Below are 144179 nucleotides of genomic sequence, written 5' to 3'. Positions count from 1 at the left end.
GGCCTATATTCTATTATAATCACAGCGCCACCTGTTGGCAATAGGAAATGACTTGTACCAAACTCCTCCTAGAGATTTAATGATATCAACATTATATTTGGTCAGTCTGATCTCGAGGCCTTAGAGATGTTAAATTGTGAAGATCTTGAGTTTTCGTTAAAGGGCGTGTCCATGGCGGCCTGACAAAGTTTGATGTTTCGCCATGGACATAAAAGTTGTTATAACTCAGCCATAAAATGTCCGATCTGCCTCAAACTTCACATGTTTGGTAAAAGTCCTGGCCTGAAGACATCTAAAGGCCAATATACAGATATTATTATAGCGCCACCTATTGGCAGCAGGATATATCATATCTTGCACTAACTCACACATACCAAGGTCAATCTGCACCAAACTTCATATGTTTGATCAAAGTGCTGGCCTGAACACATCTACATGCCAATAATCAGTTATAGGCATAGCGCCACCAGCTGGCAGCAGGAAGTTTGGCACATTTAAGTGACTTTGATCTATTTTTCCTACATTTACTGTATTAAAAGCATACTGCCCACCGTTTGCTGTGTTCCTAAAGCCACCGGTCGGCGGTGAGCCCGTGTGCGAGGGCCCGTTCATCGCTGCTTGCAGCTTTAATTAGTGTTGTGTTTACTGTGCTTATACTAAAAATACTATAGTAAAACTACAGTTACAGTGGTAAAACCATAGTTAGAGTTGTGTTTACTGTGCATATACTACAAATACTATAGTAAAACTACAGTCACAGTGGTAAAACCATAGTTAGAGTTGTGTTTTCTGTGCTTATACTAAAAATACTATAGTAAAACTACAGTTACAGTGGTAAAACCATAGTTAGTGTTGTGTTTACTGTGCTTATACTAAAAATACTATAGTAAAACTACAGTTACAGTGGTAAAACCATAGTTAGTGTTGTGTTTACTGTGCTTATACTAAAAATACTATAGTAAAACTACAGTTACAGTGGTAAAACCATAGTTAGAGTTGTGTTTACTGTGCATATACTACAAATACTATAGTAAAACTACAGTTACAGTGGTAAAACCATAGTTAGTGTTGTGTTTACTGTGCTTATACTAAAAATACTATAGTAAAACTACAGTCACAGTGGTAAAACCATAGTTAGAGTTGTGTTTACTGTGCTTATACTAAAAATACTATAGTAAAACTACAGTCACAGTGGTAAAACCATAGTTAGAGTTGTGTTTACTGTGCATATACTACAAATACTATAGTAAAACTACAGTTACAGTGGTAAAACCATAGTAAGTGTTGTGTTTACTGTGCTTATACTAAAAATACTATAGTAAAACTACAGTTACAGTGGTAAAACCATAGTTAGAGTTGTGTTTACTGTGCTTATACTAAAAATACTATAGTAAAACTACAGTCACAGTGGTAAAACCATAGTAAGAGTTGTGTTTACTGTGCTTATACTACAAATACTATAGTAAAACTACAGTTACAGTGGTAAAACCATAGTAAGTTAGTGGTTAGTGTGCATATCCTACAAATACTATAGTAAAACTACGGTTACAGTGGTAAAACCATAGTAAGTTAGTGGTTAGTGTGCATATCCTACAAATACTATAGTAAAACTACAGTTACAGTGGTAATGCTTAGGCTAATGTCAATCGTAGGCTAACGTTAGCAGCCGTGCTAACTGTTCCACTAAGCTTCCGTTTTAACACATGACCCCATGAAAGTGATGTAGAAACACTGAAATAATTAAAATAATGAAAATATTGTTGCGGTCACTTACCTGCTTGAAGGTGTACACGTATCAGGTGAACTGGTCGAACTGAGCCTCGCTGGTGACGTAATTGCCGTAGAAGATGCTGCGTGGTATTTGTACGCAACTGCTCTCCATCGAAGTTAAAGGATAAATCCAGACGAGACGTGTGTCTTTGGCACCTTAAAAATGTGGAATTAACAAGTTTAATACAAACGTTTTGTATGCTGAGAAGACCGAGCACTGTTTAATTTGCTTTCTAACCTTTAATAAACGTGTATTTAAAACGGAGGAAAACAATACACATTAGCGCCTCTAGTGGACGGTTCACCCGAAAAGTGCAGCCAAATGTACCTGGAGATACGTATTTCAGGTTCTGCAGAAATGTAGGCAGAGTCACGTATTGCCAATGAGCCTGGGTTGACATTTAAACTCTGTTTTCTGCATTTTCAAATAATCTTATTTCATTATTAATAATCATTGTTTTTACTTAATAAACTATTTTATTAATTCATATATGAAACCTATTTAGGTGGTTAATACAATACAAAACAACAACAAAAACATATTGCTTTGAAAATAAACCTTTTATTACTTCAGACAGATGTAATTCTATAGCTGCTGCAGTGAGACACAAAGGATTTCCTGGTGCCGAAAAGCATCAAGAAATGCTTAATTTCAACACATCTTTATTTAAGAGGACAAGGGATTTTTCAGGAAATTCTTCTTTAAATATTTTCATACAAGACGATATGAGTTTTGAAATATTTTCATCTTAAAAAGCCAAGGGACTTGCTTATCACCGTATTTTAAGAAAGATCAACATGCATAGAAGTGGTGGATACATGCAGGAGCTGCAGTGAAGAATAGGTTTAAAAAAGGATAGTCCTGCTCTAATTCACACGTTTGATCTTCATGGTGATGGACTTCAGAGAAATCCAGTTTTTCTTCCACTTGTACCAGAGGACTCCATACATCAGTGAACCTTCTTTCTCCCACAAATAGGGACCAGTGGGGTTTGTGTGAGAACAACTGTTGTACCAAAACTCACCTAAAGAGAGTGTCTTCATAGAACAGTCATGGGTTCGATTCCATAAAAGGACAAGTTTTTGGAAAACTGCTTTATCATCCTCAGAAGAATTAAAAAATAAGTTTATTTCAACATTGATTTTATCTGATTGCAACAAGCCCTTCAAGAAAAAAGTTAAAGGGTTAGTTCAACCAAAATTAAAAATTGCTTCATCATTTAATCCCCCTTGTGTTGTTCCAAACCTATATGAGTTTCTTTCTTCTGTTGAACATAAAAACTGATATTTTGAAGAATGTTGGTAACCAAACAGAGCTGTCCCTTTTAGAAAGCCCTTATTGTTCATGCATTTATAATTAAAAGTAAAGATTTTCTTAGCTTAAGCTATTTGCTGACTTTCCTTAAGGTTTTATGATATGCAGACATTCAAAAAAAAATCATTAACATGATATTGGTGACTATAATTGAACACCATTGCAGTGTCATGCTGTTGGCTTGCTGTTAGTGCTGTTGTGTTTTCTTAGCTTCTTATAGGCATAACTAGCATGTGCCAAAAAGATGTTGTTTCAAGCTTATATACCAAGTTTTATTACGGCTGTCAGTGCAGGGACAGGTGTACCACATTGCTCCCCTTGCATGTTTTTTTTTTTTTTTTTTTTTTTAATATACTTTTGTCAGTTTTGTAATTTTTTTTCTCCATTTTTCTAAAGAAGATGTCAGTGATTTGAACAGGTTGCAAAATGAACTCACTGAAAGATATTCAAGATTAGCTTAGCATCACTAGATCGCTAGCACGGTAAAGAAGAAGCACAAAAATGACTTTGATGAACTGATATCTTTATATCAGATGTTTTGAAACTTGTTTCATCACCCACTGCAGCTTTTTATTTGACGCTGACCAGGACGCCTTCCAGGACACGAACAACAGGACATCAAAATCATTATCTCTGGTGAGGAAGAGGAGAATGCCGATAAATGACAGGCCACAAAGACTTGTGTCCTGCGGAGCTTCCTCCTGTTGTCTCTCACATCAAAATCCAGCTACATATTTGTTTAGAGCTGTTTTGAACTGTTTTGGCTTGTAAACGGTGCTTGATCTCTCCTTATTTAGATCAGACTTTTTTCACCTTTTTTCTTTTTCTTTACAGGTGTTTTACCTGTATTTTTAATAACTTGTGCTGTGTTCTTTTATGGTTAAAGGAAATGGTTAAACTAATAATGCCTTTTCAGTTTTTCTGTGCATATTGTTTTCTTATATGGTCTAATACATCATTGCCACAAGACAGCCATTGTATGCACATTTTTGCAGGAATGTAATATAAAACAATGCAGGAACAATCATATAGTTTTCTCTGGGAAAAAAAAACATTTACATTAAAGGGGTCATCGGATACCCATTTTCCACAAGTTCATATCATTTTTTATGGTCTTAATGAAAAGTCTCTTTGGTTAAAAATTCTCAATAGTAGTGTAAAAAAACACCCTTTTACCTTGTCAAAATCAGCTCTGGAAAATATCAGCTCATTTTATCGCATGCGCCCTTTAAATGTAAATGAGCTCTGCTGGCCCGCCCCTCACTGCTGAGGGATTACGAGCTATAATGTTCACTTTTAGCTGCATTTAACCACGTTTTTCAGCTAAACTTGCCAATAAGCTCATTATTAAGAAAGACCTTTTGCAAAGATGCATAAAAAAGCCTTATACTCACTTCTGCTGTGGGTGAAGCTGCATCAGGAATGATCCACACGAACATAGACAGTATGAAAGGCTTTTGGACATTGTAATATCTCAATGTTGGCGGGCTTGTGATGCAATCTTTCAGCTTGTTGAATGCTTCTTGATGATGTTTCAGCCAGCACCGTTCAACATCTTTGTGAGTCAGCTCTCGTAAGGGTGCTAATATGTCGTTGAAACTTGGAATGAATTTTCCATGATAGTTAACCATTCCTAGAAAGCCGTCACATTCTCTGGCACTTCCATCTCTGTAATTGCCTTAATCTTTGAAGGGTCTGGTTTTAGTCATTAACACGTGAACACATGTCCCACATAGCATACCTCTGACAGTTGAAACTTGCATTTGAGAGGGTTAAGTCTGAGGTTTACTTTTCGTGCACGATCTAGTACTTTCTTGAGATTTTAATCGTGTTCACATCCTTTCCTCCCACGAGTATGTCGTCCACTATAACAGCACATGGATATCCTGCAAATAGCATTTGCCAAAATTTTAGGCAGCCACATCACCCTGTAGCCCAAGACTGGTCACTCACTGAAGCTAAGCAGGATTGAGCCTGGTCAGTACCTGGATGGGAGACCTCCTGGGAAAAACTAGGTTCCTACTGGAAGAGGTGCTAGTCAGGCCAGCAGGGGGTGCTCACCCTGTGGTCTGTGTGGGTCCTAGCACCCCAGAATAGTGATGGGGACGTTATACTGACAAAAAAAGCACCGTCCTTCAGATGAGACGTTAAACCGAGGTCCTGACTCTCTGTGGTCATTAAAAATCCCAGGATGTCTTTCAGAAAGAGTAGAGGTGTGACCTCGGCATCCTGGCCAAATTTGCCCATTGGCCTCTGACCATCATGGCCTCCGAATCATCCCCATATTCCAATTGGCTTCATTACTCTGTCTCCCCTCCACCAGTAAGCTGGTGTGTGGTGGCCGTTCTGGCGCACTATGGCTGCCGTCGCATTATCCAGGTGGATGCTGCACACTGGTGGTGGATGAGGAGATACCCCTGACACTGTAAGCGCTTTGAGCATCTAGAAAAGTGCTATATAAATGTAACGAATTATTATTAAATATTTGCTCCATGGCCCTTTGGAACACCTCACTTGCGGTGCTGATTCCGAATGGCATTCGTAAAAATCGGAATCTCCCAAATGGGGATTTGAATGTCGTCAGCATTGATGATTTTTCATGAAGAGAGATTTGCCAGAAAGAAGTTTTCGCATCCAAAACAGAATAGACGGAGGAGTTTGGCATTTGAGATGCGACTTCTTCTTCTACAGTTCGGTCTACTGCTTTTCTCCATTAATTTGGTATGCGCTTTGGCATAGTTTTACAGCACTTTTTGAAATGATTCCACTTTTTGCATTTATGGCACTGCTGACCATAAGCTAAGCATTTTTCCCTTTTTGCTTCATGCTTGCCTCCACAGCTACTACAGTTTACTATTATCTGTGAGGCTGTACCATCAGAGATGGATCTTTTTGACATTTTTGCTTTTGTCAACATTGGTGTTGCTTTTAGGCACTGCCAGAGTTCTTGTGTGCTGATCAGTCAGCTCGTGGATTTGACACAATTCAATTGCTTTGCCTAGTGTTAGTTCACTGTCTCTCAGTAGAATTTTTCTAATGCCATCATTAGTTAGCCACATACGAGTCTGTCTCTTATGAGCTCATCTGTTAAATCACCAAATCTGCAAGTCTCACGTATGCTTCTATAGTTTCAACGGGTTTCTGGTTTCTCAAATTGAATTTGTGACGTTCCATGGTAATGTTTGTTTCTATCATACCATATATTAATAAAAAAAAAAGACCTTTATGACTGGTTTTGTGATCCAAGGTCACATTTTTTAAAATGTTAAAATAACCTGTATGAGCTGTATGATGAATAAACCTGACAAAGCAGTATTTGCATGGAGACTTTCTTGGATCTGAGCAGCATTTTGTTACTAGTGTTATTTTTATTACAATCTAACTCTTATTGTAATTATTTGTTTTAATATAATATTTCCTATATTATATTTGCATTTCAGAAATGAAACCAGTAGCGTAAGGGAATTTGTTCAGTTTACATTCGTGTTGCTGACACGGCTTTAGTTAAAATATGAGTATTTCAGTTAACCCTAATTCATAAGTTAGACCTATTTATTTTGTTAATGAAAAAAAACATATTGCTTTGATAATTAAACTTTTATTTCTTCAGACAGTTGTAATTCCAGCTGCTGTGGGACACAGAGGTTTTGCTGGTGGAGAAAAGCATAAAGAAAGCTCATGAACCCAATTTCAACACATTTTTATTTAATTTTATTTCAGAAACCTGTCAAATTGTTCTTTATATATTTTCATTTCAAGACAATAGGAATGAAACTATTTCATATTTGAGGTTTCTTGACATTTTCTAAATATGTGTTATCATAAAAAGTCAAAGCACTTTTTTGTCACCATATTTAGGAAAGCTCCACATGTCTGTGTAAGAGTTGTGGATACATGCACAAGCTGCAGAGAAGAATATGTAAAGGATAGAAACCCCTGCTTTACATCACACGTCTGATCTTCATGGTGAAGGACTTCATGGATTTATAGCTGTTCTTCCAGTTCAACCAGATGACTCCATAAGTGTTTGCTTCACTGTCTTTCTCCCAAAAATAGTGACCAGTGGGGTTTGTGTAATAACATCTTTCGTACCAAAACCCTCCTTGAAAGTATTGCAAAGCACAGTTTTCTACTGAATTATCTTGGTCTTTGTCAAAGGTGGTAAACTTCATTCCATTGTGAAACCTCAAAGAGTCACCTGCAGAAAGAAGAAACTTTCATTATAGAGGCACTTTGATTTGGGCGTCTAAAATAAAACGACTGTTTTTTTAATAGACACCTTTTATTAAAAGAATGAGTTTAAACATTATGGTTTAAAACATCCCTTTAAAACTCTATTAATTTTGTTTGCTTAAATTTATTACAAGCACACATTCTGAAACTGGAAAATGAAATGATAGTAGTTTGTTTCACCTGCTCCTCCATCTACAAAGCCGCTCACATGCAGTTTGTACCCATCAGCCTCAGAACCCACAGAGAAAGACGTGTACACAGCGTAAGCCTTATTGCCTTGAAAGTCCTCCAAATCTACTCTGAGTTTATACTGATGTCTGTGCGTCAGCTGATGAAGAAACTCTAAACCTGTTTAAAAAAAAGTGTTTTAGTCTTTGTTTACATTTTTAGCCAAATGACACAAAAACACTCACCCAGCCAGTATTCGCCTTCTTTATTACCAAAACCCCATTTATAACTCTCCCACGGCCTAAAGAAGTTCACTTCACCATCCTTTCGCCTGAGAATGACCTGAAACATTCAGAAATCAATCATCGCTTTCACACACCACATCATTTCTTATTATTCATCTTTTAAAACGATGTTTAAGTTGTGCAACCTTTGACAAGTTTTGTTTAGCGACAAATGTAAATGTTGTTGTGTGATTTTCAACATAAAGAGCACAAATAAACAAAAAAAGTGACTATTTGAATAATACTAGAAATAATAGTTACTAAAAAAAATGTCATTCACACTGGGGTGCATCTGATAATGAAATATCCTCTTGCAAGATAAAACACATTGAATTGCTTACAGTCCAGGGTCCTTGGTCATTTACTCCACCAGATGCCATCTCACAGTAGACCTGCACCGGTCCATCTATTGAGGTGATGGTGTACACACCACTGGTGCTATATCCACTTGCATAAATATCAGAGCAGTCTTTGGCAAGAAAACAATCAGATTTGACCACATCAGTGCCCATCAGCATTGGAAACAGTGCAGACAAACACAGCAACACCTGAGAGACACAAACTCAAGATCTGAGCCTGATGATTAACGTCTGACTAAATCACATTCTCACATACAGAAACTCACAATCATGTTTGTGATCATCGCTTCAGACGTCCAGCTCAGAGGATCAGGTGCACCTGAAATACAGTTCAGACAAATGCAATTAGTTTATTAGTCCATGAACATAATTTTCCAAATGACCAGACTCAAACTCAAACTCACCGAACGCGCTGAGAATCTTGTGAATGTTCAGGTGACGGATGCGTCTTTAAGTATCTTTCTGATTGTCAGGATCCTCCTCCTTATCTGACATTTACAAAAAAAATCTTCACAGAACAGTCATAGGTTCGATTCTATAAAAGGACAAGTTTTTGTTCATTTGGCAACCTGCTTTATCATCCTCTGACGACAGCCATTAAAGGAAATTTATTTCAACATTGATTTTCTCTGAAAAGGATTTTTTCCCCTTAAAGGGTTCATCTGATGCCCTTTTTCCCCAAGTTCATATGATTCTTTAGGGTCTTAATGAAAAGTCTATAATACACTTTGGTTAAAAATTCTCAGTAGTAGTGTAAATTACCTTGTCAGAGTCAGCTCTGCAAAACATCAACTCATATTATTGCATGGTCCTTTAAATGCTAATGAGCTCTGCTCGCCCCACCCCTCTCTGATGTGGGATTATAAACCATAATGTTTACTTTAGCCACATTTGGCTGTGTTTAGCAGCGAAACTTTCCATCAAGCACATTATTAAGAAAGGCCATTTGCAAAGACGCATAAAAAACCTATTTACTCACTTCTGCTGTGGGTGAAGCTGCATCAGGAACGATTCGCACAAACATAGACGCATATGTAGATCAGGATCGGCGCTTTCCTTTTAAAAACGAAAGTAACTTTATCCTCTGTGTCTTCAGTGGCTCAGATGTTGGGAGTAAATGACGACTGCTATGTTTATTATTACTCCTCAATCGCTCAATCCGAGACATTCTTGTCTTCCTCTGCACCTGAGTCACACAATGGTGATCAGAGTCAGACTGTTTCGGCTCGGTGAGGGCGGGGCTAAGGTAAGGCGCTCATGTCAATCAACTATCGTGGGAGGGGCCTCTGTCTGTGTGTCGTCACACCCACAAGAAGCTGAGAATGAGCTGATTTTAAAAAGGGGATATTGGTTTTAAAGATTAAAAAAATATCACTGGGTGGATTTTTATCATTGTAGGGTGGTTGTGTACACAGACTGACACACATTAATGTTCAAACAACATGGAAAAGTGCGTTTTGCGTCCGATGACCCCTTTAAGAAAAACAAAGGTTGTAGGGATAGTTCACCATTTAAACACACTAAATGTACAAGTTTCTTTCTTTTGCTGAACATAAAATATTTACAGTATACAAATATTTACGTATACGATTTATACAATAAACAACACTGAAGTGCACTCTTTATTTTTAAATAAGGCGACTGTTAAAGTTTTGTTCCTTACTATAGCAACAGTATAGGAGCTACCCTCACATTTTATTTAAAGGGGAAATAAGGTTGCAAAGCGAATACGAAAGTGCCGTTTCACCCTGTTATGAGTTGATGAACCACTGACATGAGTTCGTAAATATTATTTTAAGGTAAAAAAAAACTCTTTAGTGTTGCTTTAAGAACAATCACCAGTGAAGAATCCATGAGCAGGGAAAGAGAAACTATACCGAACATGTTGATTCCAATTAAAATGACTGGATTTCGCCTGCAAAATGTCTCACTGAGAGTCAATTTAATAAACTTTTGTCACCACAACTGGTCTATTCACAATGAAAGTGTCTAAATATAATGATAATGTAAAAGAGTAAGCTAGTGTGTAGTATGTATGTGTGTGTGTGTGTGTGTGTGTGTGTGTGTACCTGGTATTTATCACGTTGTGGGGACCAAATGTCCCCACAAGGATAGGAATACAGAATTTGACCTTGTGGGGACATTTCTCAGGTCCCCATGAGGAAACAGGCTTATAAATCATGCACAATGAGTTTTTTTGATGAAGTAAAAGTGTGCACAATCTCCTGTGAGGGCTAGGTTTAGGTGTAGGGTAGGTGTAGGGCCATAGAAAGTACGGTTTGTACAGTATAAAAACCATTACGCCTATGGAATGTCCCCATAAAACATGTAAACCCATGTGTGTGTGTGTGTGTGTGTGTGTGTGTGTGTGTGTGTGTGTGTGTGTGTGTGTATGTGTAAAAAAGGTCAGTATGGACTTGCATACAGTAGATTTACAACATTGCATGTATGCTCCTTGCTTATTTTTTGTCATGCGTTCCCAATTTAAATAATCTTTTGTATTTCATACAACTACTTATGTCAAAATTTCACTGCAGATGTGGGACTTCTGAAGTGGCATTTATGTGTCTTTGGCATAAATGCATTTGCACAGCAATTAAAACTGTAAACTCTGATACTGGGGGCAAAGGTGTGTCCGAGGAGTGAATGTGCAAAAAGAATTGCGCCAACAGGACGTTTGAAGCGTCTTCAGAAGTTCAGATCAACAATGTTGCAATCTAAGGCGCACAAGGTGAAACTTCAAGCATCATTTACCGAGCTAAAAAATGTTATAAGAAGGTTTTGCTTTGTTTTAAATGTTTTTCTATTTGATCATTTTGGAAACACTACTTTTAAATGTTCTGTAATTATTCTAAAACAAGTAGTAAAAAAAAAAAAAAAAAAAAAAAGATGAGCAGATGAGCATCCAATTAAAATGTTTCATGCATTCCATGTTGTATAAATATTTTTTTGTACAAATTTTTTAGGTACATTATTAAGAGTGGAGAACTTCTCAAACAAACATTCTATTAATGTTACAAAGAGAACATGTTTAGTAAAAATAATAAATTATAGTGCATTTACTTTTGTCAGTTTTGGATTTTCTCATTTGCCATAATTAAATTGTATTACACAAGCTGTATCACTGCTGTTTACATGTTAGTTACTAAAGTTTTCTAAAGATGCGAGTAATTTGTGTGGGTGCAAATCTAAGTGAAATGAACCAACTTCTCATTCCGTGACCGCTGACCCATGACTCGCTGAAAAATGATCAAGATAGGCTCACCATTGCTAGAATGCTGGCTCAATGAACTTAAAGTACTACAATGACTCCACTTTTTCATAACCGATCTTTTGAAATTCTCCAGTGTGTTGAAATGTTGCAATTCTTGACCCTAATGTCCAAGCAGCAGGTGAACTTCAGTCATCAATTGCTGAAAATACGGCCTTTTTAACAGGTCTATTAAACATTGCATGTGAGAGTAAAGTAATGTCAGGTCTAATACAGTCAGTTTGATGGTCTTATCTGTTTATTTGTCTACATTTACTGCCATCATTTATTACAAAATATGTCTATGTGGTTACGCCTTTCTGTTAATGTGTCTGTCTGACTATGTTCCAGTCATTTCTGTGAGGATAAATCTTACACATGCAATAGAGATCAGACGATATACCTATGTACGAAGAACTATAGAAATCTTTTTCTAATTCTGGTGTGGAAGTATCTAGTCCTGCAAGCAAAATATCTGTCTGCTGACATTCCAGGTAACAAATTTAGGTTATTAAAATATTGTGGGAACATTGCTTTGAAATGTTTCTGAAACATTTTCTTTTTAAACCAAAATAGTATATTATTTGAACACCTGTTTTTAATATTGTAAGAATGTTAAAATGTTTCTTGTTGTGAGTAGAATGTTATTTAAAAGTTACCTGAGTGTTTATCAGGTAAAAATGAACACTGGTCTTAGAATGTTTTCTTTCAATGTTATGGGAACATATATTAAATATTTTTTTTAAAAATTATAATATTGTTACATAAACATTACTTTAACTTTAAAAACATTAATGAAAGTTGTAAGAACATTCCCGTTTAGCTGAATAATGACAGACCAGAGGCTCTTACCAATAAAATGTTATCAGCATCAACAAAAGCCATCTTTACACTGCAAAAATGGCTTTAATGTTTATTTACTCAGACTGTTTAACGCTACTGAAATTTGGCATAAATATATTTATACAAAAACTGCATAATGCTACATAGTTTAAAATGTATACATTAATAAAATATAAATATTACATCAGAACTGAACTGCCTTTAATACTGGTGGCTAGAACAGGTATATCAGATGTTATAAATATAAAAACAGGAACTTTCTTAATAAATTTTAAAAAGAAAACAGGAACATGTGAGTGCTGCAAGATAAAAAACTAAATTCATTATTGTTGATTATTCATATTGCAATCATGATTTTTAATGTCAGTTATTAGAAATCTTATAGACTACACCAACAAGAGAACTGCCTGTAAATGAGTTTACTGCTGTTTATGCATTAGAAATTCAAGACTTCACAGTGGCTCTCTTAAAGTGTTTTTACACAGCTGAACAATTTTCATGTTAATTGAATGATTAATTGAAATCAAAATTAAAAAGATGCAATGCTGCATGAAAGAAAGACCGCATTATTCCATCTTGATCATTATTCAGCGAGTCACGGGTCAGCTGTCACAAAAGGAGAAGTTGGTTCATTTTGCTTTGTTTTGCACCCACTCAGATCACTCGCATCTTTAGAAAACTTTAGTAATTACCATGTAAACAGCAGCTACACTTTAATCATGGCAAATGAGAAATACAAAACTGACAAAAGTAAATGCACTTTAATTTAGTATTTATTCATTTTTCCTAAACACGTTCTCCCAGTAACATTAATAATGTTGGTTTGAGAAGTTATCCACTCTTAATAAAGTTTCTAAAACTTTAGCACAAAAAAAATTATTTATACAACATGGCATGTTTGTTCCAGAATCTTTTTTTTTTTTTTTTTATGTTACTAGTTGTTTCAGAATAATTACAGAACATTTAAAAGTAGTGTTTTCAAAATGATCTAATAGAAAAACATTTAAAACAAAATAAAAAACCTTCTTAAATTATGCTTGAAGTTTCATCTTGCCTTAGATTGCAACATTGTTGATCTGAACTTCTAAAGATGTTTCAAACATCCTGTTGGCAAATTTTTTTTTGCACATTCACACTCCTCCTCGGACACACCTTTGCCAGAGTTTACAGAGTTTACAGTTTTGATTGCTGTGCAAATGCATTTATGCCAAAGACACGTAAATAGCAGAAATTCAGAAGTGCTTCAGTCCCACATTTGCAGTGTAATTTTGACATTAATAGTTGCATGAAAGCAAAAGGATTATTTATTTGCAAATGCATGACACAGAAAATGTAATACTGTGATCTAAAGGTTGTACAAATAGGGGAGAGTGGGGACACTTGCAACACTTTTTGCATTTCCTTTAGTTTCTCAGAGACTGTTTGTATTAGAAAGACAAAACTTTCATACAATAAAGCCACATCTGTCAGCTACTCACCCATATTGCTGCAACATATGTACATATGATAAAATACACACTTAAATAAACAAAGTGAAATGTTGCAATTGTCCCCACAGTAGGGGACAGTTGCAACATTAAATAAAATGTAATTCAATCATTCCTAAATATCATTTTGCAATTTCTTAATTTTACTTGTGCACAGTCAGGGTCTTTAATAAGGTCAACTGGCTGTATAAAAACAAAAATTAGTAAATGAAAAACATAAAGTAACATTAAGTAATTCACTTAAAAAATTAAAGGGGTTCATTATTGTTATCATTATAAAATTACAATTATGTCATGTTATGGCAAGCTTCTAAATCAATGTTGTGGCAAGGGACAGCACGTTGGGACGTTTGCAACAATGAACACTGTAAAAAGTTTTCACCAGTTTCAACTTAAAAACTTAATTTTAGCAGCTGCATTAAACTTTTTTAAGTCAAATCAATTTTAAAGTACAAGTAATTTCAACTCATAAGTTAAATCAACTTAAAAGTACAAGTTTTAACTAATTTTATTGTTGTGAGTTGAAATAGTAGTTTTAAGTATGTATGTAACTTAATGTAACTTAAAATTTTTAGGCAGCTGCTGAACTCACGTTTTTAAGTTGAAACTGGTAAAAACCTTTTACAGTGTAGCTATGCCTATTAGAAGCTCAGAACGCACTGATCAAAAATGTTATGTTTTTACAATGCGTCACACAAACAACTTAGACACTATGACCAAAAATCTCATCTTTAAAAAAAAGTATTTTTTAGAAAAGAATTTTTTGTAGAAGGAATGGACACATGTGGCTGATTTCTTCCAGAAAGTATGAGGGGCCAATAAAGCATGTGCAGTATGAATATCATCTCTGTAACTTACTCCTGCTTGAAGAAATAAGCCATGTTGCAACTGTCCCCACTCTCCCCTACTGATAACCAGGAGGCAATAGTGAAACCAAGGTACATGTTCATAAACTGTACCATATTGCACACACACACACACACACACACACACACACAAACACACAGAGGTGTGTGTGCGTGTGTGTGTGCGTGTGCGTGTGTGTGTGCGTGTGCGTGTGCGTGTGTGTGTGTGTGTGTGTGTATGTATGAACAGCATGGCCAACATCGCGGTTCAGCGGATCAAACGGGAGTTTAAAGAGGTCCTGAAAAGCGAAGAGGTGCGTTTAACACCGACACACATGTGTGCGTTTCACATGACAGCTGTCAATCATGCCTCATGTCTCACACATGTGCATTTAGTCATGTGAGATGATGCGCGGATCAGCTGTGCACAACACACATGCAGCTGATCCGGACCGAACCCAATGCAGCTGTGATTTGGCTCGAGCATCGAGATAATGCAGTTTAATGTGTGTTTGATTTGTCAGGTGGCCGGTTCGGGGAAATATTATGAAGTGTTTGTCCTGTCCAGGCCGAACCGCATTGCTAAACGAGTCCAAACGCGCTGAGCCAAATCACATCACAGCTATGGGCTCTAAATGTGCTTATTTATTCGTTTAGAGAGCGCTATTTGTGTTGATACAGTGATTTGATATTAATTCCTGTGTGTTTATTATATTTTTAATAAAGGCCTGTGTGTGAATATGATTAGCCGCGTGCTAACCGAAGGCCAGCTAGCTGCATAAACACACACGTTTAGTCGAAAAACATCACATTTGGTATTAAAACAATATTTTTAACCTCACGGGAGTTAATTTTTATGTTAATGGATGTGGACTGTCTGGTTTTTAAACTTTTGTGGTAGTTTTACCGAGGTTGTGGTCTGTTAGCATCGTATAGCATTGACAGAATCACGACGGAGATAGAAATTAAGGATTATTTTTATGATTTTACGAACACGCGTTTTAATTCAAATCCCCTGGTTAATGTTTATACTGTTAATAACGCGTGTGATAATGTACTAACTAATGTATGTAACGAGTGTTGTGTGAAACTTTTAACAGCTAAACTTCAGCACCAATTGATTGAATGCACGTCTAAATCTCAGATTCTTCTTTAAATACTCATTAAACTTAATTTATATGTCTGCTATTGTTTATAACATAATGTAGTAAGCTGTGAGTGTGACTTTGCTTAGTTGTCACAGCTGTCACCCACAAATAAAGTGTCAAAAATACCATAGTATTACCATGGTACCAAAAAATCATATAAAATCATGTTTTGTTTCGTTTTTTTTTTCAAGTACAATGGAGTATAATATAAATTCCATGGTATGTGATCTTTCATTCAATGATTTATGATTGTTTGTTTGTTTGTTTGTTTGTTTGTTTGTTTGTTTGTTTGCAAGAGTTGGTAGTTTTAGCTTTTGCGTTTTGGATTTGTTGGGTTTGAAATTTAGGTTCTGTTGCAAAGTTTGTGCTTTAGATTTTGGATTTGGTTTGGTTTTTCCATTTAAACAATAAACTTTAACTTTGAATTTTAAGTTTTCAACCTTAGAAACCCAAGCCAGACTTTTTTTTAAGACATTTTCTGCTCTCGTTTTGGCTCAGAAATCTGTGGAATGGTAGCCTAGAATCTAGACGCGCCCCTAGCGGCAGCAAATTACATTTGCTTCTAAGGTCAGTCTAGTTACTCTCAATTCACTTAAATTTCCGAAAAATCCAAGATGTACCGGGCCAATCACGAGTCGGTGGGCGGGCTTAACATGATGACGTCTGACCTGCGACCATAAATTCAGTCAGACATGAATTCCTGGTTCCGTGAATTAAGCGTGGAAAACTGAACAGTATTTATATATTTTTTTACTTTTGATACACACCCACGTCCATGTGTCCTGAGCAGGAGCTCGTTACATCTGAACGCGCTGTGGTGTAGAATACGCAAACACCGGAAGCGATCTGTGGCGTGTATACGACACTCATTGTTTACACAGCACAAGAGATTGTGGATATAGCGGCTATTCAAAATGGTAATTACTTGCGCTTGTCCTGGTTGTTCAAACCCATTTAAAGCTGAAAAAGATTACGTTTGCTTGCGCAAACTCATCCTGGACTTTTTTTTACATATTTCCCCTTTCGGTGTTTGCGTATACTACATCAAAGCGCGTTCACATGTGACGAGTCGAATCATAGATATGCTAAACTCGTGCTCATGACAGATGGACGTGGGTGTGTATCTTAGGACATCAGTGTATCGTCACGAGCCGCAGGGTGTAATTTGGATTTGTCTGTGCATGTTTTTGTTTACTTTTAAAGGTTTAGTGCCCATCTATGTCTATTATTTAGCTGACAGACTGCACAGTGCACTGATTTTTGTTAAAAATCTTCGTCGCTCTGACTACGTCACCCGACCGACTACGTCTCTGATTGGTTGTAGCGCTATCCTATTGCGTGGCGAGGAGTTTGAAAGACAACCGTTTATCCCACCCCTCCGGTTGAGCCCTGTCTATGGAGAGTGCCCAGACCCTACATTTATGTGGGTCTGGCTTGCCAGGCTAGTGGAATGGGTTTAAAAATATAAAATATGTCATTGACTAATTGTTCTGATGTTTTGTTTTTATAGACGAGTAAAAACCAAATCAAGGTGGATTTAGTGGATGAGAATTTCACAGAATTGAAAGGGGAGATCGCAGGACCGCCAGACACACCTTATGAAGGTAGAAAATGAATACTTATTTAACTCAGACCTGGAATACCATTTCTTTTTGCAAAGATGTCTGCAATACACTCTTAAAAATAAATGTTCCAAAAGGGTGTTTTTGCATTAATGCCATAGAATTTCTATTTTTGGTTTCCCAGAGAACCTTTCAGTGAACAGTTCTGAAAAGAACCATTTTGAAGAACAAGATTTAAAGAACCTTTTTTGACTATAAATAACTTTTTTCTGCATTTGAAAGGATCCATGGCTGTTCAAGGTTCTTCATGGAACCATCGATCCCAATAAAGAACCTTTATTTTTGAGAGTGTATGTAATGCATCCTTTTTGAAGATTTAATTTTCAGACCGTCTGCAATATGCCAATGGGCAGAACTGAGAAGATGCACTGATAAAGTGCTTTTCTTTAACCGGTTGCTAAATTGTATTTTGCATTATATTTATGAAAAATACATATTTGTCCCAATGAGAGTGTGGTTATTCTGGCATGAAAGTTATAAACAAACTTTCTTCAGCAATGTTAATGGAATGTTACCTCAAAGTTATCTGGTCTTTAATAATGTTCGCAAAACTTTAGCAGAATAACATTATTTATATGTCGTTAGTAGAACATTTTTAACAAAATATTTTAGTTAGACATATATTTAATGTTGTTTGAAATGTTGCTACTCATTCAAAGAACATTCAAAAGTAACATTCTCATAGTGTTTGTAAAATGATCAAATGTAACGTTCCAAGGGAATTTTTTGTTTAAAACAGTTAAAAACATAAAGAAATACAATGTTATAATTTAATGGCAGTGTTAGCAAAATGTTTTTTGTTATGTTGTGGATTTGATATATTGCTTTGATTTTGGCTCCACTTTTGCACGTTTTTTTTTTACGTCTTTTCTTGTTTTGTAGGTGGCAGATATCAGCTAGAAATTAAAATTCCAGAGACATATCCATTTAATCCGCCAAAGGTGAGTAGACGATGATGTTCCTCAGATAGAGGGTGATCTTCTGGGTTAAAATACTGGCTAGTCTAGTTGAACTGGGTTTGTTGTTACAGCCTTTTGCTCAGAACATGTGGTGACATTTGTGATATTATGGTACTGTAGACTGTTTGTTCAAACAAATATACACAGGAGCTTTAGTAGATGTTCAGCAGCCTAAGACAAAACAAGATTTATTTCACAACATCTCGTAGAAAAGCTTTCTATATGATGTACAATACAGACTTTATATATTATAAAATCTATTTACGTAGTATATGAAAACTTTATATATTATGTACATTACCCTTGAGGACAGTATTATTTTACTATCATTGATATAATGGTATAGTTTTTGTTAATATTTTGAGTGAGGTTTTATTTGTATATTTTCTGTTTTAGTTGCATTTTAGTTTTGGTCATTTTTATAAATGAAACACGTCTCTATATATTACTTTTTATTTATTAATTTGACCTTAGTTTTAGTTATCTTAGCTGGTCAAAATAAACTTAATAACTTGAAAAATGTGGCTTTGTTTTTTGTTGTGTGTTTTTGTTTTTACTTTTTTATTGTTTTTTCTGTGTCTGTATAATTTTTAATATGTGTTATGTTTTATTTATTAATTCTACCCCCGGTTTCATAGACAAAGCCTAAACCTAGTCCCAGACTAAAATGTAAGTCTGAGCTGTTTCAACTGAAACAATCTTAAAATATGTCATATTCATTGTTTTATCTCAAGATGCACACCAGCAATCTTTAATCTAAGGCATATTCGTAAAAGACTATTGAAATGTCCTAATTTATCTACGGCCTAATCCTGGTTTAACCTAAACCCTGTCTGTGAAACCAGGCCCTAGTCTATTTAGTGTTAGTTATTTTAGTGCATGAAGTTAAACTGAATGAAAATGAGAAATGTTCACTTGGCAACTAGCGGAAATAAAACAAGTTTCTTTGTATTTAACTTTATTACAGTTAATGTTAACTATAATAACCCTGCTTCAGGTGACACCAATGTGTTTGCACAGAAATCACAATTTTTTTAAAACAAGATATATCAACCATTCATCTTAACTTGTTCCTGGAATCATTTTGTACTCACATTGTGACTCCCTAAATTAAAACTGAATCAGATTGTAAGATTCACCTCTATTTTTAACTGATGTGTCTTTTAAATGTTTTTCAGGTTCGGTTTATAACGAAGATCTGGCATCCCAACATCAGCTCAGTAACAGGTGCCATTTGTTTGGACATCCTGAAGGACCAGTGGTAAGATCTCACTGAATGCAAAGTAGAGATGTGAACAACAGCGAGCGCTGGAACTGAAGCTGTGTGTGTTTCAGGGCGGCGGCGATGACCCTCCGAACAGTTTTACTGTCGCTACAGGCCCTTCTGGCCGCCGCTGAACCAGATGATCCACAGGACGCAGTAGTTGCCAATCAGGTAGATGTTCTGGAAATGGGCAGCAAAAAGTGGTTCTAAAAAGTCTTAAATGTGACCCTGGACCACAAAACCAGTCATAAGGTTAAATTGTACAAAACTGAGATGTATACATCATATGAAAGCTCAATAAATAAGCTTTCTATTGATGTATAGTTTGTAAGGATAGGACAATATAGGACAATAATCTGGAATCTGAGGGTGCAAAAAAATCTTTAAAGTTGTCCAAATTAAGTTCTTAAGTTCTTAACAATGCATTTTACTAATCAAAAATTACATTTTGATATATTTACAGTAGGAATTTCACAAAAAATCTTCATGGAACATGAATGATTTTTGGCATAAAAGAAAAATCAAAAATTTTAACCCATGCAATGTATTTTTGGCTATTGCTACAAATATACCCCAGCGACTTAAGACTGGTTTTGTAGTCCAGGGTCACAAATGGTGTAACAAATGTCTTAGTTATCAGTTTAGGAGGACAGAAAAAACTGAAATTGTGATACACCTTAATGTGATCATTAAACTTCAAAAACTTCATTTTTTAATTACTATCAAGCAAGGATGCATTACATTGATCAAAAGTGACAGTAAAGACATACACGATGTTGCAAAAGATTTCTGTTTCAAATAAATGCTGTTCATTTAAACATTTACTCATCTGTGAATCCTGAAAAATAAAATATATCAGTTTCCACAGAAATATTCGTCAGCACGACTGTTTTTACATTGATAATAATCAGAAATGTTTCTTAAATCAGCATATTAGTATGTTTTCTGAAGGATCATGTGACACTTAAGACTGGAGTAATGATCCTGAAATATCAGCTTTGATCACAGAAATCAATTACATTTCAACATACATTAACATAGAAAATGGCTGTTTTGAATTGTAATAATTTTTCACAATTTTCACTGTATTTTTGATCAAACAAATGCAGCCTTGGAGAGCAGAAGAGACTTCTTTCAAAAACATGTACATGTATATACTATCATAGTTTCACATGTATGACTGACATGGCAAACATACAATTCAGAAAGTGATCTACTAGAAAAAGAGGTACCTACTATAATAAAAATTACTTGTTAATATATAACATGTTTTGAATCTGAAGTGGTCATGTTTTCAACATTCTTTATTTCCTGTCCGGCAGTATAAACAGAACCCAGAGATGTTCAAACAGACGGCTCGACTCTGGTCACATGTTTACGCAGGAGCTCCTGTCTCCAGCCCAGACTACACACGCAAAATAGACAAGCTCTGCGCCATGGGCTTTGATAAAGTGAGTAAATACACACACATTTACATCATCACACACAACACCGTTCAAAAGTTTGGGGTCAGTGCATTTTTATTGTTTCTATTTTTTAAGAAATTAATACTTTTATTAACCAAGGATGTATTAAGGTAATAATTAAAAGTTTATTAAAAGTTAATAATAAATTTACATTGTTATAAAATATTTATATTTTGAATAAACACTGTATGTTTTAAACTTACAAGAATCCTGGGAAAAAAATCACAGGTTCCAAAAAATATTTGGTAGCACAACAGTTGATCATTCTAATAATAAATCAGCATATTAGAATGATTTCTGAAGGATCATGTGACACTTAAGACTGGAGTAACAGCTGATAAAAATTCAGCTTTTCATCACAGGAATAAATTCTATTTTAAAGTATGGTAAAATAAAAAAACATTATTTTATATTGTAAAAACATTTTGCAATATTACAGTTTTTTTCTGTATTTTTAATCAAATAAATGCAGCCTTGATGAGCAGAAGATACTTTTTTAAAGACTATTACAAGTCTTACTGACCCCAAACTTTTGAACGGTAGTGTATATGGAAGCTTGTTTTATTTATCAGACAGTTTGAGCTTTTTTTCGTACAGTTTTTAATTTAAAGCTTACAACCTGTACTTTGTTTCTCGGAATTGTAAAAAATAAATGCAGAAATGCCAATAAACAGTCTGAATTGTAAGCTATAAATTGTGAATTCTAAACTCGCAATCGCAAAAATACGATGGCGTTTTAGTGCCACATTAAAAATGTAAAAATCTAAGATTACAAGATTAACGTTGAAAATAAAGTCGAAATGTTTGGAGAAATTAAGCCGTAGAAATTAAAGTTGAAATATTTGAGAGTATAGCCTATATTGTGCGAACAAAGGTTCAGATTGAGAGCACCAGGAGAAGTTTCCAGGCCAAACAAAAAGTCAGAACTGCAAGATGTAAACTCAGAATTCTGAGAAAAAAGTCTGAATTGTGAGAGAAAAGTTCACAATTACAGGGCTCTACCCTTGCGGGTTTTTTAAGGAGCACTTGCACTTGTTGCGCCGGTTTCACACTGCACGCGTAAGCAGGACGTAGGCAGCGCATATCTTTTTCGGTGCCCATGTTAACAGATTAGAGCATTCACACCACACACAGAGGCAGGAGCAGAGCAGAAGTGCCAGCGCATTGTTTTTGATCAAAATTGACCAAATTTCACCATAAAATCATGCATCACAATCATGGGTTAAAAGGCTCACCAGCACAAAATAATGTTAACACAATCACGTTAGCAAAGTTTGTACTATTTTCTGCTTCTTTTGATCAATACAAGAATCAATAAATAATTAAATATAGTCTACTGTCATTAAAATGTTACTATAAAACATATTTTAAAATACAGAAACAAAATCATTTTTTAAAGTGAAGATTCTGAAAGCATTGAAACTCGGGGGCACCATAGAAGTCCATTATATGGAGGGAAATCCTGACATGTTTTCCTCAAAAAACATCATTTCTTTACGACTGAAGAAAGAAAGACATGAACATCTCGGATGACATGTACATGAAAGTGAACTACTCCTTTAAATCTACAACATAAAAAAAGAATCAACTACACGAAAACACATCACTGCCAGAAGTTACTGCCCAAACTTTTTTAAGATTATTTTTTATCTTGTAAACTACCTATATACATGCTGTATATAGGTAGTTTACAAGATAAAAAGTCATCTTAAAAAAGTTAATAAATGCCTCTAGTTTTAAGTTTTCAGTGTGAAACCTTAAGGTGAAAAGGTGAGGCAAACAATGGCAGATAATTGCCAAATGCAGATGAGCAAAGCTTGTCACATCAGACCCAAAAAGACTTGAGGCTGTAAAGGTGCTTCAACTATGTACTGAATACTTATGCAATCTACTTATTTCAGTTTTATTTTTAATAAATTTGTAAAATTTGCAAATCTGGTTTTTGCTTTGTCATTATTATGGTGTATGGAGTGTAAACTGATGTGGGGAAAAACTAATTTAAAGCAGTTTAACATAATGCTGCAACAAAACAAAAAGTGGAAAAAATTGAAGGGGTATGAATACTTTTGCAAGGCACCGTATTTGTCCAAAAAGCAAATGCATATTTCTTTATGTGTGCTGCGATTTTCTAATAGTAATTGTGATGCAGCTTATGATTTTGCTATGTCAAATGATGTTTGTGTAGCGGGTTTTTGCTCTACTCAGAATCTCTAACATGTGGAACGTTTCTTCTCCTCAGAACGCTGTAATAGTGGCGTTGTCGTCGAAATCCTGGGACGTGGAGACGGCGACGGAACTGTTGCTTAGCAACTGAGTCCAACCTGAGGGGCCAAAGCACCTTATCTGACACAATCCCACCCCGAAATCTCCTTCACCTCCTCCTCAGTCCAAACTACCATCATCTTTCTGTTTCTCTCTTTCTTTATCTATCTTCTACCATTCCTCCGTTCAGAATAGTTCATCCCAAACTGAATATGCCATCATCTTTATGTTGTTCTTGACTATATTTCTCCAGCAGGAGACTCCACCCACTTTCCTTGTATAATACAGATTGGTATGGAAGCTTGATTCCACCATGAATAAAAAACTAATAAATTCAGACTTTGTTTCTTGCAGTTCTGTAAACAAAAGTCAGAATTGCGAGATATAAACTCAGAATTATTTTTTCCTTTGCAATTCTGAGTTTAGATCTAACCATTTTTAGTTTATGTCTTACAGTTTCTTGTGATTTAGAGAAAAAAGTCAGAATAAATGCTTTTCTTACTTTGATTTTTTTTTTCTTGTTTCCAGTCAAAATATCAAAAAATTCTTAAATGAAGAAGTATTTTCTAGACAAGTAAAAAAAAATTTTTTCTTGTTTTCAGAAAAAACAAGTCAAAATTAAGTGAGTTTTTGCTTAGAACAAGCAAATCTTCTTTCAAATCTTCTCTCAAAAATCTTATTTCAAACAGAAAACAAGATTATTTATTTTTTACCCCATTGGCAGATTGTTTCAAGCTAAAACATGCTTAATTTTTTTTTTTTTTTCTTCTAAAAACATGCAAATTTTTACTCATCTAGAAAATCCTTTTTGATTTAAAAATGTTTAGATATTTTGGATGGAAACAAGATAAAAAAAATCTAAGTAAGAAAAGCATTTTTGCAGTGAATAAACTAAGAATTGTGAGAAAAAAGTGAAAAAATGTCATATAAAAATGACCTTTTTTTAAATTCTGTAGAGGATGCAGGCTTCCATATGTTTGGAACAACATAAGAGTGAGTAAAATTGACATTTTCATTCATTTTGGGCTGAACTGACCATTTTTCTTCTCTATCTCTTTCTCTTTTCTTCTGTTTACTTATTTTGATTTGGATGTGCCTTTTTTTCTCTCTCTTGAATTCATCATTATTTTCATCATTACACTGCAAAAAAAAAAATGCTTTTCTTACTAAAAGTATCTAAACATTCTTAAATCAAGAAGAATTTCTCTAAACAAGTATTAAAAAAAATTATTTTCTTACCCCATTGGCAGAATATTTTCCTTGTTCTAAGCAAAAACTCACTTAATCTGGACTTTTTTCTTTTTTAGTAGTCTAGAAAATAATTCTCGATTTAAGAGTTTTTTAGATATTTTAGCTGGAAACAAGACAAAAAATCTAAGTAAGAAAATCATTTTTTGCAGTGTATCATCTCCCTCAGTCTGACTCTAGCCCCGCCCCCTCATGCACACGCCCAATCAGCACTGCGGTCTTTCTCCCTCCTGCACAATCATTGGCCCTTTTATCTGGAAAACACTTGGGTTCCATTTTTAAAAGATTGTCAAACTGACCGTCAAATGGTTCCTTCACTCATAGATGTTAATCTCTAACAGTCGAGACTGGAAAAAATCTCACACACACGCAAATATACGAAAGACGAGAGTTCATCTGTAAATAAAGCTATTAAAGTCTGTATAAATTAAAGCAATGTGGCAATGCCTTTATTTATTATTGCTTTGTGGAATAGTGAAATAAACACCAGTTTCATGGCTGAGCATGTGATGTTTGAATGATCTGTATTTTGCATTGACTGCGGGTTCTGGGAGCGCAGAAACATTCATAAACAATCTTTCTCTCCGAGCATATAATAATGTAGATAGATATCGGTGTGAGATATATTTACAGAGAGAGAGAAAGTCTTATTAGAACTAAAGAAACTATAGTGCAAAAGTCAAATATGCAAATATTTAACTATAAGAGCAGTAACACTTGATCAACAGTTAAATATGTATCGAGACTACTAGTAAAAAAAAAATGCTTGTTTTGCATTTAATTTTACATTATAGTAGTATCAGCATGTAACTTTATTATTAGACTTAAAGTTAAGTTTTTGATACTTTGTGACTTTGATACTGTCTTAGCAAGGGTATATTTGTAGCAAAAGCCAAAAAAAACATTGTATGGGTCAAAATTATTGATTTTTCTTTAATGCCAAAAATCATTAGAATTTTAAGTAAAGATCATGTTCCATGAAAATATTTAATAAATTTCCTACTGTAAATATATCAAAGCTTAATTTGTATTAATATGCATTATTAAGATCTTCATTTGGACAACTTTAAAGGCAATTTTCTCAATATTTAGATTTTTTTTTTTTTTTTTTTTGGCACCCTCGGGTTCAAGATCTTCAAATAGTTGTGTCTTGGCAAATATTAGGTCCATATATTTATATATCAATGGAAAGCTTATTTATTCAGCTTGATGATAAAAATAGACCCTTATGACAGTTTTTTTTTTTTTTTTTGGTGGTCCAGGGTCACATTTATAAAAATATATAAATCCGAGTTCCCTTAGTCAAAAGTAACTATTGATCAGTTTATAAAATTTTACAGTAAAAAGTATTTAATGTATATTAAGTAATATTATATTAATACAATTATATATTAATACTTTTTTGTATAACAGGTTTTCACCATACAGTGGAAAATAATTTAAAACAATTTTCACTCAGAAATGGCTAGTCATTTTCACGAATAATTATGAAGAAACAAAGTAGCACATTGAATTAAACGTGAAATTCTCAAGTAGAAACACTGAAATAGCATTTTCTTTTTTCTTTTTGCATTAACATTTTTTTTACCATTAAAAAACATACATTTTACAGTAAAGTAAGCCAAAAACTAAATTAAAGCATTAAAAACGAGGATTTTATGTGTCTAATATTTATAATGTAAGATGAACAATTGTTTACATTCACTAAAATCATAAGTAAAATTTTATTGGACACCATTTGCCAGTTTATATACATAATATTATATTACAGTAGTAATTATCATATTTATTTGTTTATGTCGTGGAACCATTTGAAGTGATATTCAGTGCTGAGTAGATTATAAATTATAATCCATTACTGATTCCATTGCATTACAAAATTTGTAGTTAGTACGTAATCCATTACATTAGACATTTTAATGATAGTCAGTAAATTAGATTACTTTTGATTTAAAAGGATAATCTTGTACCATATCGATATAAAAACAAAAATCTATTTAAAAACAAAGAGAAAGGAAAATATATTCCAGTCATTTTTATTAACAACATGAAGTGCGTTAAAAATCACATTACATCAAAGTTTCCCAAACTGGTGTTTGTGATTTTAACGAAAGCTAATATTTAAAATAAATTAAATTATACCTATTTACCTGCATGTCATGTGGCAATGGAAATAATGTCATCATGTAATCAATAAAAAAAATTGTAGTCTGATTATGAGTATTTTAAAATGTAATATAATCTAATTTTTGGAATATGATTATATAATCTATGAAAATGAAAAAAAAAACTCCAATAATTCAATGTTCAATAATACAAATATCCTAGTTCTAGAATAAATGTAAACATGCGAAAAATATTCTCACCCACTAAAAAATACAGATACAGTATTCCTCAAAATGAATTAAAAAACTGAAATTCAATGCAAACCTGCGATAATTAAATATGTTAAATAATACAAATATCCTTTATGTATTTAATCCCATTTTATTAACCGATGTCTTTGCTGCCGACCTTCTATGATCCAATTCATCCATAATAATAAGCAAAAACTACTCAATATAATCTTTTTTTATTGCTGAAGAGTTGACATTTGTTCTTCTGTGGTCTACTGTACAGACGTCAATTTACTTTTCTCTAAGTCTGAGGCTTTTGCTGTGAAAAGGCTTTTACATTTGACAAAAATAGAACTTTTTACATTAAAAACAAACAAGCAAGCCCTGCTCAGATTTGCAAAGTAACGCAAAAGTAACGTAACGCATTACCTTCCATTAGTTACTTTTTTAGCGAGTAACTCAATGTTGTAATGCATTACTTTTAAAAGCAACTTTCCCCAACACTGTCTACATGTAGTAGGTTACTACCCAGCACTGGTTACATTACAAGTACCACAGTATTACCCTCTTTTTTTCGGACACACTAATGTGTTTTTGGCAGTTTTAGTGAGTGTGTTTGTGTTGTTCTGGTCAGCTCCTGTCCTCTGGTTCCAGTCCAGACTGATCAGGCCTCTCAGGTTTCCGTCCGTTTTGTCGTGTTTCTGTAGGCTAGATGCGTATCTTCGTGCTGAAAGGACGGATAAACTCAGTCACCTGATCATATGATCCTTTATTCAGATCTCTCGGCGGGATTAACACGCGCTTTTAACATCTAAAACTCGACCCGGTGCCAAAAGCGCAAAAGACAAATGACCCAGATTGCATTTCGCTCCCCGTGTCACTTCAGGACACGATATAATGATAAAGGTGTCATTTCCGTCTCCATCCCCGCATCATCTCCGTTACCTGCCCGCGAGCCCACCTGTTGCGCGCATGATGGACAGCTGAATAGCGGCGCATCTGGTTACCCGACGCGCAACGCGACACCCGGAGCTCCAGTGTCCAAAACGCTTGCGCGTAACGGGGCAGAACAGAGCGGAATTGTCGGTGAGCTGGATGAAGATCCTCGCTGTCCTGTATGAGGCGGATGATCTGCGTTTGGAGCGATGGAGAGGACGCGGCGCTGGATGGAGATGCTCTTCTTCTCTGCGTTATTGCTGGTTGAAGGTGAGACGCGCATATTCATATTAATATTTTAACCAGATTGTACATTAATATTCATTCCAGCCAGGTTTGGTGCTGGTGAACCGATGTGGTTGAGAATTACGCAATAGGATTTTGCCTTTTTTTCCTAAGAACGTTCTCTAAACGTTTTCTGAACGTTCGAAAAAATTTTTTTTTTTTTTTATTATGCGAACGTTAAATGAACATTCCATTTTGTTGTGTATGGGATTGTTACTTTTGAATGTTTTCCGAACGTTCTAAAACAAGTCCAACTAAAATGTTCTTAATAATTAAATGAACGTTCTATTAATGTTACTGGAAGAGCCTTTGTTCATAACTTTGAGAGAATGTTTGCACATTTATGTTAAATGTATGTTGTAAACAGTGGAGCTCAGTGAAATGTATATTTTTAGAATGGATCATATTTTTAGTTATAACTACACTTTTTAAAAATGCAAACACATAAAACTTACATTATAACAAAAATGCATTGAACCAAGATTTACATAGAAATGAGTAACTGAACAGAAACATTAAAAACAAGTAAAAATAAATGAATATGAATATATAATTAAAGTAGAATTTAACTTTTCACTTTTTGTAATTTTATCACATATGACCAAATATAGAAAACAAATCTGACTAATTTAACATTTAAACACATAAAAATGAGCATCAATTAATTTTAGAAAATAACACGTCATTCTATTTCTTTACATCCATACCTTTCATATATATATACATATGTGTTTGTTTCACTATATTGTGACTATTTCTCACACACACACACACACAGTTACAACCTTCATATACGAAAAATATATTTAAAAATGTATTCCAGGAAAAAAAGACAAATTACAGTTACCTGAATGATCCACAGCTGTGTTTTTTTTTTTTTTTTTTTTTTTTTTAGTGATAGTTGTTCACGAGTCACTTTTTTGTCCTGAACAGTTAAACTGTTCTTCAGCAAAATCCTACAGCTCCCACAAATTCTTTTTTTTTTTTCTTTTTTTTTTTTTACATTTTTGTTTAGATTTGAACCCTTTCCAGCAATGACTGTATGATTTTGAGATCCATCTTTTCACCCTGAGGACAACTGAGGGACTCATATGCAACTATTACAGAAGGTTCAAACACTCACTGATGCTCCAGAAGGAAAAGTTGGAAAGTCATTGTTGGAAAAGGGTTCAAATACACAAAAGAATTTGTGGGATCTGAAGGATTTTTCTGAAGAACAGCAGACAGTTTAACTGTTCAGGACAAACAAGGGACTCATGAACAACTATCACCAAACAAAAAAAACACAGCTGTGGATCATTCAGGTAACAACACACTATTAAGAAACTTTTGAACAGGGTCATTTTTATAAATTCAACTATATGTAAACATCTTTTATGTGAATATATATTATTCAGGTCAGCACTATATAAAAAATAACATGCATTTTGTATGGTCCCTTTGCAGATTCTGCAAGGTGTATGTAACATTTTGTCTTCGATTGTATAAATTAATATTATATGTAATATTGTTTTTTTGCAATGTTGTAAAGTCATTCCTTGCTATATTTTAATCAAATGTGCTATATGATCACTTGCCTTAAAGACAAACAAGTAAAGGTTTTCTTTAACTGTGACAAGTGTGAATATATTTTCTTTGATTGAAATATGGAGGCATGCTTTAAATATTTAGTTTGTTTGTTTGTTTGTTTGTTTGTTTGTTTTAAATACCTGTGCTGATCATGGAGGGATTTCTAATGTGTGTGTATATTTGTGTTGTGTGTGTTCAGCGGCTCATTGCGCTCAGGGTCGATTCGCACACAAGCTCTTGAACGATCTGATGGAGAATTACTCCAGTGCTCTTCGACCGGTGGACGACACGGACAAATCCCTCAACGTCACGCTGCAGGTCACGCTGTCTCAGATCAAAGACATGGTCAGTTCACACACACACACACACACACACACACACTGTCTGTAGTGTTATATGATGTTACTGAAGGTCAGCTGAGCAGAGACACTCAGACTGCTGTTAATATTAGATGCCGACAAGAGACACTGAGACAGAAAGAGAGAGTGAGAGAGAGAGAGAGAGAGAGAGAGAGAGAGAGAGAGAGAGGATATATCGCATGTATGAAGTCATGGTTCTTAGTGTAACTCACACAATCCTGTTACTAGGGGTGACAACAAACCAATAAATTCATAAATGAGAAAGTGAAAGTAAATTCTTACCTGTTTGTGAGGACCAAATAAGTGTGTGTGTGTGTGTGTGTGTGTGTGTGTGTGTGTGTGTGTGTGTGTGTGTGTGTGTGTGTGTGTGTGTGTGTGTGTGTGTGTGTGTGTGTGTGCACCTGGTACTCATCACGTTGTGGGGACCAAATGTCCCCATAAGGATAGGAATACCAGTAGATTTTGACCTTGTGGGGACATTTCTCAGATCCCCATGAGGAAACAGGCTTATAAATCATGCACAATGAGTTTTTTTGATGAAGTAAAAGTATGTACAATCTCCTGTGAGGGCTAGGTTTAGGTGTAGTGTAGGTGTAGGGCGATAGAAAGTACGGTTTGTACAGTATAAAAACCATTACGCCTATGGAATGTCCCCATAAAACATGTAAACCCAACATGTGTGTGTGTGTGTGTGTGTGTGTGTGTGTGTGTGTGTGTGTGTGTGTGTGTGTGTGTGTGTGTGTGTGTGTGTGTGTGTGTGTGTGTTTGTTAAAAAGTCACAATAATGTGAAACAAACATATATGTATATATGTGAAAGGTATGGATGTAGAGAAGCAAAGAATAATGTGTGCACGTTTTATTCTCTTAGATGACTTAATGCACATTTTTTTGTTCAAATGTTGAATTAGCCAAATTTTCTTTGGTCAAATGTAAAATAATTATAAAAAGTGATTTACTTTATTTACTTCAATGTTTCTGTGCAATTATTACCACTTGTATGTGAATCTTGTTTTCATGCATTTTTGCTGTAATGTAAGTTTTATGTGTTTGCCTTCTTAAAAAAGTGTAGTTACGAAAATGATCCTGTGCTGAAAGGCCATTTTTAACACAAAATTCTACTTCACATTTCTACTTAAGAACTTTAAAAAATAATTTAATAAAGCAAGCAGCATTTAAGAGTTTTAACCAATTAAGTGCCACCCGCTGTTTTTAAGCATAGATGTGACAGTGCACTCCAAATTTTAAAACAAGCTGCAGATTATTGCAGAAGTGCAATCATTTCAAAATATGAAAGTATCAAAAAGTTCTAGAATTTTAAATTTACTGTTAAGATAATTGACCTTTTTTATATAAAATAAATATGTTACAAAATATTTACATAACTATTTTAAATTGAGGTGAGATTTTATTTAGGGCATTATACCGTAAACAGCCACCGGGTGCATCCAAACTCCATAAAATGTTTTTTAAGCATTTTTCTGTCACAAATGTCTACATTTCTCTGTCAATATTACTTCTATCACAAAATAACCACCAAATATTGAATATAGAATATAGACTCAGACCTTTTCCGACAATACATATTTTGTCAAGATTATAAGAAGTTTTGATTCTAAAAGACCTTAATACATTTTGTAATATGACACCTGACTGTGCTTAAAGATTTTAAAGTACCATTTTCATTTTCATCCACTTTATTATAACTTTATTTTCTTTCTTTTTTTTCAATTCAAAGTTAATTGACAGCAAGTTGGCAAACACCTGAAGGCTTGTCAGCTCTTTATTGTAAGATCGTATGACAAATAATATAACAGAAATTAAATGTATTAGTTTTATTTTTCATTTGAATTTCAAAGTGTGAAGTCTTACATCACATCTCACCCAGATGTGAATATAGAAATTCAACATCACCATCTGTGTGTTTGCAGGATGAGAGGAACCAGGTGTTAATCGCATATCTTTGGATCAGACAGACGTGGCACGACGCTCATTTGAAGTGGAATACAGAGGAGTACGACGGTCTGGAGGTGATTCGCATTCCCAGCAGTCTGGTGTGGAGACCGGATCTGGTGCTGTATAACAAGTACGCCCGTACGTTCACACACACACCGCTTTATCTGTCCTGGTTGTTCATCCATTGACCGCTCTCTACAGCTTCTATGAGGAATGATGAGTAAATTCAATTCCCTCTCGTTGTGTTCTGGATCAGGGCGGATGATGATTTCTCCGGGCCGGTGGACACTAATGTGGTTCTGCAGTATAACGGCGAGATCACGTGGGACGCTCCGGCCATCACTAAGAGCTCCTGTGTGGTGGACGTTTCCTACTTTCCCTTCGACAGCCAGCAGTGCAACCTCACCTTCGGCTCATGGACTTACAATGGAAATCAGGTGATTACACCTTTTATACTTTTTTTAAATTCAAATCTCTTGAGCAATAATCATGCGATTAAAGTACTAAGACCAACAAAAAGGGCTGTTAATGTTGACATAGATGAATGATGTAAATGATGTAGACCAGGGCTGCCCAATCCTGTTCCTGGAGATCTACCCTGCTCCAACACAGCTGAATTATTGTGATGTTTTTATCAACCGTTTGGACTCTAATTCTGACGGCACCCATTTACTGCAAAGGCATCTTGGGAGAGCAAGTGATGGAATGACTCATTTTTTTAAATCTAATGAAGAAACAAACTCATCTACGTCTTGGTTGGCCCAAGAATGAGACATTTTCAATTTTGGGGCGAACTCTTATTTAAAGCTTTTACACATTTTGAGATATTGGCACAAAATTTGGTGGAAGTCATCGTCAGTGTGTCCTGTGGGTGCCTACAAAGTTTGAAGACAGCACCACCTAGTGTTCAGAAGATATAGTCTAGTCTAGTTTGTTGCTAATTTTACCCAAGAATCTTCCAATTAGACAGGCAGACTGACAGCCAACTGCTTTTTAGCAGTGAGTTAATCAGAAGTAGTCAAGACTATCTGTTATCTAACCCATCCATTGACCTCCTCCAGGTGGACATCACCATGGGGATGGACAGCGGAGACCTGTCGGACTTCGTGGAGAACGTTGAGTGGGAATGTCACGGGATGCCGGCCACTAAGAACGTGATCATGTACGGCTGCTGTTCGGATCCGTATCCCGACATCACCTACACGCTCCTGCTGCAGAGACGCAGCTCCTTCTACATCTTTAACCTGCTGCTGCCATGTTTCCTCATCTCCTTCCTCGCACCTCTGGGCTTCTATCTGCCGGCCGACTCGGGCGAGAAGGTCTCTCTGGGTGTGACGGTTCTGCTGGCTCTCACTGTCTTCCAGATGATGGTGGCGGAGAGCATGCCTCCTTCTGAGAGCGTTCCTCTGATCGGTGAGTCTCTCAACTAGTGTGTGTGTGTGTGTGTGTGTGTGTGTGTGTGTGTGAATAGAGAATCAGCTGATCTGGGCTGGACATTTTGGGATCTGAAATTAATGGTTATATTCATCAATGGTGCGTTAAATTGATAAAAAGTGACAGTTGAAATGTTACAAAAGATTTCTATTATAAATGCTGTTCTTTTGAACTTCATTTTCATTTGTGAATCCTGAAAAATAAAATGTATGACGGTTTCCACAAAAATATTGGCCAGCACAAGTGTTTTAAACAATGATCAGAAATGTTTCTTAAGCAGAAAATCAGCATATTAGAATGATTTCTGAAGGATCATGTGACATTTAAGACTGGTGACATTAAATTCAGTTTGATCACAAAAATAAATTACTTTTTAACAGATATACACATAGAAAACAGCTATTTTAAATTACAATAATATTTTAAAATGGTACTATATTTTTTGTTTAATTAAATGCAGCCATGGTGAGGAGAAGAGACTACTTTCAGAAACATTTAAAAATCATAGTAACCCTAAATGTTTGAATAGTAGTGCATGAAAATCTGTATTAAGTTTATATATTTTATTATATTTAATAAATTAACTCTTGTGGATAAGGTTTGAATAACACTTCATTTATTCTGAATTCACAAGTTATATTATGTTTTTTCATTCCTGTTGTTGTAATTCCGATTTAGCTTCCTATGTTTTGATTCCAATTAAATTCAAAATTTAAATTTTGTGATGCAACTATATTTAACATTACTTTAATAATTGATATATAATAAGAATTATGAAACAAATATATTCTATATACTATATAAATATATTTAATATTAACAGGTTGTCTGCGGGTCCTTAAAGTCTTAAAATGCCTTAAATTCAGATTCACTTAAATATTTTTGGTCAGAACAAAGATTCCCCTCCCCCAAACATTTCTTGTTTGTAAATTCATTCATTAATCTAATAACATTATTTATCCCACTTGTAATTTTGCAGTGTAAATTATTTAATCTGCCTATAACAGCCCTATAGAATTTATTGTTGAATTGTAATCATTCGAAATCAAATTTCCATTACAGGTTTGGGTCTTAAATGTCATATAAGGTGTTTTTTAAAAGGTCTTAAAAATTCTTAAATGTCACTTGTTCGTATCTGTTGAATTATTCATATCTTGAATTCTCTACTATTCTATTCTGACAACATATAGCAATAAAAGAGATTGATGTAAAGCTCTATCTCTGTCAGGTAAATACTACGTAGCGACGATGACTATGATCACAGCATCCACTGCTTTGACCATCTTCATCATGAACATTCATTTCTGTGGAGCCGATGCCAAACCGGTGCCGTACTGGGCCAAAGTCCTCATCATCGACTACATGTCTAAGATCTTCTTCGTCTATGAGGTTGGCGAGAGCTGCACATCACCGTTCGGACAAATGGAGGAATCGGAATCCTTCCATGGTCTGAACCAGCATCAGAACCACAACCAGAAACTCCGTCCCAAAGAGAAACCAAAAGCTACTACGCCCCCCTGTTGCCCTGATGATGACAAATCGGCCGCCTTCACGCTGACCTTTGACCCATGCGTTTACTGCGGTTGCCGTAACACCGGTGGAATCCTCGGTTGTGATCCGAAGCTGGTCCGGAATGTCGAATATATCACCAACTGCTTCCGCGAGCAAAAGGCCACGTGCCTGAAAGTGGCCGAATGGAAGAAGGTGGCCAAGGTCATGGACCGAATCTTCATGTGGATATTTTTCATCATGGTTTTCCTCATGAGTATCCTCATCATCGGAAAAGCACCTTGAACTGATTGCTGTGACAGTCAGGTGAGAGACTAGAGCATAGGCGCCATATTTATTTGGACTATTTGACATTTTCAAGTTTGACAGCCCAATTTTGTCTACTTTTTCCAACATTGTAAAAAACAATTATTTTCTTCCTCAGTTTTTCTGTCTTGTTTTCCAGTGTTTATATATCTAAACATTCTTAAATTTAAAGTTTAAAAATAACGTTTTTTTGCTTAAAACAAGAACAAATATCAGCCAGATGGTGTCAGAAAACGTAATTCTGACGCAATTGGCTGCTACTTTTGGTTCTGTTTAAATCATAAATATGTCTAATTTTGATCATTTTTTTAGAAAATTAGGTTTAATATCTTAAGTTGTTTTAATAGAGGAATTTGTTCAAAGAAATTGTTCAACGGAAAATGAATATTTGCTGAAAGTGTGTTTATTCTGTCACTGTCTCACAAAATGGATCCTCTTCAGTGAATGGGTGCCGTCAGAATGAGAGTCCAAACAGCTGATAAAAACATCACAATAATCCACACCACTCCAGTCCATCAGTAAACATTTTAAGAAGACCAAAGCTGAAACAAATACATCAAGACAATTTCAACTAAAATCCAATAATAATTTATAATGCCCAATAAATCACTTCCTCCAGTGAAAAAGTGGTCTAGTCTGAATAAGGAGAGAAATCTGCACAGATCAAGCACTGTTTTTAAGCCAAAACAGTCCAAAAAAGAGACAACAGGAGATGGACTTTTTTTTTTTTTTTATGATGGATTTGATTCTTACAAACACAGTTCTGTGGCTTCATGAGATGTTAATTGATGGGCTGCAGTCGGATGGATTACTTAAATATTTGGGTGAACTATTTTGGGTAAACAATTTTTAGATATTTGTAATGAAAACAAGACAAAAACAAGACAGATTCTGCTGTATTATGCATCTTGCTGGAGCCTCTGTGTGTGTAAGATAATCTGAGTATTAATAATGCAGACTATTGCCTCTCAATGAGCACATCAATTATGTCAGTCTTTCTGATAAGAGATGCGCTTTTCTTCATTAGAAGGTTGTGACCCGTCTTCATTACAGGAGTCTTACTCGCACACGTATAAATGAGGACAAACTAGATTTAGACTGGTTTTACCTGTATGAGAAACTAATGATCATTCTCAGCATTATACTGTCTTATTCACTTCCCAGAAGACCATGTGTGACCAATGTGAGTGTGGGAATGTTTCATGTTGTTGGCTTATCATGTTTATCATCACATTAATACTTTTAGGACATTATACTCTCTCTATTCATTCAGGGATATTAATTCATGCATTTTATATGTTTTATTCTTCTCTTGCTGTATTTCAGTATCAAAAGATTGGACATTGAAGTTGTTCATTGCAAAAAATATCAGATCCATCTCCGGATGCCAGATCATGTCAGAATATATCTGTTTTGTCTGGTAACAGAACAACTAGTGAGTAGTCTTATACCCAAAACCCATTAACAGCATGTCTTGTCTGGAACCCAAAACTGTATTAACAGTCTTATCTTAGCCAAGACGTTGACTAAGCAAAGCCAGTGAAGAGGAGACAAATTCATGTGATAAAAGGAGTTTATTGAATAGTCTTAGTTGCATATGTTTCAATACTCAAACTTCATCTGATGAACTTGAATCCGACATGTGTTATTATACCACAAACAGCAATAAAACAATACTGCTGCACAACTACATCCTGTGGTGTTAAACAACCTTAAAAAGAAACACAATCTCTTATGTCTTAGTGTGAAGATAAATAACCATTAAAACAATGGAAAAATAATATTAAAACTTAATGATATATTATAAATGACTAGTCAATTAATGGTTTAAATGATTATTAACTGATTAATTAAAGTGATAAATTATTATGAATGAATGAATGAATGAATGAATGAATGAATATAAAAAAGAAAGTAAAACACAACAAATGTGGTTCCATTTGAGGATCCTCAGATTCTTCATTCCCCCTCTTAATCATATGAAACCGTTTGATTACAGACTGATTAAATGCAAGCAAACTTCCATAATCATCATCAAAAACATACTTTGAAAAGTTATGGTGATACCGTACTCTTCCCTTCTACACGTTCAAAAGAACAGGTCACCTCTGTCAAACCGCGTACCAGCGTCAGTTAAGAATAATAATTTGGCACAATTGGAATTTCCAAAAATAATTGTGAAAACTTTCTAAGATTACTTGAAGATTAGTGGAGTATATTTTACCAGAAAATACTATTTTAGTTTTTCTACTTAAAAAAATCATGTTTCATTCAATATTGTTGCTGTTTTGTAATTATTTTGTGAAATTTTACTAGCAATTTTTGAGCAAATGTCCTTCAGCTTTAAGATTGAATCCCACGTTTAAATGTATATATCACTCTTGAAACTTTGCAGAGTGTACATCCAGTAGCGATATAAATTGTAAATGCCATTGCATCTTTTGCACTGAAACCACTGACACATGCTTTTGTGTTTAATGACACATCTGATTTTTAGATTAAAGAATTTCAATTATAAAAAAAACCCTGATAACTAGAAAACCTAAACCTCTTTTAATTCTCAGAATCCACTTTTGAAAAAATAAATAAAGGCAAACTGGTCTGTAATAAGTAAAGATTGTAATGCTGTTTTTAGAGTTGTTAAATCATCTTGAAAATTTTAATTTATTAAACTTTATTTGCAGTTGATATGTTTCAGTTGCTGATGTAAGCTGTAGAAATTGTGGGGAAATGTGGGGAATTTAAATGTGGGGAAAAAAGTTGTTACTGAAAGATAACTGTAATGTGTGAAATAAAACGATTTATAATTGAAATAAAATAATTATTTATTTGGCTGAGCAATCAAAATAAACCAGATTAGGTTAGATGAACATGCACTTTGGTAACTGAACAGTAAGCTTACCGTACTTTCATTAAGTTATTCCAACTAGGCCTAAACTTGATCAGTTCAAATAACTGAATTAGAAGGTAATTACAACTACTATAACTCAGAAAGTTAAGTAAACTAAAACATTTTTACAGTGTACTCTTGTGCATTTTGTTTCAACAAACCAGATATATCAGATTGATCAGAAATCAGATTTTTCATTACATCTAGAGGATATAGCACGTTTGTTTAGGAGGTTTAGGATGTATTTCCAGGGTTTTCCTCATAATACAACATATGAAATCATTATTGCATATACTCTGCATGGGAACTATCTCAAACAACTTGAGCCAAACGTACAGATAAACATAAAATAATATAGAATTTGACACTGAATCAGAATAACTGTGTTTTACGGCCCTAATCTTCCTCTGAATGCTGCTAGCACTGTTGTTGCTATTGTCAGTGCTGTTCCTGCTTCTGCTTCTGTTGCTCCTGTTACTCCTGCTACCACTGCGCCTCCTCCTGCGGCTACTATTCCTCCTGCTACTACTCCTGCTCCTATTGCTGTTAGCACATTTTTCCCTATAACTTTAATGTTTTGTCTAAAAGCTTCCTGATTGATCTTTTTCTGGGCTTCTTTATACTGCTCATTAGTGTAGTGTCCTTCATTCTCCTTTACCATATTTTTAATCTTCTCCAGTAGTTTTGGGACTTGAGAGCTGTTCTGCTTTGTCTCATTATGGAATAAGTGAACTCTGTCACCACACAAATGAACAAGAGCCATGAGATCTTTACTTTTTTTGATATAGTCATCTAATGATTTATCTGTCAGATGATCAGCATGAGTGAACAGAACGATGGTGTATCGAGCAGCATCTTCTCCAAAGTTCTTCTCAATCCAATTCACTGTGTTTTTCTCCTCCTCTGTGAATCTCACATCCAGTCTGATGAGCAGTAGAAACGCATGAGGACCAGGAACAGACAAATCGATGCACCTTCCGATCTCAGCCTTCAGTTTTTCTTCTGGCATTTCAGTATCAGACAGGCCTGGAGTGTCGATGATTTTGACCATCTGGTCACCAATCTTCACTTCTCCTCTCTCACAGGTTTTAGTAACCGACTCTGGTGAACGAGCTTTCTTAAAATGCTCTTTACCCAGTATAGTGTTTCCAGATGAACTCTTTCCTGCTCCAGTTTTTCCCACTAGAATAATCCTCAGATCTAGAAAAAGGGAGAAGAATATATTATATTTACCCATCATTTACAAACAAACAAATAAAATTAAAATAATTTATCAGATAATATGATTTGGTTAACATGACATCCTATTAATTAATGTGTCCTTCTCTTTAAATCACAAAGAATCTAAGGTTGGCCAAACACTAGAACAAGTCTTCTCTCAAAAAATATTTGTCCTAAGAATCCTCTGTTGTGTGTTGTCATTACAATTATTTAACTACTCCCAATCGAGAAGGCGTGTCCCCAAACTCAAAACCTAAATATAAAACGTGTGATGTTTATGACTTGTGACCGGGCTGCCTCTGACGTAAAGAGAGCAAGCAAGCATCACCTACCAGCTCTTCCTTTTCTCCAAATGTCTTTATTTAAAGAGGAGAGTCATGCAAGTGACACAATGAGAAAATGGTGACATGATCTTTATTTATTGGTGGATAATTTACATTGTAAAGAGTTTTATGATTCAGAAAGGTAATAATATTATTATATAACAAAAGAAAGCTCATAATCAGTGGCAACCTAAAATACAGAAGTGAAATCCATCATATGTATTCAGTGTAATGATGAATTTAATCACAGCAGCAGAATTGATGGAGAAGTTCTTTGTTATTGTATTTGACTGAGCTCATCAACAGCTCAATCACAATTTATTTTAAACGCACAAAAATAGAACAGAGAGCAAAGGACATCAAAAGTCATAATGTATTGTGAAAAGATACTTTTTAAACTTTGATTCGAAAATATATTTGTAAAATATGTTGGTGCAGTTCTTACATAGATTGTAAACTGTTCCAAAATTTAGGTCTGGCTATGTGGCAAAAGCACAATCACTCCTGGATTTTAATTTTGACTTTGAAACAGTTAAAAACTCTGGTTGGCAGACCTAAGAATTCTTCTGAATGTGTGTATATATATATATAGACTATGTATTTAAAGAAAAACTAATTTGTACAAATGTAGTGGATATGATTCTTTTTTTATTTAAAAGACATAATAAAGTATATTTTAAAAAATCTCCTGGATGGTGTTCACAAAACATGTCAGGAAGGTAAGAGGGGGTGAGGTCTTTTAAATCCTTTAAAACAAGCAGAAGCACTTTAAAATTTATTCTAAAAATCACAATACTTACAACTGTCAATTCTAGAAGAAATGAAAGCATGAATTGCAGTGTCAAAGTGCTTAAAAGTAAGAAAGGAAGGTGTTCAATTTAGCCAGCGCTCATTTGACAACTCTCGTATGGACAGTATCCACCTTATTTTTCAATGCGGACATAAGACGTTTTCTGTCAATGTGCCAGACTTCAATGTCCACTGTAGGGAAATATTGAGAAAACATCAAAGTTTAAGTATGCATAACATACAAGGAATTTTCTGCCAGTATAAAGACTTTTAGTCTAATCAAAGCCTAAAATCCTTCTAATATAATTGAATTAAGTAAATAAAGTTTGACTGACCTTCATGTCTTGTTGATGCCATTATTGCTTACACTAGTGCATTTTCGCTTGTAAAACAGCGTTTTAAAATAAAAACGATCCTCGTCTACACTAGCTTTTTCTCTGCATTTCCGAAACAATCTGTCTACACTAAGCAACTGAAAACTCGTGACCAACTCATATGACCATTCAGACAGGTACAAGCATAGGCTACCATAGATTCCCTGTTGTTTCGATGGAGGATGTGCTTGGAGCGGTCGAAAGGGGAATCTACTTACATATCCATGGGTACAGCAACTAGCATCAGGGGCGTCGCTGTGTCGTTCTGGGCCCTGTGCACTGACTCAGCTAAGGGGCCCCCGCTGTACTACGTTCCGGGGGGGGGGTTGATCCTCGGGGGCCCTCCCCACACTTGGGGCCCTGGTAATTTAGTCCCCCTTTTCCCCCAACTACGACGCCCCTGACTAGCATGATTTGATTGTTTGCATGGTCGACAAGAATATGCAGAGAGAATGTGGCCATAGATATTATGTAGCCTAGCCTATATATACAGTGCCTTGCAAAAGTTTTTTTTTTTTTTTTTTTCACATTTTGTTGCAGCATTATGTTAAACTGCTTTAAATTAGTTTTTCCCCACATCAATTTACACTCCATACACCATAATAATGACAAAGCAAAAACCAGACTTGCACATTTTACAAATGTATTAAAAATGAAACACTGAAATAAGTAGATTGCATAAGTATTCATACCCTTAACTCAGTACATTGTTGAAGCACCTTACAGCCTCAAGTCTTTTTGGGTCTGATGTGACAAGCTTTGCACATCTGCATTTGGCAATTGACCTTATGCACGGAGCGTTCTTTAGAACTTCTGCATAAAGATAAGCCAGCTCGTAAACTTCCGTTGAAGCTCATTTTATATATGTTATATATTAGGTGGACACTCGTGAGACTCATCTACTGCCTCGTTCTTATCAGAAACTGAGAAAAAAATATAATTGCAACATTATAAACAATATTAGCGGCATGAACATTCAGTTTCATATTATTTAACAACATAATTTAAATAGCTAAATAATTTAAATGCGGAGCCTGGCAATCCCCTACTCTCCGTATCTGCATGGTTGTACATTTAAATGCTGACAGCTAAACACCATCATAATGTGTTTATGCTAACGTTAGCTAGCTAGCCATATTTCTCTTCAAGGACATCATAGGGCAAATTCCAAATGGAAGTGCGCATCCCTATGCCCTACTCCCTCCGAAGGGCAGAGCCCTTTGAAGTGAGTCCTTTTAAGGGAATAGGGCATTTCTGTCTCTTTTAAGCATTTGGAACTCCCTTGGCAAAGGGAATGACTGACGAAATGTTACCTTGACAACGCTGCGTGTGCGTGCAGCATTCAGCACTCTTATCAGTTGTTGTAAATAAATATTTCTTCTCATTATTATTTTATTTAAATATTTATTTTATTTACTATTAAACTTTTCTCAAACTAAACATGCTTAAACTTGCTTACACTACTGTCTTAAATAATATTTCTATCACTGACGAAAAATATTTTGTATTACATTAAAATAAAGACAAATTTAATCAGCCTATTCTACTTACGTATGTATGTGAAGTTGAAAACAAACCCAACTTTGCTTTAAAATGCATCGCAAGAGCTCCTAACTGAAGATCATGTGATCACTAACGGAAAGCACTTCCGTGAAGTGACCATGGAATGTTCCCTTCGCTAACGGCCTTCTGGAAGGGCCCTTCGTGAAGGGATTAAGTTGCTCACTTTCGTTTGGAACGTCCCTACAAATGGCGTCCCCTTCCCGAAGTGCCCTTGAAGGGCGCAAAAAAGCCGTTTGGAATTCGCCCTTAATCATATTTTTGATAATCACTAACTTGCCTTCATTGTCATGAACACATTTTTAAAATCTTGCAATATTTTAAAGCCTTTATTATTTTCTAACTCTACAGCTGTGAAATAAAATGTACTTCAAGGACTCACTTTTCATTTACAAAAAAGGGATCGAAAGAAAATGACTTTTTTTGGCTAAAATAATATGGAATTACCGCATATAACCAATAGATGGCAGCAGAGGATTATTTATTATGCAGCTGCCTTTCAAACTCCCTCTATTTTCAAGACGTCTTGCTTTTCGATTTATTATAAAATTACTAGTATAATAAATTGTATTACTTTTACCGCCCTTAAGTATATAGTATAGGAAGTGCAGAAAGTCATTAAGCTCACACACAAACAGCCTATAAGGGTGAATTATTTAAATATTAACATAGTTCACTACAAATACAGTATGTTAAATATTTATGGGATAATAATTAAATAATGCACTCAATATATCGATAGGAATTTGAAATACTTTATAAAATTGAATCTTTTAAAAATTTAATCTTTTTTAGTAATCTTTTTATCTTTTAAGTTTTATCTTGAACTGTAAAATCTATTAAAAAGCCTACATTTAACCAACACATACTTGTTTCTGCTGTAGTTTTGTTACTCTGTATTTGATCTGAATCATTTAAGCTCTTTTTTTTACATCAGCTTGTCAGATGTTTGTCCGGTTATTACCCTGCTGAAAAAAACAGCATATGCTGGTTAGGTATGTTTTGGTGCTGGGATGCTGGTTTTAGCTGGTTAATGCTGGTCCTTTGCTGGTTTATGCTGGTCCTTGACCAGCAACATGACCAGCATAAACCAGCAAAGGACCAGCATTAACCAGCTAAAACCAGCATCCCAGCTCCAAAACATACCTAACCAGCATATGCTGTTTTTTTCAGCAGGGTACTGTCAATCATAGCAATGACTCGCGCATATTTAGCCGATTTACTCGTGAATTTTTTTAAACTGGCATTTGTCATTCTTGAAACGGTATACATGGATGTTTAGTCCTCTTAGATAAACAACACTTTTCTTCGATTGTGAATGTATTATGTAGAGAAAACGAGCAAAGTACGCTCATATTACGGTACAGTACAGTTGACCAGAAATGACTGAGCTGGCTTGACTAAACAAGGAAGTATTCCGTGCATAAGGTCAATTACCTGCCATTCTTTGCCTCACCTTTTCACCTCTCCATCTCTGTCAGCTTGGATGAGGGCTGGCAGACATTTTCTAGAGTCCTAGTTGTTCCAATCGTCTTGCATTATGGATAACGCTTCTGTGAACCTTCAATGCAGCAGATTTGTTTCTGAACTCTTCCCTAGATCATCGCCTTAACGCAAGTCTGTCACTGAGCTCTACAGGCAGTTATCTTGGTTTTTGCTCTGATATGCATTTTCAGCTGTTAGACCTTTTCTGAGAGGTGTGTGCCTTTCTAAATCAGACTCATTCAAATGAATTTGCCACAGTTTAACTCCACTCCAAGTGTAGGAACATCTAGAAGCAATATGAATGCTCCTGAGCTAAATTGAGTGTCCCAGAATACTATGAATACTTGTGCAACAGGAACTTTTCAGTTTTTTATTTTTAATACATTTGCACAAATGTTAAAAACCTATTTTTTGCTAAAATGTAAATTATTTAAATATACTCTAGTCAACATTTGAAGTGGATCAAAAGCTTTCATAAAAGTTGTCATAAAACATAAAATCAGAATGCATTGTCTTAGGACAACTTTAACTTTTTTGATCCACTTCAAATGTTGTCTTTTTTATTTTCATTTCCTTTAATCTATTTCAGTACACAAAATAGTTACAGTCTTTAAAGGGATAGTTTACTCAAAAATGAAAATTCTGTCATTGAGATAACTTTGGTCAGGGTGTCATTTACTCTCTTCAGAGATCTGTTCTTCAGATTAGTTTTATTGTTCTGTTACATGGCATCTGTTTTTGTGAGAGTTTCTGGACTTTGATTTTATTGGGACATCATTTCACTGTTACCTTTTGTTTCTTTTGTTACTTTTTTTAGTTGTTGAATGTAATGGTGCCCTTCTGCTTGTGTTTGTTATTTTAAAGAACTTCTTTGAGTTCCTATTTATTGTTTACTTTGAAACTTTATTAAATAACCATAATCCAGTTATTAAATAGCCATTAGATCCGGGTCACTGTCTGTTGTCTCCTGCATGTAACAGAATCAAGGATATTTAAAATACAGGAGTGTGTAAGCATCCCTCATGTTTATTTTTTTAATAATAAAGTAGAAGTATAATGCTAAATTTATCATATTTATTTGGTGGACTTAGGGATTCAGTCAAACACAGCAGAATGGATGGAAAGTTATTATTTTATTGTATTGAGCTCTTTAACAACAATTATTTTATTGACATTTGTTACATGCACAGATAAATTATATCTGCCTTTTTGTGTCCAAACAGACTAATGGATTAGGCTGATTTACATATGCACAGGAAAGAAAGGCATATTTTTAAAGAAAGACTGCAACAGGCTTTTATAGTGTGCTTTCATCTAATTATAATTTTAAGTTATACTGCCACAATCAACACTGCTTTCATATGAGTGTTATTACTGAGAGAACATGTTCATTTTAATGAGATGGGTTTAATATTGCTTCAACGGGTTGTAACCAAATTAGTATCAAAATGGCCACCATATTATTTTCTATTGATCTTTTTCTGCCTTTTACCGCAAAATAAGAGTACTTTAAGCACATTTGCTTTGAACAAATGAGATCTGGTTCTGGCAAGTTAAAGAAGTTGAGTTGAGTATAAGTTCCTTCCTTGTTACTGCTTCTGACCATTAAGGCTAAAATTATATAACTTAGTTTGCCTTTATAACAAATGTACTTATTTAATATTATTTCCTAAACAGCAGTTATGTAATACATTAACTGTGTTTTGTTTAAAATGTTAAACCAAAGACTTATGTCATACGATATAATGTTCCCAGTGTTCTCTTTATGAGTTACGATGATTGAGGATTATCACTAAATCATAGCCTAATGGTCTAATCAAAGCCTAAAATCCTACTAATATAATTGAATTAAGTTAATAAAGTTTTACTGACCTTCAGGTGTTGTTGATGATGCCATTATTGCTTTAGCTTCTGCTGTTGTTGTACTGAGAGTGTCAACCAGACAGTATGAAACTATGTATTTGAGCATAACCTCTTGTTCTATAACAAAAACTCCACCCATCTCTCTCTCTCTCTCTCTCTTATTCTTCCATTTAAGACATTGTTTAAATTATTTTAATATCATAATATTTTAAGTATAAATAATACATAAATAATAAACATGAGTTTCTGTAAAGCTGCTTTGAAACTATGTGTATTGTGAAAGCACTATATAAATAGACCTAGTCTAAGTGGTTAGACTAGAAAATATGTTGGTGCAGTTCTTATATGGATTGTAAACCGTAAGGTTAGGTCTGGCTATGTGGCAAAAGCACAATCACTCCTGGATTTTAATTTTGACTTTGAAACAGTTAACAAAATCTGGTTGGCAGACTTCTCCTGGATGTGTGTATGTTTAAAGAAAAACTAATTTGTACAATTGTATTGAATAAGTTTTTTTTTATGTTTTTCTTTTATTAAAGACATAATAAGGTATAAAAAAAATTATCCTGGATGGTGTACACAGAACATGTCAGAATGGTAGGAGGGGGTGAGGTCATTTAAATCCTTTAAAAACAAGCAGAAGCACTTTATTTTATTATTAAATCTATTTTAAAGATAACAATATTTACAACTGTCAATTCTCGTAGAAATGAAAGCATGAATTTATCCAGCGCTCCTAGATTTGACAACTAAGTTTGTTTGCCTTTCAAATTTAAGGGCACTATCAAATAAGACTATGTTTTTTTTTTTTTAAAGGTACAGGTGATTTAACTTAAGAAGGATTAACACTGGTCAACCACGTCAAATACCTCTTTAAACTGGCAGGAGGAATGACATGATTAAGACACCCAGATGCTTTAGTTGGTTAACTATCTTGTATAAAAAAGAAACAAAAACACAACTGAACTGTTTTAAAGGATATGTATAAGGCCTGACAGTCTGTCTAATTTTGTTGATCTTGTTGCCATTAACAAATAAACATAAAAGCTTTTACGCATATCTACTGTTTCCGAATAATATTTTTGACCATTATCAGTGTAAATAGTTTCAGTACTACAGTGTTGTTTACAATAGGTGAACTGAAAGGCACAATTTAATTGTGAAATATTTATTAGCTGACTTCCATTCTATATCTGTATACTGTATAAACAGTGTGTATCACAATGACTAGAACCAAAGACTTTGTTATTATATAATATCATGTTACTAATATTCTCTTTATGTAATTAACAGAGTTACGATGATTCAGTATTTTATCACTAAATTACAGAGTAATAGACTATTTTTTAAACTCTTGTTTATTTTAATTCATTGTTAAAAGTTAATAAAGTTTGACTGACCTGCCATTATTGCTTTAAATATAGCTCTGCTGTTCTAGGAGTGTTAACCTGACAGACTGAAACAATGTATTTGAGCATTTACTTATTGTTCTCTCTCTCTCTCTCTCTCTCTCTCTCTCTCTCAAGTTTTCAAGTTCAAGTAGCTTTATTGGCATGACATTTGTTACAGTATTGCCAAAGCATTTTATATACAGAGTATAATAACATCAAGTTAATAAAACAGACAATAAATTTGAGAAAATATATTAAATTAAATACAATAAATAAACATAAAAACAGCAGACAATATTTCTAAGATTGATTATAATAATGACAAATACATAGTGAACAATATTTGAAATTAAATATAAATAATTAACCATTTCGTATGGTGTGTATAGTATATACATATTTTGCAGCTAGTTTGACTGTCACATCATGCTCTCCGAGTATATAATGTAATTTCTCTGAGTCATTTAGAGACAAAAATGAACAATTCAATGCTTCAAATTGTGGAAAGAAGATTTGCCTTGTAGTGGTGTATTTGGGGCAGACAAGAAGAAAGTGTTTCTCATCCTCTATTTGACTCAAGTTACAGTGTTTACACATTCGCTGTTCTCTAGGAATCCATGTTTTTTTGTGTCTTCCTTTTTCTATTTCTAAATCATGGTCACTGAGTCGATATTTTGTAAGAATTTGCCTTTCTTTGATGTGTTTAATTGATAAGTAATCTGCCAATTTGGTGGTTCTGTTTAGGGCCGAATAACACTGGAGTTTGGTTTGGAGATTAAATTCATTTTTTAATTTTTCATCATAATTATACTTTAGATCTTTGTCAATTTCTTTACGGATGTTAGGGTTGTGGTTGGAGTCAGACTCAGCTTGAGTTTTATTTATTAGTTGGAGGATGAGTGTATTTAGAGGATGAGACACTGTGGGGGATTCGTTGGCAAGAAGGGCTTTATATTGAAGAGATTTGGTGTCAGATTGAGTCAGGTGATGCCAGAATTGAATAGCTCTTTTTCTAATTTCAATCTGTAAGGGGTATAAGCCCAGTTCAGCTCTGCAGGCATTGTTAGAAGTGCTTCTGTTTACCATTAGTATGTTTTTTGCAAATTCCAATTGTGTTTTTTCTATTAAACTTTTATCCCAATTTTCAAACTTTAATACTGGTCCCCAAATTTCACTCCCGTACAGTAGAATTGGTTTAATGATTGCTTGATATAATTTAATCCATGTTCTAACTGGTAGTTTTAATTGTCCAAATCGTGATTTTATGGCATAAAATGCCCTCCTGGCCTTCTCATGCAAGGCCTTCACAGCCAGACTGAAGCTGCCTGATGCTGAGATCTCAATACCCAGGTAAGTGTAGCTGGTGCTGTGCTCTAGGACTTCCCCTCCGTAATAGAACTGGTATCTGTTTCCCTGAGACCTGGCCTTCTTTTTGCCTTCTCTCTCTCTCTCTCTCTCTCTCTCTCTCTCTCTCTCTCTCTCTCTCTCTCTCTCTCTCTCTCTCTCTCTCTCACTCACTCTTTTTCTCTGTTTGTCTCTCTTGTATTAACAGTATCCACCTTATTTTTCTGTCAATGTGCGAGACTTCATTGTCCACTGTAGGGAAATATCGAGAAAACATCAACGTTTTATTGGCCAAGTATGCATAACATACAAGGAATTTTCTGCCAGTCATATCCCACACATATAAAGAAGAGATAACAACTCTTACAATATTACACAAGAAAGAACAAAGCAAAAATAAATTACATTGTTGAATCTAGAATCTTTATGGCTACTGGACAAAAGCTATTCTGAAATCAGGTAGTTGTCATTTTAACCAGACTATAACGCCTTCCAGAAGGTCAAAGATTAAATTCAGGATGTAAAGAATCACAAACAGTCATCTGAGCCTGTTTTAACCCGTGCATTGAGTAAGAAAACAAGATGGCAATTTTTCTGACATACCCTAACTGTCTTGAACTGGAATACACAGAGTTAACGCAGAGCTCGACAAGATAAGCATTTGAGGTTAAAAATTATATAAATTGTCAATTTGTTTAGAAAATGACCAGTCGTTTTGCTAAGACCCTTATTCCTCGGCTGGGATCGTTTAGAGTCCTTTGAAGCTGCATTTAAACTGCATTTTTGAAAGTTCAAACTCAGGGCACCATAGAAGCCCACTCTATGGAGAACATTCCTGAAATGTTTTCCTCAAGAAATATATTTTTTTTTACGACTGAAGAAAGAATAACATGAACTTGGATCATGGGGGTGAATGATCTTGGATGACAAGGGGGTGAATACATTATCTGTGAATTTTTATTCTGGAAGTAAACCTAATCCTTTAAATTTACAAATGGCAGCGCCCACTCTTGAATAGGAAAAATAAGGTGGATAAACTTGGAAACTGAAAATGAACATTTAAGACATTGCTTGAATTATTAAATGATCATAATATGCTTTAAAACAATGTGTAGCCCTATTGTAAGAAGCACTATATAAATAGCCTTGACTTTTATGGATGATTATGTCAGCTTATTACATTGTGACAGTGTTCTATATTTATCGCCATTCCTTTAAGCAAATGTTCAGATTTTAAATAAAGATTACCAAGACAACCAGTTTTTAGTGGATTTCATTTGCAGGCATTAATTGTTCTCCACAAGACTGGCAATGTGCGCTGGTAAAGTAAATAAAGTTAAATTTGATTTCATGAGGACTTTATAGAAGCTTTCTAATCAGAATGGTTAAAGTTAATATGGAACGTTTTTACAAAGTGCATCTAGTACCACATATCTATTTTAATTAAATGTTTTTAATCGGGGGCATGTGATCGAGGGATCAAAATCTGATATGCATTTTTTTCAGCAGCTCTGTTCTCAGCAATAACCAAATAGGGCTCATGGGAGGTGCAGTTCCGTCGTGTCCACCAGATGGCAGCATATCATCACAAGTAAAACCGTACCTGCAACGTCCACCTCTAAACCAGGGTGGTAATTTATATAGTTAAACACACTAGTGCTTTTATTTTTAATTTATTCATGGTGTGGTGACACCATTTTTATTTTACAGTTAGGCCTATACATCGCATACCGGGCTGAGGGAGTTTTTGTGTAAATAAGTGAGGTGTTATCTAAATCTATGGTTGAACTTTACATTCCAACTACAGTAAAAACACACCGACGAGCGCGTTTGTTTTGCTCGTGAAATAAGCATCATTCCAGCTGATCCGCCTCCCGTCGCCATGGAGACGGCATCCCGCCTGCGTCATCTGACTATAAACTTCTGCTGCCTCCAGTTTCAGGCTGTTCTTGTTCGGTAAAGTTTCCTCAAACAGACTCAGATTTATTCGACTGATCGTGGAGACTGTCCTCAGATTTGATGACATTCACAGATTTAGCGATGTTTTCATAAGCGCAGAGAGTTTCCGGTAAGTAGCATATTTGTGTCGTTTTTTAACACTGAATGTAAACACTGAATTTGTAAACAACTTCCTGCAGTTGTCTAGATATTATGTTATTATCATTTAGAGTGTTTTACACAGTGTTTGTATGTGAATAAATCATCATGAATCAGTGAGCAGTTACTCTTATGTTTTGTTTTGGCTGTTTTCGCACAGATGTTTTGTTCTGAATCACGTTAAATCTCCACTGATAACTGACAATAATGATTTTGTGAAACTATTTTAAACAACTGAATGGTCATAATATGTCACATCTGAATAAAATTTGTTTGTATGTTTTGATTCTATATTTAATTTCCATTTACATTGAAGACAAAAAAGTATTTGGACACAAATGTCTGGACATACATTTGCATCAGATCAAGTATCTTTCAAATGCTTAATATTTTCTTTATATTTTTCTTTTTCCCCCTCATCATCTTTTAGTGAAATATTTTGTTTGTGCATCTTTCTTAACAGTAAATAGCACTTGATTTTATATTTTGTAAATGCAATAACCTTTTAAATTTAAAAAAGAAAACGTTCTTGCTCTGTATTTTGGTATTATTTACTATTACAAATATCTAAGCATTCTTAAATCAACATACATTTACTTTAGTAGTGACATGACTTAAGGCGAGACACTGCAGGTGAATAGGTTAAAAAAATAACTAATCGTTATCACCTTACCCATTGATAATTGCAAACATTTTTGTATTACATGTTTTCTAAAAGGTTAGGTTTAAATATGCAAATGAAGCATTATTTAATGAAATATGCAGTAATTTGCATACATTTCGAGTACAAAAATCTAAACACTGGATGAAGTCAGTTTCAAAATTCTTGTTTAATTATTTTACATGTTAAAGTCAAATGTTTTTACAAAGGGGGTTTTAGGTATCTCATTTTGTCACTTCATAATTTAGAAAAAAACTTAGAACAGACAGAAAACTATGTATTTTTCTTTTTACAATTTTGAGGGGAATAAAATGTATAAAATCAAGCAAATTATATATGAACATATCCCTCAGTAAAAACCTTCAGGATATAGACAGGAATAAAAATGTCAAGTTTGGTGTGTGTAAGTGCTACTGAAGTGGAGATTTATGGCTCAGTGTAGGAGAAAAAACTCATTTTGAGAAAACAGCCTTTAAAAATATGGATTGTAATTGAAATCTATTGACACAAATAGATAAAGTGCTATAAAAGAAACACTAAACAGTGTCTTTTGGATGTTTTCTTTCCACTAGTCTGAAAAAAACACTTTATGAAACAGCAAAAAGCCCAAAATCTTAAACTTGACAGGTGCATTGTCTGCAGTGTCTGCCCTTAAAATATTAAGTTTTGTTTTATGAAAAATGCATTAAAATTAAGTGAATTATGGCTAAAATGAGAAATATATCTGCCAATGGGTTCAAAAAATAAACTTAATTCAAAGTGTAAACAATTTTTTTTACTCCATTAACACTTCATTCTCACAATTCTGAATAAAACTCAAAATTGCAAGATATAAAGTGAGAATTGTGAGAAAAAAAATGTCAGAACTGTGAGGAAAAGAAGTAGCAACTTCCAGAAACAGGATTTCATAATACAATTTTTGATATTTATTTTAGAAAACAGTATTTAGAACATTCAAGTATTTAATTTGTTTTAAAACAAGACAAAATACTAAGTAATAAAATCATTTTGCAGTGATTATTAATTTGATTTGTTTGTGTGTGTATGTCAGAGGATGGTCAGAAAAAGCATCGTTGTGCGTCGTTCATCGAAGCATGGCTCTCAAATCCCGGCTCTCAAACATCTCTCTCTGCTGGATCCGGCTCCTCCAGAACCACCTCTACTCCAGTCCGGTTCAGAAGAGAGTCCCGTCTGTCCGGACCGGGTTTACCTGCATGCGGCTGCCATCTTTCAGAACACACACCTGGAGAAACCAGCCTCTCACAGGCTCATCAGCTATGGGAAAAGGTCAGAGGTCAGATTGCCTGTTGCAAAAGATGAGGCGTCTCAGCGATTAGCGTATCAACTAGCCTTCAACACGCTCAAATGTAAGTGTGAATCATGTTTACTAAACTCAAATGAAGAGAAATTACTAAATCAAGCTGCTTCAAAGTCAGTTCATTTTCTTTTTCTGTCACAAGTGCATTGGAATAAAGATTTTCTTACTATATTTGTCTTGTTTTCTGTTACAAATATCTACAAATTCTTAAATCAAGATACGTGTACTTAAGTTTTGTTGTATGCAAAGTGCATCAAAATGAATTTAATTTTTGCATAAAACAAGAACAAATATCTGCAAAATATTCAGAAAAGAGAAAACTAGATTTTTTGTGTTTTAAGCATTTAACTCAATTATTTTTGAAACATTTTTCAGAATAGAAGACAAACCCCCGGTTTCAAAGACAAAGCTTAAGCCTAGTCCCAGACTAAACTGCAAGTCTGAGCTGTTTCAACTGAAAGAAACTTGCACTGATTGATCTTAAAATATATCAGCGCCTTTGTTTTGTTTCGAGATGCACACCAATAATGTTTTATTCTAACTCACATTTATAAAAAAAATACTTAAATGTCTTAACTGAACTATGACTTAATCCTGGCTTAGTCTAAGCCCTGTCTGTGAAACCAGGCCTTAGTATCTTAAGCCATTTTGATTTAAGAGTTTAGATATTTGTGCTGGAAAACAAGACACAAATTTACAAGACAGTAATTGTTTTGCAGCGTATTTTCTTTTTTTCTTCACAAAACAGAACAGAAAATATTTTTTTTGTTTCAACACATTAAGTGTTATTTTTATTTCCATTCATTGTTGATGGAATGGGCTGGTTCCTTCCCCATATACTGTCTCTGTTATCCATCCCACATGATGGTCAGTATCTGTTAGCACTGTGTCGTTTTAGCAGAATATTTAATCTGCTGGTTCTCCAGAGGACGACTGCTTTAATGAGCTCAGTGTACATCGCTGTGGAGGAAAGGGTCTGCTAAACGACAACTAACTAATGAGTCTCTTTGTGCCCGAGAGACTAAGACAGAGTTATTACAGCATAACGCGCATTGTGTCCTGTGTGAGGATCAGCGCTGAGTAATGCGTCACAGTTAAAGCTATGCTTTGCAACCTTTTTGATCACAAATAATGACTCCATTAAAGGAGTAGTTCACTTTAGAACAAAAATTTACAGATAATGTACTCACCCCCTTGTCATCCAAGATGTTCATGTCTTTCTTTCTTCAGTCGTAAAGAAATGATGTTTTTTGAGGAAAACATTTCAGGATTTCTCTCCATATGATGGACTTCTATGGTGCCCCCAAGTTTGAACTTCCAAAAATGCAGCTTCAAATGGCTCTAAATGATCTCAGCCAAGGAAGAAGGGTCTTATCTAGCAGAAAGATCGGTTATTTTCTAAAAAAACATTTAAAATTTATATACTTTTTAATCTCTACACAGACACACACAGAACTAGAAAAGATGAGCATTAGAGGTTAAAAAGTATGTAAATTGTATTTTTTATTATTATTTTTTTTTTAGAAAATAACCAATAGTTTTGCGAGATAAGAAACTTTTTTCCTCGCCTGTGATAATTTAGAGCCCATTGAAGCTGCGTTTTGGAAGTTCAAACTTGGGGGCACCATAGAAGTCCATTAAATGGAGAGAGATCCTGAAATGTTTTCCTCAAAAAACACAATTTCCTTACGACTGAAGAAAGAAAGACATGAACATCTTGGATGACAAGGGGGTGAGTACATGATCTGTACATTTTTGTTCTGAAAGTGAACTACTTTAATGAGAGAATGCAAAAACAATTCTCAAAAAACTCATGACAGACTAAATTCTGTTTCCTTTATGAGTTCATGCAAAAATTCACATTCTGTCATCATTTACTCCTCCATGACAACCTATAAAACGAGTTAATCTTCGAAACACAATTTAAGATATTTTAATAAAACCTGAGAGGTTTTTGTCCCTCTGTTTTAAGTACCAGGTAACCAAATCTTCAAGGTCATAAAGGCATTGTAAAATGAATTGAGCTCTGTAATCTAAGTCTTGTGAAGAGATACGATCACTTTATATGATGAACGGATGTCATTTTGACTTTTATTCATGCACATTAGTATATAGTGAATCACATAGCGTAATCACAGAAGCTTGTGCATGCTTTATATTCACCATATGTAACGTTTGGATGGAAATAAAGGCTTAAATTAAATCTGTTCATCATTTAAAGCATTCATATATCTTCAGAAGACTTGGATTGAACCGTTCAATACGCGTGGATTCAATTTGCAATGCTTATATGACCTTTTTGGATCTTTTAGGGGTTGTCTACGACTGTAGGGACAGAAACCTCCCAGGTTTCATTAAAATATCTTAATTTGTGACCCTGGATCACAAAACTGGATCTTAAGTAGCAAAATCCAAAAATACATTGTATGGGTCAAAATTATCGATTTATCTTTTATGCCCAAAAATCATTAGGATATTAAGTAAAGATCATGTTCCATGAAGATATTTTGTAAATTTTCTACTGTAAATATATCAAAACTTAAGTTTTGATAAGTAATATGCATTGCTAAGAACTTTATTTGCACAACTTTAAAAGCATTTTCTCAATATTCTCCAGATGTTTTTTTTTTAAATAATTGTATCTCAGACAAATTTATTCAGATGATGTATAAATCTCAATTTTAAAAAATTTACCCTTATAACTGGTTTTGTGGTCCAGAGTCACATTTGTGTTTCTTATGTGTCTTGAACTTTAGAACAACATGAGATTTTTATTTTTTTTGGGGGGTGGACTTTATAAGGTTCTTCACAGTGATGCCATAGAAGAACCATTTTTGGTTCCACAAAGAACCGTTCAGTCAAAGGTTCTTTAAAGAACCATCTCTTTCTTACCCCTTTATAATCTGAAGAACCTTCTTTTGTTTATTTTGTGAAACAGAAAGGTTCTTCAGATGTTAAAGATTCTTGATGGAACCATTCAGACAAAAAAGTTTCTTCTATGGCATTATGAAGCACCTTTATTTTTAAGAGTGTATCCCTTTAAGTCTTGTTTTCAGAAAAAATATCAAACAACAAGAAGCAATATCTGTCGTTTTGTTAAGAAAACAAATTACATAGGGAAAGCAAGATTATTTTAACTAGATATTTGTTCTTGTTTTCAGCATAAACTAATTCATTTTGATGCATTTTTCAGAAAACAAGACTGTCTTATGTCATTTTGGCTCTCCACTAAAATTTTGATTTAAGAATGATTAGAAATTTGTACTGGAAAACAAGTCAAAAATACTGAGAAGAAAATTATTTTTCTGCAGTGCGGCAAACCTACAGGAAAACAATAGTTGTAAAAAACTAAAACAACTGGTATTTATTGATAAAAAGTTTTTAGTTACTATTTAATAGGGATATAACAATTTCAAAATCGCACAATGCGATAATATTGCAATATAAAGTCCACAATACAATTTATTGCAATATTGAAAAAAATAATGATTAAGAATTGAAAGAAAAAAAAACTAAATTTTGTACATTCTAAAGTTAAATTCTTCTATCTAATGCACTTTGAGAGTTAAATAAAATGAAGATCTCTAACCCATGTTCTTAACTAAGAAAAATGTATGTTACCATTCTCATTAACAAATGACTTTAAATGAATTTAAACCTAACTGAAACGATTAAATTATAGGGATGTAATGATATTATCAATTCGCAATACTCTTGATATTATCGGGGACACATGATGAAACGATATACAGTAGGTCTTACGGGCAAAAAGTGTAGATTTTTTAAACATTCTAAAATAAAATGTCTTTAAAGTTGTGTTTTGAGCCACTATGCTTTGGCCCAGTTATTGTCAAACAAACTAAAACCGAAAGCACAATATGACCTTCATCAAGTCTGTTTTTGCTGCACGTTTCAACACGAAGGCCTGTGTTTTCCGCGCCTATAAACGGTTCAGTTTTCAGTGAATGCAGTCGTTTATTGCATGTGCTGAGAGTTTAGCGAAAATTTGGAAACGCAACGGCCACCAGTTATGCTTTATTTTTAATGCAGATTACAACATTTCACTAGATTTGTGGTGAGACACATTTTGTAAGTCTGTTTTAACTGAAGCTAGAGATTTCCGTCAAAATAAAAGCTTAAAAGTGCTAGATAAATTGCTGACAGCGAGTGGTTTTAATGCAGTCCAAATTCATAAGTGTACAAATGAGGTATTAGAAAGCATTGTAATTTCCATTGTAAAGCATTGTATAAAAAATAATATACTTAGGAAGTATTCATTTTCATTTTTTTGGTGGTGCAATTGTTTTACAACATATGTCTATTACTGTTAATATTATTATTAAATTTTAATTAGATTGGCTTCCTAAAACACCAGTGTGAATGTAATTTATACTGAGACAGTATATCACAACTAAAAAGAGGGTTGAGTGCCCTTTAAAGTTCAGGCACAAGTCAAGTTTTGCATTGCTAATTTGTTAATTTATCTGCCTTCCTTAGCGTTCCTCTGTGTTTAAGATGAGAAAGACAGGTCTAAATCTCAAAGAAGGCAATCAAATCATTCTTTCTTATCTCATTCTTTATTATTGTCTTGCATTTAAGTATCACTTTTAGTTCAGCTGCTTCCACAGATCATTTGGTGAGAAATGTTTGAGTATTTTTTGAAATCTTGAGCCAGTTTTTGAGATCTCTTCTGAGACTCAGGTCTTTTTGTCAGGAGAAACATCTGAGAAGCAGGAGTCTTCATTTGCGTACCATTTAATTGTAAACATTTGAGACATTAATGGGATCTCATTTGTGATTTCTCCCTGTGGGAACATGTCAGAGACAGAATGATGATGGATGGCTCTGTGAACTGAATGGATAGAGTGATCTGAATTAAGTATCTTCATTCTGTTACCCATAATGCAACAGACCAGTCGACCAATCATCTGCTCTCTGAGCTGCTCGGCCGATTAAGGGCATCTGCCGGACGATGTGATGAGATACGGAGATTGATTTCTCTGTGTGTGTCGGTGAAGAGCGTGTAGGGCAGGTGGTCTGACAAGCGTTATCCGTCCATCAGTGTCCGAGCGTGGATAAACACTAATCCTACATTTCCCAGAATGCCTTTCTGCTGTCATACGGCTCATCAGCATTCATTAGGCAGAATTAGGAGTTAAGAAATGATCACAGATGTCTCACAAACGTCTCTGGGCCTTTACATGCACCTTAATTAGAGGCGCTAATTAAATGCAGACGCTTGTTGTCGAGCTGAATGTTAATTTCAAAAGCTCATTGTGGCGTGGTGAGATCGAACAATAAATACAAACGCTGTCTCTGAAGAATATGTGATACTCTGGTCTATGTTTGAGGGTGATTATAGTGGAAGTCTAATAAATAAAAGAAAGTAAATAATAATACATTTATTTTACAGAACACTGTAAAATAAAACATTAATAAATGTAAAATAAAATAATTGTTATTATTAGTAGTAATAATTAAAATACTGTGTATTATTATACTGTAAAAAATTGAAGTTACAGTGCAATTGTCTAAAAAAGTGTAAAAAAATAAAATATCTTAAAAAATATACTGCTAAATAAATACTATTATTCTGTAAAAATTGAGCATAATAATTCTATTTTACAGAACAATTGTAAAAATAAAATTATTTAAAACTGTAAAATAAAATTATTATTATTATTCAATAAAATATTAAGAAAATATGACTATTTTAATACTACTGTTCTGCAAAAATATTTAATAATGACTAGTATATTATTATTATTAAATATTAAGAAAATTAAAATAATTATAAATAACTATAAAATAAAAATTATGGTGATTATTATTAATAAAATTGATAACCAATATATTTCTATTGTAATACTTATACTGTAAAAATAAGCATTTAATGATAATTATTTTACTGTATCATTTTAATATTGTATTATTAACTGTAATATAAAATTATTATTAAATTTTACAGTACAATGCTATTACAATAATAATGTATTTCATATGTATTGAATATTTTTACTTAATAATAATAATAATAATAATAATAACAATAGTAATCATAGAAAATCTTAATCATTATAATTTTATATGATTTTATTTTGGCCAACTTTAATGCTCAGTCTTGGAGGTTTCATCACATTCATATCAGCAGAGTACTAGTGATAATTGACTTAAACAGCACTAAATGTTTACATGTTAACAGTTGAAGGCTGTATAATGTTGAAGCATGTTTAAGAGCTGATTTTGCACTATAGTGAGCTCTGAGAACAGCGCAGTCAGATAGGATCAGAAGTGAGACTGAAGCTTGTGATATCGATGTGGCTGTTTTGGTTTGGCGAGCATGTTTCACATGAGACCGCACACCTGGGAAAACCTGCTTTAATCTGTCTTAACTCCACGCTGCACAATCAATACACACACAAACGTGACTCACATGTGCACTAGCGCTCTGTGTGCCAGACACACACAATCAGGAGATCTGCAGGAAAATAGTTTTGTAATTGCCCTCCAAGTCATTTTTAAAACAAGTCTTGATTTCTGTCTGTGCAACACTGTCTTTGCAATCAAAATGTGGCTGCAGACAGTTAAACAGATGCAGGAGTGAAAAGACAGTTTGCACAGTTCTCAAATATTGTAAGAAAACAGATTTTGAAAGCATTTTGAAATTGCTGATGTAGATGACTAAATACATTTGTCTTTGCATTGAAAATACAAACTGTTGCAGTGAAAATGTGGTTGTAGAGGGTTAAATAGATGCAAGACTGAAAAACTTTGCAAATAACGTAAGTCATCTAAATGTAAGAAAAATGTATTTGTTATAAAAGGTTAAATTGATTTATATTTGCAGTGAAAATGCGATTGTAGATGGTCAAATTGGTTTCTATTTGCAGTGAAATGTGGTTGTAAAAGGTTAAACTGATTTGTATTTGCAATAATAATGTATTTGTAGAGGGTTAAACAGTTTTTTTATTTGCAGTGAAAATGTGGTTGTAGAAGGTTAAATGCAAGACAAAAAAGCAGTTTGCTAAAAGTCAAGTCAAGTCACCGTTATTTAGATAGCGCTTTTAACAATACAGATTGTGTCAAAGCAACTGCACAGTTTTTAAACAGCACAATAGTGTGTTGGTAACACATTATTGTAAACAACCCAAATAATGTAAGAGTGTTCTTTGCAGTGAAAATCTTGTAAATGGTTAAATTGATTTGTATTTGTACGGAAAATACTACAATAAATAGTCAAATAGATTTGCATTTGGTGTAAAAATGCAGGGTTAAACTGCTTTGATTTTATACTGAAAATGCGGTTGTAAAGGGTTAAACAGTTAAACTGATTTGTATTTGCAGTAAAAATTTAGTTGTAGAGGGTTAAACTGCTTTGATTTTATACTGAAAATGTGGTTGTAAAGGGTTAAACCGTTTAACTGATTTGTATTTGCCGTGAAATCGCGGTTGTAGATGGTCAAAATGTTTTTTTGCAGAAAAAATGCAGTTGTAAACGGTTAAATTGATTTGCATTTTCAGGGAAAATGTGGTTGTAAGGGGTTAAACCGCAATTGTAAAGGGTTAAACAGTTACATTGATTTGTATTTGCAATAAAATGCAGTTGTAAAGAGTTAAACTGCTTTGATTTTGCACTGAAAATGTGGTTATAAAGGGTTAAACAGTGGTTGTAAAGGGTTAAACAGTTCAAATTAATTTGTATTTGCAGTAAAAAATGAAGTTGTAAAGGGTTAAACGGCAGTTGTAAAGGGTTAAACAGTTAAATTGATTTGTATTTGCAGTAAAATTGCAGTTGTAAAGGGTTAAACTGCTTTGATTTTGCACTGAAAATGTAGTTGTAGATTGTTAAACTGCAGTTGTAAAGAAATAAATAGCTAAATTAATTTGTATTTGTAGTGAACATGCAGTTGAAAAGGGTTAAACTGCATTTGTAAAGGGTTAAAAAGTTCAATTGTTTAGTATTTTCAGTAAAAATGTGTTTGAAAATGGTTAAACTACAATTGTAAAGGGTTAAACAGTTAAATTGATTTGTATTTGCAGTAAAATGCAGTTGTAAAGAGTTAAACTGCTTTGATTTTGCACTAAAAATGTGGTTATAAAGGGTTAAACAGTGGTGGTAAAGGGTTAAACAGTTAAATTGATTTGTATTTGCAGTAAAATTGCAGTTGTAAAGGGTTAAACTGCTTTGATTTTGCACTGAAAATGTAGTTGTAGATGGTTAAACTGCAGTTGTAAAGAAATAAATAGTTAAATTAATTTGTATTTGTAGTGAAAATGCAGTTGTAAAGGGTTAAACTGCAATTGTAAAGGGTTAAACAGTTAAATTGGTTTGTATTTGCAGTAAAAATGCAGTTGTAAAAGGTTAAACTGCTTTGATTTTGCACTGGAAATGCGGTTGTAACAGATTAAACAAATAAATGTATTTGTATTTGCAGTAAAAATGCAGTTGTGAGGGGTTAAACTGCTTTTATTTTGCACTAAAAATGCAGTCGTAGATGATTAAATAGATGCAAGATTCAAAAGACAGTTTTTACAGTTTGCAAATAATGTAAGAAACAAGTCAGTGTGTGTTTTCTGGATTTTGGTCTGTAGGTGTGGTTTGATTCTGTCTCTCTCTTGTTGAAAATGTGATCAAATCCATGAGATGCTAATGAAGCAGGCATCGGTTGTAAAGGCCAGAGACTTTATTGGTCCAGTGACCTTACTGACGCCATGATCGCGTTCACTTTGCACTTATTGGCGTGGAGGGGCGACGGCATGATTCGTCTGCGGCTTCATCAGTTTTCATCAGGTTTGCGAGTGCAGGGACACGTCCAGAGGAGATTGGAGCTGAATTGTCTCCGGGTTCGTGGGATTGTTGCAGTTCACTGGAGGAGATAAAGGCTTTTTAGCTGAGCAGAAAATCCACAGGGTTCATTGTGATTTCGTCCTTGAGCAGCACAACGGTTCCCCTGCCAGAGATACCGTGGTAAATATCAGCCTGCAGGAGATCTCATGAAACTCATGCAAATGACCTGATTAAAGCTCTGGGCCAAAATGAGTCGTTTTTCACGCTGGGCTCCTTCTCTTCTGACAGACAGATGAGTGTGTTTGTGTGTGTTTCACACATCTAAGAGATAAAGAAGAGAAATGGAGCTCCGTCCTTTGTGTTCATCTGTCACCCCGCTCATATTTTTTTCTCTTTCCTTTCATTTGCTGTTCTTTTCTCTGCTGTCGTCCATCACTGGACTCCCTGTGTCGCATGACTCCGCCCAAATGCGTGACATCATTAATTCTGCTTCTTGACTCCACCCACAGTCCTGACATCATTGCTCCCGCTCCGCTCCTCCACCCAGAGCGATTATTGCTCTTTCTTTAAACCAGCAACCTTCAACAAGAGCTAATAAGCAAAACACAGTGTAATCTCAGTATACGGCCCTGAACAGATCAGCACTTCTCCTCAGCGGTGCGATAAACATGATTTTCATTCTCCTGGAGTTCCAGACCATTAGTGAGGCTGCAGATTTATTCTGTGAGGCGTTTCTCCACCGAGAGTTTGGCTGAAAAGCTGCTGTAAATGTGATCTATGTGATGACTATTGTTTGAGTTTGTATCGGCCTCTTGTGCTTTTTCAGCCTCTTTCTATCCTCGCCTTTGGCTCTCCTCTAATTGGACAACAGCTGTTCTGTGGCCACGCCCATATGCAGTGCAGATTCCTATATTATTGGGCAATTTGACCCAGAGCAGTGATCATGTATCATGTCTTGTGTGATGACTATCTGTCTAACGTAGGGTTTTTACACCTGGTTTCACAGACAAGGTTTAAGCCTAGTCCTAGACTAAAATGTAAGTCTCAGCTGTTTCAACTAAAATAAAATTACACCGATTGATCTTAAAATATATCTGTGCCTTTGTTTTGTCTGATGATGCACACCAGTAATGTTTTTTTTTCTAAGCATGTTTATAAAAATCGCTTAAATGTCCTAATTGAACTATGGCCCAATCCTGGTGTAGTGTAAGCCCTGTCTGTGAAACCAGGCCTTCATCTTTCAAATATCACAGACCCTCAAATATGATCATTCTCAAAGACACAATTTATATGGTGAAAAATAATGTGTGAGCATATTTAAGTGAGCATATTGTAAGTAGCATGGGTATATTTAGCAAGCAATAGCCAAAAATACATTGTATGAGTCAAAATGATTGATTTTTTTTATGCCAAAAATCAGTATAAAGTAAATAATAAAGTAAAGATCATGTAAAAGTAAATTTTTGAAATTTTTGATTAGTAATATGCATTTCTAAGAGCTTCATTTGGACAACTTTAAAGGTGATTTTCTCAATATTTAGCTTTTTATGCACCCTCAGATTCCAGATTTTAAATAGTTGTATCTCGACCACATATTATCATATCCTAACAAACCATACATCAATGAAAAGCATCAATAGAAATATTTATTCAGCTTTCAGATGATGTATAAATCTCATTTCAAATAATTGATCCTTATGACTGGTTTTGTGGTCCAGGGTAATGCAATTATGTTTTTTTTCCTATGTGTTATAGGACTGTTTATTTACTAATTTGATTATTTATTAATTTTGTTTTAGTACATTTTTTTTACCTATTTTAATTTTTTTACTTTACCAAAATTATATTTATTATTTAGCTATTTATAATAACCTAATTTTGATTGTTCATTTATTTTAATGTAATTTTTAATTATTTATTATTAACCTAATTTTGATTATTTATTCATTTAAAGTGTTGCAAAGATTTATTTATTTATATACTTATTTATGATTATTTTAATCAGTTTTTAAATTTTAAGTTTTAAACCTAATGTTTATGTCATTTAATCTCATTTTATGATTATTTAATTTGGTCTCATTTGCTATTATTTGTTTATTTGTTTTATTTTATTCTGGTCATGTATTTATTTTTGTTTTAGCAAATGTTTATTAATTTAGTTTAATCTAATGTTTTATTCTTTATTTATTTAAAAAAAAATTGAACATTAAGTAAAGATCATGTTCCATGAAGATATTTTGTAAATTATCTACCATAAATATATCAAAACTTAATTTTTGATTAGTAATATGCATTGCTAACAACTTCACTTGTACAACTTTATTTTAATCTGATTATGTATTTATTTTTTAGTTTGATCGAATGTTTATTAATTTAATTTACTCTAATGTTTTATTCTTTATTTATTTCTTTAAAAATAATTAAACATGAAGTAAATATCATGTTCCATAAAGATATTTTGTACATTTCTTACCATAAAAAAAAAAGCAATTTTAATAGTAATATACATTGCTAAGAACTTCATTTGGACAACTTTATTTTGCTTATTTTAATCTGGTTATGTATTTATTATTGTTTTATCAAATGTTTATTAATTTAGCTTAATCTAACGTTTTAGTCTTTATTTATTTAAAATTATATATCTTTTTATTTTTAATTAATTGCAGGTTTTTTTTTATAATTTTAACCTAATTTAAAATGATTTATTTTAATCTATTTTGTAATTATTTATTATTTATTTAAATAATTTTTTTATTTGTGCAATTACTCATTTATTTAATTATGTATTTATTTATTTTAATCTAATAATTTATTATTGATTTTTTTTTCATCTTATTTTTTATGCAATTTTTTCAGGATTTTACCTTTTTTTTTTACTTTTCCATGCACTCCTACTCCTCTGATTGGATAAGAGCTGGGCTGTGGCCACGCCCATACATAGTGCTGACCGCTTTATTAACAGCCGATGTGCTCCACTGGAGGTCATTATCTGCCTTTGTTGTAGATTTTAAATGTTTGAGCACAATTAATCGCTTAATGAGTCACAGATCAGAAGGTTAACGACCGGCTCATGAATCACATCAGAGGAAGAGAGCCTTCCTCCTATATTAACACTCTGTATGTGTGTGAGAGAGAGATTCTTCTCAGTGAATTTATGATCATATTTGCTGATATTCTTTGCCCACACGCTGTCAGGGCGGAAGGATGGGATGTTTGTAGTTGTCATGGAAACGGCCGATGGGCAGAGTGGGAGCTCCCAGCTGTCAATCACGATAAGAGCCTTATCTTGGGCCGCACACATCATTCACACGATTCCTGCAAGAGCCCTTCAGATGCTGCGGCTGTACCTGCTGAAGATTACCGTCCCGCAGGAGCGCCAACTAAAAACAGCCACACGCAAATCCCACATGACTGATTTCCCTTTTACTCGCGTGCAAACATTAAGGAAAACTCCCGTCTCTCGCTCTGCGCTCGGGGACACAGATGCCTGCTTTATGATTTGTAATTCCAAGCGCTATACTCTGGAGAAAAGAAATAAAAATGAATGAGGTTCTCTATTTTTACTCACTCAGGGAAAATGAGCTATAAAAGGGATTTGTGCGTCCTTTGCTTTTGATCTTCTTAAGGTACACAAATATAATTTTCGCTGAATTGTGAATTCATCAGATTGATTCAGTTTAGAGGTTCAGTGAACGTGGGAATGTGTGAGAGATGTTTTATGTTTTAAGGAGTGTTTTTCATTTTCCTGTTGTTCTGCTTCTGTATTGTTTCTTTAATCTTCAGCAGGAAGTCAGATGGTGACTAAAACCATCAAAAAACTTGTTTTTCATCAATTAAACAGATGTTTGTTATTTTAGCTTCTTTTCTTTTCCTCACACAATCATACAATATGGCTTCAGAAGACATTAGACATATGAACTACTGTTATCATACTTTTATTGCATATTTTTGGCTCATCTATTTCTTTTTTAGTATTGTATACACTGTAAAAAATTTGCTGTAGTTCTGCAGCTGGTTGCCAGTAACTTACTGTAGATTTTTTATTTATGTTATTTACTGGCAACAGTTTGTTCAAAGTTAAATGAACATTAAACATTAACAAGTCTTTGTCTTTACAGAATAAAACTATAAAATAACAACCTACTGCAAAGCATTCTGGGAACCAGAAACCTTCATCAACCTTTTTCTGTTTTTTTCCTTCAGATTTTGGTTCCCAGAATGCTTTGCATGAGGCTGTTATTTTAGTTTTATTCTGTAAAGATAAAGACTTGTTAATGTTTAATGTTCAATTAACTTTGAACAAACTGTTGCCAGTAAATAGCATAAATTTAAATCTACAGTAAGTTACTGGCAACCAGCTGCCAGTAATACTGTAATTTCTACAGATTTTGTTTACAGTGTATGTACTGTTATTATAGTATTCATTTATTTCTGGAAGTAGTTTTTGTTTGAATATTTTCAGGTTTCTTTTTATTTTGAGTTTTAGCAATTTAATGGGCTTTTATAGTAATATATTAAATTGTTTTTTATAAAATAATCTTATTTTATATACATTTTTAATATTTCTATATAGATTTAATGTATTTCTGTTTCAGTTTTTGTGTTAGAAGTTTTAGTACTTAAAGTTACTCAGTCTTTTTTTGGCTTGATTTTTTTATTTTTGTTTTTTGTTTAAGGAACCTTTCTAGTTTTTGTTTAATTATTTTAGCACTGCAAAACAATTAGTTGTGATTAATCAATTCAAAATAAAGGTTTTTGTTTACATAATATATGTGTGTGTACTCTGTATATTAATTATGTATATATAAATACACACACATATGTATTTTGAATACTTTGTTTAATATTTGTATTTAAATACTTGTATATAATTTATATTATATGTATGTCACATTTCATGTCTGTTTTGGCCATTGGTTTCTCCCATTGTCTCCCCCTGTTGATCTGTCATCATTGGTTTCGCCCTCATCATCCTGTCATCCCCGTCACCTGTGTTTAATCATTAGTTAGCCTTTATAAGTCTGTCTTTTGTGTACTTCGTCTCTCATCTCGTCTGTCCAGCACGTCACACTCATAACAATATAAATATTAAAATTTTACATATAAATCTAACATATTGTGTATTTATATACACATAATAAATGTAGACAGTATACACACATATACTACTTTTATTTTGAATTGATTAATTGCGACTAATAGTTTTGCAGCTCTAAATTATTAAGCTTAAATTTTCCATCTAATATTTTGTTAATTTATATTATTTAGTGAAAATTATTTGTTTTACTTTTAAAAACATCACCTTTTATTTTTACTCATTATAGAGGTATTTTGAATGTTTCAAAATATTTAATATAAAATATCTAAAATAATGTTTAATATATGTCTCAGTCTCACATAAAAAAATACTGTTAATGCTAATTTTTACAGTGATTTTTCACTAGTCTGAAATGAAGCAGTTTAATTACTTTTCTCTGTGGTTTGAGTAAGTCACTTGAGTAAAATGATTAAGTTTACTGTTTGGATATTTTGTAATCTTAATACCTGTGATCTAGAAATATATCAGGCCTCTTACCTTGTTTTAGTCAGTGTATCTTACTTTTCTTGGTTATCTGGACTTACATGTTTCTTTGGTCTCATTTCTGTAGATCAGGAGCTTCTGGAGGACGTCCTGATTGACAGCTGCTTCTGTCTCTCACAGCCAATGGTGAGTGGAGGGCGGGACTCTTATGTGTGTGTCTTGACCCTCAAACAGGCCTTTACAGGGGTAAATGTGTATGTGTGTGCACTTGTACAGCTATCTTTGTTAGGGACATTTCGAGTTTTAGTGAGGACAATTTTTGTAAATTGAAGACATTTTGGCCGGTCCTCACTTTCTGAGACCCCTTTAAAGGCCTGAGGGTCAAGACTTGGTTTTAAGGATCGGGTTATAATTAGGTAAAGGTTAGGTTTAGGATAAGGGTTTGGGTAAGACATTTAGTTCTGATGGGTAGGTTTAAAGACCTGGAGATTGCATTGTGTCACAATGTCCTCACAAAGATACAGAGTGTGTGTGTGTGTGTGTGTGTGTGTGTGTGTGTGTGTGTGTGTGTGTGTGTGTGTGTGTGTGTGTGTGTGTGTGTGTGTGTGTGCCTGGTATTCATCACGTTGTGGGGACCAAATGTCCCCACAAGGATAGGAATACCAGTAGATTTTGACCTTGTGGGGACATTTCTCAGGTCCCCATGAGGAAACAGGCTTATAAATCATGCACAATGAGTTTTTTTTTGATGAAGTAAAAGTATGTACAATCTCCTGTGAGGGCTAGGTTTAGGTGTAGGGTAGGGTTAGGCCGATAGAAAGTACGGTTTGTACAGTATAAAAACCATTACGCCTATGGAATGTCCCCATAAAACATGTAAACCCAACATATGTGTGTGCGTGCGTGCGTGCGTGCGTGCGTGCGTGCGTGGGGTGTGTGGGGGGGGGGGGTCATTTTGTCTGACAATCTGTCTGTCTGACTTCCTAATGAAACAGAACGTCCATAACTGACTAAAAACTCCCAGAATACACTGCAGGTGGTAAATGTGACTGCTGATGGCCATGGTGCAAAGACACTTACAAACGCTCAGCTGCGCATTTATACACGCATTCACACACTTACGCATGGATACACACACACACACACACACACACACACACACACACACACACACACACACACTAGAGGCTGAAATACAGCCGCTGTAAAGGATGAATCGTTTGTCCGCTGCTGCTTTGGCAGGTCGTTACTCTGAATCTTAAGAGAGACTATAAACTCTGAACACAATGAACCACAAACACACACACACACACACACACACACACACACACACACACACACACAGAATGACCTCTAACGAGCTGACACTAATGTTGATCAGCAGATTAACATGCTCAGATGTTACTCTTTGAATGCTTATGAGACTTATTAATGAAACTTATCAATTATACTTAAAAAAAAAAAAGATTCAAAGTTGTAAATGAAACAAAGATTAGTAAGAGTGTGTTTTGCAAGAAAAGACTAATTCAGTCTGTTATCAAACTGTAATGCGTCAATGGCTGCATAATCAAAGCTCAAAAACGAAAGGCTAGTAAAGTATGTTAACAGAAAGATATGACAGATTTTTGGTACACATCATCTTTAAAGTGTCTAGTATTAATTTGCGAATTCACATATATTCAGTTTTGTTGAGAGTGGTCATGAAAATGAGTAATCATGGGTTTAGGGTAGAAGGGATACAGCTCTGGCTACACGGCATGCACACATCAATCTAATGTTATTTATTATCACACTGTACAACAATAATACTGTTTTTGTATTATAGTAAGGGTTAAGTTTAGGGTTGGGGTAGGTGTAGACGTTAATAAAATATCATAGGTAGAACAATTAATTTCATTGTTAGTTTGGCTGCAAATGGCTGCATTTTCCATAATGATTGCCAAGGTGGGTATTTTGACATAATTCTGTGTAGGTATGTTTCTGTTCAAATAAAATAAGATGTGAAAGACGAATCAACTCAGTGTTTCCGGGGTTGGAAACTATCTCTGTGTGAGATGCGGCTATGCACGCACTTCAGGTGTGTGTCAGACAGCAAAGAGTTTTCTGCAACTTAATGCACTTAACTCTTTTAATGCCAATCAAGATGTTGCATGCCCAGTTTATTCTCTGCTATATGCGTTGACTTTTTTGCAACGTATTGAAGTATCCTATTATTAAAATGACTCATGCATATCGCAATATTTACATTTGCTATATTTTGATAACTTCGATATATCATGCAGGCCAAATATTTACAGTCATACAACAGTTCTTTCTGGTGCTCGATTATGATTGGCTGATAGGAGTGTGATATTAGAGCAATATCAGAACTCCAACAGCCGCCGCTTCACAGTTTGTAATCATATCACGATTGTGGTACTGATTACAGTGAGTGTCATGCTGGACACCCAAATCAGGTATAATTTTTTTAAATATTACCATTTTTATGTCATGGAATGTAGTTTTGAGAGGGTTTCAGATGAGAATGTACTTGTTTATAGCTCAAATAAGCAGTTAGTTAAGAAAGATAACGTCTATTGAAAAATTTTGCATCAACCTTTTCAGACATGAGTGCTCCAGACCGTCAGTGCATTCATGAACCCGCACGAGAAAATCCTTTTCTGGAATTTACAGCTGGCTCTGATGTCTGAGATAGAATTTGTTTTTGGCAAATCTAACAGGCAGTCTTTGGTCTCATTAATCTGTTATTTGCTCCAGAGCAAATCGTTTTGGCAAAATGTCATCATGTTAATATAAATTCAATGCTGTACTGTATATCAGAGCGCTGCCTGTGTAATTCTGACTAAATTGCCTAGCAATTTTATAATGGCTGTTGTTGTTTATTAAATATTATTATTCAATACATTATATTTTATATAAATAATAGTACGATTTAAAAGTGTGAATATTAAGAAATGGTGCGTGTGTTTGTGATGGTGATTTTAGTTACATTGTTCCGCCGTTAGATGGCAAAAATAAGAAACGGAAGTTATTTTTGTTTTAACAACAGCTCTTGACGCAGCTAGAGATTTGAATCTGTGGGGGAAGTAGTTCTGCACAAAAAAAAGGGTTTTAAAGACACTCTGTTTTTGTTTCTTATGTATTTACACACTTGTGTCGTCGAACTGTTGTATAAACACAATATCACATGGGTGGGAATCTTCAGGCACTTCACGATCCGATTCCGATTCTGGGAGTCACAATGCGATTCCAAAATGATTCTTGATCTACATTTTTTCCCCAATTAATTCTTCTGCTGTGCAAATACATCTTTACAACTTTACATTTTAACAAAATCCTAACAAGGTTTAACAAGGTTTCTATACTTTTTGTTTATAGTTGGAATCTCTGTATGTCAGTACTGCCATCTTAAAAGTAGGGTTGTGAATCTTCACTGGTTTCAAGATTCAATTTAATTACGATTTTCATTATCAACTAAATATCAGGATGCATCACATTCTCAGTTTTCAATATTACTGCACATGGCTACATTTTCATATCAAATTTATTTTGTGCAAAGTTTACTTTTTTATTATTATATGAGCAGGCTACATTTTAAAACAATTATAAGTGTTCTTTAAGTATCTGAAAGTTTACAAACAATACTTTTTTTTCTCAGCATTATTGCCGTTTGATTATTACTGATGAGATTATAGACAGTGGCAGCTTTAACAGGCTTCATTCAAACTCATGCACAGATCTATTTCCATATATCAGATGTTTTGTCCTGCTCTGAAAACATAACTGTGTATACTGTACATCAGTTTCGTATAAAAGTATTAGAAAATGCATGTGCATTTAACCACATCCGCAATCGAGCTTCGTGCATCTAATAGTACTGCATTTCAAACGGCATGAATAAAAGCATATATAAAGTAAAACACAGAATTGTTGAAGAGAGAATTGCAATGCATCAGAGAATCAATTTTTTATCCCATCCCTGGCTATATGGCTGTATAGCGGCACGCTGTGTTTACCTACTGCGAATCACAGCAGTGCCAATATACAGCCATTTCTTACATCTACTTGTGTGATATTGCTCATTTAAAGCCATTATTGGCCAATTCCGATATAGGTCTGATAATACTGTGCATCTCTATATATTATATTATATTTTATTATATATCTAAGTGAATTAAATGTATAACTTAATTGTTTTTTTTTATCTGGGATATTCAAAAGTAACAAGTTTAACTTTGGTATCTGATCACAGTTTGGTCCATTGTGAGATGCATCAAAAAAAAAAAAACGTCTTAATTTGATTCCCATTTAATCTCAGTGCTCTCTAGAAGAAACAATTGAGATATTACTTAGATTTGAGATAACAACTGAGATCTCATTTGTGATTTCTGCTTCCCTGTAAGAGTGTGTGTGTGTGTTTCCTGCAGTTATTGATCAGATGTAGTGTATAGAGTTCACTCTCAGTGTGTGTGTGTGTGTGTGTGTGTGTGTGTGTGTCTGCTGCTCTCTAATGGGTCTCAGCTATTAGGTCGGTAGCATTGAACCCATCAGAGACGCAGTTACCCAGCGACACCAGAGGAATCTCACGGGTCTGAGCCTGACCTTCACAGAGGACAAACACAGAGAGCAGAGTAAACCCTGCAGCAGCTGCTCATGATTAGGGCTGAAAAAGACAAAAATAACAAAATTTGCTGGAAAAGTCCGTACGAGCCGGAGAAATAAAGCTGAATCCAAAGCTGCATTTAAACCACCAAACTGAGAGCTTACACTGAATCGAATGGCAGAAATGTATTTAGACATGTGGAATCACTAGCTGAAAAGTTAAGTAAAACTAAAGGTAACAAAAAAAGCATTTTTGTTTCTTCAAAATTACAATAAACAATTAAAAAAAATTCAGCATTATGTCTTAGTTTAACCTAACTAAGCAAAAATAAAAAAATATATAAAAACTAAATAGACATTTAAAAAAAAGAACAACAATAAAAACTAGATTAAAAAGTTTGTCAAGACAAACTAAGTTGGCTTGAGAAAACAAGACCAGAAAGTTTAAAACGTTTTAAAGTTTGACAGTTTTCAGTCTGAAATATTTTGAAGTTTTAAATAGTTTTAAAGTTTGATTGGTTGATAGATGATCAGCATGTTGTTAGCATAATTAGCATGTTACTAGCATGTTGCTAGCATGATTTTATCACGATTCGATTACCATGTTGCTAGCATGATTCTAGCATGTTTCTAAAATGATTAGCAAATTGATAGCATGTTTCTAGCATGATTAGCATGTTATTAGCATGTTTAACATGATTAGCAAGTTGCTAGAACGATTTTAGCATGATTAGCAAGTTGTTAATATTTTTCTAACATGATTAACAACTTGCTAGCATGTTTCTAATATGATTAGCAAGTTGCTAGCATGATTACCATGTTGCTAGCATGATTAGCATGGCACTAGCATCACTTGGAAGTTAACATGTTTTTAGCATGACTATCATGTTTTTAACATGATTAACATGTTATTAGCATGATTAGCAAGTTACTGGCATGTTTCTAGCATGATTAGCACGGTTCTAGCATTATTAGCATATTGTTAGCATGATTTAGATAGATAGATTAAGCCAACCTAATGGCAAAAAATACAACATAATTACTAAAACTTCAACTACAATTTAAGTGAAAGCGAAAATGTAAAACTAAAAACTAATTAAAAATATTGAAAGCTATAATATTATCATAATTATACTAAAAACACAGAAAACAACACACACACACACACACACACACACACACATTGACAACAGAAAGTTTGTAAACAGCCCATTATTATATGTATTATATTATATTATATTATATTATATTTGTCTGTATCTCTGCAGCTGGATGATAGCATGAGTTTGGTGGCCGTCATGCTCACTGACTTAATGGACAGGAAGTTCCTCCCACGCCTGCTACCGGCCAATCAGAAGGAGGAGGAAGTGAATGCTGTGCGGGATGTGGAGGCATGTCTGCTCAGGTGGGTCAAAGGTCAAATCAGAATTACATACTACCCACAATGTTGTACAATGTATCACTAAAAGGATAGATGGAGATCTCACAAAGTTCTGTTATAATCAATAAAGCTCTAAACTACACAGTGAATCTTTTATTTACATTGCGTCTGCACTTAGTCATGAGATGATTCATGAGTGCGCAAAAAGGCACTTAAAAGGGTCATTGGATGCAAAACTAACTTTTACATGTTGTTTGAACATTAATGTGTGTTGTATGTTGTGAACATAACCACCCTACAATGATAAAAATCCATCCAGTTGTATTTTTTAATCTTTAAAAGTAATATCCCCTTTTTAAAATCAGCTCATTCTCAGCTTCTTGTGGGTGTGACGACACACAGACAGAGGCCCCTCCCACGATAGTTGATTGACATGAGCGCCTTACCTTAGCCCCGCCCTCACCGAGCCGAAACAGTCCGACTCCGATCACCATTGTGTGACTCAGGTGCAGAGGAAGACAAGAATGTGTCCGATTGAGGATGTAATAATGAACATAGCAGTCGTCATTTACTCCATAAATCTGAGCCGCTGAAGACACAGAGGATTAACGTTACTTTCGTTTTTAAAAGGAAAGCGCCGATCCCGATCTACATATGCGTCTATGTTCATGCGAATCATTCCTGATGCAGCTTCACCCACAGCAGAAGTGAGTAGAAAGGTTTTTTTTATGCATGTTTGCAAACAGCCTTTCTTAATAAAGTGCTTGTTGGCAAGTTTCACAGCTAAATGCCGCTAAAGTAAACATTACGGCTCATAATCCCACATCAGAGAGGGGCGTGGCGAGCAGAGCTCATTTGCATTTAAAGGGACTGTGCAATAAAATGAGTTGATTTTTTGCAGAGCTGATTTTGACAGGATAAAAGGGTGTTTTTTACACTACTATTGGGAATTTTTAAAGGATAACTATTGCCAAAATGCAACCTGGGCTGTTTTTTTTTTTACTGTAAACGAGACAAACTTATATATAAAAGCATAATTACGACAAACGAGCCGTTTTTGAGATTGACCGTGATTTCGTTTTGTGGTCAACGGCATAACTTTGAGCGCATCAAAATCGATATTTCTACAACACTAAGAAGACTCGACACACCATGAAACTTTGCTGGAAGTATCGTCTGGGTCTCTACACATGAACTCCAGCATTGAAAACATTGTTTGTGTACACAGAGTTTACTAAAAAGAAAGGTTTTGAACAACTCACTCTCACTGTTTGAGTCTCCGCTCGCGGCCGTCTTGCCAGTCAAGAAGTGTCCATCTCCGAATGCGACATAATAGTGAGGAGAGTAAAGATGGATAGCTCCTAAAGCATATTTCCATATAAATGCACAGCTAATTCGTTGTTTTGTCGCAAGTGAAAAACAATATTAACCTTCTAGATGTAAAAAGAGCCTCATATAAGCCTAATATTTCATCCTATGGAGTCCATTCTTTCGCATTCGGAGATCGACACTTCTTGACTGGCAAGACGGCCGCGAGCGGAAACCCAAACGGTGAAAGTGAGTTGTTCAAAACCTTTCTTTTTAGTAAACTCTGTGTACACAAACAATGCTCTCAATGCTCAAGGAAAATGGCTATCCTATGACCCCTTTAAAAGTATAATAGCACAATTGAATAAACGTCTTCTTTTTAAGGAATGGCTGATCTAGAGGTGATATCAATCCATCACAAAAATAAACGCTAAGGCAAAATGAGTCTTTTTATGTATGAGGGGATAACTGTACGCCTCTCACTGAATTAAACATGAAGTGTAGTGAGATGATGTGTCTGTGTGGCTTAACACTGTTTGACGTGTCTGTCATTGATGTGAAGTGTTACACTAGCTTTTTTTTTTTTTTTTTTGGCAGATTCAGGACTAAACTGGTGGCGTCATTGGCTCGGTGTCGAATTAAACACGAACTGCTGACGCTGGACAACATCCTGCCGGAGAACATACGGCACAGACAGGAGAGAGCCACACTGCTGCCGCTGTACGGCTGGATCAACACGCTACTCAGCAGGTCATCAACACACATACTAGATCTCATTAAAACAGTTCTGTTTCATTTCATATGCCCTTAAGAACCATGCTATTTTAGTACCGATATACTATTATAGATTGTTAATATTTTGAATTTTTTTTAGACATTTCACTTTCATTTTAGTTTTAGAAGTTTTAGTAATTTTTATTTCACTTTTTAGTTGTATTATTTTAGCATGTAAAGTTAATTTTTTTTTTATATTTATTATATTTCAGTTAATAGTTTGATTTTTTAATGGTTTTCGTTTTAGTTTCAGTGAATTATGAAAACCCTGATTGATTATTGTTTTAACACTTTTTTTCTGAAAACAAGAAAATTATTTTTACACGTCTAGAATATCCTTTAAGAATTTAAGAATTTTTAAGTGAAATTTCTGAATCATAAAAAAATCAATCTTGTTTTCTTTAATATTTTTTTTTTTCTGGCCCCAATGACACATATTTTTTCTTGTTTAAAGCATGTACTCACTTCATTTTTATAGCATTTATAATCTTTTATATTATATATAATTATATTGTATATTAAGTGAGTTTACACTTAAAGCAAGAAAAATATCTAAATCATAGGAAAAATTTTGTTTTCCTTAATAATTAAGTTTTATTTTTCTGTCCCCACTGACGCATATTTTTTGTTGTCATATTTTTCCTCACTTAATTTGTATACATTTTTAAATTATTTATAAGATTTTATATTATATTGTATATTATATTTTGTTTTATATCGTATAATATAATTTTATAATAATATTACCCCATTGGCAGATTATTTTGCTTGTTCTAAGCAGAAACCCACAATTTTTTTTTTTACTCGTCTAGAAAAACCTTCTTAATTTAAAAATCTAAGAAAATCTAAGTAAGAAAAGTATTTTTTGCAGTGTAAGACACTGCTGTTTTCATCTCTGTTCATTGTATTGCCGTATGATTTTTCAGCTAAAATTATTTATTGTTTATGAGGTAGAAAGACGAGAATGTGTTTGTGTGCGTGTGATTTATGTTTCAGATGTGGCATTATTCTGCTTCTCCCCTGTTTAACCTCCATTCTGGGGTGACCAGCCTTATTTCACACTGTGTGTGTGTGTGTGTGTGTGTGTGTGTGTGTGTGTGTGTGTGTGTGTGTGTGTGTGTGTGTGTGTGGCTGTAAATTTCACTTGTAGACAGATCCAATCACCAGCACTGGAGGTCACACACACACACACACACACACACTGATTTCTCCTCTCCACCGGCTTACATTTGACACTTAATTTCATCCTCTGTGTGTGTGTATGTGTGTGTGTGTGTAGTTTTGAGGAGGTCAGTGAAGTGTTACACACATCAGGCTTTTCCTGCGTTAAATCTGTCGGGCAGCTGGAAGGACGAACCTTCTGTAAGGACCCACACTGCCACGATCTGCTGGTGTTTCCCAGCGGCATGAAGAGCGAACTGACCAACACCAGATTACTGACCGATGGCAGACTCGTCATACAGGTACACATTTCATCTGTCTGTGTGTGTGTGTGTGTGTGTGTGTGGGATGAGTATTGTTGTGTGTGATGGTGTGTGTTGTGTGTTTGTAGGATAAGTCATGCTGTTTGGGCCCCTGGGCGCTGCGGCCCCTGCTGGCTGAAGGCGGAGACGTCCTGATGATCGGGTGTTTCTCTGCGCAGACTGTTGCACATGTGTCTGCAGTGGCTGCGTCTGCGTCTGCGCACACACAGGCCGAAACACAAATGTTTCAGTCAAACGCTCACAGTCAGAGCACAGTTTATATGTGTTTGGGAGACGGAGCACAATCACAGAGAGATGAACTGCAGAACACACTCATCAAACTGGGCTGCAAGAGTAAGAGCTTATATTATTTACGCAAATATATATATATATATATATATATACTCACTCACTCACACACACCATTGAAATAATAGAAATCATTTGGTAAAGTAAAATGGACATGTATATGTGCCTGTAACTACTTTAGCTGTATTCGTTGAAAAAAAAAAAAAAAAAAAAAAAAAAAATATATATATATATATATATAAATAATATAGTTAATATTTTAAAGGTCCCATATTGTACACATTTCTGGAGGTTTATTTTAGTTGTTGATGTCCTTAAGAATATATATTTGCGGTATAAGTGCCAAAATCCATCTCAATATATTTTTACAGCTCCTTTTTTAGGAGCTCTGTCAAAAACAGGTCGATTTTGGCCCATCTAATTAATATTCATGAGCCTCTCTTCTGATTGGCCTGTTGTTTTCTGAGTGACGCACAACCAGGCCAATCACAGGTAACTACGGTCATGTATGCTTTAGCTGAGCCCAGAGCAATAGAGAGAGCCTAGCTTGTTGATACTCAACAGGATATTTCAGAATGATCATTAATGTTTCAAACACCGAATGCTACATAACTGTTGCTTTAGTAAAGCCCCTTTCACAATGCGCGCTGATTCTGGAAAATTACGGGAACGAGCGCTGTGTGAACAAAAGCCAGAACCATAAAGGCAGTGTTGTAGTGATGATGCACGTTATCATGCGACTCTTCACGACGAAAAAATACGTGCAAAGTGGAATGAAGCGGTGATCGGGCAGAGCCAGCTCCTCACTATCAGCGCTGAAGCACAGTTTGTTCAGGTTAGCTTCAGTTTAGTGAAACGTACGCGTCGCATTACATCTCACATCCAAACGTCACATGTCTTTATGGGTTGTGTGTAAAGCATGCACAGATTACGGAAAACAACTGTGAATGAACCAAATTAAACAACTCCGGAACAAATCATGGCACACATTATCCGTGTATTTACCGGAATCGCTGTGTGAAAGAGGCTGAAGTTGATGTGCCACTGGTCTCTTATATTCACGTTGTTCTGAAGCCTGTGCAATGATGTAGTTTCGACATCTATCGACTGAACAGGGTTTTCTCCACTTGTTTTCGTGTTGTTGTTGCTTAGCAATGTTATGGACACGATGTTGTCTGGGTTTGACAAAAGGAGGGTGGGACGTGATTGGTGCTCGGGGTGGTGACTGAAGACGGTGACTGAGTAGATCTGACGTCACATCTGTACGGAAGTCACAGCGGATCGTGAAAATGATCAGCTACTTTAAGCAACCCTAACCCTAACCCTAACCAGGGAAAAGAACTTGTTCTCCATCCTAAAACAGTTTTCCACTGCAAAAAAGGTTGTTCCGGCCTGGAACTGACTTCTCCTTCGCATTTATTGACCAGTATGCACAAAATACTTAAGTATATCATCATAAACACAGCGTTTTTTGTCTTAAGTGAACGTAAACTGATGAGAAAGAAAATGCATGTTTAACAGTATTTTTAGATCTGTGTTCGGTGTTAAAGAGACAGACATCTAATAAATGTGGCCACCTATCATTAACGTTAATTAAAGAACAAAAGAAAGTCATTAACTGATGGAATATCTTTTATAAATTTAATGAGGATTAATTAATATTTTATTTATGCAAAGAAAACTATGCAGCGTTTTTTAAATTTTGATTTCAATTTCTGTACCTGGCATTTGTTTGGTTTTATTTATTTATGCTATTTCTAAGTGATTTCTTTGTTCTTATTTTATTACTTGTCTTTAACAATTTAATTTTTGAAAATTAGTCTAGTTGTTTTTTCTGTGCGATTTTTTGGGAAAAAACCATAGGCAAAAGACAGAATAAATATGTTTGACATCTAAATGTAAATTTTGAATGAATTCTTTTTTTTTATCTTATTGGAATCGGAATTTTGAATCGATAAGAATTGGAATCGATAAACAGAACTGGAACCGGAATTGATAAAATTCAAACGATACCCAACCCTAATAATAACAGAAGAGAAAGCTCTGAAATGCTGGTTACAAATTAGAGCTCAGTGAGTTAAAACCAATGCATCTAAATAATTATTTGGGTTTCTACACAAGACTCGGCTAACAAATAGGATGCAGATATATCTCTTGTTGTATGATATGGCTCTCATGATAAATGGCTTGTGATGTTCCTCATTTGTATGCTGTGGATAGGGGCATCTGCTAAATAAATAAATGTGAATATAATGTAAATATTGTGCATCCGTGTTTTGCCGTAATCTAAGCAGCAGGTGCAGGGGTTTGATTCCCAGGGAATGCATCAACTGATAAAAGTGTATATCTTGAATGCAGTTTAAGTTGCTTTACATAAACATTTCTGCTGAATGCATGAATGTAAATGCACAAATGAGCTCCTCCAGGACCATGATAGAGAGACACTGCTGAAGGTTTGACTCAAACTTGAAGCATCCGCATCTGGTATTTGTGTGCGTGCTTGACCTTGGTATATTTCTGCAGTAAAAATGCTAATACACGTCTCTAGGGGTCCGAATCAGGAAAAAATTCTCCCTTTGGGAACGTTCACTAAGACTAAATGGCTCATGACTAAATGACTAAATTATGTCTTTCTTACAAAACCATTTTTTAATTGTGATTATTCAGATATTTTGAGTTAATGAACATTATATATTTATGGATGGCCGACAAATAGGTAGTAGAAAATGCTTTTTTTTGTAAAAGAGAATTTTTGAAGAAGCAATGCATATTTTTATGTAGTGTGAAGTCAATTCTTTCATTGTTTTGTAAAACATTTTTACGGAACTGTACCATAAATTTGTCCTGTGTTGTGAAAAATATAAAATACAAATAGTGTGAGAGAGATTTATCTTCATTGTTAGACACTTATTTTCATATGGTGTTATTTATTTAATATGAAATTATACTTCACATAATTATTATCCCTATGACTTGTTGGACAATTTCAAGACAAACTTTGCTGTCTTCCATTCAAAACTGCTGAAAATTATACAATTTTAAGATATTTCTATCTCCCCTATTGCAATACTCAACTGTTTGTTTGTTTGTTTTTTAGATATTTTGAGATAAAAACAAATCTGTGGTTATTTTATGTGTCACACCACAGGACAAAATGGTAGTTATTAAAATATTTCTATTTAATTTTGAACATCAAAGCACATTTTGATATAAAAAAAATCTTATGTTGAAATCTTTGTCCTATCATGTGACAAGACTCCATGACTTTCCATGAATATGTAGTTTAACATACAGTTTTTAATTAAAAAAATATAATGTAGGAGTGTCACACCAAAGGACAACAAAACGTAACACTTTTGTAGTGGTTCCAAAAAAGATCAATATTTGAACAATTCTGAGACAAAAGTTTACCATGTGCACATGGCTTGAGTAACATGATCATGAATCTAATCAACTAATTAAAGTTTTATTCTGCAATTGGCCGATTTAAATCCAGGACATGGTGTCACACCAGAGGACATGGTTTCAGAGACAAAATGTATCAAGTTCCAATGCTTTCAGAAATATATAGATGAAAAAAGCATTGCCTTTACTAAAATAGACACTTGAACAATTGTGCCAGAGGTATTTATTAACATTTTTATGCTTTTCTTTGTAATTTATTGAACTACGCTTGTGACAGTCACACCATAGGACAATTTTGACATTTCGCTCCAAAATGTAAAAAAAAAATAAACTAAATAAAATTATTTAAGCTTCTTTTCATTTTGAGTTTAACCTGATTTGAAACAAAAAGAAAAATTATATAATTATTTATAAATCTCTTAATCAAACAAAAGCAAACAATATTTAAGTCTCTTTCTAGAACAAAACCCAACTACTATTTAAATCTCTTTCAGAAATAAAACTAACCAACGTTTTAATATCTTGCTAGAACAAAACCAAGCATTTAATTATGTTAATCAAACAAAATTAAACAACATTTAAATCACTTTGTAGAATAAAAACAAACAACATTGAAGTCTGTTAATCTAACAAAACCGAACAACAGAACCACACAACATTTAAAACCAAACGTTATATTAATCTTTCTATAACAAAAACGGATAACATTTAGATCTCTTAATGGAGCAGAACCACCCAACTCTTTTTAGAAAAAAACAACATTTCAATTTCTGAATTCAAACAAATCGAACTGAAATTTAAATCTCTTAATTTGAACAAAACTGAATAACATTTAAATCTCTTTCTAGAAACAAAACTGACCACCATTTAAATCTCTTAATTCAAATGAAACTGAGTGAATTATTTTTTTACATTTGAGTCTGGGACTATGCTTAAGCCTTGTTTGTGAAACCAGTGGTAAATATTTTAATTTGAACAAAACCGAGGGAAATTTAAATCTCTTCCTAAAACAAAACTGAGAGAATTTTAAATCTCTTTCTAGAACAAAACCGAACCACATTTATGGCCTGGTTTTAAAGACAGGGTTAGATTTTAACCAAGTTTAACCTGATTTAAAACAAAAAGAAAGAAGAAAAATTACATAATTATATGGACATACAAACCAATCATAAAAAAAAAAAAAAAAACATGCAGTGAAATGTAAAGAAAATTAAAAATGGATTTAAAAGTATACTGTTTTAATACATTAAATACATTCCCACAATACTGGGATGCTGCTTAGTCCTTGGTTAGAAAGTAGAGGTCAGAAAGATTCATTTTGTTGAAAGCCAAAATAAATATGTGTTTTTCAGATGTGAAGCTGCTTCCAGATTCTCTTGAGTCTCTGGACGTCTCTGATGTGCGTCTACAGAAGGTCAGTGTGGTGTTTCTGATGCCGCCGTGTTCCCTGTCTGCCGTCAGCAACCCTGTAGATTATATAATGCAGGAGAACAGAGGTACACACTCACACACACACACACACACACACTCACACACACACACACACACACATTCATCAAACTGATCTCTGACTCTGAGCTTCAGTCACATGTGATTGTTCTGAACTGGTTTCAGATCCGCGGCTCATGCTGGATCTGTCCCAGGGTTCGATCTCTCCAGAGAAACTCCAGACACTTGTGTGCCAGCAGAAGAAAGACTTACAGCGTGCCGTCCAGTGTGAGTATGTGTGTGTTAACCTAACCTAATAAGTGTACAGTCGTGGCCAAAAGTTTTGAGAATGACACAAATATTAGTTTTCACAAAGTTTGCTGCTCAACTGCTTTTAGATCTTTGTTTCAGTTGTTTCTGTGATGTACTGAAATATAATTACAAGCACTTCATACGTTTCAAAGGCTTTTATCGACAATTCCATGACATTTATGCAAAGAGTCAGTATTTGCAGTGTTGGCCCTTCTTTTTCAGGACCTCTGCAATTGGACTGGGCATGCTCTCAATCAACTTCTGGCCCAAATTCTGACTGATAGCAACCCATTCTTTCATAATCACTTCTTGGAGTTTGTCAAAATTAGTGGGTTTTTGTTTGTCCACCCGCCTCTTGAGGATTGTCCACAAGTTCTCAATGGGATTAAGATCTGGGGAGTTTCCAGGCCATGGACCCAAAATTTCAACGTTTTGGTCCCCGAGCCACTTAGTTATCACTTTTGCCTTATGGCACGGTGCTCCATCGTGCTGGAAAATGCATTGTTCTTCACCAAACTGTTGTTGGATTGTTGGAAGAAGTTGCTGTTGGAGGGTGTTTTGGTACCATTCTTTATTCATGGCTGTGTTTTTGGGCAAAATTGTGAGTGAGCCCACTCCCGGATGAGAAGCAACCCCACACATGAATGGTCTCAGGATGCTTTACTGTTGGCATGACACAGGACCGATGGTAGCGCTCACCTTTTCTTCTCCGGACAAGCCTTTTTCCAGATGCCCCAAACAATCGGAAAGAGGCTTCATCGGAGAATATGACTTTGCCCCAGTCCTCAGCAGTCCATGCGCCATACTTTTTGCAGAAGATCAATCTGTCCCTGATGTTTTTTTTGGAGAGAAGTGGCTTCTTTGCTGCCCTTCTTGACACCAGGCCATCTTCCAAAAGTCTTGTCCTCACTGTGTGTTCAGATGCGCTCACACCTGCCTGCTGCCATTCCTGAGCAAGCTCTGCACTGGTGGCACTCCGATCCCGCAGCTCAATCCTCTTTAGGAGACCATCCTGGCGCTTGCTGGACTTTCTTGGACGCCCTGAAGCCTTCTTATCAATGCAGTGGAAGGTTTTTTTCGGGATTAAGTTAATTTTCATGGCAAAGAAGGACTATGCAATTCATCTGATCACTCTTCATAACATTCTGGAGTATATGCAAATTGCTATTATAAAAACTTAAGCAGCAACTTTTCCAATTTCCAATATTTATGTAATTATCAAAACTTTTGGCCACGACTGTAGACACAATTAAATAATGATCTATAATCATAAATCTAGATGAGCTGCCAAATATTACACTAAATAATTACACAACCTTAATATCTCTGAAAAGAAATTAGTATTCAACTGACAAATACTAATTCACTCATGACACTTGCTTAAGACAAACCATTCATTATCTAAAAGACTTAATTGCTTTCTCCAGGCGTGTGTCAGAGAATGAGACTTTTAGCCTGCAACATCCATCTTATTTTCATTAATGCTTTTATTTATAAATCTCTTAATCAACAAAACCGACCAACATTAAGATTTGTTAATCAAACAAAAGAGAACAATGTTTAAGTCTGTTTTTAGAATAAAACCAACCATTATTTTAATCTTTCAGAAACAAAACTGACCAACATTTAATTTTTTATAAAACAAAACCGACCAACATTGAAATTTGTTAAATCAAACAAGCGAACAAGACAAATTTTAATCTCTTAATTCAAACAAAATCAATAAACATGTCATTCTCTTTCTAAAACAAAACTGACCTTTAAATATCTTACTAGAACAAAACCAAACAACACTTAAATCTGTAAATAAAACAAAACCAAAGAACATTTAAAATTACTTTCTAGAACAAAACCAAACATTTTAAATCTGTCATGATCTGGGCTGTGGGGCTTCCCTCAGCCACCTGAGGTCGCTGTTTTCCCTTCCCTGCACAGCACTTTCCTAAGTATTCACGGCTGTTTTGTCATTAACACTGATTCACTCACAGCTGTTCACCATTTGGACTTTTCTATAAGAACTCTCATTTCCCACTACTCTTTCTGGCTGCATTGTTTTCAGTATGGTTTGTTTCTGTGTATTTTGTATTCTAGATCTTGGCTCTTGACCGTGTTTCTTGTTTTGTTCAGTTTATGTTTGAGTTAATGTTTGATTGTGCCGTGTTGGCCTTTTTGGTTTATGTTTATTTGTGTTTTGTTATAGTAAAGTTTACTTACCCTGCACCTGGACCCAGACCTCTTGTTTCACGTGACAAAATCTTTTTCTAGAACAAAACTGACCACAATTTAAATCTCTTAATTCAAACAAGATCAAGTAAAATTAAAATCTCTTTGTAGAACAAAACCGAACAACATTTAAAACTCTTTCTAAAACAAAACTGAACATTTAAATCCCTTAATTCGAACAAAACTGAGCAAAATTTAAATCTCCTTCTAGAACAAAACTGGAAAACATTTAAAACTCTTAATTCAAACTAAACTGAGGGAAATGTGAATCTTATTCTAGAAAAAAAATGAATATTTAAATCCCTTAATTCGAACAAAACCGAGCAAAATTTAAATCTCTTTCTAGAACAAAACTGGACAACATTTAAATCCCTTAATTCAAACAAAACCAAGCAAAATTTAAATCTCTTTCTAGAACAAAACTGAACATTTAAATCTCTTAATTCAAACTAAACTGAGCGAAATTTAAATCTCTTTCGAGAAACAAAACCGAACAACATTTAAATCTCTTAATTCGAAAAAACAGAGCAAAATTTCAATTTCTTTCTAAAACAAAACCGAACAACATTTAAATCTCTTAATTCGAACAAAACCAAGCAAAAATTAAATCTCTTTCTAGAACAAAACCGAACATTTTAATCTCTTAATTTGACCAAAACCAAGCAAAATTTAAATTTCTTTCTGCACTTCAGTTTCTCATGAAATCTTGTCCAATCAAATGCTCTCTAGAATCCGTAGCGTCCCGCCTCCTACACTATAAATAGATGTTGAAGCTGCAGCTGAGATCGATGACTTGTTTACAGTGTTAGTGTTTTCTCTTTGGTGAATGGCATATAGTGCACAATGTAGGCAATAAGGAACGATTCAGACAGTGTAAATTAGCTTTCCATTGGGGCAAATGCGGTCTGGTTTCACGTTGTGTCACGGGACCCACGGCAGCACGCACAGTCTACACTGGACTTTTGTGGATTTACCGAGCTCAACGGCTCTGGGCCGAGCAGATATAAATGGACCGCTATTGGCTATTTAAAAAAAAAGTGGGCGGGGCTGCGCGATATGTTCCTGTTTAATTTAAAATTACATCACCACATAGAATAATGCTGTGTGTTTCAATGCACTTCAGTGGACCTTACCTTTAAGCCTTGTCTGTGAAAGCATTGGTAAATCTATTAATTCAAACAAAACCAAGCCAATTTAAATATATTTCTAGTACAAAACCAAACAATATTTAAATCTCCTAATTTGAACAAAACCAAGCAAAATTTAAATCTCTTTTCTAGAAACAAAACCGACCACCGTTTAAATCTCTAATTCATATAAAATCTAGCTATATTTAAATCTTTTTCTAGAACAAAACTGAAAAACATTTAAATCACTTTCTAAAACAAAATCTAGATCTGTGCTGTGAGTGACTTGAACATGCCTCCCCGTATTGACGTTTATAATTTCTGTGATGATTTGTGTCATATTGATCCAGTGTGTGTGTGAGAGAGAGAGAGAGAGAGATCCGTTCATCAGAGGTTATTGAGCATGAAGATGCTCTGGTCCCTCCCTGCACATTCCCGTTAACACAGTGTTAATTAACGGCCGGCGTGAATCGATTGTAGTCTGTCAGTGAACAGACAGCCATGGTTCTCTGCATTGTGTGTGCAATCATTTTGCTTACGTTTGTGTGTGTGTGTGTGTGTGTGTGTGTGTGTGTGTGTGTGTAGTTCCTCAGGTTCGAGCGGTGCTTTACTCCACCTGTTCTGTTCACCCAGAGGAGAATGAAGAAGTGCTGAAGACGGTTCTCTCACAAACACAGGAGAATCACTCCACAGCGCCGCCTTACAGGTGTGTGTGTGTGTGTGTGTGTGTGTGTGTGTGTGTGTGTGTGTGTGTGTGTGTGTGTGTGTGTGTGTGTGTGTGTGTGTGTGTACCTGGTATTCATCACGTTAGGAATACCAGTAGATTTTGACCTTGTGGGGACATTTCTCAGGTCCCCATGAGGAAACAGGCTTATAAATCATGCACAATGAGTTTTTTTGAGTAAGTAAAAGTGTGCACAATCTCCTGTGAGGGCTAGGTTTAGGTGTAGGGTAGGTGTAGGGCCATAGAAAGTACGGTTTGTACAGTATAAAAACCATTACGCCTATGGAATGTCCCCATAAAACATGTAAACCCAACATGTGTGTGTGTGTGTGTGTGTGTGTGTGTGTGTGTGTGTGTGTGTGTGTGTGTGAACTTACATCTTAATTTTTGAATCACAAATAAATTTTTCTGTGTACTTTTAGGTGTAGGAATTAAGTAATAATGATAAAAACATACTTTTTTTTTTTTTTCTAGTTTTAGGGTAGCAATTTTTTTCTGAAAGTTTACCAGTTAAAATGTAATAAAAAGATGGTTAAGAACATTTATTTTATTTTGAGAGTGCACTGTGCTAATAAGCTATAAAAATAACAATAACATCAAATAAATCACTGATGATTTTGTAATTTTTTTACACACAATTTTATATAGTGTTACATTTGTATATTTTTGTATACTGTATAATCTAATATATATATATATATATATATATATATATATATATATATATATATAAAACATACAACATTTATGAAAGTTTATTAAAGTTTAATTATTTATATTGTATAATTTATACAAGATTTATAAAAACATTTCACATACAAATTTTATACAATAATTTATAAATGTGACCCTGGAAAACAAAACCAGTCATAAGTGTCTTTTTTTTCAATAGATTCATACATCATCTGTAAATAAATAAGCTTTCCATTGATGTATGGTTTGTTAGGATAAGACAATATTTAGCAAAGATACAAATATTTGAAAATCTGGAATCTGAGGGTGAAAAAAAAAATCTAAATATTGAGAAAATCGCCTTTAAAGTTCTCCAAATGAAGTTCTTGGCCATGCATATTACTAATCAAAAATTCAATTTTGATATATTTGCAGTAGGAAATTTACAAAATATCTTCATGGAACAAGATCTTAATATTCCAATAATTAATCGATAATTTTGACCCATGCAATGTATTTTTGGCTATTGCTACAAATATACCCATGCTACTTAAGACTGCTTTTGTTGTCCAGGGTCACAAGTATACATTAAATAGTATTATATAAAAAATGTTTTTAACTATAAGTTTCATGATTTTTATTTGTCATGTTTGACCGCTTCTACCTAAAACACACTCTTAAAAATAAAGGTGTGATGCCATAGAAGAACCATATTTGGTTCCACAAAGAACCATTCAGTCAAAGGTTCTTTAAAGAACCATCTCTTTCTTACCTTTTTATAATCTGAAGAGCCTTCTTTCGCCACAAAGAACCTTTTGTGAAACAGAAAGGTTCTTAAGATCTTAAAGGTTCTTTATGGAACCATTTAGACAAAAAAGGTTCTTCTATGGCATCATGAAGCACCTTTATTTTTAAGAGTGCAGACTTGTGATTTATCCTTAAATGAGCTTTATTCAGAGACAGAAGTAACTTAAATAAACAAACGGATGTAAACATAATACATTCTTATGCATCTAAGTAAAATATTTTTTCTGCAAAAACAATAGCGTCAAACCATTTTTAATTACTCAATACAGTTTAGATTAAATACTGTTGCTTTAATATGGTGTTTCTTGAATATTTGGAAGTCAAGGGATGTGTTTCAGCACATGTGACCCTAACTGTGTGTTGATTGTGTCATGATTAACCAATCAGCTGTGTGCAGTGATAATTAACCCCACCCCTCTCTCCCTGTGCTCCAATCAGCTGATAGTGAGCAGCTGTTGTTGAGTATAAAGCTCAGCGTTCAGTAAGGATCACAAAGTGCTAAAAGAATTGTTAAAAGAAGTGTGACTTTCTCAAAAATCAGCTTTTATTTAATGTCTCTGCAGTAATATAGTTTCACTGCTTTTGTCTGTTTATATCGGTTACTAGCAAGCAAGAGATCTTACGAAGAGTCTTGCTAAAAAGTGTTGAAAGATAGATTTGCTGGAAATTTCTGAAGCATTTAGATCAACAGTGGCTGTAAAGTGTAAAAGAGCTTTAATTCTGAACACTGACAGTGATTCTAGTGGCTCTGTTCATAAATGAACATTGAGTTTGTGATTTTTGGAGCAAAAGTGTCACAGTTAACTCTTAATGCTTATGAGATATGAAGGCAAAAAGGAATCAAAATCCATGTTGTCACATTTAAACGGCATCTTGTGTTCAGCAAAAATTACAAACTGGCAGGGGTCTGTTTTAATAATTTTTTGGTCCACCAACTGCAGTAGAGTCACTCTTGAAGGATTTTCACGCTTGAGTGTTTTTGTTAATAAATCAGATGGTTTTCAGTGACTCAAAAGAGAAGCGAGTAAAACTGAACCCAGTTCTTCCACACTGTATCAGCAATTAAAAGCAATAATAGCTGCTTTTCCATTACCCTTTAAATTGCGCAAATTGAAAATACTCCTAATGGAAATGCATGAATTGCACAAAAACTTCCATATATTGCAAAGCTGTGTTTACACTCATATGAGGTGGTTTTTCAGGCAATTCGAAAAGGGAATATTTCACAAAACGGAAATGGAATCGTTTTTATTTTTTTTTTACACATTTACAGGTCACATTTGATTAAATATAGCCAAAATCCATTGCCATGACTTATCGCGAGAGGAAGAAATTATGATTCATTCGCATAACATCGGTTAATGGAAACGCTGTCATTTCGCCATGCTTTTTAATCGTCATTTATAAATAAGTGCCAAAGTTTTGCGCAAATCTGTAATGGAAACGCAGCTTCTGTCTTTGGTGAAAACTGAAGGAAGAGCTTCACATTTTCTTGTCGTTGGCAACCCTTTTCATAAACTTCTCATTAGAAATCTGCTTTAATTATGCATATGTAATTATTTAGCAAACAATTTTTGTCCAAAGTGACTTGCAAATGAAGTAATCATCTGTCTAAGAACATTTGAATAATGTGGAAATAAAATGAAGCTGATGTGCATTAACGTTTTCAATGCATTATAAGCAGACTGCAGGACAAACATTCCGTAAAGTGAGTTTCTGTGAAGCATGAACATATTTCATACACCATATCATGAGCTGCATGTGTGTATGCAGTTTTGTATTATGTTTAAATTTAATTGTGCAATTCTGATGTAGAATACATTGGAGAAAGATTGAAAGGAGTCGAGCTGCACTTGTAGTTTCCCACCCTCAAATTTTCAGTGTCAGATCTCTGGTCTCTTTCTTACTTCACACTTAGTCTAAGTACTGCATTGAGTGATCAGATTAAAACACAGCAGTTCACACAGATTCTGAAGAGAAATATAAGCCATTTAAATAACAACAAAATGACATCATGCAGAATTCACTAAAGCCAGGATTTAAAAAAAAAGAAGAAATGAACATTTTCTATTTTAAGGAGCAATATTTGCCTCCTTTAATCGGTTTCTCAGGAGAATGTTTTTATACTTTTTTTTTTTTTTTTTGGACCTTTTTAAATTTTTGCTTCTTCCCTTTTAATTTTATTCAGTAAATGTAATTAGAAAAACAAGACTGTATAAGGCTAAAATCAGTATCAGCAAAATTAAGTTTCAGCCTGCAGAAGTTTCACAGGAGCTTCTTCTGAGTGGCATTTAGATTTACAGGCCCGGTTTCACAGGCAGGGCTTAGACTAAGCCAGAATTAGCCCATAGTTCAATTACGACATTTAAGTAATATTTATAAACATGCTTAAAAAAACACATTACTGTTGCACATCTTGACACAAAACAAAGGCACTGATATAATTTAAGATTGGTCAGTGCAAGTTTCTTTCAGTTGAAACAGCTCAGACTTACATTTTAGTCTTAGACTAGACTTAAGCCTTGTCTGTGAAACCGGGGGACAGAGTTTAATGCAGCTCAGAGATTCCATTACATGGTTTTAAATATAACATTGAATATAGAAATATGTAATGTTGGAAAAATGATTAATAATACTCCAAATAAGAAACAAGTCACTGTCTTAAGTGAGTTATTGAGTTGTTTACTCGACTAATTCGCTCAAACGTTTGATTCACTGAGGAACGAAGCAGATACTCTGAGTCAGTACTTCTCTTAAAAAAAAAACTACTGCCTGATCATTCAAGGATGTTCTATATAGTATGAAGGAGTATTATGAGTGTAATCTGGACATACTGCATTCATCATGTTGTCATTGTTGTGACCTACCAAAATCAGTTGCATTGCCTTACTGCCATAGTAGGCAGGTATTGAATATTCTTTTTCAAATAGATCTTGACTAGCCTTATTCATTCAGAAATACAGATTCATTTAGGAACAAAACAACTGTTGTTTCATTGGTGGAACAAAGAAAAAACAGTCAATATTGACAATATTGTTTTAGCATTTTTTTTTTTTTTTTTTTTTTTTTTTTTACTTTTTTATGCACCTGTCAAGTTTGAGATTTTGGGCTTTTTGGTGTGTGTGTGTTTTTATTAAGTGACTAGTGGAAAGAAAACACTAAAAGACACCGTTATGTGTTTCTTTTATTTTAGAAAACTTATAGTATTTCAATTACAATACATATTTTTAAAGGCCAAGAAATTTGAAACTGACTTCATCCAGTGTTTAGTTTTTTTGTACTAGAAATGTTGGCAAATTAATGCATATTTCATTAAATAATGGCTTATTTGCATATTAAACCTAACATTTTAGAAAACTTGTAATACAAAAAATGTTTGCAAGTATGAATGTGATCAATCAACTGAGTAAGTAAGGTTATAACTATTAGTTGTTTTTTTTACCCTATTCACCTGCAGTGTCTTAAATTATATACCATTGGAAAAAGTGTAACATAAGTGGTTTTAAATTTGTAATTGTGCTTTTTTTAATTATAACTGGCTTGATTGACAACATTACTGGCCATAACACAACTCGTGTGTGTGTGTGTGTGTGTGTGTGTGTGTGTGTGTGTGTGTGTGTGTGTGTGTGTGTGTGTGTGTGTGTGTGTGTGTGTGTGTGTGTGTCAGGTTGAGTTCTCCATGTCTCCTGCAGGACTCTATCACTGAAGATGATGAGGAATCAGAGGAGATGAAGGCCAAAGTCTTCAGACTAGAAGCATCAGATCATAATAATGGCTGTTTCTTAGCGCTGCTCACACGGCAGGTACTGAACATCAGCTTTATCATTCCCAAAAACAACAATTACTGACCATCCATCAGAAACAGAACAAAATCCAATTACACTTTTAAAAATAAAAGTGCTTCACGACGCCATAGAAGAACATTTATTGTCTAAATGGTTCCATAAAGAACCTTTAACATCTGAAGAACCTTTCTGTTTCACAAGAGGTTCTTTGTGGTGAAAGAAGGTTCTTCAGATTATAAAAAGGTAAGAAAGAGAGTTCTTTAAAGAACCTTTGACTGAATGATTCTTTGTGGAACCAAAAATGGTTCTTCTATGGCATCGCTTTGAAGAACCTTTTAAAGCACCTTTATTTTTAAGTGTAGTTCAACATTTAAAAACTGACAATATACTATGCATTTTTGCAAACAAAGCATCTCGTCCAGGGATTTCCTGCATACTGTGCACAGAATGCACTACATACCACACAACTAGTGTTAGTTTGCTGCATGGAGTGTTTGTCTAAATCAGCAGCTCTAATGAGAGGAAATGCTGATTATTTGTGATCGAGCTGTTTGTTTACTACACAACACTAATGCATTTAGCCAATGAAAGAAACGTGTATATTCTAAACACTCACTTTATATAAAAAGCATGCATAAAGCATGAAATTGTGAATTACTCGCTACTAAAACTAAAAAATAATACTTAAAATATATTTAAAATATATTCGTGCAAATGTGTGACCCTGGACCACAAAACCAGTCTTAAGTCGCTGGGGTATATGTGTAGCAATAGCCAAAAATACATTGCATGGGTCAAATTATTGATTTTTCTTTTATGCCAAAAATCATTAAGAAATTAAGTAAAGTTCATGTTCCATGAAGATTTTTTGTAATATTCCAACTGTAAACATATCAAAATGTAATTTTTGATTTGTAATATGCATTGTTAAGAACCTAATTTGGACAACTTTAAAGGTGATTTTCTCAGTCTTTTTGATTTTTTTGCATCCTCAGATTTCTGATTTCAAATAGATGTATCTCAGCCAAATATTGTCCTATCCTAACAAACCATACATCAATAGAAAGCTTATTTATTGAGCTTTCATATGATGTATAAATCTCAGTTTTGTCAAATTTAACCTTATGACTGGTTTTGTGGTCCAGGGTCACATTTATCTTTTTTTTTTTGTTTTTTTTTTTACATTTATTTGCATTAATTGTTATTTACATAACTTACACGTTTTTAACTATTTATATTACCAAATTGATCTAAAATATAGTCTATTTTGGGTAAATATTTTAATAATTTTGAACAATATTTAAATTCTAAAATTAAAATAAATAAATAAATTAAATATTTTTTTTTTTATTTTGGTTTATCTTTTCAAAATATTTTGAGCATTTTTTTAACAATATTTACATTTTGATTATTAAAATTTAAAATAAATTTAATAAACAAATAAATAATTTTTTTATTTTGGTTTATCTTTTTTTCTAAATATTTTAATCTTTTTTTTTTTTTACAATATTTACATATTTCAGTTTTTAAAATGACACTAAGCTAAAAATAATAGCAAAACAACTGTTTCTAAAAGTGTGTGTGTACACATAATAATTACAAAAATATTAATATTTAAAATACAATGCGTGTGTGAGCTGGAACAGATATTGTGTTTTTAGGCTGTTTTTCTGTGAGATGTTGTTTGTGTTAGCTGATGCTCAAAGCATGCTGGGAGGAGTTTCTCTGGGGTTTGGTGGAGACACTCTTTGTTTCTCATGTCCATCTTCTCATTGACTAATCCTGCTGTGCGTCTGTTGAGGAATCCCGTCTTTCCCTCTCTCTGCTTTCATCTGCAGCTAAAAATAATGCAGCAGAGACACGAAGAGAGAAGAGACTCACTGCATCAAAGTTAAACTCCAGTAAACGACGTGATGTATACGTTTCATATAAGATGAGTTAGATTACAGCGATCTGTCATATTTATTTCTGCCCTGACAGTCAGGAAAACATGATCAAGCTCCATATCCTTCCTGCCATGACTAATAAAAGCCACTAATAAAGATCATTGTCGTTCGCTTAAAAAGGTCTCATAAAAAGGCTATTAGACGCGTGTGGGAATATTACCCTCCTCCCGTAACGCGTGCTTTTACGACGCTCACACCTGGGACTAATAAAGTCTTCAGCTGCGCTCAGACCAAATATTGGCACGTTTGCATCTGATGAACAGCAGCTTTGTTGTTCTCGTTTGAGATGGGTCACTTATGAGGGTCTGTTTCAGTGTGACCTCGTGTTCAGCTAAAGGACAAACATAATGAGCGTAATCTGGGCCCGGAGTCGCATCAGAACCACAGGATGGGCGATAAATGTGTGATGTTGACGAGGAGGAAGGCAGGACGTATTGAATAATTCAGCCCTCATGTCAGCATGTGTTAGCGTCAACAGGGCAAAACCTCACGTCCTCAAACACACACACACATGAGCTGAATTATTCACTGTAAGTGTGTGTGTGTGTGTGTGTGTGTGTGTGTGGCGCTGAGACAGCAGTGACCCTGGAAGAAACACACATGATGATACAACATGCTTTATGAAGACTAGACGTAACTTTAGGTTTTTTTTTTTTTTTGTCCCCCCAAAAAATTACAACTTTTAATTTTGTCATGCACATTTTTTTCACCTTATTTCAGAAGGGAAAAGTATGCATTTTCAAAATATTTGAGTTTTTTTTTGTTTTTGTTTCAACATTACAAATATTTTGTCAAATATTTCAGGAAAATTGTAAGATTTTCAAACGTTTTTTTTATTTCGACATTTTATTTTTACATTTGAAATTGAATAATAATAATAATAATAATAAGATTTTTATTAATTTGATTTGATTTTTATTGTTTTTTTTTATTTTGACTTGACTTTTTTTCTATTTTTATTTTATTATTATTATTATTATTATTATTATTATTATTATTATTTAAAAATGTAAGTAATTTAAAAACAGTACAGAAGTATTTTCAGAAGCAATTCCCCACAGTTCGGCTGATTCACCATTTTAGATATTTATATTTTGTATTTAGAGACATGGAAAATTAAGATTTTCAAACATTTTAAGTTTTTATTTTAACATTTTTATTTTATTATTACTTTTGACTTTTTATGATTATTATTAGTAGTTGTAGTAAATAGATTTTTGACCTTTCTTAATTTAATTTTTTAATGTAGTTTAAAAACTTTGTTCAAAAACAGTGCTTTTGGAAGAATTTTCTCACAGTTTGACTGATTCACCATTTTAGAGATATGCAATTTTCTGTAATTTTTACAGACAAATATATAATTAGTAAAAATTACAATATATTATTATTATTATTATTATTATTATTATTTTTAGTTAGAGAGAATTATTATTAGTTGAGAGAAATGCACTGCCATTTTCATCTCTGTTCCTTGTATTGCTGTATGATTTTTTTTTTTCTAATATTCATAATTTATGAGGTAGAAAAATGGGAATGTGTTTGTGTGCATGCAATTTATGGTTCAGATGTGGCATTAATCTTGTTTCCCCCCTGTTTAACCTCTATTCTGGGGTGACTAGCCTTATTTCACATTTTATTATTATATCTCTGAAATATTTTTAAAAAATACAGTACAAAAGTTCCCCTCAGCTCAACTAATTTTAATATAGTATATACTTTTGTCAGATGTGCTTATCTAAAGCAACTCTTCAGAACATATAAAATACCATGTTTTGAATACACTTCAGCCTTATTTATTTATTTTATTTTTTATTTTTGTCTCCTATACAGCCTGAACCAGTAGTGATAGAAACACCACAGGAAGTCCTTGCTCGAGCAGCGGCCAAAGGTTTGCTAGACGGCCTCCAGACGAACCAGCCAATCAAGAAAGAAGGCCGAGGCCGACGATCCCGCAGAGCACCCGCCAATCAAAAACGCTCTGTGAAGACACGCCCACATGCCACACAGAGCGACCAATCACGTGTGGCGGAGTTTTTGAACCGCGAGATGAAAGCAAGCAGCTCAGAGCCAACATTGAGTCATCAGAACAGCAGAAATCAGTCGCCTCGGAGTCCAGCACACTACGGTTACTTTGATATACCAATGATTGAACATTAGAACATTTAAAGGAGTAGTTCAGTTCCAGAACAAAAATTTACAGATAATGTGCTCACCCTCTTGTCATCCATTCTTCAGTCGTAATGAAATTATTTTTCGAGGAAAACATTTCAGGATTTCTCTCCATATAGTGGACTTCTATGATGCCCCCGAGTTTGAACTTCTAAAATGCAGATTCAAAGGGCTCTAAAAGAAGAGTCTTATCAAGCAAATTTATCAGTTATTCTTTTTTTAAATGTACAATTTATATACTTTTTAACCTTTAACTTTGTCTAGCTCTGCCTGAACTCTGTGTATTCCCGTTCAAGAAAGTCAGGGTATGTCAGAAAACTCCCATCTCATTTTCTCCTCCAATTTCAAAACCGTCCAACAGAAGTACCAACCCAGAGTTTACAAAGTGAGCATGAAAAAGGTAAAACAGCCATGTAGGATGATTTTGAAGTTGGAGCTCATACAGAGCTATGTAAGATAAGTGTTTGAAGTTTAAAAAGTATGTAAATCTTAATTTATTATAACCAATTGTTTCGCTAGATAAGAACATTCTTCCTCACCTGGGATCATTTTGGAAGTTCGAACTCGGGGGCACCATAGAAGTCCACTATATGGAAAAAAAAAATCCTAAAATATTTTCCTCAAACAATTTCTTTACGAATGAAGAAAGACAGACATGTACATCTTGGATGATAAGGGGGTGAGTACATTATCTGGAAATTTTTATTCTGGAAGTGAACTAGTCCTTTAACTGTAGCTTAATTAGATTGTGATCCTGATGTTTTTTCAAATTAAACCACTGAGGAAAGTCCTATTTACTTCTGTATCCACAGATAAAGCCTCTGGTTCTCGACGTCTCTCTCAGGGCGTTTCCTCTGTAACAGGCTCCACCCTTAACCCTGCCCCTTTCTCCAGTACAGACTCCGCCCTCAAACCGGCTCCTTTCTCCAGTACAGGCTCCGCCCTCAACCCCGCCCCTTTCTCAGGTACAGACTCCGCCCTCAACTCCACCCCTTTTTTTCAGTACAGGCTCCACCCTCATCCCTGCCCTTTTTTCCAGTACAGGCTCCACCCTCAACCCCGCCCCTTTCTCCAGTACAGGCTCCACCCTCAACCCCGCCCCTTTCTCCGGTACACTCCATAAAAGTTTGACTCGTCTGGCTGCGGCTGCTGTTTCCAACCATAATAATCCCTCATCCCCGCCTTCTGATCCACCAAAAGGTCGCCAGGAAGTGCTTCGACCAGCAACGGTCACGTTTCCTGCTGTTCTGCTGTCAAACGACAGTCTTCTTCCTCGGAGACAGAGCCACACCCTCCCTGCCCGACCAAGCCCCGCCCACTCATACCTGCATTGGTGTAACTCGACACCGGCTCTCCCTCGAACCCCAACGCCATTCAGAGCAAGACTGAACCATCTGCGGCCGTGGCTCTGACACACTCGTTAGTCAGTATTTCACTCACTTTCTTAATATCTAATATAATATCTTAATATCTTTTTTTAATGCTACATGCAAGAGCACAGCTAACTCATTATTACTAAACCTGAGTGTCACTGCCATCAAAACATGCTGAATTTCTAATGAGTTTACATGCAAATAAAATACAGAGAGACACTTTTGTTTTGATGTAATTTATTTCCACAACATGGTACATTAATATGGTGTAAAAATGAGTGTCTTAGTGGTCGATCAGGAATAAAACACCATTCTGTGAGAAATGACATTCCTGTGTTTGACATCTGAAGCTTATACTTTAGCAGGGACTCCTCATGTATGTAAAAAGCCTGAAACGCTCTACGCAAGTACGCAAAATCTTTTAGCAAAGCAAGCTCAGTTCATGCATCACTGCGTTCCACTATTCATAATGCAATGCAAGTACATTTTGCATCTTCAGCGCTGCTACAAAAGGGCATTACGGCGGGCATTAGACGTCTTCTAGTTTCTCAAGGAGTCATGGCGAAGAAACGGTGTTAAAGTCAACAGGGTTTGCATCCTATTTTACTTTCACGATGTGGAATAATTCATGAAAAAATACGCAAGGGAGTTTATTTGTGACCCTAGACCACAAAACCAGTCATAACGCTCAAAGCTTTCCAAGGGTGTATGGTTTGTTAGGAGGACAATATTTGGCCAGAGATACAACTCTTTGAAAATTTAGAATCTGAGCGTGCAAAAAAATCTAAATTTTGAGAAAAGTTGTCCAAATGAAGTTCTTAGCAATGCATATCACTAATCAAAATTAAGTTTTGATATATTTACGGTAGAAAATTTACAAAATATCTTCATTGGAACATGATCTTTACTTAATACCCTAATGATTTTTATGATAAAAAGAAAAAAATATAATTTTGACCCATACACCCGTGCTACTTAAGACTGGTTTTGTGATGTAGGGTAACATTTTATCACTGAGAATTGATGCAGTTGTGAAAAGTGTCTTATGCACCAAAAGTTGTCTTCTAAGTGGATCCAGCCAGCATTTCAATGGTAATGATCAATTCAACATCAACAGACGTAGACTTTTCTAAGATGACACAATCTTTTCTTGATCACAGTCTTCTCCACGTATTTTTTCGTCTGATTAATAGTTTTATTTTTTTATCAAGTATAAGCTCTTTTTTTAATGTAACTGTACAAACATCCACATTGAGCTGGTGCTTCACATGTCTTTTTGTCAAATCTTGACTTGATTTTTATCAAGTAAATGTCAGAATAACTAGTCTCAAATCTGATCATCAGGATCTTTTGAAGAACGTTTGTTTCTAGAGGTTTTGCTTTTACTGTTCCTCAGTGGAGGAATGAGCTTCCCGAGCTTTCAAAACAAAATTGACTAACCCATTCCATTTTTTTAAAAATTGGATGGCTTTACAGGGTTAATGTTGACTAAATGACATGTTTAGCTGGATATCTGAATTTAATGGTTTAATGTCATTTATACATCTGAAGGAGCTTCTTTTAAATACTAAAGTCTTTCACCTTCACAGGAACACATCAAGTTTGTACAAAAGCAGCGGACATTTGCCAAGCGCTCAGTCTGTGTTTGCGTACTTGCGCAGGGACTCTTTCAGGCCTAGTGTTGAACTAAAGGAGTTTGTGAGTGTGTTTGTGCCAACAGAAAATCCCCGTTTCGCTCTTCATTGCAGTATCAGACTGAACAGATGTTACAGACAGACTCTGATGCATTACGATATTCCCACTGAACATCATGATGATAGATCAGACATTTGACACACTTTCCAGCAGCGGAAAATTCACTCTAAATTTCTTGGGGAAAGAGAAAAAATTTCAAAGGATCCAATTTCCAGAGCGTGTGAATGAAATGAAACGCACTGAGGCTTGAATCCAGGTCACGCGTGTGAAGACTTGCATTGATCTGAGCGTGACGGGATCGGTGCCACATGAACTCTGACACTCTGGAAAAGCTTGGGTGAGAATGTGTTTAGTGTAAGGCAGACGCATGCTTCATTCAGCGCAGTTACACGCGCCGACATTATCATCATCTCATTCATCCCGCTTGTCTTTTTTTGTGATGTCGGCCTGTGTTTCTCTTCTCGTTTGCATCAGTAAATACACACACACACCTGCTGTCCGTCACAGCCGTTCTGTTCCGTCATTGGTGGGGAACCTCGGGGGCGGGCTTCTTTTTCAGAGTGTCTATAATTGATTGGACGCCGCGCTTGACGCTGGAGGTTACGCGGCGGGTGACGGAGTCGGCTGGGGGAGGAGGCGAGGAGCTGGTCTTTCCCAGACACTTCTGATACCGCAACTAGAGAAAAACACAGATTTAACTCAGAATGATGTACAATGCATTTCAGTAGAACTTAACAGTTAATGTACAGAATCAGTGGCTCAGAGAATAAACTCATCCTTCAGTTTGTAAAAATGTATAAAACTGCAAACGTTTCAGACTAAGCACAACGTTTCTTTGAGTATGCGAAATGCTTCTGAGGAAGTTTTGTGAAAGGCAAACATGCACAATTTCTTGATGGAATTGCAAAGTTTATTAAGGAGATTCATTAGTTTAAGGGGAGACACTGCAGGAAAAAAAATGTTTTTTTAATGCACCTGTCAAGTTTGAGATTTTGGGCTTTTTGGCAAGGCAAGGCAAGTTTATTTATATAGCACATTTCATACACAATGGTAATTCAAAGTGCTGTACATAAGAGGAATAGCATAAAAATCATAGTCATAAAAATTTAAAATAATAATCACACAAACAGAAGAACATTTTAAATGATTTAAAAATTGATTTAAATTAATTAAAACAGTAGCACACTAACAACCATAAAAACAGAAAAATTGATTTTAAAATTAATTTTAAAATCAAAATTAAAATTAAAATCAAAACCTTTTTGGTGTTTCATAAAGTTTTTTTTCAGACTAGTGGAAAGAAAACACCCAAAAGACACTGTTGAATGTTTCTTTCATAGCACTTTCTGTTTGTGTCAATAGATTTTAATTAAAAAGCAATCCGTTTTCTCAAAATGATTTTTTCTCCTACACTGAGCCACAAATCTCCACTTCAGCATCACTTACACACACCACACTTTACATTTGTATTCCTGTCTATATTCTGAGGGGTTTTACAGAGGGATTTGTTCATATATAATTTGCTTGATTTTATACTTTTTATTTCCCCCAAAATTGTAAAAAATTGTGTTTTCTGTCTGTTCTTATACCCCAAATCCCCTCTGTAAAAACACGACTCTTATATGTAAAAAAAAAAAAAAAATTAAACAAGAATTGTGAAATTGACTACATCCAGTGTTTAGATTTTTTAGAAATGTATGCAAATTAGAGCATATTTCAATAAATACTGCCTCATTTGCATATTTAAACCTAACATTTTAGAAAACTTGTAATACAAAAAATGTTTGCAATTATCAGTGTAATCAAACAACAGGGTAAGTAAGGTGATAACTATTAGTTTTTTTACCCTATTCACCTGCAGTGTCTTGCCTTAAGGGACCATAACATTTTGAAAACAAATGTAAAGTTTCATGGAGGCGTTTATGAGGGAATGCAAATTTTGAAAGTTGACAATTTTTTTGAATCATTTTGGCTTCAATTGGAAAAATTGTTCCCTCCAAAACTGCTAGTTTACAAACTTTTTTTTTTTGTTTTTGCTCTCAAACGTTTGTTTTTTCTTTGTCTAAAAAAGCGTTTGTGTTCCCTCAAACATTTTTTCATTGTTGAACAAAACTTTTTGCTAACTCTCAATTTTATTTAAAATTTTGCATTAGCCAAAAACTACTGTATTAGCTCACAAGTTTGCAAGAATATTTGCTTTTGCACACTGATCTTGTCAACTCACAAAATGTTGTCTTAAGAAATTTACTCAAGAAAATGTTTGATCTCGAAACTGTGTATGTTAACAAAAGGTTTATCTACAAACATTTTGTCACCTCAAATAACTTTTCATTTAAGTTTTCACTCACAAAACTTGCACTTCCTCAAACTTCTGTTCACTCACAAAATCTCTCAATTTTTGGGGGGCATTAACTCAAACTTGTTTACTCTCAAAATTGTACAAAACTCTACAAGACTCTACAAAATGTTTGCGTTTTGCTTTCAAAACGTAATTTTCTGCATGTGGTTTCAACTTTTGTTAGCTCACATTTGTGTGCACTCAATGAACTTTAGCTTGAGCTCACAAAATGTTAGCTTGAGGAACTTTGTGTATGATTGAAAAACCTAAACTTTTGTTTGCACACAACTTTTAACCTCAATTTCTTTGTTTGCTCAAGAAACTTGTTAGCTCACACAACTCTCTCAACACTTTACATTTCTCAAGAAACATGGCATTTCTTCAAATTTTTGCAATCACCCAAAACATTTGTTCGCTCACAAAATGTCTTTAGAAACTTTGCATTCAAACACAGCTCAAATTTTCCCTCAACTTTTGCGTTCCTTGATAATTTTGCATTTGCACATTTTCTTATAAAAAGTTTGTATGTGCAAAAAAACTGGAATTCTTTTCCAAATGTTTTATTAGCTCATGCAATGATTTGTTTTCTCACAGTGCTTAAGTTCACTTACAAAAATGTTTTTAACTAATACATTTTTTTTGCATTTGTTCAAACTTTCGCATTCATTCACTTGAGAGATTTTTGCATTTGCTCTCAACTCAAGTAACATTTGCATTCCCTAGAGAAACATTGTGTTTGTGCGAAATACTTAAAAGTGAAGCCATTATTTTTTTTAAAACACTTGCGTAGAATAAATTATTCAGTCTGTGTGTCAAATTAAAAATGCAAATTAAGAAGAATCTAAATCAGTTTCTGTTTACTTGAGAAGCCTTTCTTTTGCAAGTAAAATGTGTTTGATCACACTATTTCATTCGCTCAAGTGTTCCTTTTTTAAATGTTGTATTTAGCTTGGAACATGAAAAGCATGTGATTTGCGTGTGAAGTGTGTTTGTGTGACTCACCACACAGGCCGATTGCACAGCCTCCGAAACGCTTCCTGCGTCGGGGTCGCACCAGAACACGTGACACTGGAAGTGCTGGTTTCCCGTGTCCATGATGAACGCGAACGTATGGACGTCTCGTCCCACGCCCATGAAAGACAGGAAGCGCACGCGACACTCCACTATGACTTCCTCCTCCTCTTCCTGTGCGAACAGAAGAGAAATGACAGTAATAAACCCGTCTGTCCGATGTCACCCGTTCTGAATTACTTTCACAGGTCTATGAATGTTTGATCAAGGTCCAAGCAGAAAGAGAAGAGCATGAGTCGCTCAGCTTTGGTTTTTGTGCAGAGAATTTGTCCTCTGATTGACCTGTGTCCAAATGGACCGACTTTTGTCTCATTTAGATATTTTAAACTCAAAATATAAGAGTGAATTAGTCATTATGGGCCACGTTTGGCATATTTATCTGCCAAATAAGTGAATAACTCTGCATTATTCTATATCAGTCGTCACAGGTCACACCCCATAATTACATTGGCTTATATCTGCAAAACAATTGAACACATTTTTGTCTCTAGATGACATTTGATGAAACATAATTTTTTTCTCCAATCTCATATTTCTCTCTTCATGTCCTTTTGAGGGATCAGTACAACTCAAGGAAGTTTGAGTTTGCTCACAAAACTTCTGGTAGGGAGTTTCTTTAAGCTCACAATTTTTTTGGCATTTGCTCTCGAAAATCATTTTTTTCCACAAAACTTGTTTGCGCTTGCTCACCTTTGTTGGCTCGCAAATGTTTTGCATTCCCTCAAGAAACTGCTGATTCACAAAACTTTTGTTTTCCCTTAATAAACTTTACCTTTGCTTTACCTCACAAAAATGTCTTTGTTTTCAATAAACTTTGCGTTTGCTCAAAACTTTGTATATATTATTCAACTTGGCTTGTTCAAAAACAGGCATTAAAGTATAACTTTCACACAAATTTATTACCTCACTAAATGTTTGCAATCACAGAAGAAACTTTGCATTTGCTAAAGAAATTTTTGGTTCACTCTCAAAACTTTGTGCAAACAATAATTTTTTATTTAAATGAACATAAAGCTTCTTAAGTAAACACAAAAGATTTTTTTTCTATTTTAATATTTGATTTAAATGAATTGTGACAATGGACCATAAAACCAGCCTTAAGTAGCACAGGTATATTTGTAGTAATAGCAAAAAAATACATCGTATGGGTTAAAATTATTGATTTTTCTTTTATGCCAAAAATCATTAGGAAATTAAGATCACGTTCCATGAAAATATTTGTTAAATTTCCTTCGGTAAATATATCAACACTTAATTTTTTATTAGTAATATGCATTGCTAAGAACTTCATTTGGACAACTTTAAAGGTGATTTTCTCAATATTTAGATTTTTTGGCACCCTCAGATTCCAGATTTTCACATAGTTGTATCTCGGCCATTGTCTTAGCCTAACAAACCGTACATCAATAGAAAGTTTTGTTCTTTATTTATTCAAAAAAAGTTACCCTTATGACTGGTTTTGAGGTCCAGGGTCACAATTAATGTTTGATTTATTAATGAAGTTATGAATGTGAATCTGATGAATGTGTAGGCCTGAGTACTGACTGGGAAGTTTGAGGTCTCTACGATCATCCAGTGTCTGATTCACAAACTTCAGGACAGAAAAACAATGAAGAAAATGCAGAAATGTTCAAAAGAATTTAAAGTAAGCATCACCTTTTCTTTGATGACAGTAATTGTGGCGTCAGCGACGTTAAGCAGGACAGGGGTCCAGTCCTCTTTCCCCGCAGAGGACACCAGACTGTCTATCGCTCCATTTATCATGTCCATTCCTGAAACATTGGAGTTCCTTACTGTTACACAGGATGAAGTTTTAAATAAAGAAGATGGAGAAATGAGTTTGGCTCCAAAACCTAGTGATCAGTCTAAAAGATGAAGCTCATAAGTGACTGATTTATTTTCTGTCAAGCTGCTTTGAAACCATGATTAATGAGAAAAGCAATTTAAAAATAAATTTTACTTGACTTTCAGACATCAGCATCATACAAATATCTCTCATTACATGACATGCACGAGACTCTCTTAGAAATGCATGTTGCAAAACCAGGTGTTGTGATGCTTTTTCCCATTGTGTTGGGGTCAATCTGACCCACACTCTACCTTCAAACTGTTCTAAATGCTGGTTCAAATATTTATTTCTTCTTGAAATTTGGTAAATATTTTCTATTTAGGGTCATGAATGTGCATGCAAAGTTTCAACACAGAGATGTGTTTTAAGGTTGTATAAATTTATGACTTGTGTTGGGGTCAATTTGACCAACACTTGATTTACTATCTGTTCTAAATGCTGGTTAAACAACACATTTTTTCTTGAAATTTGGTAAATATTTTTTATTTAGGGCTATAACTGTGCAAGCAAAGTTTCAACCTAGATGTGTTTTAGAAAGGCTGTACACATTTGTTTTTAAGACTTTTGTGCAAGGCTCAGTTTGACCCACACTCGATTTTCAAACTGCTCAAAATACTAGTTAAACGTTATTTTTATTTTTTTTTATTTGGTGAATATTTCTGTTTTAGAATCATAAATGTACATACAAAGTTTTAACACATAGATTTGTTTTAGAACGGCTTTACACAATTTCTTAGGGCTCAGTTTGAACAACACTCAATTTTCAAACTGCTCAAAATACAGGTTAAACTTAATTTCTTCTTAATTTGGTGAATATATATTATTTAGGGTCATTAATCTGAATACAAAGTATCAACACACACAAATGTGTTTTGAAAAGGCTGTACAAATTTGATGGCTTTTGAGATTCATTTGACCCACCCTTTTTTTCAAAGCACTGAAAATACTGGTTAAACTATTTATTTCAGACTGATATTTGGTGAATATATCTCTTTTAGATTCATCAATGTGCATGCAAAGTATTGACACAAATATGTGTTTTAGAAAGGCTGAACAATTTTTTTTCAACTTTTGTGTTGGGATTAATTTGACCCACATTTAATTTTCAAACTGTTCTAAATGCTGGTTAAACAACTATTTTTTTCTTAAAATTTGGTAAATATTTTTCATTTAGGGCTATGAATGTGCATGCAAAGTTTCAACATATAGATGTGTTTTAGAAAGGCTGTACACATTTGTTTTTAGGACTTTCGTGTTAGGCTCAGTTTGACCCACACTCGATTTTCAAACTGCTCAAAATACTGGTTAAACTATTTATTTCTTCTTTAAATTTGGTGAATATGTCTCATGTAGGGTCATGAATGTGCATGCAAAGTTTCAAAACAGAGATGTGTTTTTGAAAAGCTGTACACATTTTGCTATGACATTTGTGTTAGGCTCAGTTGACCTACACTCGATTTTCAAACTGCTCAAAATACTGGTTAAACTATTTATTTCTTCTTTAAATTTGGTGAATATGTCTCATGTAGGGTCATGAATGTGCATGCAAAGTTTCAAAACAGAGATGTGTTTTTGAAAAGCTGTACACATTTTGCTATGACATTTGTGTTAGGCTCAGTTGACCTACACTCGATTTTCAAACTGCTCAAAATACTGGTTAAACTATTTATTTCTTCTTTAAATTTGGTGAATATGTCTCATGTAGGGTCGTGAATGTGCATGCAAAGTTTCAAAACAGAGATGTGTTTTTGAAAGGCTGTACACATTTTGTTATGACTTGTGTTGGGGTCAGTTTGACCCACACTTGATGTTCAAACGGCTCAAAATACTGGTTAAACAATTTATTTCGTCTGGAAATTTGGTGAATATTTTTCACGTAGGGTCATGAATGTGCATGCAAAGGTTTGACAGATAAATGTGTTTTAGAAAAGCTGTACACATTTTGCTAGGACATTTGTGTTAGGCTCAGTTGACCTACACTCGATTTTCAAACTGCTCAAAATACTGGTTAAACTATATATATATTCTTGAAATTTGGTAAATATATTTTTGTTTGGTAAACACATCTCTGTTAAGGTCATGAATGTGAATACAAAGTCTTGACACAAAGATATGTTTTAGAAAGGCTGAACAAACTTCATTTTGACCTCTATGTGGGGTTCATTTGACCCACACTTAAACAATTTATGTCTTTTTGAAATTTGGTGAATATTTTTCATGTAGGGCATTGAATGTTCACGCAAAGTTTCAACAGATAGATGTGTTTTAAAAAGGTTGTACACATTTAGTTTGGACTTTTGTGTTAGGCTTAGTTTGACCCACACTCAATATTCAAACTGCTCAAAATACTGGTTAAACTATTTATTTCTTCTTGAAAATTGATGAATATGTCTCATTTAGAGTCATAAACATGCATGCAAAGTTTTACCATACAGATGTGTTTTTGAACACTTTGTTATGACTTGTGTTGGGCTTAATTGGACAGACACTTTTTTAAGTGCTCGAAATACTGGTTAAATTATTTCTTCTTGAAATTTGGTGAATATTTCATATTTAGGGTCTTTAATGTGCATGCAAAGTTTCAACACATAGATGTCTTTTGGAAAGGCTGTAGAAAAATTTTCTTACAACTTTTGTGTTGGAATCGTATTGACTTCCAACAATCCCCATGCAATTTGCCAAAAATCAAAACTTCAACAAACACTAAAGTCAAGTAAAAAAAAACTTTCATTGTAACTTGTCAAAAACTAAAATATGAAATGCATGTCGTCTTGTGAAATTTAAGAATCAAAGGTTACCCGAAACTAAAATGCATCTTCTGAATCATCCAAGGAAAATTCACTGGTTCTAGTTAAGTTTCACAGTCAGAAAAATCTACAGCTTAATTTTAATACCAATTTAGTAGTATATTTCTGTAGCACTTTAAACTATTTATTTCTTCTTGAAAATTGGTGAATATGTCTCATTTAGAGTCATAAACATGCATGCAAAGTTTTACCATACAGATGTGTTTTTGAACACTTTGTTATGACTTGTGTTGGGCTCAATTGGACAGATACTTTTTTAAGTGCTCGAAATACTGGTTAAACTATTTCTTCTTGAAATTTGGTGAATATTTCACATTTAGGGTCATTAATGTGCATGCAAAGTTTCAACACATGTCTTTTGGAAAGGCTGTAGAAAATTTTCTTACAACTTTTGTGTTGGAATCATATTGACTTCCAACAATCCCCATGCAATTTGCCAAAAATCAAAACTTCAACAAACACTAAAGTCAAGTAAAAAAAAAACTTTCATTGTAACTTGTCAAAAACTAAAATATGAAATGCATGTCGTCTTGTGAAATTTAAGAATCAAAGGTTACCCGAAACTAAAATTCATCTTCTGAATCATCCAAGGAAAAATCACTGTTTCTAGTTAAGTTTCACAGTCAGAAAAATCTACAGCTTAATTTTAATACCAATTTAGTAGTATATTTCTGTAGCACTTTAAACTATACAGTTTGTTTCAAAGCAGCTTCACAGTAATAAACAGGAAACTAACAGGTAATGTTGCAAAGTTGATCGTTTTTGAAATTTCAGCTGTAAAGCAGCTCTACAGAAGATAAAATTTTCGAATCCGTTCAGTTTAATAATAGTGTCAATGTTGCAAAATAAGTACCATGGTTTTTTAATGAGGACACCCTTGGTTTTTGTTCATATGAGGTTGACAGAGTTGTAGTGTGTGTGTGTTTTACCTATAGGACGCAGCACTGACGTCATTCCCAGGTAAAGCACATGGAAACTGTGTTGTAGGTCAGTCTTTGGTGTTGGAAACTCTACTGAGGAAACACACAGATGAGAAACACGACCTGAACATCACATAGAAGATTTCAGTCATCGGTCCGAGCGCCGGCGAGGGAATCGACGCTCTAAATGCATTCGTATAGAGCGGAAACCTCTGGCATGATGAAAACAGAGCAATGCGTCCCTCAGGAGCCCACAAATCCTGCGCTGTGCGTTTTGCATTTTGAAACAGCCAGCGGACGAGGCGCGTTTGAAGCTGCTGTAAATCTGATAGAGATGAGACGGATGTAAATGCAGCAGCGCCAGTGATTCTCTGATCTGTAACACGGCTGCTTTAATTGAGTTTTAATGGGTCAGAACTGCAGCTTTCATTATCTCTCTGATCATTGCAGGAATTTACAGACTTTATGAAATAAAGCGCGAGCGTTTGCTGAGGTCAGCACGGCCCACCGCTTTATTTATGGACTCATACTGCTGGAGCGTGAATTTACAACCCTCCAGACTCTCTCATGCACACACACCCCATGTATATTTACATCAAAACAGATGAATATACGTGAGGAAAAACAGCTTATAAATCTATTTATATTAATGCTTTCAGCTCTGACAGGATGTTAAAACTAAACAATGCATCTCTGTGGACCGCAGCAGCGTTTACTCTGCAAAAACACACAAGCATGTTAAGTTTTAATCACAAATGTAGTTTCACTGAAACGGATGGACCAATTTGGTGCAAAACGTAGTTTGAGATTATTTATATGAATTTGCATAATTTTTTTGTTTAGCTCATTTCAGTTTAATTTCAGGCCATCTGTGTGCTTTATTCATTTATATTAGCACTCCTCATTATTCGCCCTTCTGTTCGAACAGCTCATGCTTAAATTAATTAAAATTAGTTTTGCAAAATATAAATTGTGCCTAAACATGAATTTATTAAAAAACAAAAAAAGTAATTACATTTTACTAACTTTTGAAATAAGCTAAAACAACTAAACATTAAGAGAAGCTGACATCATATTTCATATTTTATATTGTTTCTTCGCAAGTCATTTTTATTTATGAGCTAGGATTTTTACAGTCTTGGAAAACCTGGATATATGAAGCCATTTTAAAAGTGTGATTTCTAAAAATGTAACTTAATAGTCCTAAAATCATGGAATAATAAAAATAAAAAATGAAATGAAATATTTTAATGGGTAGAAGTTCAAAATCTTTAATCACAGTTGTCCTAAAACCAAAAACTACACCTGGTCTTGTCTTGTCTTTGATGAACTTTTTTTTTTGATCCACTTCAAATGTTGACTACTGTATAAACAAAAAATGGCTATGTATGAAATAAAAATAAAATCACAAAACACTAAAAAAATTTATTTGAATTAAACCAAATGAAGCTTGAAAAAAGTTTTGTCCTTACAACAATAATGCAGTTTTTTTAATTAATATAAATGTTTTTTATTAATGCCAAGCTCAAAAATATTTTATATTTTACATTTATATACATGACAAAAAAAAAAAAAGAAAAAAAAAAGGGATTGCTATTTATGGAAAAACTTGTAAACCCTGAACAAAATATGAGATTTAATTTTTTTAATTTAGAATTATTTTAAGTACATTATTATTTTAAATAAATTGATTATAATTTCAAATAAACTTTTATGCTCTAATGCAGAAGTTCAAAAAATAAAATGTATATTTATGACTAAAAAACTCACGCAAATTCATTGGAATTAAAAAGTGCATACCCTGAAGAAATTATGGATTTTTTAAATTAATTTAAATTATTTTATAAATAAACTTTGGATTAAACACACTTACGCTGTAATGCAAAAGTTAGAAAAATAATTCTGCAGTCATGGAATTTAATTATTTTATTTTATTAATAATTAATTACTGCATCACAGCAAAACTACAATGAAGATCTTGCATGGAGGGCTTTCAATTATCGGGTTTGTCAATGGGGACCTCGGAGTCAAAACAAGTGTGAACTGCTGCACTAAAGTCACTCATAATCATCAAACCATCCAGATTTGTTTGGCCATGTGACTGAACATGATTAGTGGTGTGTGTGAAGCTCTTACCTCTCAGAGGAACATCAGAGCTGAACTGAGACGAGGGGCCTGCGACGGGACCGCCGCTCCTGCGTTCGGCCATAATCTGAAAAAACAAAACCACACGACTGAGGAAAACAGCCTGCGTTCCTCTCTAACCTCGTGTCAGTCTGTCTGCTCCTGCAGGTCATTAATCTGAGGAGAATAAATCTCAGCTCAATGTTAATCAAAGCCTGTGGATGGACGTGCTGAGCGGGCAACTTTACGTGAGGATGGACGGCGCATACTAACACACACACAACCCACGAAGGCAAAGAAATATTGTAAACACAGATATTTTCCCAAGAAGACACATTAATCTTTTCTACAGACCAACAGAAATGGCTTTAGATGAAAGCGGACAGATGATTGGTTGCTGAGGCTCTTTCCTCATAAATATTCATGAGGCTTATAATAAATAAGCGGCTAGTGATTCAATTTGTCAGAATGAAAGCATGTGTTTGTTTGCTGTGAATGTGAATGTCTGCGGATTGTTCTCGGAGGATTATTTCTCCATTTTCGCTCCTCACCTTTGAGCAGATCTGCTTCAGGCTGCTGGCGACGCTTTCCGCAGGACTGTCACATTGAAACACGTGGCATTTCAACACATGCGTGTTCTTGTCACGGGCCACATACGCAAAATCCCTGAAATGGAACAAGAGAGTTGTGTTTGAGTTTGTAAAGCGAGATTCCTTGAACAGGTTTAAAACCAGAAACACGTGCATTTCTGTCACAGGACTCAAGGGGGCGATATTTCAAATCTCTATCATAATAAACCAGATTAATATTCACTTAAGTACACTTTTAAAAATAAAGGTGCTTCACGATGCCATAGAAGAACCTTTTTTGTCTGAATGGTTCCATAAAGAACCTTTAACATCTGAAGAACCTTTCTGTTTCACAAAATAAACAAAAGATGGTTCTTCAGATTATAAAAAGGTAAGAAAGAGATGGTTCTTTGTGGAACCAAAAATGGTTCTTCTATGGCATCGCGGTGAGGAACCTTTATTTTTAAGAGTGTAGATGTAAATATGTCAATAGTTTAAGTTCAACTAACACAGACAGTGTATGGAGGATCTGTAGGAAATACTTTTTAATTTTCACTTTTAATAGCACGTTATACTGAAAATCACATTTATAAAAAACAGCAGATTTTCACAAACTAAACAGGCCACATAAGTCAAATCACAATCATTTTAAAATAAAAACAATATAGAAAAAACACTTGCTAAAAATTAACCAAATCGTAAACAAGTAAAATTAAACCTAAAAAGAAACAATCCAAATGAAAAAATTCTATCCAAATGAAAAATATTCTACCAAAAAATGATTTAAATAATTTGTGAAATTAAAATGAATGTAAAGCAATTAAATCTTAAAAATTAAAATGCATGTAAATATAACAAAATCTAAATAAAACACTTACTTAAAAAGCAATTCAATCTCAGATAATACACGTACTAAAAAGCAATCAAATCACAAATGTGACCCTGGACCACAAAACCAGTCATAAGGGTCAATTTGGGTCAAATTGAGATTTATACATTTAAATAAGCTTTCAATTGATGTATAGTTTGTTAGGATAGGATAATATTTGGCCCGAGATAAAACTATTTGAAAATCTGGAATCTGAGGGTGCAAAAAAATTCTAAATATTTAGAAAATCGCCTTTAAAGTTGTCCAAATGAAGTTCTTAGCAATGCATATTACTAATCAGAAATTAAGTTTTGACATAGTTATGAAAATTTACAAAATATCTTCATGGAACATGATCTTTACTTAATATCCCAATGATTTTTCCCAATGATCATTTTGACCCATACAATGTATTTTTGGCTAAAATAATAATAAAAAGCAATTAAATCATAAAAATGTTTAATTAAAATCAATGTTAAAATTAGAAAACTAAACTCCTACTGAAAAGCAATTTAATCACAAGTGTCAAATTAAACTAAATGTTACAATAAAAACAAAACAAATAAAATACCTACTAAAAGTCAATTGTACAATCAAATTAATATTAAAATAAAAACAATCATGCATGTTATATGACCATTAACTACCAACACAAAACTATGAAGTGAATGCGCTGTAAAAAAAATTTAAATATTAACTTTTAAAATCTCTGGGAGCTTCAAGTACATATTTTGGCACAAAGAGTTTCAGCTGATAAAAATGTTTGGGAAAAGCCAGTATGAATAATTCAATCACAGGAACCTCACACAGATTCAACATGTGATTCATCAAATGTTCACCGATGAAAATAATGAATTGCGCTTAGATTGAAGAGCATTAGCAGCGTTAGAACAGGACAGCAGCTAATGAGACACCAGCAGAAAACCATCCATCAGACAGAGAGCTGAGAGGAAAGCGTCAGCCGGAGGAATATCCATATGTGTGTGTTGAGCATGTAAAGGTTAATGGTTTAGTGGCCGTGTTTCAGTGTCACTCGTGACATTCAGAGAACAGCAGCAACGGCCGCCAGCAAACCGCCATTCAACACCGTCAAACACTTCTAGAGCGGCTCCATCTGAGCAAACGCTCCACAAAAATACACACAAACACACCGATGCTGATTAAACCACTCCATCATATTAGAATGGTCCAAAAAAGAGCTATTTTAGATACTATAATACTACTTATTCGTATTTTAAATCAGTCTTTTTTTATTTATATTTTCAGATTTTATTTTAATGTTAGTTAAGAGCTTTAGTAATTTGTTTTTATTAGGGTTTTTTTAATTTTTTATTCCAGTTTTTGCTATTTTATTACATTAAATATTACATACATTGAAAATTTAGGTTTTATATCAATTAATTGTTAAGCCCTAGTTGCTAGGGTGTACTGTGTGGTTGCTAGGGTGTTTTGGATGGTTGATAAATGTTTTTCTCCTGTTTGTTATGGAGTGTCTGTGATCATCTGTTGTGGGCGGTTGCTAGGGAGTTGCTATGGTGTTTTAAGAGGTTGCTATGGTACTCTGGGTGGTTGCTAGGGTGGTTGATTTGGGTTGTTTCCAGATGTTTTTCTCATGCTTGGCATGAAGGGATTGTCTCTGTGAACTGGTCTGCTGTGGGTGGTTGCTAGTTTGTTTTTTTGGGTGGTTTCTAGGGTGTTGCTATGGAGTTTTGGGTGGTTTCTAAGGTGTTCTAGGGTGATTTGGGTTGTTTCCAGGTATTTTTCTCATGTTTGGCATAAAGAGAGTGTCTATGTGAACTGGTCTATAATAGGTGGTTGCTAGGTTTTTTGGGGTGGTTTCTAGGGTGTTGCTATGGTGTTTTGGGTGGTTGCTAAGGTGTTCTGGGTGGTTGCTTCGGGTGATTTGGGTTGTTTCCAGGTGTCTTCCTAATGTCTGACATGAAGGGAGTATCTCTGTGAACTGGTCTACTGTCGGTGGTTACTAGGGATTTTCATGGGTTGGTTTCTAGAGTGTTGCTATGGAGTATTGGGAGGTTGTTTGTGTTTTCTGGGTGGTTGCTAGGGTGTTTGTGGTGTTTTACTAATGTTTGGCATGAAGGGAGTGTCTCTGTGAACTGGTCTGCTGTGGGTGGTTGCTAGGGTTTTTTTTGGGGGGGGGGGGTTCTAGGGTGTTGCTATGGTGTTCTGGGTGGTTGCTAGTGTGATTTAGGTTGTTTCCAGGTGTTTTACTAATGTTTGGCATGAAGGGAGTGTCTCTGTGAACTGGTCTGCTGTGGGTGGTTGCTAGGGTTTTTTGGGGGGTGGTTTCTAGGGTGTTGCTATGGTGTTCTGGGTGGTTGCTAGAGTGATTTGGGTTGTTTCCAGGTGTTTTCTCATGTTTGGCATGAAGGGAGTGTCTCTGTGAACTGGTTTGCTGTGGGTGGTTGCTAGTTTTTTTTGGGTGGTTTCTAGGGTGTTGCTATGTTTTTTTGGGTGGTTGCTAAGGTGTTCTGTGTGGTTGCAAAGGTGATATGGGTTGTTTCCAGGTGTTTCCCTCATGTTTGGCATGACGTGAGTGTCCCTGTGATCTGGTCTGCTGTGGTTGCTATGATGTTTTGGGCTATTGCTAGGGTGTTGTTAGGGTGGTTTTGGTTTTACTATGCTGTTGCTAGGGTGCTTTGGTTAGAACACCAAGTTAAACTAAATAAAAATGAGAAATATTTCTTTGGTAAATAGATTGGAAATATGCTGTTTTTAATGTTTTATTTGACTAATCTGAAGTAAAAAAAAATGGTTGTGGTGTTAGTTAACTATAATAAGCCTGAAGCACATGTTAAATTGTCAGTGTCCATATTTGTAGTTGACAGCTGAGGGAAGTGGATGATCACGGGTTCATGAGTTTATGTAAATGCATCTGTCAGTCAGAAATGCTGCAGTCTGAATGTGGCTTTCATGTGTTGAAACTGAGTTCACTATAAGCTACACAACACACTCACACTCTCCCACTGTCTGCACATGAAGAGACTTCAGCTGACACGCTAAATCACATGAGTGTGTGTGTGTTTCTCAGAAGTCTCAGAGCCCTAGCGATGAACCCATTCTGTCTGTCTACACACAGACACACACACAGAAATTAAAGGTTTCTGACATACACTTACGGAGATTCTGAAACACACTTATGGAGAAATGCACTTTCAAAACTGAAGGGACTGGGGTATAATGATGATGATGAGATACATTATACTTTATAAACTCACACTGTCAAATACTAATGAATGTGAACTATTTATAACAAGAACATTACACTTGTTTACCAAGCTGTGTCTGTGACACCCTGCATTAACTGCTATTGTTCTTTTATTAAACCAGTGAGTGCTGTTAGTTTAGTCATTCCTCACTAGTGCTGATAGTGCAGCGCTGAAACCTCATCACTGAGTGTGTAAGTGCAGTGTTTGAGCTTCAGACATCAATGATTCCTCACATCAAGTGTGTTGTTGAGGAGATTGTCCCATTTTCACCATAAAGACTCTCTTCACACCAGGCACGAAGAAAACAGCTAGAAACTCACCACAGCACCCTAGCAACAGCATAATAGCCACTCACATCATGTTTTCGGGGATTTTGTTTTTAAATTACATTTTGAATCTCAATTAAATGTATTATCAGGGGGGAAAAAAACAGAATTAGATTTTCCCCAAACTGTGCAGCCTTTCCACAGCACCTGAGCAACCACCTTGGCAACACCCTAACAACTATACAGAACACCCTAGCACCCACCCACATCACACTAGCAACACCCTAGAAACAACACCTTAGAAACCGCACAGAACACTTTAACAATGACCCAAACTGCCACCCACACCTTGCAAACCCCAGAGAATACCCTAGCAACCACCCAAAACGCCATTGCAACACCAAAGCAACCATGTACATCACCATAGCAACCATCCAAAATACCCTAGCAACCACCCACATCACACTAGAAACACTAGCAACCACCCAAACTACCACCAACCACCTAGAAACCACACAGACCTTAACAACCATCCAAAACACAACTGCAACACCCTAGCAACCATGCACATCACACTCGAAACACTCTAGTAACTACCCAAACTACCACCAACACCCTAGAAATCACACAGAACACCTTAGCAACCAACAAAAACATCACAACAACACCCTAGCAACCAGCTACATCAAACTAGCAACACCGTAGAAACCACACAGAATACCTTAACGACCGAAACTACCACCAACACCTTAGAAACCCCACAGAACACCCTAGCATCTACCCAAAACACCATAGCAACACCCTAGCATCCACCCAAACTACCACCAACACCATAGAAATCACACAGAACACCTTAACAATGACCCAAACTGCCATCAACACCTTAGAAACCCCACAGAACACCCTAGCATCCAGCCAAAACACCATAGCAACACCCTAGCATCCACCCAAACTACCACCAACACCTTAGAAACCCCACAGAACACCCTAGCATCCACCCAAAACACCATAGCAACACCCTAGCATCCACCCAAACTGCCATCAACACCTTAGAAACCCCACAGAACACCCTACCATCCACCCAAAACACACCAGCAACCATGCACATGAACATAGCAACACCATAGCAACTACCCACATCACACTAGCAGCACTCTAGCAATCACCTATAACATAGCAAACACCATAGAAACCACACAGAACACCTCAACAACAACCCAAAACACCATAGCAACAACATAGCAACTGCCCAAATCACCAACAACACCCTAGTAACCACATAGATCACACTAAAACACCTAGTAGCTGCATAGCAACATCCTGTTTTGTGATGGTGAGTTTAACACAGGCTAAAATGTAGTTGAGCAGTTTGTCTCTATAGGAGCTCTATCTGTTCAGTATTGGTTTATCAGGTTGTACTATCATTGCGCACACACACACACACACACACACACACACACACACACACACACACACACACACACACACACACACACACACACACATAATCAATCACTGCCTCTTTCTGTCCTTTTCCCAAAAGATTGTGATTGTTTCAGCATGTCATTAATATCTGTCACCTCCATATAGACCCTCAGAGACTCACACACACACACACACACACACACACACACACACACTCACTCACACACACACACACACACACACACACACACACACACACACACACACACACACACACACACATGTTTGTTTTTGTGAATTGTGGGGACATTCCATAGACGTAATGGTTTTTATACTGTACAAACGATATTTGCTATCACCCTACACCTACCCTACACCTAAACCTAGCCCTCACAGGAGACTGTGCATATCTTTACATTCTCAAAAAAACGTATTCTGTATGATTTATAAGCCTTTTGAAAAGTGGGGACATGGGCAATGTCCTCATAAGTCACCCTCTCCTTGTAATACCTATGTCATACCCATGTTATTACACCAATTTGTGTCCTGATATGTCACAAAAACAAACACACACACACACACACACACACAGACTGTATTGTGCTCACATTTGCAGAACAGCAAAAGTCATAAAACATTTACACACTCAGACAAACATAGTGTCTCTTCCTCTGCTTTTTTTCCCCTGCATTTCTGCTTGATTTGCATAATTTTGCACACAATGTGCATGGACTCTGATAAGCTAAAAAATCAGTTACTGAAACACTCATGTTTATATAGCTTAAACAAGCACATTCCAAAGACTTACTTTTCAGTAAAACTAATCATAATGACTACAGACTAACACAAACCCAAAAAGACCAAATTTAGAACACTCCATCTCCAAAGTAAATCAAACACACACACACTAGTGCACAGAAACAGCAGCAGAGCGTTGCAGCAGCTGTGTGTGTGTGTGTGTGTGTGTGTGTGTTACTCACACTGATGTCACTCATCAGCATCCAGCTGCACTCTGGGTCATTACTCCCATCGCCACGACGACCAGCATCCAGCACAAACACACTCTCTGAGCGCCCTGCTCTGATCTCCCCGTCCGTCTCTCTGATCCGTCCCTCCCTCAGCAAACACACGCGCCGCTCTGAGAGCCCAACACACTCAACAACCTGCCCTCTCTCTCTCTCTCTTACTCTCTCTCTCTCTCTCTCTCTCTAACTCTCTCTCTCTACTGCTGAGGACGAGATGCTGGACAATCAAAGTGGAAACGAGAGGATGGAACAAAACAAACCAAAATAAACAGGAACATAGAGGAATTGCGGATTTAAGAAAAAAAAACATAAATAAAAAGGAAAGAAATTAAAAAAAAAAATCAAACCAATTTTTTGGGAAAAAAAACATGCAAATTTAAAAAATGTTCTTGCTTTCAGAGAGTTAAAGAGAATAAAGCATGTCTGCATTGATTACATTAAATAACAGAATGCATTTCACTATCAGTGTGAAACAGAGATGCTACAAAAGGAGGGAGGAGTCCCCACACACACACTCACACACACACACACACACACACACACACTTTGCTCCATATATAGAGCTGTGACTTCATCGCTTCAAAACCACGTGGACACGGACACCGAAAACGCTGAGTGCTCCAAATATAGCGCAATGACTTCATCCACCCAAAGACACTCATTCATATTGTATAGAATTCTATGTGTGTGTGTGTTTGATGTTTCTCTGAAAGCAAAGGGAAAGAAACACACAATCTTTCTCCATTTCCTTTTCTTAACCAGGTTCAGAATCTCCAACACCCTTTCTATTGATCTGCATCGCTTATGCTCGCATATAATAATTTTTAAAAAAAGCTAATTTTGGATAATTTTACATTTTCTTTGTTTAATTTAGTATTTTGTAACATGTAAATAACATTTTTATTTTTCTAATTTTTGTTTTGTATGTTTATTAGTTATTTATTAAATTAAATTAAACAGCAGTGTTGCTAGTTAACTATAATAATCCTGACTGGAAGTACTGGAAGTACTCTTTTATTAACTATTATGCAGTACATAGTGCAAACTAACTAGTATTTGTTTTAAAAATGGAATTTGAAACCATATGCAATACTAAAAGTAGTATGCTATATGTATTAATTTAACAGATACACTCTTAAATATAAAGCTGCTTTAAAAGGTTCTTCACAGCGATGCCATAGAGGGACCATTTTTGTTCCACAAAGAACCATTCAGTCAAAGGTTCTTTAAAGAACATCTCTTTCTTACCTTTTTATAATCTGAAGAACCTTTTATGAAACAGTAAGGTTTTTCAGATGTTAAAGGTTCTTTATGGAACCATTTAGACAAAAAGAGTTCTTCTAAGGCATCATGAAGCACCTTTATTTTTAAGAGTGTACTTTTTTAACAACTTGAAAATTTGGGGGGAAAAAACCCAACACTAGTTATTGATCATGCATGAGTAACACTACAGCAGCACTGAATTTCAATTCTTCTGTTTTTAATTGAATGACACTGCTGTTTCTCACACAAATAAACAACATAAGCAAAAAAAATTACAATAGCTAAAGCCATTAAGGCAGTTGAGATGATATTTGTGACCCTGGAGCACAAAACCAGTCTTAAGTAGCATGACTATATTTGTAGCAATAGCCAAAAATACACTGTATGGGTCAAAATTATTTTTCTTTTATGCCAAAAATCATTAGGATATTAAGTAAAGATTATGCTCCATGAAGATATTTTGTACATTTTCTACAGTAAATATATCAAAACTTAATTTTAGATTAGTATGCATTGCTAAGAACTTCATTTGGACAACTTTAAAGGCAATTTAGTCAATATTTAAAAAATTTTTTTTTTTTTTTTTTGGCAAATAGTTGTATCTCGGCCAAATATTGTCCTATGCTAACACACCATACATCAGAGGAAAGCTTATTTATTCAGCCTTCAGATGATGTGTAAATCTCAAATTCAAAAAAACTGACCCTTATGACTGGTTTTGTGGTCCAGGGTCACATTTTACTACATTAATAACACTACAGTCGTGGCCAAAAGTTTTGAGAATGACACAAATATTAGTTTTCACAAAGTTTGCTGCTCAACTGCTTTTAGATCTTTGTTTCAGTTGTTTCTGTGATGTACTGAAATATAATTACAAGCACTTCATACGTTTCGAAGGCTTTTATCGACAATTACATAACATTTATGCAAAGAGTCAGTATTTGCAGTGTTGGCCCTTCTTTTTCAGGACCTCTGCAATTGGACTGGGCATGCTCTCAATCAACTTCTGGGCCAAATCCTGACTGATAGCAACCCATTCTTTCATAATCACTTCTTGGAGTTTGTCAGAATTAGTGGGTTTTTGTTTGTCCACCCGCCTCTTGAGGATTGACCACAAGTTTTAAGATCTGGGGAGTTTCCAGGCCATGGACCCAAAATATCAACGTTTTGGTCCCAGAGCCACTTAGTTATCACTTTTGCCTTATGGCACGGTGCTCCATCGTGCTGGAAAATGCATTGTTCTTCACCAAACTGTTGTTGGATTGTTGGAAGAAGTTGCTGTTGGAGGGTGTTTTGGTGCCATTCTTTATTCATGGCTGTGTTTTTGGGCAAAATTGTGAGTGAGCCCACTCCCTTGGATGAGAAGCAACCCCACACATGAATGGTCTCAGGATGCTTTACTGTTGGCATGACACAGGACTGATGGTAGCGCTCACCTTTTCTTCTCCGGACAAGCCTTTTTCCAGATGCCCCAAACAATCGGAAAGAGGCTTCATCGGAGAATATGACTTTGCCCCAGTCCTCAGCAGTCCATTCGCCATACTTTTTGCAGAAGATCAATCTGTCCCTGATGTTTTTTTTGGAGAGAAGTGGCTTCTTTGCTGCCCTTCTTGACACCAGGCCATCTTCCAAAAGTCTTGTCCTCACTGTGTGTTCAGATGCGCTCACACCTGCCTGCTGCCATTCCTGAGCAAGCTCTGCACTGGTGGCACTCCGATCCCGCAGCTCAATCCTCTTTAGGAGACCATCCTGGCGCTTGCTGGACTTTCTTGGACGCTCTGAAGCCTTCTTAACAATGCAGTGGAAAGTTTTTTTCGGGATTAAGTTAAATTTCATGGCAAAGAAGGACTATGCAATTCATCTGATCACTCTTCATAACATTCTGGAGTATATGCAAATTGCTAATATAAAAACTTAAGCAGCAACTTTTCCAATTTCCAATATTTATGTAATTCTCAAAACTTTTGGCCACGACTGTATATTTCTATGGTGAGTGTGTTGATGTGATTCTTGGTCTGCAGTGGCGTCTGCTGGTGAGCACTGGTACTGCAATCAAACTGTTAAACACTGAAACTCAGTTTTATTGCTGAAACCAGTGTTTTATCATGTTATAAAACAGCAGTTGATTTTAATGAAAATCTTCCATCATCCTGTATTCATATGATATGGGGTAATCACGTCCACAAAAAGCTGTGTTTCAACAGAACAAATGCTCATTAAAACACAGCAGGCAGTTACAACAAACCCTATTCGTTAAGACATTGTTTGTTTATAATTAAAATAACTGAAGATCTTCTCCAGGTCATTTATTTAACCAAACACAGGCAGAACATGGGATGGAACTTGTGTGCTAGTTAATGTACTAGTCTAAAACATGAGTTAATTTCCAGAGTTAGTGCTCTACATGTTGCTGACAATGTTTTAGAGAGTGTGCATGATTATATTTTGGTATTAATGTAGTTTATGTTCTATAACATATACTTAATGTCACAGAAATAACATCACAATGCAAATATATATATATATATATATATATATATATATATATATATATATATATATACTTGACTTCGCTTTCCATCTCCGTCTGTAATTTTAATATCACTCAAATACTACTATGGTTTTCATTAATATTTTGAATTAGTTTTTATTTTTTCCTTTCTCAGTTTTATTTTTTAGTTATTTTAGACATTTAAATAAAATGAGAAATGTTAACTTAAGCTTACTTTTTAGATTATATATTCCAGTTTCCATTTTTTTAAAGTAATATTTTTTTATGGTTTAAGATTCAGCACTATTTTTATTTATTTTTTGTTCTGTTTTCATTTTAATTTTAAAATTAGTTACTTTGTGTGTGTGTTTTTTTTTTTTTTTTGTCATTTTTAATATATAGTACCAATTTTTTATTAATGTATTACTGTCAGTTTAAGTTAAGTTATTTTTAAGTTAAACTAAAGAGTTGAACAAAAGTGTTAATTTTATTTCATTTCAGTTGATGTTTCTTTTAAGATTCATTTTAGTTTCAAGGTCTTTGCACACAAGTCAGAAATTCTCGCACGTAAAAAAATAAATACAACCTTACATTGTGTCAATCACGTTTACAGACCTTTGTCCATCATAAAAAAATTCAGATCAGGTTCGGTTTTCTGCGTTTTGCATCCGTAGCAAGCATTTTAATAGGAAAGGATGACGAATACAAAAAAAACACATACGAAAATATTGGACTCAGTGTGCAATGACCTTCATTCACTTTTAGTTTAATATCACTAAACACTATTATCATTTTAATTAATATTTTAAATCAGTTTTTATTTTGTCTGTTTTTTATTTTAATATTAAAGTTATAACAATTTTGTTGTGCATTTTGTTATTTTTTATTAGATTTTAGTTTTAGTTTATTTTTCATCAAGTTAAACTAAATTAAAATGAGAAATTCTGATATAATCTTTAGTTTAGTTTAGCTGATATTTTAAGTGCCTAATAATAACCCTCACTGGCAGTACTATCAGTGTTTTTCATGATTCAGTGGCAATGTTCAAAATAAAACTAGTTTAATACTGCTTAAATATTATTCAGTATAAAGTGCACACTGCCTACACTCTTAAAAATAAAGGTGCTTTTTTTCCCCTTCTAAATGTTTCCATGAAGAACCTTTACCATCTGAAGAGCCTTTCTGTTTCACAAAAGGTTCTTTGTGCGAAAGAAGGTTCTTCAGATTATAAAAAGGTAAAGAGATGGTTCTTTAAAGAACCTTTGACTGATTGGTCCTTTGTGGAACCAAAAATGGTTCTTCTATGGCATCGCTTGAAGAACCCTTTAAAGCACCTTCATTTTTAAGTGTAGTAAGTGTAAGTTCTTGCACCTCACTTCCATCTCCAATACAATCATGCAACACTAGTTTACAACTTAATTATCCAATATATAGTCCACAGCAACTAATGCTGTTTCTAAAAACAGTCGTTGAAACCGTGTGCATCATTGAACAGTTTAAGCACAAGCCTTGACATCTGGAGGACATCACTGGATTCTCTCACATACTGACTCATTATGAGAGATTCACTCCAAGCTGGACTTAATGAATCAGTGTTTCTGATCTGAGCAGAGGATCCTCCATCTGTGAAACACACACGTGAGCATGTGAAAGCAGACGTGCATCAGAGCGAGAGAGAAAGAAAGAGAGTCTCTGTGGCAGTGCATCAGTCTTCAGTCTCTCAAACACGTCTGTGCCATTACCAGCAACACACCAGCACTAAAACCTCCATCAGCCTCAGGGGACGGAGAGAAGAGACGGATAACACAGACGCTCTGCTACATTCATCACTTCAATACCATACTCCTGCACACCACTCATACTAGCATTCCTGCACACTGTCTTTAGAAATAAAAGAGCAGTAAACCACCAGAGCAAAGAGCACACTGTATGCCACAACACACTGCACATGACATTTCTGCACTATGCATACTGTGCACAAACTAATTGTCTTTACCTAAATGTCAAACAGTCATATAAAGCATGCACTTCTACAAAAATCAAAGTCACATGCACCAAGAAATAGAAATCATAAAATAAATGCAGAAATATCATACTATTGCTCGCAAAAAGCAGATTTTTGCATTTACTTTTTTTCGCTTTTTTTTCAATAAAATACACAAATGACCTACTATTTGTGACCCTGGACCACAAAACCAGTCATAAGGTTAAATTTTACAAAACTGGGGTGTATTCATCATATGCAAGCTCAATAAATAAGCTTTCTATTGATGTATGGTTTGTTAGGATAGGACAATATTTGACCGAGATACAACTATTTGAAAATCTGGAATCTGAGGGTGCAAAAAAATCAAAATACTGAGAAAATCACCTTTAAAGTTGTCCAAATTAAGTTCTTAACAATGCATATTACTAATCAAAAATTACATTTTGATATATTTATAGTAGGTATTTTACAAAAAATCTTAATGGAACATGATCTTTACATAATTTCCTAATGATTTTTGGCATAAAAGAAAAATCAATAATTTTGACCCATACTATGTATTTTTGGCTATTGCTACAAATATACCCCAGCGACTTAAGACTGGTTTTGTGCTCCAGGGTCACATTTTTGTTCAAATGTGCAGTAAACCACCAGATCAGACTTCATCTTTTATACTATTTTTATTAATATTTTGAATTAATTTTACATGTATTTTCAGTTTGCATTTTAAAGTTTTAATTATTTTGCTGTCATTTTTAGTATTCATTTTAGTTAAACTAAGTATTTAGTATTTAGTTTTATTTATTTTAGTATCTACTATTTAAAAAAATGAGAGCTGTTATTTATTTTATTGCTATATTTTATTTTATTTAAGGTGGAGTTTATTTTAATTTTTAGCTAAATGTTTTTAGTTTGTTTTAGTTAACAATAGTACATTTGTAGCAGGTCATCCAAGTATCTAATCCTAACTTGTATGGTTAGTAACATACTGCATATGTTTATATGCTATTCTGAACATTATTTGACATTTTACACAAAATTTTATGATTATAACCGAATGCCACTCCCTTTATTTTAATTAAATATGCAACAAAACGAGATGTAACACACAACTGTCTGAAATGTTTGTTTCATAGTGTATAGTCTTCACACTGTATACTGTATACTTTGCAGTATGCAACACTCCAGTATTCATTAGCTGCTTAGAAATCAATTTAAAATCTGATTGAATGAGCCTCCTTGTTTTGTAAAATGCAACCCTGGACAACAAAACCATTATTAGTGCCATTTAGTGTCAATTTTCATCTTTTAATCATCTAAAAGCTGACTAAATAAGCTTTTCATTGATGTATGGTTTGAACATGGACAAGATTTGGTTATCTAACTGAAAATCTAGAAACTGAGGGTGCAAAAAAATCTAAATATTGAGAAAATCACCTTTAAAGTTGTCCAAATGAAGTTCTTAGCAATGCATTTTAATGATCAAAAATTAAGTTTTGATATATTTATGGTAGGAGATTTACAAAATATTTTCATGGAACATGATCTTAATATACTAATGATTTTTGGCATAAAAGAAAAATTGATACTTTTCACTCATACAATGTATTTTTGGCCATTTCTACAAACATACCCATGCTACTTAAGACTGGTTTTGTGGTCCAGGGTCACAAATGTGTTGTATATACTGTACAGTCAAGCCCAAAATTATTCGTACCCCTGGCAAATTCTGACTTAAAGTTACTTTTATTCAACCAGCAATTATTATTTTTTTGACCGGAAATGACACAGGCTTCTCCCGAAAGATAATAAGACGATGTACAAGAGGCATTATTGTAAAAAAATATATATATTTCTCAGCTTTTATTTACATTTGAACAAAAAGTGGCATGTCCAAAATTATTCCTAACCTTTGCAAACTGTCACAGTCTATGGGAAAATCCAAAGTTCTATACCATTCCAAATAGTCCAAGCTGTTCTAAAGCATCCTGATTACCCTGATTCATTGGGAACAGCTGTTTTAATCAACTCAACAGGTGAAAAACAGAAGCTCTCTGCTGTTGGTTTGTGGACAGTCATGGCTAAGACAAAGGAGCTCACTATGGACCTGCGGCTATAAGGCTATAAGACCATATCTAAATGTTTTGAAGTTCCAGTGGCTACAGTGAAAAGTATTATTAAAAAATACAAGACGTTACGCACTGTGAAAAATCTCAGAGGACGTGGTCGGAAGCCAAAAGTGACACCTGTGCTGGCCAGGAGGATAGTGAGAGAGGTCAAAAAGAATGCAAGGATCACCTCCAAGACCATCCTGATGAATCTGGGCTCTGCTGGTGGCAACATCTCAAGGCAGACAGTCCAACAGACACTGAACACCGCTGGGCTCCACGGACGCAGACCAAAGAGGACACCACTTCTCCAGATAAGGCACACAAAAGCCTGCTTGGCCTTGCAAATGCTCATCTGGACAAAGAAGATGACTTCTGGTCTTCTGTTTTATGGTCAGATCAAACAAAAATTTTATTGTTTGGCCACAATGATGTAGCCTTCATTTGGCGTAAAAAAGGAGAAGCCTTCAATCCTAAGAACACCATCCCCACTGTCAAACATGGTGGTGGGAACCGAATGTTTTGGGGGTGTTTTTCAGCCGGTGGACCAGGGAACCCAATCACAGTAAACGGCACCATGAAAAAGGAGCAATACATCAAAATTCTCAACAACAACATCAGGCAGTCTGCAGAGAAACTTGGCCTTGGGCACCAGTGGACATTTCAGCACAATGACCCAAAACACACAGCAAAAGTGGTGAAGAAATGGTTAGCAGACAAAACATTAACATATTGCAGTGGCCCAGCCAGAGTCCTGACTTAAATCCAATTGAGAATCTGTGGAGGGAGCTAAAGATCAGGGTGATGGCAAAGAGACCCTCCAACCTGAAAGAGTTAAAGATGAATGGGCAAAAATACCAGTGGAGACATGCAAAAAGCTGGTCAGCAATTATAGGAAGCATCTGATTGCTGTAATAGCCAACAAAAGACTTTTCTATTGATTATTGAGAAGGGTATGAATAATTTTGGACACGCCACTTTTTGTTCAAATGTAATGATGAGCAATTTTTTCCACAATGATGCCTCTTGTACATCGTCTTATTATCTTCTGGGAGACGTCTGTGTCATTTCTAATAAAAAAAAAACTTGCTGGTTGAATAAAAGTAACTTTAAGTCAGAATTTGCCAGGGGTATGAATAATTTCGGGCTTGACTGTATACACACACACACACACACACATCAGACAAACTCTATAGCAGTAAACATTACAACACCGTCCACAGAGACTGTCTACAGAAGAATCCGTTTTAAACTAGAATAATCAAGTTACAAATGCTTCGAGGAAGCACTGACTAACCTGCTGAGGCCCCGCCCCACTCCCCACACGCGGATGCAGCTGATTGGCTGAGAGTGCAGGAGGGTGTGGTCAGTCGTATCGATGAGTGTGAGAGTGACGTCCTGCAGGACCAGCAGCATGGTTTGTGTCTGAATGTGAAAAAGAGAGATAATCATGAGTTTATTAATGAGATCAGATGTGATTGAACTGTCTGCGTCTGCATCTGTGTGTCTCACCCTCGGTCTCTCCGTCTCTCTGCGCTGATTCAGCTGCTGGATGCAGTCGCTCACCACCGCGCCGCTCCTTCCAGACATCACATCCACATCCTGCACCTCCAGCCAGCCCAGATAATGGACCGGAAACACCTGGAACATGATCTCAGTGTGAGTGCTGGAATCACTGCTAAACCAGACTGACAGCAGGAGCAGAGCTTCATTCTTAATGAACACTCCTGGTCTGATTGTGAACGCTTCACCAGCGCATTTAAGTTTTTAAATCATGTTTTTATTATGTTTTTATTGTGTTTTGTTGGGTGTAACGCATTACAAGTAACGCAAGTTACATAATAATATTACTTTTTCCAAGTAGCGCATTACTTTTTAATTGACAAGAAAATAGTTACTTTTTCAAATAAGTAACGCCAGTTACTTTCCCCCCATTAATGATTAAAAGCTCTCCTGTCTCCATGTTGAGAGAAATTGTAAGATGTTACTTTAGTTCTAGAATAAATGTGAACATGCATTAATTCATCTCACTCACTAAAAAACAGATACAGTGTTCCTCAAAATGAATAAAAACCTGCAATAATTAATGTGTTAAATAATACAAATATCCTTTATGCATTTAATCCCATTTTATTAACCGATGTCTGCTGACCTTCGATGATCCAATTCATCCATACTAATAAGCAAAAAAAATTCAAGATAATCAATAACATTTGTTTTCCTTTTTTTTTATTGCTAAAGAGTTGATATTTGTTCTTCTGGGGTCTACTGTACAGACGTCAATTTACTTTTCTCTAAACCTGAGGCTTTTGCTGTGAAAAGGCTTTTACATTTGACAAAAATAGAACTTTTTATATTAAAAACAAACAAGCCCTGCCCAGATTTAAAAAGTAACGCAAAAAAAAAACATAACGCATTACTTTCCATAAAAAGTAATATAATTAGTTACTTTTTTAGGGAGTAACTCAATATTGTAATGCATTACTTTTAAAAGTAACTTTTCCCAACACTGTTAGTTAGCTGTATTTTTTAGTTATTTTTTACTTTATATCAAATAGTCCAACCACAGTTTGATTTAGATTAATTGGAACGCACAATGAAAAAATAGGACTTTTGAAAATCTGTTTTTGCAAATGAACTTATTTATTCCAAGAATATGCTAAATCATGTCTGTCTTCATCTTTTTTTAATCAAAATGTAATAATAGACATTCTTAACATCTAACCAGTTCTTGCTCTTTTATTTATGCACTGAAAATTCTGTTTAACTTTGAATACATCCCATAATGGAAATAAAATGTTGTGTACACGATAAAAAATGTTAATTTTATAAAATATTTTGCTATTTATCTTCTATGACTGAAGGATATATTTCATGTTTTTTATGCATTTTACCTTTTTATCTATAAAGATTTAAATAGTTTTAGTTTTTAGTTATTTTATCACATCAAGCCAACCTAAATGAAAATGTAAAATGTTGCTTTGGAAACCGAAATAAAATAAATGTAGGTTTTATAATTAACACATTTTTCAAGTAGCAAAAACTATTCTCATGGTTTCAATTAATTATATAATAAACATGTTATATACAATCTTTCAAATGGATAGAAATGCTAATATTTTTCTAAGAGAAACTTTTTTTTTTTTGTTAATTAAATATTAATGTTCTTTCTGAGTAAAAATGTTTCCTAATATCATTTAAAGCAGGACACTTTAATAAATTATGTTTTACAGTTTTACACATTTTACAGATAAAAATCACATAAAGGCAATTCTTCTTCTTGCAATAAACATGTCGTGTGTGGCCCTCATACTTATTATTAAAATGATTTTTATCTCGATTCATTTCTTATAATTTATGTTTCTTCAGTATTAATCCCTCAAATTTTAAATGTTTTATTTTCTAACAGATACTGTTTGCAGTACATTGTATATTAGGCATTAGCTGTTTCATACTGATCTTAAAGATGATGTCATTCTTCTGTTCCCACAATGCACTGCGTCTAACTGCTGTTGTTACACGTGCCCTGAGTTCTGCTGCAGTCTCTCCATCTCTCTCTCTCTCTCTCTCTCTCTCTCACACACACACACACAGAACAACAGAGGGCGCCAGATCTCTTTATTTTCACAGCTGTAGTTCCAGCCTGCGCCACATGATGACACTGTTGTTAAATCTGAATCCAGTTTTTCACTTTTATTTTTTCATTAAAACATCTCAGGCTTTAACTAAGATTGCCAAGTTAATTTTTTCTCTCTCTGTGTGATTTATGTAATTCTTGTCATTGTTTGATTCTGATATTTTTGTGGTCATTCTCTTAATTGCAAATGGTATTGTTAATGTTTGGTAATTAATTAGAGTAAAAACACACTTCTATGAGCTACTGTATACAGTTTACCTGTGTCTCCAGATCATTGATGGGGATGATGGTGTCTGCAGGGGCTGATGGGACTTTAGCTCTGCAGAGGAAAGCAATCAGGATGAAGCTTCTTTCCATTCACTATATGATGAATATAACATTTAGGCATTCTGGGTATTTTGCTCATAAAGGCTCATACATCATTCGGATCTGCAAAAGGTCTACTTTTATATGTGTGCACTCACAATATCAACAAAACGTTGTGCTTTTGTAAAATAGTAAAGGAAAACAAGCATGCGCTTTCTGCCGTCTCTGTCTTGAGGAGGAGCACTTTTAAAAATGAATTACAGGAATTATTTCGTTTTATTCACATTTTAAATTAATTAAAATTTTTATGATTTCATTTTAATTTTAGTTAAAGTTTTAGTACTTTTTCATCCTTTTTTTTTTTTATGTCTATAAATAAAAAAGGTGCTCAGGCCCGAGTCCTGCCCTTTGAAGTATTAATATAGTTCAGTTTGGGATTTTAATGGCAAAGGTGTTTCTTTATTAGGTTAATTTAGAAATATGTTTGGAACATTTTATGTTTGTTAAATTCAAGCTTTTTTTTTTTTTTTTTTTTTTAAGTCGAGCTTGTTTGATCAATTTAAGCCTTCTCTTGCATAAAGTAAAATCTATAGACATAAAACACTTGATGCATTTCACAATATTAATTTAAACATTTAACCTAGATAAATGTGCGTGGTTAGACGTATATCCAATCATTTGTGCTTGAGGAGGAGCGCTTCACAAAAATCATCCAAAACTCAGCAAATATTTGCCTCACAGACATGATAAATATATTTATAAAATGCTTTAAATTACTACTTTAAAACTAAATAATCCCTGTAATTTATTTTTAGTCACATTTTAAATTAATTTTTATGTTTTCATTTTAATTTCAGCCCTTTTTTTGTTTTCATCCATGTCTATAATTCAATTTTATTTATTTTTTCCCATTTTTGTTCTGCCAATGTTCTCTCAAAGTTATGAACAAATCTTAATCTTGTTCCCTTTATTTTGTTGTGTTTTTGTGATTTTTATTAATTTATATTTCCTTTTTTAAAATGTCTATAAATTGTATTACTTGTTTCCATATTTCATGTAACATGTGTAGCTTGTGTTAAACATAGACTTTATTTCAGACATTCATAAAAACCTTTTTGTTAATTTATTTTTAAGCTTCTTTCTATTCACTATATGATGAATATGACATTCAGGCAGGGGTGTAAATGTGTGCTGTTAGACGCATATCTAATCGTTTGTGCGGAGAGTGGAAGCTAAAGTACGCTTTGCAGGACATGGAAGCACCAGGGCGATCACTTGCATTTTTTTCCGTAATAACATTGGAAACCTAAAATACTCCATCATTTTTGCTCATAAAGGTAAGAGTAATACATCATTTGGTACTGCAAAAGGTCTACTTTTATTTGTGTGCACTCACAATATCAACAAAACGTTGTGCTTTTGTAAAATAACTAAAGAAAACAAACATGTGCTTTCTGCCATCTCTGTCTTGAGGAAGTGCGCTTCACAAAAATGATCCGAACCTCACAGACATGATAAAGATATCTATACTGCCCTCCAAAGGCAAAACGCAGTAACTACACATTTGGTCAAAATTGAGTTAAGGCTTAAAATGGACTTTGTGACATCTGTTTTGTCTTGTGGCAAAGTCTCCTGGTTCAATTTTGTCCCGTTTCAGAAAAACGTTCAGAGAAACAAGAGTGTCAACATGTTTGACTAGCTGTTGTAAAAACTTTAAAGGCATTTTTCTCAGTTTCAGTGTTCATGTAGTTACTGCTCTTTGCCTTTGGAGGGCAGTATAGAATGCTTTACATTACTACTTTAAAATGAAAGAGTTCATGTAATAAAATCACGTTACATTGCATAAAGGTAATGTGACAATTCCACCTACTACACCTAAAAAAAAAGTCTGTGGCATCCAACCTGTCTTTACATTTAACATAAAAAACAGCAATAAAAACGGCTTCAACTCAGTTAACTGGCTGATTTATGAGAAAAATCAAAACAATTTTGGCAAAGTGTTGGCTTTAATGAGATAAATATTATGTTATTGTGACTTGTTCACAAGATGATTTATTGACGTTTTAAACTCTAAATGATTGATTTCATGAGACATTGTTCATAAAAATTTTTTAACTTGCATTCAAATATTTATGTTTATTTTGTGCTGCAAATATTAAACAGGAAAAAGATCATTGATTCACGTGCCGCTTAATCTGAGGCGAATATACTGCCCTCCAAAGGCAAAGCGCAGTAACTACACATTTGGTTAAAATTTAGTTAAGGCTTAAAATGGACTTTGTGACATCTGTTTTGTCTTGTGGCAAAGTCTCCTGGTTCTGTTTCATTGTTCATGTAGTTACTGCACTTTGCCTTTGGAGGGCAATATACTGTAGTTATCTGACTATAAATTAAAGAGCGTAAAAACACATTTATTGTTTGTATTCCATCATAAAACTGACAGATTTTATAGGTTGATCGAATGAACTTAAACATTAAATATTATTTCCAAGCACTTATACATGATAAAACAGCTTGTGAATACTCACGTAACGTTACGTACTCAAGAAAAATCAACAAGTTGACCGAGTTGTAGGTGTGTTTTGTGTTCACCTGTGGTTGATGAAGCTGTACGGTCCTCCATGGGCTCCCAAACTCACTCGGTTCATCTGTCGGTCTCTCTCTCGCTCCTCCTGTCGCTCTCGCTCTCTCCGTCTCTCTCTCTCCTGGGTCTCGCATGTCTCCGTCGGGTCCTGTACAGAGAATGTGTGCACTGTTAATTATCCTGGAAGAAGCCTGTGTGAAGTGTATTGATGGTCAGTGTTTACCAGGTAGTTGTTGTTGAGGAAACCGGCGGCGCGTCCCATCGCCTCATAGCACAGTGAGGAAGAGGAGGGTGACGATGCGGCTGATGAAGGAACGGGTTCAACAGAGCTGTCCGACACGATACTGCTGGGCCGCTGAACACAGAGACACACATTAGACACAAGTCAAGTCACATTTACTTCTGTAGTTATTTATACAATACAGATCCACAGCTAATAGGAAACACTTTCTGAATGTTCTGAATTATCAACAAACATTAACCTTGTTCCATTAATTTTGTGTTTTTGTCATTTTTATTCGTTTCTATTACCCTTTTTTAAATGTCTACAGATTTTATTAATTGTTTCCATATTTTATGTAAAATGTGGTGCTTCTGTTAAACATAGACCTTATTTCAGACATTCAAAAAAAAATTTAAATTTAGTACTTTTGTTTGTTTTCATCATTTTTATTTGTTTTATTTATTACATTTTATTTATTTCTTCCATTTTTGTTCTGCCAATGTTCTCTCAAAGTTATAAACAAATCTTAATCTTGTCCCCTTAATTTTGTTGTGTTTTTGTCATTTTTTTTAGTTTCTATTTCCTTTTTTAAAATATGTGACCCTGGACCACAAAACCAGTCATAAGGTTAAATTTTACAAAACTGTGATATATACATCACATGAAAGCTCAATAAATAAGCTTTCTATTGATGTATGGTTTGTTAGGATTTGGCCGAGATACATCTATTTGAAAATCAGAAATCTAAGGGTGCAAAAAATCACCTTTAAAGTTGTCCAAATTAAGTTCTTAGCAATGCATATTACTAATCAACAATTACATTTTTATAGGTTTACAAAGAATCTTCATGGAACATGATCTTTACTTAATTTCCTAATGATTTTTGACATAAAAGAAAAATCAATAATTTTGACCCATACAATGTATTTTTGGCTATTGCTACAAACATACCCCAGCGACTTAAGACTGGTTTTGTGGTCCAGGGTCACATATGTCTAGTTTTTTTCATATTGTATTTAAAATGTGAAAATATTTTGAGCTTTTGTTAAACATAGACCTTATTTCAGGCATTCAAAAAAAAAATTTGGTTAATTTATTTGTATTCATATTTTCAATTAATATTTATTTTAATATTTATTATTATAGTTTAAGTTTTAGTAATTTTGTTTGTTTTTGTCATTTTGATGATTTTTTTTAAAATATATCTAAAAAAATGTCCCCCAAATTTATTTGTAAGTATTTTAGTACATTAATTTAAACTAAATCTAACTTTAAATAAGTTCAAGTTTTGTTGTTGTTGTTGGGTTTTTTTTATATTTCATTTCAAGTTAAGGTTCATATTATTCCAAGTAACAAAAATGTAAAGTTTTTTTAATATATTTTACTTCATTTTATTTAATTTTTATGTAATTTCCAGAACAACAATTCAATCTATTCCTGATGGACAAAGTCATTTTTCTCTATCAAGAAGCTGTTCCACTGATATATGTCACTATAGGGAAGAAAAGATGATTGCAATTTCCTTTTCAAGCCAACTTAAAAAAAATCAATATTTGTTCATCCAATATTTCCTGCCCTACGTTCCGGTCTCAACAGGAAATACATTATGATAATGCAGCATGAGATGAAGATCAGTGTCTACCTCACTCTGTGCTCTAGTGCAGGGCACAGGAAGACACGCCCCTTTCACACTAGGCTCCGCCTCCTGGTCAGAGTGGGCGTCGCCAGCCACAGGCTGATCTCGAGGAGTGGAATCGGCTGAAACACGCCAAAAAAACTCCTGTGACACGTCCTGAACCCGAGGAGGCTCTTCCCAAACACCTACAACACACACACACACACACACACACTTCAGACTGTCTGTCGTCATAGCAACTGCTGCTTCCTGCTAAACATGAGATAAATATAAAGATGTGCATGACTTTGGACTTTAATCGGAAGTTTGGGGATGATTATATTTTGGATTTTTGTGAAATAAATAATACTTTTATTCATCGAGGACACATTATAGTGTAAGTAAAGACATTTATGTGTTCCAAAAGATTTCTATTTCAAATAAATGCTGTTCTTTTGAACTTTCTATTCATCTGTGAATACTGAAAAATAAAATGCATGACTGTTTTCATAAAAATATTGTGCAGCACAACTGTTTTCAACACCGATGATAATCAGACATGTTTCTTGATCAGCAAATCAGCATATTAGAATGATTTCTAAAGGATCGTGTGGGGTAATGATGCTGAAAACTTAGCATTACATCACAGGAATCAATTTCACATTTTATTCACATAGAAAACAGTTGTTTTCAATTCTAATAATATTTCAGAATTTTAGAAAAGACTTCAGAAACACTGAAGATTAGAGTAATGATGCTAAAAAGCTTTGATCACAGGAATAAATTACATTTTAACATATATTCACATAGGAAATGGCTATTGAATTCTAATTTGAATTCTAATAATATTTTTACCAGTATTTTTGATCAAATAAACACAGCCTTGCTGATCAGAAAAGGCTTGAGTTTGAGCTTGTGTTAAACATAAACCTTATTTCAGGGATTTAAGCAAAAAATATTTTGTAATTATTTTTTCTTTTTAATTTTAGCTTAAATTTCATTAATTTTGTTATGTTTTGTCATTTTTATTAGTTTCTATTTCCATTTTTAAAATATATCCATTAGTTTTTATCTTTATTTTTTTTCATGTTGTATCTAAAATGTGAAAATATTTTGACCGTGTGTTAAACATAAACCTTATTTCAGGGATTTAACCAAAAATAATTTTTACATTTTTTGTTTTCTTTTAAGCTAAAAACATTTCATTAATTTTGTTGTGTTTTTGTCATTTTTATTAGTGTCTATTTCATTTTTTTAAAATATGTCTATAGTTTTTTTTTTTTTTTTTCAGATTTCATGTAAAATGTGAAAATATTTTAAACTTGTGTTAAACATATACCTTATTTCAGGCCTTAAACTTTTTTGTTTCCAATAATTTATCAGAATATTTGATCAAATGAACGCAGCCTTGCTGATCAGAAAAGACTTCAAAAACACTAAAGACTAGAGTAATAATGCTAAACAAAATTCTGCTTTGATCACAGGAATAAATTACATTTTAACATATATTCACAAAGGAAATGGCTATTTTGAATTCTAATAATATTTCAGACTTTTTACAGTATTTTTGATCAAATAAATGCAGCCTCGCTGAGCAGAAAAGACTTCATAAACACTGAAGACTAGCATCATGATGCTTAAAAAATGTATCTTAGATTAAACAAATATTTTTTTAAATATATATTCACAAAGGAAAAGGCTATTTTGAATTCTAATAATATTTCAAATTTTTTACAGTATTTTTGATCAAATAAAAGCAGCCTTGCTGAGTAGAAAAGACTTCAAAAACACTGAAGACTAGAGTAATGCGGCTTAAATAAAATCAGCTTTGATCACACAAATAAATTACATTTTAACATATATTCACATAGGAAATGGCTATTTTGAATTCTAATAATATTTCAGAATTTTTACAGTATTTTGATTAAATAAACACAGCCTTGCTGAGAAGACTTAAAAAACACGGAAGAGAGCAATGGTGCTTAGAAAAATCTGCTTTGATCACACAAATAAATTACATTTTAATATATATTCACATAGGAAATGGCTATTTTGAATTCTAATAGTATTTCAGACTTTTTACAGTATTTTTGATTAAATAAACAGCCTTCCTGAGCAAAAAATACTTTAAAAACACTGAAAACTAGAGTAATGACGCCAAAAAATTTAGCTTTGATCATAAAAATAAATTACATTTTTAAAATATAATCACATAAGAAATGGCTATTTTGAGTTCTAATAATATTTCAGAGATTTTACAGTATCTGTGACCCTGGAGCACAAAACCAGTCTTAAGTAGCACAAGTATATTTATAGCAATAGCCAAAAAATAAAAATTATTTTATGCCAAAAATCATTAGAAAAATTAAGTTCCATGAAGACGTTTTGTAAATATCCTACCGTAAATATATCAAAACATAATTTTTGATTAGTATTATCCATTGCTAAAAACTTAATTTGGACAACTTTAGACAATTTGTACCCTCAGATTCCAGATTTTCAAATAGTTATATTTTGGCCAAATATTGTTCATCAATGGAAAGCTTATTTATTCATCTTTCAGCTAGTGTACAAAACTCAGTTTTGAAAAACTGACCCTTATGACTGGTTTTGTGGTCCAGGGTCACATTTGTGATCGAATAAACACTGAGCTCTTGCTGAGCAGAAGAGTGAATATGTCTGTTGGTCACCTGTCTCCTGAGGCGTCTCCACAGACGGGCTCTCCTGTGACAGCGTCGTCCAGCTGGAATCCTCCTCCTCCTCTTCCTCCTCCACCTGTTTTTCAGGTCTGGTCGGGCGTTCGGGCGACTCCTCTGGCTCGTCTCCTCTGAGCTTCAGGCGTAACGGACTCATCTGCAGTCGTGCTCTTCCCGGAGACCTGGCACTTTCCGCCGTCCCGTCTCTGACGCGGCTCACTCGCTCGTTGTTGGGCCGAAGCGCGTGTTCAGAAACATCCAGCGGCTCGCTGGGACTCTCCTCCTCCTCCTCCTCTTCCTCACTGGCCAGCAGGAGCAGGTGGTTCTGAGGGAGGGTGAGATGCACCTCCACGTGGTTCTCTTTAGCCCACGTCTGCGCCTCCAATTTAGGCAGGAGGTGTTTCTCCTCGGCCTGAGTGTCTTTTTCCAGGCTGTTCGGTGGCTCTTCTTCTCGATGGTATTCTAGAAAGCTCTTGGTCCTTCTCCTGATGGTCGGGTTTTTCTGGTTGTCCTTCCCCTCCAGCCAATCCCAGCTGCTCCTCACGAGGTTCTTGTCGTTCTTGTTGAGGTCCAGCTGCTCCTCTTTGAGCTGCAGGTTGGTGCCGTTTTTAGCCAGTTTGGGATTGGAGGTGGAGAAGGAGAGCGAGGAGCAGTAGAGAGACGAAGAGGAGGCGGATTTCGTCGGGGCGTGTTTTCGGTCTGAGGAGGCGTGGCTTTGGGTCAGAGGGGCGGGGTTTTGGCTCAAACCCATTGCGTTTTGAATATTGGTCAGCGCGTATTTCTGTCGACTCTTCGAGCCGTGTGTTTCTTTGGAAACGGCGACCACGCCCTCCTTTATGGTGTCACAGCTCAGCTGCTGGTTGTGGGAGGAGCGTAAATTGAGCGAGGTGGGCGGAGTCAAAAGCGGGCCGCTGTGATTGGTCGATTCTATGGTGGACGCGCTGCGTCTGAGGGGAGGCTTCTGCAGCGACATCATTGCAAATGATTAATCAGCTGTGAAGAGAAAGACAACGATTGTTGATTAGCTTCATTAATTCCTGCCACTGAAAACTGGAGAGGATATTTAGATATCTACCAAAGGAAAACACAAACAAATATAAGCACATCTTAGTACTTTCTCATATTAAAGAAGTAGTTCACTTTCAGAACAAAAATTTACAGATAACGTCATCCAAGATGTTCATGTCTTTCTTTCTTCAGTCGTTAAGAAATTATGTTTTTTGAGGAAAACATTTCAGGATTTCTCTCCATACAATGGACTTCTATGGTGCCCCGAGTTTGAACTTCCAAAATGCAGCTTTAAAGGGCTCTAAATGATTTTAGCAAAATGATGCTTTATTTTAAAAAAAAAAATAGATTTTTATTACAAAAAAATATAAATTATAATTTGTGACCCTGGACCACAAAACCAGTCTTAAGTCGCTGGGGTATATTTGTAGCAATAGCCAAAAATACATTGTATGGGTCAAAATTATTGATTTTTCTTTCCCAAAAATCATTAGGAAATGAAGTAAAGATCATGTTCCATGAAGATATTTTGTAAAATTAATACTATAAATATATCAAAATGTAATTTTTGGTTTGTAATATGCATTGTTAAGAACTTAATTTGGACAACTTTAAAGGTGATTTTCTCAGTATTTAGATTTTTTTGCACCCTCAGATTCCAGATTTTCAAATAGACGTATCTCGGCCAAATATTGTCCTATCCTAACAAACTATACATCAATAGAAATCTTATTTATTGAGCTTTCATGTGATGTACACATCTCAGTTTTGTAAAATTTAACCTTATGACTGGTTTTGTGGTCCAGGGTCACATTTAGAATCAGAATCAGAATCAGAATGAGCTTTATTGCCAGGTATGTTTGCACATACTAGGAATTTGTTTTTGTGACAGAGCTCCACAGTGCTACATTTATATACTTTTTAACCTCAAATGATCGCCTTGTCTAGCTCAGCAAGACGAGCGTTTGAGATTAAAAAGTACATAAGTTCTAAATGTTTTTAAAAAATAACCGACCCTTCTTCCTCGTCTGGGGTCATTTAGAGTCCTTTGAAGCTGCATTTTGGAAGTTCAAACTCGGGGGCACCATAGAAGTCCACTATATGGAGAGAAATCCTGAAATGTTTTAATCAAAAAACACCATTTCTTTTTCTGACTGAAGAAAGAAAGACATGAACATCTTGGATGACAATTTTTTGTTCTGAAAGTGAACTACTCCTTTAAAGATGATTGAATAAGATCTTGTTGATATCTCAGTTGTTTTTCCGATACAGCAATGAGATTATAAAATGTAGATCTGTGCTCTTCTCCTGTTTCTTTCTAGATTTCTTGTCAAATCTCCTCAAGAGATCTCAAGAGTAACTGTCTCATTGTTCTCAGATTTGTCAGAGATCTCAATATGCGCTTAAATAGTTCTCATCTGCCATCCACATCCATTTAATAGCTTTTGGATTAGAATGAACATGCATCTAATTATCTTGCTCACACAAAAACAGATACGGTATTCCTCAAAATGAATAAAAACAGTAAAATACAAACTCGGAATATGATGCAAACCTGCAATAATTCAATATATTAAATGACGCAAATATCCTTTATGTATTTAATCCCAATGTCTTGTCTGCTGACCTTCGTTGATCCAGTTCAACCATACTAATAAGCAAAAATGACTTTAGATAAACATAAACATCTTAAAACTTTTTTTTATTAAAAATAACAATGCATGCTACAAATATACCCATGCTACTTTAGACGGTTTGTGCTCCAGGGTCGCTTTTAGATATTTACCAATGGAAAATACACATAAACATAATCACATCGTAGTACTTTCTTATATTAAAGAACAGCACAAATCAGATCTAGATGGCAATGAGATTTAATGGAGATCTTTACACTTCTCTTGTTTTTTCCTAATAAGCAAAAATGTTTTTAGATAAACATAAACACCTTAAAACTTCTTTTTTATGTTAAAAATAAACAAACAAGCCAAACCATATGAGAAAAAGTAACACGAAAGTAACATAACGCAATACTTTCCATAAAAAGTAACGTAACAGACCAGAAAATGACAGTTTTCGAATGGCAGTCTACGGAAGCCATGAAATAAAAGAATAAAAAATGGTACATTTGAGTTTTAAACTTTCAAAATTCTGACTTCATTTGTGCAATTCCAAGATCAAATCTCACTATTCTGATAAAAAAAAAAAATCAACTTGTCATTCTCTATTTTGAGATTATATCACACACTTCTGACTTTTTCCCCTCAAAATGAACAAACTCACTATTGTTGAGGTAAATCAAGTCATAAAGTCCAAAATATGAGATATAAACTTGCATGTGTGAGGAAAAAGGTCAGAATTGTGAGATAAAATAGGTTAATGTAAAATGTTATAGGTTTAAATAGTATTTCATGCTGTAACTGTAGGTGCAATATAAAAGTTTCCCTATTAACTGCATTTTACATTTAGTCATTTAGCAGACAGTTTTATCCAAAGCAACTTGAGGAATGAATGGAAGGACAATGGAAGCAATCAAAATCAGAAAGAGCAATGTAAAAGCCAAAGTAAGTGCTATGACAAGTCTCAGATTAGCTTAATGAAGTATACATAGCGAGTTTTTTAAATTATATAGTAAATAAAAAGAAAACGGATATAACAGAAATAGAATAGAGCAAGCTAGTGTTTTTTTTTTTTGTTGTTGTTGTTAATTGTATACAAATAAAAAGAAAAAAGATAGAAGATATAAAAAGAAGATACATGTGAATCATATGTGAATATTATGTAGACCTATTGTTTAAACCAAATTTATGCTTTAAAAAAAAGAGTAATCATAGCAGGTTTCATCCAATAGTCTGTCCATTTAGACATTTAGCTTCAAATGGTGTTTTTGACAACAGTATTCTATTTGCATTCCAACAATAATACATTTTATCTCTTATTCTGTGGATTTTTCCAGTTTGACTCCATTGTTACCAGTGTTTTTCAAATTGGTCTATTAGTTCCTTTTTAAGGAAGTAATGCAATATTGTAACGCATTACTTTTAAAAGTAACTTTCACTGACACTGTTGATTTCTATCTTGAGTTTTATCCTTGTAATCGAAAATTGTAGTTTACCAGCTGAGACAAATTTGAGACTTTGTATGAAACACAATTGAGAATGAGAATAAGCAATAACATTTGCTCTGCTAATAAGCCGTGTTTGACTGTGTTTGTGACTCTCAGACCTGATCACCTTTACATGAACTGCACAGTCAGCACAGCGTCTCACGCAACTCTAGCAAACAGGTGCAGTCCACACAAACACACACACAAACACACACACAGCTGTGACGGACTGGGCTGGAAAATGTGTTTGCTGCAGATTTCCACTGAAGATCAGTGAGATTATAAAGCATTATTCAGCACAACAACCTGCATGCAACACACACCCCACAATGTATGATGTGTGTGTCAGATGCCACATGCGTGACTGTTTTTCTGTGCATCAGCCAAATGCTGTTTTGACTGATCGTAACACTGATACTGTATTCAGAATGATGCTGTTGTGTTTGTTAAGAACTCAGATTTACTTAGTTATGAAGGCAACTGGATATTTAATGCATATTTACAGAAAATCATACAGATTAAGCTATTTTTTTTTTTTTATACTTTTACACATCTTACTGAGTCTGGTCTGTAAAACAGCAAAATACAAATAGTTTATATTCCTATATGCAATTAAATATAACAGCAAAACTGCAAGACTCTGAATGTATAACAGTATGGTAAAGTGCAATACTGCAAAATATGTGACTCTGGAGCACAAAACCAGTCTTAAGCACAGTATATTTGTAGTAGCAATAGCCAAAAATACATCGTATGGGTCAAAATTGTGTCAAAAATCATTAGGATATTAAGTAAATATCATGTTTCATGAAGATATTTTGTAAATTTCCTACCGTAAATATATCAAAACTTAATTTCTGATTAGTAATATGCATTGCTAAGAACTTCACTTGGACAACTTTAAAGGTGATTTTCTCAATATTTCGATTTTTTTGCACCCTCAGATTGCAGATTTTCAAATAGTTGTATTTCAGCCAAATATATCATTATATTTCCAATATATATAAATCTCAATTTCAAAAAATGTACCCTTATGACAGGATTTGTGTCACATATAGTGAAGTATTCTTGGAAAATAATTTATGAAAAATCTGATATAGGATGTACAACCTAAAATGCAAGACTCTGTAACTATAGTATTGCATAATATATTATATTAGACTATTGGATAATTTATACAAGCCTTTGATTATAATACTACATGCAATAAAATGTAAAAAATAACAGCAAAAATGCAAGACTCTGTAACTTACTACAGTGTAGTATAGTATTGCAATAATTGCATATTCTTCTAAATGATTATAATCATATATTCAGTCAGATTTAAAATAGGATATACTGTACAGTACCAGCATAAATGCAAGACTCAGTAACTTCACTATATAGGATAAGACAACTGGAAAATGATGTATTCTAAATCTGATTATAATCTTATAAGCAATCAAAGTTGGTTACTATTTATTATAGCATAATATAATATGTATAGTATAGTATGCAATTGCAAGAAGTGCATCTTTTAACTCAGATCCTGTATATGCAATAAAATTTGTAATTGGACATAAAAATGCATGCAAAAATGTATGCAATGGATATCACAGTAAAAATACAATAACTAATCATTTTAGTTTAGTAGAGTATTTGAATTGCATATTCTAACTGATCATTCTAACTGATTTGCAATACTCAAGTAATAAATGTAGGTAGCCTAATAAAAACATGGTTTTGACCTGTTTCTAAAACCTTAAAATGTCCAGTTTTCTTGTCGTCATTAGAATGATTTTTTAAAGATTACAAAAACGTTGCTTACAATGTTATAACTCTTTTATGCAAGAAATAACATTATTTTATTTTTAATACTCTAAGAGCATTAAAATGTCCAGCTTTCTTGTTGTGATTATAACATTATTTAAAGGTTACAAAAACATGTCTTAGAAATTTCAAGTACAGTTTCATGTTCATCCAATTTCATTTTGTAATTGACATATTCTAACTGATCATAACTGCAATTCAATAAGATTTCAATTAGGATAAAATGCAAGACTACAGTATAGTATAGTGCACTATTGCAAAATATAGCAAAATAAACTTGGAAAATAATATATGCTAAATATGATTATAATCTTGTACGCAATACATTTTACAATAGGATATAACAGCAAAAGTGCATGATTCAACTTTATTATAGTATAGTATATGCTATCGCGATAATTGCATATTCTAACTCTGATTATGCAATAAAATCTGAAATAGAGCATAACAAAAAATGGAAGACTCTGTAACTATTGGATAATAGCTAAGTCTTAAGACTTTAAGGCTTTTTTTATAATCCTCTGTCCAATGAAATCTGAAATAGGTCCAGCAAAAATGCAAGACTTAATAGTATAGTATTGCAAGTATTGCAATAATTGCATATTCTAACTGATTACAATCATTTATGCAATAAGATTTGATATTAGCAAAAATCCAAGACTGAATAAGTACTAATGCATCATATAATAAAAGACACTTGCTATATGCAATAAAAACTACATGCATCATCGCAAAGAGTCCAAACGGCATAAAATACAACTCTACAACACAGATATTTAAAATAAAAGTGCGTGTTTATCAAAGTTTGATGAAAATACAGCCATTACGTCAGGATGCACAGAAGTTGTTTGTCCTCCTGATCATGACAGATCGCTTCTGATCGATCAATGACGCACATCTGAACTTACAAATACACAATCTGCAACAAATGCTCCATGCAGCAGCATCTTCTCACACAGAGAGACATATATTCCTGCATGACATTGATGTGACAGCGAGAAGTGTCAAGTCACGCTCTCATTACGCGCATCCTGTCCACGACAAACTCAATTCCGTCATCAATTCTCTAAAGTTGCAGCACCGAAGATGCATGAGATCGATCGCAATAATCAATAATCTGCGCGCGTGTCTGATGTGTGTCTGTGTGAGAGCATGACGTCATGCGTTTAGTTCAGAGACTGTCACTTACCAGCACCGGCAGCGCGCGCTTGTTTTGGCTGTTCTCTCGCCTGAAGATGCTGATGCGGAGCCGAGAGGTGACGCCCGCTTTTAAAGTCCAGACGCCCGCAATCTGAGACCTGTTCTCTCCTCTCCTCTTCGCACCGCCCGCACCGCTTACAGTATGCGCGCCTCTCCGCGCATGCGCCCCGCGCCGCTGTCTCTGTGTACGCGAACACTGACCAATCAGAGAGCCGAGCGCAAGATACTGTATGAATATTTATCAGGTCGCTCTGACATTGCATCGCAAGTTTCCTTGAGCGTCTAGAAACGTGATTAATTATTCATGAGGCACGTAGAATGGTTTGAGGGATGGAGCGCCCACCCACCTGTTTAAAAACATTTTTTAGTTGTTTAAAATGCATAGATTAGGCTTAATGGTACCTATAATGTTTTGTTAAACACCTCACCTCACAACTGAAATAACAGAAAGATTAAAAACCAACAACCCTCATATAGCCAAGTCAATTCGCTAAAAATAAAGCCTACTGAAGTAATAGGCTACATTTAGGTTATAAAAACATTGTGGGGAATATTGGGTAACACTTTCTATGAAGCCTGTATTTATAATACATTATAAGGGTATTCTTAAGGCATTATAATACATTAATAATACATTATAAAATACCTTATGATATGTTGTATCATCTTATGAGTATTCATAAGAACAGTCTTAATGTATTATAATGTTTTACTTATTTGTGGTTATAGCTTTTAAGAGTATGATTACCTCCTCCATAGTTATAACATATTATAAGTCTCATATCTTGCCATGTTTCTCATGTCACTTTATTTAAAGCATACAAAGACCACTTATAAGTAATAATAATAATATTTCTCAAAGAGCCATAAGATCAGGTATTAGATCAGATAAATGTGTAATATGACACATTAGTATTATCAGTTAGATTATTTTGATGGTACCCTTTAGACAGCTTTTTATACGTAACTCTGCAACTGCATGTCAGCTAACAGTAATTTTTATGTAATCATTTTTAAATTAGTATGCAAAATATATGCTAACACTGTATTTTTGGTTCCCCAAATGACAAACTGATTATAAGTAACTTTGCAAGCATGTAAACCTTCTACTACCTAGCCTAACCTTAACCTAAGTCTACTAATACTCTAAGGAGTGTTAGTTGACATGTAGTTGAAAAGTTGCGTATAGTCAATAGACTAAGGGGACCATCAAAATAAAATATAATATAAAAAAAAAAAAAATGTAATATGATATATAGTCCATTGTAAATTAGGTAGAATAAATATGTGTGTTATAAATAATCATAATCTTAAAAGTTAT

General features: G+C 34.5%; 6 protein-coding genes across 8 annotated transcripts; 3 read left to right on the top strand and 3 right to left on the bottom strand.

The window, feature by feature from the left end:
- Positions 1–7026: 7026 nt before the first annotated feature.
- LOC141288157 (microfibril-associated glycoprotein 4-like) lies at positions 7027–8443 on the bottom strand. The gene is made up of 5 exons (XM_073820258.1): positions 8396–8443; positions 8112–8318; positions 7732–7828; positions 7499–7666; positions 7027–7283 (listed from the first exon to the last, which is right to left on the bottom strand). The coding sequence occupies exons 1-5, from the start codon at positions 8411–8413 to the stop codon at positions 7027–7029; spliced, it is 747 nt and encodes a 248-aa protein (XP_073676359.1). The 5' UTR covers positions 8414–8443.
- A 6281-nt stretch (positions 8444–14724) lies between these two features.
- Positions 14725–24000, top strand: ube2ka (ubiquitin-conjugating enzyme E2Ka (UBC1 homolog, yeast)). 2 transcript variants are annotated; one of them, XM_073820415.1, is made up of 7 exons: positions 14725–14868; positions 17213–17306; positions 18207–18265; positions 19462–19544; positions 19619–19718; positions 20870–20998; positions 23253–24000. In XM_073820415.1, the coding sequence occupies exons 1-7, from the start codon at positions 14797–14799 to the stop codon at positions 23325–23327; spliced, it is 612 nt and encodes a 203-aa protein (XP_073676516.1). In that variant the 5' UTR covers positions 14725–14796; the 3' UTR covers positions 23328–24000. The 2 variants fall into 2 exon arrangements, with proteins under 2 accessions (XP_073676516.1, XP_073676515.1); XM_073820414.1 differs by lacking the exon at positions 14725–14868 and adding an exon at positions 15883–15921.
- Positions 24001–28004: 4004 nt separating this feature from the next.
- LOC141288839 (neuronal acetylcholine receptor subunit alpha-9-II) lies at positions 28005–35266 on the top strand. Its single transcript, XM_073821009.1, has 6 exons — positions 28005–28065; positions 29849–29994; positions 31938–32092; positions 32219–32399; positions 33024–33375; positions 34625–35266. The coding sequence occupies exons 1-6, from the start codon at positions 28005–28007 to the stop codon at positions 35188–35190; spliced, it is 1461 nt and encodes a 486-aa protein (XP_073677110.1). The 3' UTR covers positions 35191–35266.
- A 3223-nt stretch (positions 35267–38489) lies between these two features.
- LOC141288156 (GTPase IMAP family member 9-like) lies at positions 38490–39417 on the bottom strand. Its single transcript, XM_073820257.1, has one exon. It carries the CDS (start codon positions 39339–39341, stop codon positions 38490–38492), a length of 852 nt encoding a protein of 283 aa, XP_073676358.1. The 5' UTR covers positions 39342–39417.
- Positions 39418–52263: 12846 nt separating this feature from the next.
- On the top strand, positions 52264–96683 carry LOC141288155 (putative methyltransferase NSUN7). Its single transcript, XM_073820256.1, has 14 exons — positions 52264–52576; positions 66964–67022; positions 72707–72843; positions 74725–74877; positions 76181–76364; positions 76454–76584; positions 76630–76718; positions 81431–81574; positions 81693–81794; positions 85754–85874; positions 91039–91174; positions 94933–95227; positions 96084–96236; positions 96280–96683. Exons 1-14 carry the CDS (start codon positions 52264–52266, stop codon positions 96681–96683), a joined length of 2421 nt encoding a protein of 806 aa, XP_073676357.1.
- A 1451-nt stretch (positions 96684–98134) lies between these two features.
- On the bottom strand, positions 98135–142985 carry apbb2a (amyloid beta (A4) precursor protein-binding, family B, member 2a). Of its 2 annotated transcripts, none has more exons than XM_073820590.1 (14): positions 142848–142985; positions 135733–136731; positions 133070–133248; positions 131428–131559; positions 131213–131352; positions 128573–128633; positions 126190–126318; positions 125975–126102; positions 110000–110114; positions 109461–109536; positions 107334–107417; positions 103405–103520; positions 101680–101862; positions 98135–99015 (listed from the first exon to the last, which is right to left on the bottom strand). In XM_073820590.1, the coding sequence occupies exons 2-14, from the start codon at positions 136712–136714 to the stop codon at positions 98860–98862; spliced, it is 2481 nt and encodes an 826-aa protein (XP_073676691.1). In that variant the 5' UTR covers positions 136715–136731; positions 142848–142985; the 3' UTR covers positions 98135–98859. The 2 variants fall into 2 exon arrangements, with proteins under 2 accessions (XP_073676691.1, XP_073676692.1); XM_073820591.1 differs by having other exon boundaries at positions 107334–107414.
- Positions 142986–144179: the final 1194 nt, after the last annotated feature.

The sequence above is a fragment of the Garra rufa genome, chromosome 16 (assembly GCF_049309525.1).
Source record: "Garra rufa chromosome 16, GarRuf1.0, whole genome shotgun sequence".
NCBI lineage: Eukaryota > Metazoa > Chordata > Actinopteri > Cypriniformes > Cyprinidae > Garra > Garra rufa.
Note: the sequence above shows the minus strand (reverse complement) of the source record. Positions and strands in the feature narration are given on the sequence as shown.

Bases quoted from the DNA above. Each gene is read 5' to 3' on its own strand.
- LOC141288157 (XM_073820258.1), bottom strand. The intron at 7,829-8,111 runs GTAAGCAATTCA...TGAATGTTTCAG, and splicing joins ATGACCAAGGACCCTGGACT to GTCATTCTCAGGCGAAAGGA. The intron at 7,284-7,498 runs GTGAAACAAACT...TTCTTTCTGCAG, and splicing joins CTTTGTAGATGGAGGAGCAG to GTGACTCTTTGAGGTTTCAC.
- ube2ka (XM_073820415.1), top strand. From the start codon at position 14,797: ATGAACAGCATGGCCAACATCGCGGTTCAGCGGATCAAACGGGAGTTT. The intron at 17,307-18,206 runs GTAGAAAATGAA...CTTGTTTTGTAG, and splicing joins GCCAGACACACCTTATGAAG to GTGGCAGATATCAGCTAGAA. The intron at 20,999-23,252 runs GTGAGTAAATAC...TCTTCTCCTCAG, and splicing joins GCGCCATGGGCTTTGATAAA to AACGCTGTAATAGTGGCGTT.
- LOC141288839 (XM_073821009.1), top strand. From the start codon at position 28,005: ATGGAGAGGACGCGGCGCTGGATGGAGATGCTCTTCTTCTCTGCGTTA. The intron at 28,066-29,848 runs GTGAGACGCGCA...GTGTGTGTTCAG, and splicing joins TGCGTTATTGCTGGTTGAAG to CGGCTCATTGCGCTCAGGGT. The intron at 33,376-34,624 runs GTGAGTCTCTCA...TATCTCTGTCAG, and splicing joins TGAGAGCGTTCCTCTGATCG to GTAAATACTACGTAGCGACG.
- LOC141288156 (XM_073820257.1), bottom strand. From the start codon at position 39,341: ATGATGGGTAAATATAATATATTCTTCTCCCTTTTTCTAGATCTGAGG.
- LOC141288155 (XM_073820256.1), top strand. From the start codon at position 52,264: ATGGTCAGAAAAAGCATCGTTGTGCGTCGTTCATCGAAGCATGGCTCT. The intron at 67,023-72,706 runs GTGAGTGGAGGG...GTATCTCTGCAG, and splicing joins TCTGTCTCTCACAGCCAATG to CTGGATGATAGCATGAGTTT. The intron at 76,365-76,453 runs GTACACATTTCA...GTGTGTTTGTAG, and splicing joins ATGGCAGACTCGTCATACAG to GATAAGTCATGCTGTTTGGG.
- apbb2a (XM_073820590.1), bottom strand. From the start codon at position 136,714: ATGATGTCGCTGCAGAAGCCTCCCCTCAGACGCAGCGCGTCCACCATA. The intron at 131,560-133,069 runs GTAGACACTGAT...CTCTGTGTTCAG, and splicing joins GCACTAGAGCACAGAGTGAG to CGGCCCAGCAGTATCGTGTC. The intron at 128,634-131,212 runs GTGAACACAAAA...TTTCCTCTGCAG, and splicing joins TACAGCTTCATCAACCACAG to AGCTAAAGTCCCATCAGCCC.